This window comes from Polyodon spathula, chromosome 4 (assembly GCF_017654505.1).
Source record: "Polyodon spathula isolate WHYD16114869_AA chromosome 4, ASM1765450v1, whole genome shotgun sequence".
Classification (NCBI taxonomy): domain Eukaryota; kingdom Metazoa; phylum Chordata; class Actinopteri; order Acipenseriformes; family Polyodontidae; genus Polyodon; species Polyodon spathula.
The window spans coordinates 7,006,055-7,150,233 of NC_054537.1; the positions used below are offsets into that span (position 1 = coordinate 7,006,055).

Consider the following 144,179-nt stretch of genomic DNA (forward strand, 5'->3'; position numbering starts at 1 on the left):
TTATATAAGAACAACATAGCAATACTGTATATAATTCATATTAGTACTGTATTTTGTAACAAACTATTGAAAATGTATTTTTTCTTAATTGGTAACATGTACCAGTAAGTATGTTTTCTTAAAAGGAAAAAATAAACTTGGTCAAATCACGTCAAAGTGTGCTCGCTCACCAGCAGTAGGGGTCACAAATTCTAAGTATCTGGCACATGATAAATTATATTTTTCTAATTCCTGTGACTGGAGGTATAAGAAGTGTGCTCTGTGGTTGCAAACACCGCCTGTATAGAGCCTGTGGATCCGAATGATGATGAATGATGACCCCAAAAAATATCAAAAATATAACTGACAGTTAACACAAGGTGTTTGCAAACTGAAGGTTGTATGTTCAAATCCCATGTATACCAGACCTTTTCTATAGAGTATTTTATTTTGCAGGCAAATGTTCAATTTTAAAACAGAAATAAGTCTTTTAATATAAATTATATAGACGTCATAATAAGTGCGTTCCCTAGTATATTTCCATGTTGATAGAACAAGTTTATTGTCATTAAACTCAGATGTTCTCGAATATACATATGGGTGTATAAAATTGCCTGGGGTCAGAACAAGAAAAAGAAGAAGGAGAAGGGCATTTTTACCGTACTTTGGCGACTTATTTCTCTTACTGTATGAAGCATTGACTTTTTTTTTTTTACAAGAGTTTGGGGAACCACATTATAAGTGGAATGGTGGTTTTGGCTGGATATGGGCTAGAAGCATCGTTCTATACTGTAAAGTACAATAGTACAGCTGCAGTGCAAGATGCCAGCTTATGTTGTTGACCCTGAAGGGATATCACTCAGCAGGGGGTCGCGGAAGTCTTTCTGGTTCACCTGGCTTGGCTGCCATCGTGTTTCCTCCAGCAGTTTACAATGCCTGGCTTCAGATCACGTCTGGCAGGTATAAACACCTTAGGCATTCCTTAACTGTGGCAGTGCCATCCTGCATTTAGCCGGAACAGAGAGAATCTCTTTGGGAAGTTTGTACCCCCAACGCAGGGTCGAGTGAGCTGCCTTGTCAGTGGGTATAATGTCACACGGGCGTGTGGAATTAATCGGCTGTACCTGAAATGTCAGCAGGCCCACACCAGAGGCTCAGCAACCCTGCCGCAGGACACTGGCCAAAGCTTTTAACCCCAGGGGAGAAGGAAAATCTACTGAGCACAAAACGTGACAGTAAAAAGAGTGGCAGCACATAGGTGGAGCTGGTGCTGGGAATGTTCAACATGCTGTTTATATATTGCAATGCCTATCTAGGCTTGATTGGGAGAAGACATTGGGAAGCAAGTACTGTATTAAAGGAGTATGGTGACCTTTAGGGTGAGCACAAGTAGTATGTAAGCATGACTACTCTGGAGTATCATGACACATTGATGCTGATTCTCCAGTACATGCTTATAGTGTCTAACATAACAGCATCGTTCTTTTTTTTCATAGCGTGCCCTAAAAATGTATCCCCATTTTCTCCCTAATTTAGAATGTCCAGTTATGTTCCCACATGCTCTTTGCCATGCCATTCAGGGAAAGAACATCATTTCAAGAGGTGTAGCATACTTGCAAAGAGAAGAAAAAAAAAGGTTCCAAATGAATGGTTGTGTCTGCACAGTATAGTTAATTTTTAACAGATAATTAAATATTAATCTGGTGTTTTACCTATTTTACAAACATCACATACATTGTATGATGCTTTGTGTTTAAAGCATATTTCTGAACAGAGCCGCACCTCTACCTCAGTCAGTGACAGTTGCTGAAGTCATTTCAATCTGGACATCCAATATCCCTTAAAAGAAACGGGCTAATGAAAGTACCCCAGGCACTTCATAGGCAGGAAATGAGAGGATTAAACCACCCAGGGGCTGTGCCAGAATTAACAATGAGGAAATCAAGCTGTGGTGCTTTGCACACATTCGATTCTGCTTCTCTAGAAAGCAGGCCCAGGCAGACAGAGGTGATTTCTGTGTTAATAGGCTTTCATTCACTTTACCAGTGGTGGCAGTGTTCTATGCAGGTTCCTATTAGTGTACATGCCCCTCCACCCTACTGCACATGATCCCCTGACAACTCCCTGCTTTCAGTGTGCGAGGTTGTGTGCATATTGATCACTAACGTGTTCTGGAATCGTCAGCATTTGCAGCTGCCATTATTCCTTGCAGTATCTGTCATCAAGTACTTCCAACCACACAGGCTGAGCAGTAGCTGTCCTGTGGGAGGCTTGCCTTGCATGACACATTGGACATTGGGTAACACTTTACATTAGGTGTCTCTTATTACTGTATACTTACACGTAATTACAATGTTATACAACTAATGCAATGTGCTACCCGACTGATTTCCAGGTTGAAGTTATAATTGTAATTACAGATTCTTCAGCTGGTCTCCATATTGTAAAATTATAGTAAGTACACTTTTAATAGAATGTGGGAGCCACTAATAAAAGAGCAAACTGTCCTGGCATTGAAAATGGCCCTGGCCTACAAATCTTACTTGGGGACACGTGTGACGCTTCACCAAACATGCCTCCATGCTGACACACTTTGCTCTACAAACGAGCCTTCAGTTGCACAGCCTGCAAAGGTAACAGTTTTTCATTGCTGGTGCTGAGCCCATTGCAATCATCATTTTGCTTGTACTAGGATGATTTAACTCCACTAAGCTTGGGTGTCTTCATTGCACAGGGAATGGGAAGGAAGGGTGTCAAGGTTTTTTCAGCACATAATCACTTCATAATAAGATATCAGCTTGAGAACAATATTAGACAATGGAGTGACCTGCAGTTGCACTTGTTCTGAAAATCCACTGTGTGAAAATGTAAATCTGTGGACACTTTGCCCGCTGCTCAGCAGTTTTCAGGGACAGCACAGGGCAGGTTTGGATTGTGTTCTTACAGAAAGGAAACATTTACAATGTAATAATGCCCTTCTACAGCCCTGGTTTATATCAGCCAGTATCAGCCACTCCAGTTACAGGCAGGTATGCTCGTCAGCCTCCAAACTGTAATCAGAGTGAAATATAGCTGAAACGATATCTGATCTGGGAATTTACTCTCAGCTTTTCTTTTCATGATGGATTTCATTTCCTGTAATTTGGAGCTGGAAACATTTTTGGAACATCACATGGTTTTGGTTTACACAGCAAATCAACTGCAGTTGAGGGATGGTACTGATTTAACAGAAATAGGTGCTGTAATCATTTTTATGGTTCTTAGGGCTTTATGGGTCTTACTTGTTTTCTAGGCATTGAAGCCAGACATATATTAACTTCCTATCAGGTAGGAGTGGTAATGTTCTCCAAAAACATATTTAAATTAGCTAGTTTATGGAGACATATAGTTATTTAATTGCTTCCCCTTCTAGCAAAATCCTGCATGGATAATTCTGTAAATGCAAACAGACTTATGAGGCAAAATGGATGCAGTGACTGAAATACACAAGAATTTGTACAGTGAAGGCCTTTTCTACACAGCATCAACATTAGAAATGCGTGTAGCAAAGGAGAAGCCATACTAATGGGGGATTTCAACTTCCCCCAAATAAAATGGGAAAACCTGGTGGGTAGCACGAAGGATGAAATAGAAATGGTGGAAATGACAAATGACTGCTTCCTAACACAATTTGTCAAGGCACCGACTAGAGGGGAGGCATGCCTTGATTTAGTCTTGTTCTTCGAAAATGTAGTACTAGAGGCGCAGAACAATTATATCCCTAAAGTAGACAAACCTAAATGTAAAACTAAATTGCCGAAATGGTTTAATAGATCAATTAAAAAAAATATTCAGCGAAAAAAGGCACTTTACAGAGCATTAAAAAAGGACCAAAAAGAAGGTAAGCAGAAAGAGTACACAGAACTGCAAACGCAAGTCAAAAAGGAAGTTAGAAAGGCCAAGAGAGAAATAGAAATGAACATTGCTAAGGGAGCTAAAACCAATTCCAAAATGTTTTTCCAATATTACAACAGCAAGTGAACATTCAAAGAGGAGATTAAATGTTTAAGAGATACAAATGGCAAAATCGTAGATGAAGAAAAAAAAATAGCAAATATATTAAATGATTACTTTTCACAAGTTTTTACAAAGGAAGATACTGACAACATGCCCCACATGTTATCCAGTTCCTATCCAGTTTTAAATAACTTTAGCATAACTGAGGCAGAAGTGTTAAAGGGACTAGGAGCTCTTAAAATAAACAAATCCCCTGGGCCGGATGAGATCCTCCCAGTAGTACTCAAAGAAATGAAAGAAGTAATTTACAAACCACTAACCAAGATCATGCAGCAGTCTCTTGACACAGGGGTGGTACCGACAGACTGGAAAATTGCAAACGTAATACCGATCCACAAAAAGGGAAACAAAACTGAACCAGGTAACTACAGACCAGTAAGCCTGACTTCTATTATATGCAAACTTATGGAAACTATAATAAGATCCAAAATGGAAAATTACCTATATGGTAACAGGGTCCTGGGGGACAGTCAACATGGTTTTAGGAAAGGGAGATCGTGTCTAACTAACTTGCTTGATTTTTTTGAGGATGCAACATCGATAATGAATAATTGCAAAGCATATGACATGGTTTATTTAGATTTCCAGAAAGCTTTTGACAAAGTCCCGCACAAAAGATTAATTCTCAAACTGAACGCAGTTGGGATTCAAGGAAACGCATGTACATGGATTAGGGAGTGGTTAACATGTAGAAAACAGAAAGTACTGATTAGAGGAAAAACCTCAGAATGGAGTGTGGTAACCAGCGGTGTACCACAGGGATCAGTATTAGGTCCTCTGCTATTCCTAATCTACATTAATGATTTAGATTCTGGTATAGTAAGCAAACTTGTTAAATTTGCAGACGACACAAAAGTAGGAGGAGTGGCAAACACTGTTGTAGCAGCAAAGGTCATTCAAAATGATCTAGACAAGATTCAGAACTGGGCAGACACATGGCAAATGACATTTAATAGAGAAAAGTGTAAGGTACTGCACGCAAGAAATAGAAATGTACATTATAAATATCATATGGGAGATACTGAAATTGGAGAAGGAATCTATGAAAAAGACCTAGGAGTTTTTGTTGACTCAGAAATGTCTTCATCTAGACAATGTGGGGAAGCTATAAAAAAGGCTAACAAGATGCTCGGATACATTGTGAAAAGTGTTGAATTTAAATCAAGGGAAGTAATGTTAAAACTGTACAATGCACTAGTAAGACCTCATCTTGAATATTGTGTGCAGTTCTGGTCACCTCGCTATAAAAAAGATATTGCTGCTCTAGAAAGAGTGCAAAGAAGAGCGACCAGAATTATTCCGGGCTTAAAAGGCATGTCATATGCAGACAGGCTAAAATAATTGAATCTGTTCAGTCTTGAACAAAGAAGACTACGTGGAGACCTAATTCAAGCATTCAAAATTCTAAAAGGTATTGACAGTGTCGACCCAAGGGACTTTTTCAGCCTGAAAAAAGAAACAAGGACCAGGGGTCACAAATGGAGTTTAGACAAAGGGGCATTCAGAAGAGAAAATAGGAGGCACTTTTTTACACAGAGAATTGTGAGGGTCTGGAATCAACTCCCCAGTAATGTTGTTGAAGCTGACACCCTGGGATCCTTCAAGAAGCTGCTTAATGAGATTCTAGGATCAATAAGCTACTAACAACCAAACGAGCAAGATGGGCCGAATGGCTTCCTCTCGTTTGTAAACTTTCTTATGTTCTTATGTTCTAACACTGGTCTGAGTTGAATGTGATACTGAAGACCATAGTACTTGCTACATAGACTTACAAGCAGTACTTGGAAATCCTGGCCTGTGATTGCTTAAAGCCTCATTATAGGAGCAAAAATAGATTTAACTATTGCCCTCACATCCTTACACCACCTGGCAATAGTCTCAGTCTGTCATGTGATTGATTCACATCACTGTCAGTCTTGCTCCTTTTCAAAGGAACGCCCTCCACCTCCACTGTGCGGTATGAACATTTTCTGTTATTTATTTATGTTATTTACTTATTTACTTATGCTGTATCAGCTATATTTAAAACAAAATACTGTAAAGCCATAAATATTTGTGACCAAAATATTTCACGACTCCTACCCACCACATCCACTTTGCTGCAGAAATGTTGGCGACCTGTTGCACTGGTAGTAGTGTATTACTTCCTTATATGTACAGCACAAGGGTATTTGTGCCAAACATGTTCACGGTTTTTTTCATGACCGAGAAATGCATAACAAAAGGCTTGCAAATGTTGATGGGTTTACAGTATATAAAGTCATATTTGCTATCCAACCTTGCCTCTCTTATTATTTTGACTGACATATATTAAATATGTACTGCAAACTCAGCTCATAGTAAGGGTGCAATGCCCTCAGCCATTATAGCCCCCTGTCGGTAACAATAGTCTTCTCTTGGGTCAAATACTGTGCGCAATTTCCAACCTGTTGCCACCAACAATCTGATAATCCAATAATTTGCTGACACCAGAAAAGATACTGGTTTGGTTTTTAAAGTGATAAAATACTTAAAGTATGAGTAACATATTTAATATAAAGACACGTTTTACATTTAGCCCAGTTTCTTTTGGGGTATGTGAATACTGCCCATGCAGCAATGCTTGTGCGCTCTGTGTTGGAACAGAAAACGATGTAAAGCGTTGCAGTGGGGAACATTATCTGGATGCTGTATGATGCTTATAAAAGTAATTATCTTTCTACAGATTAAATAAAAGGTGAGAAATGTATTCCCCAAGTGATTTATGACCTGTGATGTATCAATAAAAATATAAAAACAACCAAAATTATGTTTAAAAAAATATTGCTATGATACAGAGTACAGCAGCGGTAAAGTAATGCATTTCGTGTGAACACTGCAGGCTGTTCTTTACAATGAGAGCCTCGAAATAAACATTTTAGTTGTATGCAAATCTTTATTAAAATGTAACATACAGTATAATGTTATGCACTCAGTGGTAAGTAAAGTAGACAACCGTTTCAAGAAAATGTCTTTTTCAATGAAGATATTACATTGCTATCTCATGAGCTATGCACATTTCAGGAATATGTTTTTTTTTAACATAATCTCAGCTGTTTTGATATGCTCAGAGTGCTGGTTAGTAGTTCAGCAACTAGATACATTAACTCATGCTTTGATTATAGACTGTTTTCTTTAAAGGGGAAGTCATATTGGAGCTTTATAGGATTGTTATAGGTATCTGCATGTTCTGACCGCATTGTTGGACAGCTGGACTCTCACGCTGCACGCAACACGAAGGTAAAGTTTGATCAAAACGCTGAAGGCTTTTTGGAAAGTCAGCACTGTGTGGTTTGTGGTTGGCATCCAGGCCTTGCCTTTCCATTCAATTCAATGGGTTGAGATGCCAGTTGATTACACTATGCTTTACCATGCCTTCACTATGGCTTTTTACACTGTGCTGTGGGAACATTTTAAGGGTGACCTCAGTACAGAAATTCCACCCTGCCCTGCTTTCTCAGAGACTGCCCAAGGAGGTTCATTATGTTGCTGATGACACATGAATGAATGACAAAACAATGGTAAAGGGTAATTAAAAGGGTAAAAAAGTATTCCTGTGACCCAAGAGCACTTTCAAAATAATAATAATCATGATATTGCCCTGGTCAAACAGAACTCCCTTCCCAGCCTCTTCTCAGTCTGTCCTGTAATGACATATTCTCATTGTAATAGACAGCACAGACTCAGTATAATGCTATCCCGAGAGATCTGCTCTCCGCTTATTTCTTTTGCAATAGCAATAAGAAGTCATGTCTTGGTTATGAATTCACTTGGGGTGCTACACCTTTAATCAGTTCATAGCAACAGATCTAAAGACAGAAAGACGGCCTGATTTGAAATGTTAAACGCAATTGAGCCGAGTGTCTCTATTCCTTTGGATTATAAAGCAGAGTCGTGTATGCAGAACATGTACAGTATGTCAGCCCACTGTATTACAGTTGCTTTACCACAGCCACATCTGTTCCAATCATCAATACCATTGCAAGGTATGTATATATAATTATCACACAGCTCACTCTTTATTGCCTCTCCATGATTTAAGTGCTCTGGTATAATGAGGTTCCACATAATGTGCTTGCGTATCACTTATAGTTGTTAATGGATGAGCTAATTACCATAGTCAATTTAATTAATTATTTATGCATGTATTTATTAATTGAGATACAACATGTAGTTTCCAGAGAGGTTGTGTATGGTGTGGGGGTTAGAGAATGAAAGCCATTTTAGTTAGGTTAGTCAGAATCAGGTAGTTAAGCAGTTGTAGTTAATGATATACAGGCTAACTTTAACATAACAATCCCCCATGGGACCTGGAGAAACGTTCATTATATCAAGGTGTTCACTATAATAGGGTTTGACATTTTTCTGTATCAGAATAATTACAAAATGGCACATTTGAATTGAATATCAATATTTAGTACTTTTATGAAGATTCTTTCACACTGATCAACATTTAAATGGTATTGTGGCAAGGTGCTCGTGTCACATGTGTGGGTAACCGCATTGCAAGACAGAGAGGCATGGGAGTTGGAGGTGAAATGCCGGCACAGGTGCGCAGGATTTATTAAACACAAAACAGAAAGTAAACAAACTGGTCATGTGACGCTACCAATGACGGTAACACACAGATGACACATAGAGAAGACTGTACAAAAGGCAAAATAAAACTCTGTACAAAAACTACAAATAAAAGGTGCTGCACAGGGCGAGCTCTAGCCTTACTGAACGAGGCGTCCTGTTCAAGAAACCTACTACAATACGTATCCAACAATAAGGTAACATTACTTGGGATCAATATCCCCTAAACTAACGTACTTATGAGCTAGTATTCTTACGACTACTTCTGCTTCTTCATACGGCCTTAGCTGGGCATTGCCTTCACAAGTGCCATGTGGCAGTTTAAGGGATGAGTAGCTGTCGTTCCTGCAGAGCGGGAGCTCTCCTCCTGAGTATACAGCTCCCCTCTGTAGCATCGCATTGCAGTCGCCCAGAACGATCCCCAGCAAATTGTATTTGTCTGATGGACACTCAGTCGAGAACCTCCCACCTGCTGATTGAGGACCGGCACAACCAATCACTTGCTGCCCTTTCTCGCAACCATATCTAGAAGCCAGGATGTCTCAAACGAGCACCCGTCTGTAAACAATCATTAGATCAAACATAACGACTTCAAAAAGCACACAAAACTAACCCGTTTCCACATATAAATTACACCAACACTAATTCCCCCATTGCTGCATTAGGACCTGGACGACTTGCCATCATTGAAGGAACCATGAATTCTGCTCTGTATCAGAGAAATCTACAGGAGAATGTCAGGCCATCTGTCCGTGAGCTGAAGCTGTAGCGCATCTGGGTCATGTAGCAAGACAATGATCCAAAACACACAAGAAAGTCTACATCAGAATGGATGAAGAACAAGAAAATTTAAGTTTTGGAATGGCCTAATCAAAGTCCAGACCTAAAGTCCTCTTCACTAGTTTCTTGTGAATGAGATGTATTCTGTTTGTGGACATAAGGCAATAGTGACTTTGAACACCCCTCCCCCTCTTTTTTAAGTTTTGTACTTGTATTTCTAAACAAACAAATCCATGCAAAAGTTTTAGGCAACCCTTTGAGCTACAATATATTTCAAGTAGCATCAAGTTTAAACCCTTTGTTTTCGAGTTGGAAATGGAAAATTGCAATATCACTTAGTAAATATGTGTGCACTTACACACAATTACAGTGTTATTATGCATAGTTACAATGTACTTAATGTGTTATTACTTTTGCATTGAGTAACTAAGCAGCTAAGGACAGAACCCTCTCAACAGCATGCTCAGTCCTGCTCCTTTTGAGCAGCTCAAAGCAGAACCCTCTCAACAGCATGCTCAGTCCCGCTCCTCCAGAGCAGCTCAGAGCAGAACCCTCTCAACAGCATGCTCAATCCCGCTCCTCCAGTGCAGCTCAGAGCAGAACCCTCTCAAAAGCATGCTCAGTCCTGCTCCTCCAGAGCAGCTCAGAGCAGAACCCTCTCATCAGCAGGGCCCTTGCAGAATATGTTTATTACAATATTGATCTACCAGTAGCCAGGAATTGAAGACTTGTGTTGAACACTGATGAATTGGGGTTTGATTGGCCTCATTCTCAGCATACAAAGGGAAGCATTCAGTAAGAATTAAAAGGAGGTGTTCCAGAACACACAAGAAACCAGGAATAATCCAGAATAATTGCATTCAATATGAAAGAGAATGCAGGTGAATTTCCTGCATGGTGGCCCTTCTCTGGTCACATGGTACAGAGAGAGCAGAAACAGCACAGGAAGGAAAACACGAGGGTGCTAAGCCTGGATCCCATGGTTTCCTTCTTGAAAGGGTCAATCTGGAATCAATCAGTGCTGCTGTGTTTTGCCAGCTGGTTAGGGTTGTCATGTTAAGAGTCTGACACACGCTGAAACAGTTTATTTTTCTCCTTTGGGGGGTTTTCTTACTCAATAGAAAGTTCAAAATTATCCTGGTTTATATATATATATATATATATATATATATATATATATATATATATATATATATATATATATATATTAATTCTATATATTGTCAATTTCCTGTCTTCTGCAATAAAAAAGAAGGTCTTTGAGTTCTTTAGGATCAAAAATTACAACAAGATATTCAAAACAGAATGTGTCAATAGTTTTGTCTAACACAAAACAGGTATCAACCCTGGGAAAACTCAGCCTGAATTGTATGATACTATAATTTTTTGAATATATCATAGAATTATATATATAGATATATATATATATATATATATATATATATATATATAATATATATATATATATATATAGTATAGTAAAAGGTGTGTATTACGAAAAAAAAAAAAGTGTGTTATACACAGGGTGATTTTGATTTCCATTACATGAGAGTAGATGTTGAACTTCATGTTGATTTGAACTCGGCTCTCGCCAAGATAAGCACCAACTAAGATGTAGCTTTGCAGTAAACTAATGTGATCCATCTGCATCTCTATCCATTTGCATTGTTTTCCATCTGTTGATGTAGATATCCTTCTGTCTGGTGTTGATGGCTGAAGTGTAATGCTGGCTCCAAGGATCAGCTCATTTTGCCTCCCCAGCGCATCAGAACACACAACGGCTGCGATGCTGGCTCCGGGGATCAACTAAGTGTGGTCTCCCCAGTGCATCAGCATGACAACCACCTGGATTGAGCTAAGTAGGGTACATCTCTGGGGTCTTCAAGTGGGCATCTTCCATCCTCTGTGTTTCGTTGACTAGCCCACGACACCTCAAGAGGGCTCAACAGTGATTCTGGCATCCCAGCATCACTCCCCTCCATCCCCCACTCAGCTCAGCCCAGCTTACTTACCTGTACATCAGCGTTGCTTTCTTTCTATTGTGCTTGAGATCCCCATCTAGAATCTTTCCGTCTCAACCACAGCCAGTTGCTGCTCCTTTCTGCTGCTTCAGATAAGTTCTTCACTGTGCGATGCAACTCTTGGCCACTGAACCCGACATCTCTGAGAAACCGGGTTGTAGAGTGTGCCACAAATCCTTGACAACCCACCTCCACTGGGTAAACTCGGACTCTCCATCCTCGCTGTTCCGCTTCAGCAGCTAGTTGAGCATATTAGAAGAATTATGGTAGAGCAATTACAGTCAAACCTTAACACTTTTTTTGTTCAACAGGTTCTAAGGGACTGATTTTCATTTCACACGTTTCAAATTAAAATGCCGCTGTATGGTGATTAGAACAATCTCCTTTGCTGAATGTTTCCCTGCAGTATATGTTTCAGTTGCATCTCTTTGTATTCTTTCCTAGTGTGACACTGACATTAAACCCAACTCCAATTTAAATGAGTGCTGTGCCAGGCATGAATACACGTCTACGTTGTCTTCACTTTCCATGACACACCACAATATACTTTTACAAGGTTTGTAATAGACAATATTAAATGAGGCAATGTGTATTTGGAAAGCATGCAGGTGAATAGAAAGGGAACGGTGCACTGAAAACTAATCTCACAGCCAGCACAGTCCAAGCCCCTGTAGCTACATTCCTAGATATCTGATGTGCAGATTTGCCCCCTAGTGACCATTTCAAGTGGTTATTTTTGTCTGTTTGGAAATTGAATACCGCCCAACACCGTGCCAGACGAGCTGACTGTGCAAGGGAACACGTGCCCATTCTTAGTTACACCACCAAGAACATTAAAAGGAATGGCTCGCCAAAATGCTTCTCCATTGGAATAGGAATTAAAAAAAGGTTCACCGGGGAACCTTGCCACCCATATCACAAAGAACTGCTCAAATAAATCCACCTTACAGGCCTTTATTTATAATAAATCAGTGATCAAGTTGCTTTGAAGTGGCTTTCTTAAATTTGAGCAGGAAAAGAAATGTTCCAGGCAACAGTAACTAGAAAACAAAACCTGTCCATTAAAGATTTCGTAATGTGAGAAAGATCAGAACACAAGTGACTCACTGGGGGAAAAAACAATGGCTGTTGTTCAACCACAATGACTACTTCTCGCTTTCTAGAAACTAATATTGGCACTTACCAGAAATAAGTTCTCTGGAATAATGTTGTTTAAGAGGGTAACTATTTCATTTTGCGTTGTTGACAGTGTATTAAATTAACATAATAAACACAAGATTCAGCTGGAAAACAGCTAAGTAAGAACAGATGGTTAAAGGCAATAACAAATTACTTGGCAGCGCTTGTGTTTCCAGGTTTCATTTCCATGTATGTATAGACAGTTGTATGTGTTTGCAGCAGATGGCATGCTCGATATTTCCGAACACAGATTTTAGTTAACCCTAACCTCTTAATCTCCAGAATAACTATCGCTCCGATGTTTTCATGCTTCTACAAAGAGCTAGATTACTCCCCCTGCAAGCAAATCATTCCAGTACAATGGATCAGACCTGTTTATGTGCAGAGCAGTCTTCATGTTTATGTGCAGGAGGGAAACTAACCCCCACCTGATATCCCTTTGTGTTACAGTTTCATTAAGCAGGGTTACCAAATGCTGACACTCACGCAGCAGTGCTGTGCACGGGAAGTGCTTTGACAAATTCACTTATGTGTGATGTTAAGACCTGCAGTACAAGAATACACTCTGACATACATGTGGTCTTAAAATGCCTATATTTAGTTCCCCAGATGCAGATGCAATATAGTTTTAAAGTGCCTTCAGCAACCATGGCGTCCCACACTGTTTTATTAGAAATTAGACATGCTGACCCACGCCGGCAACTTTTGAGGTATATACTCCCCATCTCCTGGCCACACTATGTATTACATTGTATCTTCTAATGTACAGTATAATCACACTGGAGCGCAGATATGAAAAAGTGATAGTGATCCAGGGAACTGTTGGTCTGCATGAAAACATCACCAAATTGCTTCTGTGCTATGTAACATAGAAAGGGTCAGTGATATTCCCATTTGACTAAGTAGTGTATTATTTGCTGAGTTCCTAGTATTTTTTGATTATGTATAACTTTGTGGAAGTCGTGTATTACAGATTTGACTTTCCTATAATCCCATTGTTCACAGTTACTGTCCTATTTCAAGCAACATATCAGAATGGGCCTTTGTTGTATGCCAGCCAGACTCAGGTGACCATGGAAACCAGACAACCAATGATTTTAATCTATGATTCTCAATTTTGTTATTTTTTTTTCTACTCCAAAATCCTTAGCACATTTATTCTGAAAACAACCCCAACAATTATTGTGCAATTCTTCTAACCAACCTAACTTCAGACTGCTCAGAAGCCTTTAAATTAAAAACATGAGTTGAAAAATGAATGCTAATGACACATTGGAGTAAAAGAGCTTTGAGAATCTAGTCTAGTACGTCTTAGACCATACCGAAATTAGGGTTTTCTGGCTGATCTGAAAATACGACCGTATCTTCAATTACAAGCAGTGCGACCATATCTTGAATGCTTAAAAATAGTTTGATATTGTAAAACAATTCAGATACTAATAAAAAACAAGTTTAAAATGCGTTGTGTGTATTTAGAAGGTTTATACTGAAGCAGACTTCGGAAATAACATTTTTCTGCCTTTGTAATATAAGGTTCTGTGTGAAAGGAATTCAAAATGTGAACTTCAAATGCATGAATTGGATTTAACGTACAATTGTGGCAAAATTAATTAAGAAAATGAAACCATGATATGATATGGGCATCTCGATATCTATGTATTAGGGTTACCACAAAACTGCATTTCACTCTTCATGAGATGGAACATGTGAAAACCACAATAATGCTATAGTCAAGTTAGTTTTCATTGTTTTTCTTTGCTATACACTTACACAACTGACTTCCCTGCATCAGTGATCCAGCTGTCTTTTTTTATGTGAAGCCATCAATCTGTTACCATCATTTTGTATATTTGTGAACACCTACACAGTGCTGGTTTTATCCAAATACCCTATATGATAGCCAGCATGCACTGTTATCTTGGCCACATTCATTAAAACACATTTTCCTCACAGTCACAATTTACTTTGCGATAATAATTTAATGGTTGGTAAATCAGCTCCAGGTACAGTATTTTTTAAAGCTGCTCACTCTTCACAAATTGAAAGCTCTAGAATTCATTACACACCACTCTAGTCCATTATCCAAAAAACGAAACGCACACAGCATTCACAAAGCTGCATTAATCCACCATACCCTGCAGTAAATCCCTTGCTTCAAATGTGCTCTACTCCAGCCCTGCAGGCCTGTAAATGCACTCTAATACTGCCTTAGTTTAGAGAATAATGCCAACAGGTTTGTTGGAATGTATCCATGGCCGTAACTAGCTGGGCCACGGATGCATTCCAGGCCATGACCAGACATTCTCCTCTAGAATTCTCTTATACAGAGCAGAATTAGAACATAAGAACATAAGAAAGTTTACAAACGAGAGGAGGCCATTCGGCCCATCTTGCTCGTTTGGTTGTTAGTAGCTTATTGATCCCAAAATCTCATCAAGCAGCTTCTTGAAGGATCCCAGGGTGTCAGCTTCAACAACATTACTGGGGAGTTGATTCCACACCCTCACAATTCTCTGTGTAAAAAAGTGTCTCCTATTTTCTGTTCTGAATGCCCCTTTTTCTAAACTCCATTTGTGACCCCTGGTCCTTGTTTCTTTTTTCAGGCTGAAAAAGTCCCTTGGGTCGACACTGTCAATACCTTTTAGAATTTTGAATGCTTGAATTAGGTCGCCACGTAGTCTTCTTTGTTCAAGACTGAACAGATTCAATTCTTTTAGCCTGTCTGCATATGACATGCCTCTTAAGCCCGGAATAATTCTGGTCGCTCTTCTTTGCACTCTTTCTAGAGCAGCAATATCTTTTTTATAGCGAGGTGACCAGAACTGCACACAATATTCAAGATGAGGTCTTACAAGTGCATTGTACAGTTTTAACATTACTTCCCTTGATTTAAATTCAACACTTTTCACAATGTATCCGAGCATCTTGTTAGCCTTTTTTATAGCTTCCCCACATTGCCTAGATGAAGACATTTCTGAGTCAACAAAAACTCCTAGGTCTTTTTCATAGATTCCTTCTCCAATTTCAATATCTCCCATATGATATTTATAATGTACATTTTTATTTCCTGCGTGCAGTACCTTACACTTTTCTCTATTAAATGTCATTTGCCATGTGTCTGCCCAGTTCTGAATCTTGTCTAGATCATTTTGAATGACCTTTGCTGCTGCAACAGTGTTTGCCACTCCTCCTACTTTTGTGTCGTCTGCAAATTTAACAAGTTTGCTTACTATACCAGAATCTAAATCATTAATGTAGATTAGGAATAGCAGAGGACCTAATATTGATCCCTGTGGTACACCGCTGGTTACCACACTCCATTCTGAGGTTTTTCCTCTAATCAGTACTTTCTGTTTTCTACATGTTAACCACTCCCTAATCCATGTACATGTGTTTCCTTGAATCCCAACTGCGTTCAGTTTGAGAATTAATCTTTTGTGCGGGACTTTGTCAAAAGCTTTCTGGAAATCTAAATAAACCATGTCATATGCTTTGCAATTATCCATTATCGATGTTGCATCCTCAAAAAAATCAAGCAAGTTAGTTAGGCACGATCTCCCTTTCCTAAAACCATGTTGACTGTCTCCCAGTACCCTGTTACCATATAGGTAATTTTCCATTTTGGATCTTATTATAGTTTCCATAAGTTTGCATATAATAGAAGTCAGGCTTACTGGTCTGTAGTTACCTGGTTCAGTTTTGTTTCCCTTTTTGTGGATCGGTATTACGTTTGCAATTTTCCAGTCTGTCGGTACCACCCCTGTGTCAAGAGACTGCTGCATGATCTTGGTTAGCGGTTTGTAAATTACTTCTTTCATTTCTTTGAGTACTACTGGGAGGATCTCATCCGGCCCAGGGGATTTGTTTATTTTAAGAGCTCCTAGTCCCTTTAACACTTCTGCCTCAGTTATGCTAAAGTTATTTAAAACTGGATAGGAACTGGATGACATGTGGGGCATGTTGTCAGTATCTTCCTTTGTAAAAACTTGTGAAAAGTAATCATTTAACATATTTGCTATTTTTTTTTCTTCCTCTACGATTTTGCCATTTGTATCTCTTAAACATTTAATCTCCTCTTTGAATGTTCTCTTGCTGTTGTAATATTGGAAAAACATTTTGGAATTGGTTTTAGCTCCCTTAGCAATGTTCATTTCTATTTCTCTCTTGGCCTTTCTAACTTCCATGGTTCCTTCAATGATGTCAAGTCATCCAGGTCCTGATGCAGCAAAGCATCCACAAATCATCACACTACCATCACCATGCTTGACCATTGGTATGAGGTTCTTACTGTGGAATGCAGTGTTTGGTTATCGCAAGACATAACAGGGCCCATGTTGGCCAAAAAGTTTACTTTTGACTCATCTGTCCATAGAACATTGTTCCAGAACTCTTGAGGATCATCCAGCTGCTTTTTGGCAAACTTGAGACGAGCATTCATGTTCTTCTTAGTGAGCAGTGGTTTCCGCCTTGCTACTCTACCATGAATCCCATTTTTGCCGTGTCTTTCTGATGGTGGAGTCATGAACACTGACCTTAGCTGAGGCGAGAGAGGCCTGCAGATCCCTGGATGTTGTTATAGGGTTCTTTGTGACCTCCTGGACGAATTTACGCCTTGCTCTTGGAAAGATTTTGAGAGGACGGCCACTCCTGGGAAGATTCACTACTGTCCCAAACTTTCTCCATTTGGACAATATGGCTCTGACTGTGGTTTGCTGGAGCCCCAGAGCCTTAGAAATGGCTTTGTAACCCTTTCCAGACTGATAGGCACCTTTTGATAGGCAACAACTTTTTTTCCCCAGAGGTCTTCAGGAATTTCTTTTGATCATGGCATGATGTGCCTCTAGAACCTGTGTGCTAACAACTTCACTCTGATGGTAAGGGCCAAAGTTAGTCAGATTTATATTGGGCTGGATTGGCCCGAATCAGGCCTGATTGTTAACCAAAGTATTCAAACATCCCTTTAATTGGGTTGAGTTAATTAGTGGGCCAGTAACTTTTTCACACCTGAAGATTGCATGTTTGATTATCTTGCATACCAAACTTTTGTGCCATTTTTCTCTCAGACTCCCTCTATATAGTACTACAACCCACAAAAAAGATGTGAAAAATGTGCAAAGATGCAGAAAATCAGACAGGGTGCAAATACTTTTTCACAGCACAGTATATAACTATACTGTTATACTATGAGAAGTACTGCACTATTAATTACAATGCAATACCTCTGTTCTCATTCAGTAATGATGAGAAAACCAATTCTGCTATACCTGAATTCTGCACTAGACACTAGTCTCTTCCCATTACTTCCATACCATTGAAAAGGTTTTGCTGCAGGATTCAGTTCTTATATTGGGTCCTTAGAGCTGGAGGGTAAAAAAAAAAAAAAAAAGTCATGTAGCCGAGATTCTCAGCTTACTAATCTATACTGTGTACCTTGCAGCACCTTGCCCGGGGAGCTTTCAGGAGACTCTTCTAGCATCCATTTAAATCCCAATAATGGAAAGATTTGAAGATTCCATTCTGCTAGATTCTGTGACTGGAGGGACATTCAATTCTCTACTTCAGTTTGTCCCTTTTTATGAAATGCACAATCTGATGTTAGTGTCTGTTTGAGTTTAGTGCTTCATGTAAAAACAACAACAGGGGTATGTTTTATAGTGGTTACCATGGCCGATGTTTAAGCAAGATTTTCCCAGGACACAAATATATGGAAAATTCCAATTCCTTACAAAGGCTTTGGAAGTAGTGTAATCATATCTCGCTTGAGACATAGAACCTAGTGACTTCTTTTAAATCACACTAATAAACACACAGATTGCCTGAATTTACCAGGAACATTAGAGTCTGAACTTTTCATTCAAATGCAACCTGCGTTTGTGCTCCAGCTTTCCAGCATCAGTGAATTGAGCTTTTTGAAATGTTTTCAATAATGGGTTGTGCTTCAGACAAACTTGACCTTTAAAAGGGCATATAAATAAACACACACAAATCTAATGCTTGCACGAGCCACTCTGGTGCAGAGGCCAGAGAACAGAATGGGCATGACAGTGGCAGAAAACCACAATAGTTGCAGGTTTAAAACACTCCTGCTGGGTGGCTGTTGAAAACCAACAGGCTCTAAACCTTCACTGGCAGAATCTCATCTAGCAGTAAGACTTCCTGCACAGCACATCACATGGTATTAGATACCACAGGTTTACAAGAGCCCTGGATGTTGGGTGAAAAAGTCCTACAGCAGTATAGGCCACCAGTCTACCTGCTTTCAAAATGACCTGACTTTTTTTTTTTTGTCAAGTCTCATCCTGGCTTTTAGTAGATGCTTGGCCACATTAAAAAAAAAAAAAAAAAAAAAAAAAAATAAACCAACGTTTGCATTTTTTTTTTTTTTAAGGCAGTGGGTGCAGTATGTGAGATAATGCTAATGCACAACAATGTTTTATTCACAGCAAATAAATACCTGGACTCTGCCTGGAGTCTCCACTACAGAGACTCAGAAGTGATCAGTTCTAGGTGAAGTGAAAACTGGTGTTCTCTCGAAGTCATTCATGAGATCACTGTGATGTCATCTAGAAGGCAGAGCAGAACTATAGGAATCTCAGAGAGTGAATTGCTTAGCAACAACAGAGTTCTGTCTGCTGTGTTTAACGAACTATCATGCTGCTGCGGTCATGTATGATGCTGCCTGGCAGTGAACTTGAAGCCCTCATGGTCAGTCAACAGCCCACAATATCCCAGTCCAAGTCTTAAAATACACCATGTAGTAGTGAAGTAATAACTTCAACTGCAAACAAATCCAACACATTTATTGTGTTAGTCTACAAAAAAACCTTCTCCTCAAATACTGCAATATTATAGTTTAAACCCGGGTTCAGACACCACACTGCTTTTCAATTGTACTCACGCATACAGGAAAATACGCAGGGTCGCGTTCCTCGTAACACAAAGTGGGAAGAGGGAACCCACCAAAGTTAAGGGATCCTACTTTAAAATGGATTTTAATTCTGCAGAACTTACTACAAAAGCCAACTGCATGAATATAGATTTAAAAAAGGTATGAAGTTCATTAAAATAGACTCCATAAGTGTTGTGTATGTGAAGTCTAGAAAACATAACGGCAGCAAAACAATGAAATGTAAATGACAGGTTGAACCTTTGTTACACTTTGAATTCACTTTTTTGTTTTGTTTTGTTTAGAGCATCTTTACAATGCCATTCAACTGCAAGTCTTGTATAAGCTATGGTAATTCTGTCAAGCCAAATGCCTACTTTAACAAAATGACAAAAACAAACACATAATAAACAAACTAAGTAAATCTGCTGAACAGCACGCTTCAGAATATGTTTTTACTAACCTTAAAGTGCCACCTGCTGGAGAACATCTGAATACACAAATGCAAATAGAATTGATCAAATATTGCATGAAAATGATCACAATTTTGACTGATGTGTCTGTAGAATGCGCTACCATATCCCAACAGCAGTCACCATGCATTGGTACTGTACTTTAACTCAAAGGACCCGCACTAAACATGAATGAAGACTGCAATTGTTAGAAGACACTGCATTAGGTATAGTATTGTGCAAGTTTTTAATTAGTAGTAGATAGGCAGCATAGATTCAGAAGAGGGAGCTCCTGCCTAACTGACTTAAGTGATAATGATGGAAAAAGTGGGAAAACATAATTTACCAACATGTATTTATACTGTAAGTCCCACATGAGACTATAGAGAAGAACATGTAACGATACAGAAGTGCTTAGAAAAAGCAGTAATAGATGTAGACTTGTGTAAAATCAGGGAACACGTGCCAGTTCTGACCCTACTACTGCTCATATTGTAGAATTGCTATCTACAAAATAATGGAAAGACATATTAGTTTTAGTGGGTAGGAATTATTCTGTTAGCTCTATATAGTTTAACAGTAGAGAATCTCATCAGGTGAGACCACTAAGACGATCAGAAAGTTAAGTTTCGTAATATAACTAAGGGAGTTATGCCAAGTTATAGTGTTATCCTCAACTTAGACCCCACCTAGAACTTTGTCCCTCTATGGTCAAAGGCCAAAATCTATTGCACTTGATGAAGTAGAGAAGGGCAAACAGGTGAATCCCTGGACATCCTATAATGGCATTTCATTGAAGTTTCTAAAATCTTCCATGGCATAAGCAAAGGAAGCAGATAACTACTCTAGATACATGGGATACTGTACCTCCCCTGGAGAGCTAAGGCAGCAACATCTAAAACACAAGCTTTATTTGCTGCATGAAACTGTTTCCCTTTAGATGGGCTGCCCTCCATATCTCTTTCCCATCTTATGATGTACAGTCTGGGCATTGAAACATGAAAAGACAAAACACAACAGCACTCGAGTTTTTAATTCTGCAAGTTTTATTAAGTTTTATTTTCTAATTTCTTCTATCACAAAGGAACAAGTTTAGTTTTTACAACAAATGTTGTAGTTCAAGATGTCATCATTCTAGCATTGCTTCTAAAATGACCAAAGTACATTTCATCGTTGACATCCTTAAACATCTTCAAAATGCAGACTAATAAGGTTCTGTATATAAACTGTACACAAATACAAGGCACTATACACTGTGAATTCATATAGAAAGAAATACTTTTTTTTTTCCTCCATTAATTCCATGCCTTTAAAAATACAAACATTTTATTTGATCCTAGCATTTGAAATATTACAGAAGGACTGATAATAGAATTTCAGAATGCGGCATTTTATATATATATATATTATATATATATATATCTATATATATATCTTTACATACTATATATACACTGACCTTATAAATAATATATGTATACACACATTTTGTTTCTTCTACATATCAAGATATGACACAAACCCTTTATAGAGAATATATTTTATTTATTTTTCTTCCTAGGTGTTTATATAAATATAAATTCTTTATAATGCACGAACACACACAAAATAACACCTTACAAAGAGAATCTTATCAAAAATTGGTAGGCAGTATGAGGCCGAGTGATATCTTGCAGATGTCTTTGGGACAACTGCTAAATGTAAGTGCGTACAAGGTCTATGAATATAAAAACATTGCTGCTCTGAACCTGAAAATCCACTCCACTGGGAAAAAAAAAATAATAATAATTTGCTCAGGGGTCTCCTAAACATTTACAACAGAAAAAAAAAAATGTGACAAACTAGTACAGGCAGGTACATCTACAATATAATTTCTTTCTTTGATCTTCCTCTCTCCCTCTCAGTCTCTTGAAGATTAGGGGAGACTTCACACCACTGCTGGTTCGAAGATGCTTAAAGTGATCCTAGTGGCAGGTCCAGCACAGTCCTGGTGGGCCAGACCCATCGGGGCTGCAGGCCACTCAAAACAGGCCTTTGGCTTTCTTTACTTTCACTTGTTTCCAGGCAGGAAGCGCCTCATATTCTTCTCTCACCATGTCTAACGCTTTCTGAAAATACGAAGACCGAAACACAATTACTACCTTATTAAATAGGCAGGCAGAATATGATTATTACCCACAAATTACATCACGAAGAACAAAAACCAAAAATGCCAGCCAAGCAAAATCTCTCCTGTTTCAAATCAGAAATATCAAAACACCAGAGTTCCTCATGTGCTACCTTGTCTGTGTTGTGTTACCAGGTTTAACCCATTAAGTACCAAATAAATGTACCTTTGGAAAAAAAAAAAAAAATCAGAACACAAGCTGTGTTTATGTAATTTGACACGTTATATTTAGACTTCATTTTTGCCGGTTAACAAAATTAGAGTAAGTTATCAGAACAATATTGTTAGAGAAAATAACAGGTAGATGCCAGTAAAAAATGCTTCAAATAATTTGAAAGTAGCCTGTCCTTAAATGAGGACAATGGCACTTAATGGGTTAAGAATTTTGTTTTACTTAAATGTTTAATATATTTTTTTAAAGGCACAATGGTACAAATGAAGCTATCCAAACTGGAAATTGGTAAATGAGGAAGGCTGAGGAAGTACTGTAAAACCTTGAAGCAAAAGACATAACTGGTGGTGGAAAATGTCAAAAACTGCCATGCATGTGCTGAGTCAAGGACGAGTGTCTGGAAGTTGTTGTCAGACTCGGCAACAAAACTGAGGGCTTGTACCCACCTAAAAGCAGGAAAACCATATACAGCCAATTTCCAGTCCACCCAAATTAACCAGATATTCGTTCTTTCACCACTTAGCTGTGGTGCAATAAACCTAGCAAGTGATCAAACTGTGCAAGTGGGGCATAATTTCACTTGGTTCCAAGCATTGCAATGGCCAAATGTTGGAACCTTTGGGAGAGAAACAAAGTGCTGTTTAGTTCAGGCAGAAGCTGAAGTTGTAGACAAGCTTGTCGAGTGAGAAGTCGTGATGGAGTTCTGCAAGCCTCCAATGAACAGACTCACTGCACTCACCTTCATAGTTGACTCTATCTCCTGGAATGTGAAGTGAACAGTTAACAGTGGGTTCACTCTGTTACATACAGCACTGGGTTCACTCTGTTACATACACTGCTACAAGACTGCGACATGAATTAAGCTGGAACACCTTTCAGGGACATCTGTACAAATCCACCCCTTAAATGCTTAGACCACATTAAAAACAAATAATTTCTCTCCCCCGTTTTTTTTTTTTTTTTAATAGTCTTGCACAGACATCCATGCAAAAAACAAATAAATAACTGAATCTGCCATGAAAAAAGAGCAGCGTACAGCACAAAGAAAGATCAAGGTGTCTACAAGGCTGATAATTATTGCACACCTCAGGGGATCGCAGATTTGTTTCCAAAGTCCCAGTCAGCATCATTTTAATATTTCAATGAAATGAATTTAATGAATTCTCACTTCATTAAAAAGCAGCTTGGTGTGGGTATGAAATATCACAGTTCGCTGATATATTTTCTTCTTGTTTAGATTCCCTTGCATATCATTTTCTGTGTCCCACAGGAAGATTAAAGTACCACCGTGACCACAAAAGAGAAAATATACAAAGCGTTTGTAATCAAGAATGCTACACTGGCAAACATGACTGAAATGTGTCACACTTGCTGTATAGAGCGAGTTGCTCCCAGGGATGATAAATTAAACAGGCAGATTTGTACTTGATGTTTTATCAGCTGTGGAACTGGACATATTCCTCACCTCAAAGTCGTCATCTGAAAGGTAGAGTTCCAGCTTCAGGGGGTCGACACCCTCTGGGAGGGGCCTGGCCAGCAGCTCATCCAGAGGGTAGACTGTCTTACACAGCCGGGCCAGCACGTCCTCCACCAGGATGATCTGACTGCACAACTCCGCCTCCTGCAGATCAGCGACACCCGCCACCATTAAGAACGAGCACATTGTAAAAAACAAACACTCAGACAGTGCCGAATTAAGAATTACTGAAAGAAACTAAAATTCAATGAGAAACCGTTCCACTGGAAGACACTGAAGAACACTTCTAGTGAAACACTTGTCATTTAATTTTAGTTTACTTTATTATTACTTCAAAATAAAAAAAATATTTAACATGTCCACCAGCTGTACACTGAATGTTGCTGCACAAATAATAGTTATTGTCTTTGTCACTGGGAATTGCACCTTTTACTGTGCTACAAGGTGTTACTGGTATAATATTTGAGATGCTTTAGTATACCAGTATGGAAACTGGTATGTATTCTACAGTAACTGCTAAAGTGACAACAGGACTTGTATATAATAAGAGTATTTCCTCGCATTTAAACTTTACCGATCAAGCACAAACCTATTTCTTCAAGATTCCTTACAATGTGGATTTGAAATGGCTAGTGATAAACATAGTGTACAGTAGATACTAATAACAGTGCACAGGTCTGATGTATTGAAAGAGTTCTAGAACAGCCCTTTGTTTCAGAGACACCGGGTCAGGAAGTGGCTGCTCATTACCCTCTCTGTGATTTCCGCAACATCCTCTCTGTGCTCCCAGCTGGGGAACATGTTGGTAAACGTCAGGGGTTCCAGCCCAGCGTGGATCAGGTAGGACTTGGGAGGTTTCTTGTAGTTCTTTTCTAAAATATAATCAAACAAAAACATTAAATTTAGAAAACCCCTTTAGTGGTTCATTATTAGGAGTAAATTGAAAAATGATACATGCATTTGTGTTGAATTGCATGTCATTCACACAACCTGTGGCTCACTTATCCTGCAAATGGAACCCTACCTCTACAGTACTGCAACACAGTCTCCATGGCACACTTCCTATCTGCATCCCACCTGATTCGAGCAGAGCCCGCAGTCTCGCTGTCTGTGGGCCACCAGCCCTGCCACAGGTAAACCTCGTGGTGATTGTCGACCAGAAAGAGAGCTGTGCAGCGAAAGACAGATTTAAAACGCGGGCTGTTTTTGGGTGGTGGGTTAGGAATGTAAATGCTGTACAAATCGTTGCTTCATTTTTTGTATTAATTCACATACTGAAAAGTTGAACCAGCTGTAAAGATGAACAGCGACTGAGTAGTACAAAGTGGTCAATAAGGCGGGGGCAGTACAGTACTGAAGTGGCTGGTGATTTTAACAATGCATGGCACAGGGAAAGCATTACCTGGCTGTGGGGCGGTGTAAAGGTCTTCTTGTAAGAATGGTAAAGAGTTCACTAGCTCTGCATGCCTCGAGTGATAGAGGTACTCCGTGGCAAGAAACTCCCCAGAAGAACTACTCAGGATAAACAGACGTGGCGTAAAGTTGAATTTACCAGGATCTTGAGAAAGCAAAGAGATATATACAATATATATATTTTTTACAGGTTACTGTAATAAAAGAACTATGTTTCCGATATATTCCAGCTTTAAATGTAATTTTGATGAGCTGCAATCCTACCTTGCAACATACAGTCATAAGCTTTCCGGTCTCTCTTTCCCACAGCTTCCCAGAATCCTACTGGCTCTGCTCCCTCATCACATTCATGTATCGTCACTTTACTGCTGCTGTGAAGTCCCGCTTCCAACGGACACCTGCAATCAAAGTGGCAGAAACAGGCAGTGTTGCATCTCTTGTACTTCCACGTATTCGTTGACATCTTTGAGTGTTACAGAATACACTGTAGCGTTTGCAAGAAACTTGTTACTTCATTTCTGCTCTTTCCCTTGTGTCTGTATCGCACGATACTCTTACATAAAGAATTTGTCATGAGGATCGTAATGTATCCACGTTTTACTCCCTCCTGCAAACTCTGCTTGTAGTTTTCTATTCTTGCAATAGACCAATTTTGTCAATCACACCAACATTGCTGCAGAAGGGAGAATGAATGCGATACAATGCAATGCTCATAATACTACTAATAATAATACGTATTTTTCCTGCCTAACGTGCCTGAGAAAGTTGAGAAATGTATTCCTCTGTTGATCACGCAAGTACAGCTGGGTAAGAAAATTAATTCCAGTACGCAGGTAAGTAAGCTAGAATGCAGAAATCAGGAGATAAGTTTATATGCCAGTCCATCAATACACAATATTGCGAGTCTCATATGTTTGTATGGAAAAATTGCACGCACTGTTCTTTTATCTTGTTGGCTGCAGTCCTTCCCACATCCCTGGTGTGTGGCTGAGCCTTGCAGCCGTGCCACAGATAGATAATAGCTTTGTTGACATTGAGAAGGATCATGGAAGCCCTGGAGCGCAGGCTGCTGCAGTGACAAGCCGTCTCCAGCAAGTTCCCTTCAACCGGGACCTCTCCTCGCACGCAGTACAACCGCCAATCACCTGGGAGGCAAAAGTGGTAGATGCAGTTGATGAACTCCGCTCACACCGCACCTCTCGGCCTCATGCAGTCTCAGGCTTGCATAAATGCATTCTTTTAAAATGTCTTTTACATTGTTCTTTGCTCATACAGAGAGTTGCTATTTCTTCCCTTCTGGCTGCAAATGAAAATGAGAATGTTACCATGATTCTCCTGGATATGTATTGTAATACATTGTATGTGTGATTGCTGCCACCAGCAGGCTACAACTAAACTACTGTAGATCTAAACCCAATGGTTTTCCATGTAAACAAACACATGCAGGGGAAATCCAGTGGAAATCAGAGACTTCCTTGTTGATGTTAGTTATCCAAACCAACACCCTAAACCCATCAGTCAGTGGAGGGATTTCATCCAAATTCCCGTAGCCTGTAACCTGAAGGACAAAGCAGCTGGAATATGAATAATATTTACTTTGTGTATTTTCTTCTTCCTCTTCCCTTTTCCCTGAATGCACAATCATCCCTCCATTGAAACACTGCAGGAAACAGGGGGGCTCCTTTCCTTGTAACACCTGAACCTGTGTGTGTGTGTGTGTTGTGTGTGTGTTGGGGGGGGCACAGAAATAAATAAAAATAAAAAAAAAAGTTATCCATTTGAAACAAACTTTGAAATTCTCGACTTGGGAAGGGAATAAGGTAAAATAGTTTATTAACCCAGTAAATAGTGTAAAGTGTAAATTGCCATTTCCACAGGCTAAAAACTTAGGCCTGCACCCAGTCCTGTGTTTGAGCTTCCCTTGGTTAGGGACACAGTACTTCGTTTCCACTGCAAATCAGAGCCGCGCCGGTCCCGAGCCGGGCTGTCCTGGTACGGTACCAGAAGAACCTGGTCTAGTTTCTACTGCAGGGACATGGCATGGCTGGAGTAGCACTCTTAAACTGCTGCCACACATATTGAGGAAAAGAGCAAACACAATGCACAGGAAAGCCAAGAACTATTTCATATAAATCTGTACTATCCCTACACAAACTTGCTATCTTTTCATTGCATCTTTTTTCTTATGTAAACACATTGTTCAGGTGTCTAAATTAGACTAAGTTCTGGAGGCCAGCACTGAGTGCAGGGTTAGTGTGAGTTTCCAGCCCTGCACTCAGTAACTGAACGCACTTACCTGAGCTCCCCTCTCCTCATCCAGCTCCACTGTCATCAGAGCAGATGTCCCCTTCTCGCTCACCGTCGAGTGCCGCCCCTGCCAGAAGAAATAGGCACATCTCTCCTTCCCAGCGCCAGCACTACGAACTTGCTCCGGCTTCTGCCTTTTCCCAACTGCAAGAGAGATTCAAACAGATCAGCAGAAAGAATTAACAGCAATACTAACATTGTAGACCACCCTGTATGTGTTGGTGGAACAATGAAGAGTGAGCTCTATTCTGTTCAGAAGCTTGTATGCAATCTCAGAGCTACCAAGCAGAATATCGTAACATAAAAGAATATAAGCATTATGCATTTGGATTCACAGGGCTACCTTGCTGGATAAATTTCAGCTAACGAATGATAAATGTTAGATGATGCCGAGTCAAACTGTGGCACTTTAGACTATTTGGGATTGCATTTCAATAACATATTGATTGTTTAAAGAAAGTCAGGTGGCAGTTGTATTTATTTTTAAATGTTCGTAATCAAAAGATGTAGATTTCAAAAAGCTAAAATAACAGCACTCGCACAGAAGCCAATCAGCGGCTCATCTCCACATAGCACACTTGTTAATGGATGAGTATTCACATTGCAAAACCCTCCCATGTGAAGAGGCTGCAAGGTTCTTAAAATGTACTGTAGTGATGGCTTTCTGGATGAGGTATTCATTTTGTTATTAATTGTAAGTTTTACATTATGTGTATGTGTGTCTTTTATATTAAGTTATTTTTAATCATTATGTTTAAATTGTGTGAATGTGTTTTTATAGTCGTTTTAATGTGCTTACTATCAGTTGCTTTAATATGCTTTTAAATTAAGGTTCTATACAGTGTTGTGTAAGTTTTGAGTTCTTTCATTTCCCATTGGCAAAACCAGCTACATGCAGTTTTGCATAGCCTAACACAACTGAAAGTCACAGATGGGTGTCTGAGCTAAACACCACAAGGCAGGAGATTAGCAGAGACAGTGTGAGATGGAGGAGGGGAACTGAAAGACAAGATGGATGCGCCCTGCTAGGTACAACATGGTATGTAGCCCCCCCCTTTTCCCCCGCAGAGGGAATGTGCAATGATAGAGTGGAAACCCCTGTCATTGGACAGAGGTAAAACCCAAAATGGTAAAGTGTTGTCAGTCTTTTCATCTCTTTCGAATTGACTCCATGGATATCTGTGCTTTCTGATACAAACGTATGGACTGAGCTGTACTGAGGTATTGTCCGAAGTCAGATTAAATCTCGTGCTTATTGTATAAAGGTATACCTTTATTGTATATAAAGTGTTTTTGAATCGAAAACCATTTGTCAGCTTAATCTTTTTCACTACAGATTGGTGCCGAAACCCGGGATTCCTGAAAAACAACCCCTGCCGATGTTTCACGGTATGCGGTTTCAGATTTGTCAGCGGTATTATGTCATCCAGTGAGTCCGTTTTTGAATAAATCATACACAGTGAAGGGAAAGAGAAAGGCAAATCAGTGAGTCGAGATACTCAGTAGAATCTCTCAACGGAGAGATCCCATGGTAGAGAGAGTCTAATAGTGATTTTCTAAGTGTAAGGGACTTACAGGAATCCACGGACAAAATAAAAGAATAAGTAAAAAAAGCATAGCAGAAAATTGTAAATCCTGGTGAAGAGCCAGGTGACATCAAAATTTCGACCGTAAGACCAGCTGAGGCAAACTGAGAATGAAAAAACTTGGTGAAGAGACAGAGTAACATTAAAATCTCGAGTAAGACCCGCTGAGGCAGCAGAGTCACGTGAATTAAAATCCTGGGTGAAGAGCCAAGGTAACGTTAAAAATCTCTTATCATAAATCCTGCTGTGGCGAACAAGAGTTACATAAATTTAAAATCTTGGTGTGTGAGACCTACGGGCAGGTAGGCCTTTGCAATCCCCTCCCCAGACTATATTTACCAGATTGATGTATAAGATTCGGTCGCTGAGAGGCCCTATTGTGGCACTTCCAAGTATTATATACAACAAGGAAAATAATCAAATTAAAATGGCTAAGGATATATCGTATGTAGAACAAGCGCTAATCAAAGTTAATCAAACACTAACAAAAAAGATTGTATCCATTCAAGTGAAAAACCGAACAGGAATTAAACATGGTGGAAGTAATCTGGCAGTAAAAAGAATAATGACGAAACATAGAATAGATCAGAGCTATAATAGATACTTTCGAAAGTAGAGTAATGTTAATTAAGAAGTTGTTTATTAATGATTGTTTGGGTTGGACTGGTTTTGCTTAAGCAAGGAGATAAAGCAACATCTTTAAAAAAATGTAAAAAAGAATTTGAGAACTTGTTTATTAATGATTGTTTAGTTCATGCCTGAGCTGAGCAGGGAGAACATTTTCTTTGAATGGAAAACAAATAATAATGAAACCGAGACTCAGTACTACAAAGTACCAAGTTATGTTACCAGCATCGAACTGCCTTTATGTTGAAGTACATTGTTTTCTGTTTTTGTCTTGGTGTGTTTAACTGTGTGTGAATTTTGAGTAGGCCTATGTGTGTGCATGCATGTGTGTGCGGGAATGCATAAACTGTGTTTACGATACGAATTAGCAGAGCGTTTGGCAGCAATTAGACTCTGAGATAGAGACAGAATCTGTTTACAGTTTGAGAATGGAAGCCAGTTTCTGTTTAGGAATAAAAAAAAACATTGAACTGAGCTTGTCAGCCAATTTATTACTGATGCCGCTAAGATGGCACTAAAATATATTGTGGATAAGAGTTACATTTGAGTACTCTCTGGTTTCACAAACGATAATTTAAAAGGCTTTGAAAAACATGTTTAATATGTTATAAGCTATGGCAAATTACGAAGAAAAAAACATCTATTGTCTGTTGTACGTGCGATTCTTAGCTGAATTCTGTTTTACAGACACAGGTGGGTAGAGCCAGCACAGCAGCAAGCGCTGGCTGCATGGAGAAAAAAAAAAAAAGAGTGAGCGCGCGCGGTTTTAAAACTGCTGATGGATAATTTAGAGGGGGAAAACAATTCTTGGAGATTGTTAAATCTGTCAAACTAGGTTACTGGGAGTATTTTTTTTTTTATTAAAAAAATATTCTCTACACGTAGTTGTTAAACTCTACGTACAAGTATTATTGTGTTGTGGCAATATTGTGAACCAGACGTGCTTTAATGTATTGCAAATAACATATATAAGACTTTGCATTTAAGTGTTATTGTGTTTCTATGGTGCAAACCAGGTATGGTTTGGATTATGGCAAGTAACATTAATAAGGCTTTGGAGTACTGTTCATATATTTAATTAAAGCTATTATTTTATGAATTTGTATTTTGATGGTTAAATTCTACCGTGGTTAAAGTAAAATTTAAATTTAAACCCCAAACTAGCTTTCATTTATTTGTATGAAAAAGGTAGTAGTAAAGTTTTAGGAACTTCCTATTTTTCACCAATTAACAAATTAATTTAACTTTTGAAAATGCATGGAGCAGTATTTAAATCATACTAACACGTTTTTTAAAAAAAGGTTTTAGAACTTGATTTAAAAACGGACAACATATTTGCTATAGGTAGATAAACTAACAGAGAGAGAGAGAGAGAGAGAGAGAGAGAGAGAGAGAGAGAAGCTGTGGAATGACATTTTACATCAGGTTCACAATTAAAGGGGAATATACACATCAAATATAAAATGAAATTGATTCAAATGGGCAGTGAAAGGGTAATTACTGTAACAATGAAAAGGTACTTAAAATTAACCACTATCCTGCGAAACAAAGCTAAATTGTGAGTGGTCTGTTTTGCAGACTGCCTCTGGGTTAATGTAGATTAAGTATGCAAGGTTCTTGCCAGTAGGCTCAAGTAAAGTGATAGGTGTGTTGATGATGCTGTTTTTTTTTTATTTTCTGATTTAGAACTGAGCAAGAATATTATGGGGATTGATTTGATACAGGTCGGAGATACCTGTAAATATAGAAATTGATAAAAGGTTGTCGTTTTTATAAGAATATCATCAGAAAATAACGATTGTAAATCCAACATCATTTTCAGAGTTTAGGAGTGACAGAACATGCTGCATTAACTTTTAAGATTGCATTAAAAAGAGGTAGAATGTTTCAAAATGAAGGAAACAATTGGCCTCAAACCATTTCAATAATTTTGGCCAAAATAAGGGCCACACCCTCCAGATCAACACAAATGATGGCAGGGAGAATAATGAGGTTACCAAAAAAATCAATTTGAAAAATTGACACAGGTGCAGAACAGATCAAAACTGAAGCTGGTATTGATGATGCAAGCTGAAAATGACAGTAAATATGCTAATCTGAAATTAATTTAGGAAATAGCACACTGACCAGGGTATTTATACCAGAGATCCCTCACCCCAAAATGACATGGTCCATACACGGTAACTGACAAGGTCAATGTGTATGTGGGAGTCGTTATAAAAATAAATAAATAAAATGGTACCACATTTCACAAGAGAAAGTTATAAAAACTGCATAACAGTATATACTACACTCAATCATTCTCTCGCCACAGAATAACAGAAGCCAGATGGGACCCTCCTGCGACCATGCTGAAGAAGACACAGTGCATTAAACAAGGACAATATGTACAATTGCAGTTCAAACGTGCACTGGGACCACAGGCACGGCCAAAAGGCTTTGAACTTGCATCCTGCAGCTGGAGTCGTGGAGACCCATATGAAAACCTGAGCACATCTTTCAATGGAGAAAAGAAGAACAAGAGCACCTTATACTAAACGAATCAAGCATGAACTTCGATCATAGAGACTGTGCCACCACAATTGTAAACAGTGACACTAAACAGTATACTCAACAATGCTTGGAGTTAGAGATAGGGCTATGGTCCAATAATGACACTCTAAACAGTATGTCCAGAACAGTATGAAGGAACACATGAGGAGGGACAATGCCAGCCACCAAAAGAATGTTTGGATAACATCTATTTCTTAAGGAATAACTATAACATGAGCAGTCAAAATTGTATTTGGAAATCAATTCGAAATATAACACTGACCTCTTGCAAAAATGACCAAGCAAAGGAGTGCCCAACAAAAAAAAAAAAACACCCCCCTACTGGAGGAAGACATCATTATTGGTCCCGAGTGTAAAACTGTTTTGAATAATGCAAATATGGTATTGACACATGTTACATTTAATCTCAGACAGTGGTTACCAAGAAAGGATAGTGATATGGTGCACAAAGCATGCTGTTATAAAACTAGTGCACAAGTGGTACGGCAATGTCCTGCAGTCACCCCAATTAACACAAACAAAACCACTTACCTAGTATGTGAAATGTTTGCAGTTAATTAATAACTGTCGATCATTTGATGGACTTAATCCAATGCCGTAGTGATCAAACAGTGCTGTGGTCACGACATTAAACAGCGTTACTTAAGCTATGATTGGCACAGAAAATAGAAATATTGCACATGATTCTGAAACACCTGTTTCAACAGAATGTAGGTGGAAAGCATCACACCTCAATATGAGGAGGTGGCGGAAGGAAAGCTAAGAACGAGAGATGCAGAGAGGCTCACTGCCAATAAAGGGTTGGCGGAAATTCGGAAATCCGATTGCAAAAAGCATGTAGAGAAGCGCAACCCAATGGAGCAGTAGCCTACTTTCAAGGAAAGGATTAATGGAGCTCACTTGCATAGCAAGTGAGAATCCTGATCCTGATTTTAGGGGTGACCAACTGTGAGAGACTGCAACAGTGGAACAAAATCTTGTAAGCAATATGTTATTAAGAATGCCATAGTGACCTCATTAATTCTTGGATACAAGTGTCTCTGACTCATTACAAAGCATAATTTTGCTCAGTAGCTTTATTAAGCTCAGGAATAACTAATAAGATACATAATAATAATGGTTGTACTTTATTATAGTTGTACAATTGTACAATTCAGTACAAAAAGGGTGGACTATAGTTATGGCTTTCTGGATGAGGTATTAATTTTGTTATTAATTGTAAGTTTAACATTATGTGTATGTGTGTCTTTTATAGTTAAGCTGTTTTTAATCATTATGTTTAAATTGTGTGAATGGGTTTTTACAGTCTTTTTAATGTGCTTACTAATTCAGTTGCTTTAATATGCTTTTATATTAAGGTTCTATACAGTATTGTGTAAGTTTTGAGTTTTTTCATTTCCCATTGGCAAAACCAGCTACGTGCAGTTTTGCATAGCCTAACACAACTGAAAGTCACAGATAGGTGTCTGAGCTAAACGCCAAAAAGCAGGAGATAAGCAGAGACAGTGTGAGATGGGGGAGGGGTATAACATGGTATGCAGCCCCTGCCTTTTCCCCCCCAGAGGGAATGTGCAATGAGAGTGGAAACTCCTATCACTGGACAGAAGTAAAACAAATGGGAGTGGAGTCAACAGTTGTTTACAAAGGTATAGATACCCAAAATAGTAAAGTTTTGTCAGTCTTTTCATCTTTTCCGAATTGACTCCATGGATATCTGTGCTTTCTGATATAAACGTATGCACTGAGCTGTACTGAGGCCTTGTCCAAAGTCAGCTTGAAACTCATGCTGATATGATTGCATTGGAGGTATACCTTTCTTGTATATAAAGTGTTTTTGAATCAAAAACCATTTGTCAGCGTAATCTTTTTCACTACAGTACTTCCAAACAAGTGCTTTTTAAAATCAGTGCCTGCTGCATACAGCAAAACACATGCAAAAAACAGAAGAAAAACAAATACATTAAATTATTTTTTCAGCAAGGCACACAGTTAAATTTTTAACAATGGTCAAGTGATTCCCAAATTCCCAGAAAAAATAAAACTTGCCAAAAACAGCTGATGGTACTGATGATACAAAAGCTCCTGGCATTACTGCCCCTTGCTGTGAGTGATTTATGGGACAATACAAAAAGTTATTCAAAACACATGCAAAATTGGTAAAGGGCTGCTTTCCACTAACCTGCAGCGCTCACCATGTACTTCCACTTTACCACATACGTGTCTCCTTCGTGGAACTGCCCAATACTCTGCTTGGGCAGCCGGCTGTAGTCAAACTCCAGAATGTGCCACACATCTATGCACTGAGTGGTGATCTCAAACAGCCTCCTGTCATCCCCTTCCACAAACCCCGAACCGCGCCCAACATTCATGCCATCCAGCACTGTGCCCACTGGAGTCTTGGGCACTGGCAGCATCAGCTGTGCACTGTACGGCTTAAACTCATGGCCATGCTGCTCGTGCTAAAATTATGGTGGTGGGGAAACAAACAGAACAAAACAAAAAAAAAAAGAGAAAATATTTTATATTACACAGATAAACATACTTTATATATGCGCGCACACACACACACACACAGGTTTGCTTTAAGTAATGTGGTATACACTCAGTACCAAGTTCAAATTTCATAGTTTAAAAAGCATTACTGTCCAAATGGTCATGGAAGTTAGATGGCCCACGGTTCATCTATCAAATAGAACATTCTGGCAATTTGCATTGATCATTGCTTTCAGTAGCATTTTTGCTGGTTGAAAAAGAACGAACTATGGCTCCTATTTATAAGCCTGTTGTTTAAATAAAATTCACACCTTTCAAATTATAAATGATGAGAAGGAAATTATTATTATTATTATTAGGGCATTTGAGTATGGGCCGGTCACCAGTTTGAATGAATAAGAACTACCTTCTGCTCAGTGGACTGTTCATTTCCATTCTTTGGAGGCAGCTTCTTCGATTCTGTCCAGTCCAAGAACTTCTCTTTGAATAAAGTTGTTTCGTTGTGCTCAGTAAGTCTGCCAAAGATAGCCCAGTCAGGACGCCCCTGGCCTTTCCTATAGAAACAAAAACAACAAAACACCCAATGAAAACATGCAACTGATTGGAGGTCTGGAGTCTGCAAATTAGCGCAAGCATTTCAGGTTTCAAAATTAATCAACTTCACAAATATCTTTAGAAGGTCCCTACATCACTTGCTTCAGCAAGATGAGACTATAAAAGGACATTTTGTAACTATTAACTAAAATGTTTACACATATTGAAGTGCTTGGCTCAAAATCTTAACCAGAAAAAATAAAAAAAAAACTGCTTTGCATGGACGGCTTCATGAAAACAAACCAGCATCTGAAAATGAAAACCAGATCCCAGGGGCTCTCTACATTGGTTTAGAAAACCTTCAAAATTGTAAACTCTGCAAGGAGCCTGAAGTCAGACTGTCTGAAAAACCTTTTCAGGCTTAGCTGGTGCATTATATTGTATTTACATCCTGATTGCAAAATGCACATTGTGTTCAAGCAAACTAAACAAGAAAAAGAATGAATAGAAACAGAATGTGCAGACCAGCTAGTGCACAGCATGTTGGTTTCATGTTTGTATTGAAACCATTTTGTTCAGGATCAATGAAGTCCAGGAAAGGGAGGAGAGCCTTTCTGCCCCACTCATTGGATTCAAAAAGCTGACAGCAGCACAACGAGCACACAGTAGATATGAGAGCTCCCTGCCTGGGTATGAGCGCGTTGCACTCCCCCGGGTCCAGAGGATTGATGTCGCAGTTGGTGTAGTCGAAGGTGCCGTTCCACAAGTGCTTTGCCAGCTGGAACGCCACCTTTCTCTGAGCCAAAGTAACCTCTTTCCCATGCCACACGTACACCTCACTCCCAAAATCGAACACAAGCACCTGCAAAAATACAAAACACTAAATTAACTGCTGCCAACAGATGGCCATACCGAGTGTTAAACTTGACCCATTTAGAAACGTTCGGCCCAATTACTTTTCATTAGGATTCTGGACCTCGGTTCTACCCGACTTTCTACCAAGTTCCAGGTTTTTCTGTGATGATTTAAAGAAAATTGACTACATGGACACTCTGTATACCACTATAATAAAAAGCAATAACTTGCCAAAAACACCTGACATGTACAAACAGAAAAAATTAAAAATAGGGTATACACACACACACACCATATAAAAAGTTATGGAACATTATACAGTATATAAAGCCACATTCAAGCTGTGGCAAACTACTACAGTACAGTGAAAACAAAAGATTCAGGCATTCAAATAAAATATTATATATGTTTGGTCCAAAATCAAATTTTAGAAGCGCAATTAGAATGGACAAAAACAATAAAAATGTAGTTTACTTATAAAGTGGCTACATGTAAACCGCACTTTACATCCTATTAAAAGAGTCAACAGCCCCAGAGACAGACTGGCAATGCAGAAAGAGCTGCTGATACACAGAACTGGTCAGCCTGGCTCCTGGGGTGAAATGTAAAGCATGCTGCAGCTGCTCCAGTGTCTGACCTCTTTGGAGTCCAGCAGTGTGCACCGCGGCACTTTACCCCAGAAGTCATCGACGGGGACAAGCTTGTCATCCAGCAGCCTGTAAATGCAGTTAGTTTCTACTATTGCACTTTCATAGAGCTCATCTTCCTCTGGGCTTCCAGCACCTACACAGAAAGAAGACGATACTTTTTCAGCTGTATTAGCACGGTACACGCTTATATGCTACTGCTAAACACAATACTGTGCTCTTTCTTTTAGCTCAATAGTTTAAAATCACAACCAAAAAAAATAAAACAAAAAAATCCACACAGTCTCAAAAGAAGCAAACTGTGTAATGAATTGCAGTACAAAAAACCCTGATTTTTGTGTTTCTCATGCAAAGCAATCATGTATATAGAAAAGATGACAATTCCAGTACCCTGATAGTTGGACTGTCCCCCCAGTAGTTTCCAGAACTCTCTCCCTGCGTGGCTGTGCGTGTTGATTCCTTCCTCTATCGTCTGCACATAGGCAGCTCTGCAGCCCAGGTCTCTCTTTGTTTGGATAAAGCCTGCAAGTTCACTGGCCTAGAGAGGGACAAGATAAAGATATGTGTGCACTGTTGTGGTGGACTCAAGTACTGTACAGCATCAAGTCTTTCATATAACCATGCAGAAACCAATTTCTTTATTTCAAACTACACACTACTCCATTTGAATATCGTATAGATTATATAAAATTCAGAGATATCACTGCAAGATTATTTCTGCTTGAGGAACACCATTTTTAAACAGATTATGTAATAAAAGAAAGCAGGAGACAAAAAACAATATCACAGAATGGACTAAACAGTAGACAGCAAGTGCACATTGGCTGCTCATCAAGCAGCAGAAATCTGTAGGGAAAAGCTTCACAAAGCTGAACCAGACATTTACTTTCATAAGGCCTGGGTCTGTCAAGAACCCTTTCAAACCTTCAAAACAATCGGTTTTCACTAGTTTCAGAGCAGTGAACTTCCTGCAGCTGCATCCTAACTAATCTTAATTTCCTCTGTTTGATCATCACTCCTCTCCTTTGTGTAGAATTCCTTTGTATCTTTACAAAGAAGTGGGAAACCCTGTTAATCTTTTTTTAAGCCAGGGGTAGAAAGAGAACACAAACTACGTTTTGACTTGCCAGCTCGTTTAACATCCACTACTACAACCAACGTCTGTGCAGCATCTTGTATCCCAAAAGCACTGCGCATCAAACAAAATCAAGGAAAGGAGGACACTGCCAAAAACGATCAAAACCAGTGACGTGCGATGTGTACAGCCACTCAATGACTCTCTGCAATGTAGAAGCATGCACCATATCGAGGAGACCGGAGCATCACAGGGGGGGATACTTGCAGATTAGTATTCAAGACGAGAGCCCTCTTGCAACAGTGGTTGGCTGATCTTTAATTGGCATACCTCTTACTTAGAGGAGGAGAGCTTATTCAGATCAGGGCCAAAGTGGCAGCTGCACCACAGTGTGCCCTGCCCTGGAGACCGAGTGGAGCCACAGTGCAGCCTCTCCACTGGCTGTGCCACACTGCAGCCTCTCCACTGGCTGTGCCAGCCTTCCTTTTAGAACCAGCCCTGAAGTTTGGGAATGTCCTCCCTCACTGTCTCTTTGAGATAAGATTAAAGGTTGCAGTTCAACCTGAGCTATCAAAATCAGACTGCACAAAGGTTGCCACCAGAGCACACTTTAAAAGGTACGAGTGCAGTGCATTATATACACATTAACGCTCCTGGACTGTTCCACGTTTACCTTGTTTTAATGGGACTGACAGACGAGGATTGATGCTTATATTCATGGGGTTTTCCCCTTCCATTTGTACTTGCCCTATCAAGACTCTTACAAATAACACAACGTGAGTAACTAAAGCTCAGGAAACACAAAGCCACTTGTTCAGGAACAGTGGCTTGAAACTTCATTCTATGAGACTGGGAGACCTAGCTTGAGGAAACTTTGCTGTAATAAACCCCAAGTCTCCCCATGGTGTGCCATGCAGTGGCCTAAAACTTAGCCTCCTGAAACCAAGCTCCAAGTAACAAAGTGGCTTTGTGTTCCCTCATTTAAGACTATCACATTGAACCCTTTTTAACCTGGATATACCTGTAGGTTTATACTGTGTAGTTGGTGGGTGACAGAACTAATCCCACTTAAAGATCCTTCTATAATAAACAATGTGAACAAGGTTGTGTCTCTGATATATATGACATCCTCACCAACTAAAGATTATAGATGATAGATTACACCGTGTAATAATTTATTTTATTTTTTTTGTTCCTGGGTAGTAAGTGTTATTTCCTAATTGCTTATGCCTCAAAAGTATAGAAAATGGCTATTATTCCCCACAAACTTTGCTTTTGTGACCAGGACAGTGATATTTCAAAATATCACTATTTCCAATGGGAAAATGGGCAAACGTGTGTCTTTTCGTTCACATAAAGTCAGAAAAAAACAATATATGAATCCAAATTAACATGTATTTATACTAAAGTAATACAAAAATGACTACTAAAGATTTAGAAGTGAGTAGTTTTTCGAGATTTACGATTATACTGTAAATACATATAACACATAGTGTTATAGATATAGTAGGGCCCCCTGACCTTGGCTCTCTCGATGACGTTTCCAAACTCCCCTATCCATATGAAGCAGTGGTGAGGTGTAACCAGCAAGAAGCAGTCTCCACTGTTCAGTGATGATGCCCGTGGTTCAACCAGTCTTGTTTGCACATGTCGTCGCCCTGGTCAAGAGAACAAAACCACAAAAAAAAGTGAGTTCCTGTTAAGAGAACAACTAGAAAATAAACAAAATCAGAAGCGTGGGAACTGCCGTCGAGGTCAGAATGACAAATAAGACAATGGCATCAAAGACGTGTACAAAAAATGCGTTTAAAATCAGAATAAAACAGCGGACAATTCAATAATCTAACTATAAATATGTAAATGTGCAGCAAAAAGAGGGTTGAAAAGTGATCTTTAATAGTCAGCCAATAAAAAAACAAACTTGCATACTTCAAAAATACTTTTAAAGTTGGAGGATCCTCTGGGCACAAGACTGCCGCAGGCTTGACCCGGCTGTCCCCAGTGGTGTCTGCTTGTGACAGCTTTCTACCTTTTATATCTCTACATAAATGCAATTGAAGAACAATGGAACCTATTGTAACAAGATTAAGGGCATAGTGATCATCAGATCTAGCCGTCATATTGTATTACTGTGGACATTTTACCTGGTATGAGTTTACATACGATAGAACCAGATCTCCACTAAACTGGGCAATTTCAGTAGCGTTAGGAGCCTACACTAGTCCTGCACCCAGTGATCAGGATGTAGGGGTCTGTACAATCAGACCTCTGTAAAAGAATGTGTTTCTCACCTATAGCTGCATGAAAAGCTCTTAATAGTAAACCTATAAGTTGTGAACCCGGTTATTTCAATAATATACCAGGACTGGGAGCAGGACTACGGACTAGTATATATGTTTCTAACCCTGCAATTACTACATTCCTCTGATGCCAAAACTAAGGAGGGAGGGCTTTTTTTATTTAGACATGTTTAAAATTGCTTACCTTTGACCTGCATCAGCATTAGTTTCTTGTATGGCACAGCACTGTTGTTGGACATCTGCTCAGTTATATTGACGCTCCTGAGACTAACGCTGCTGAAGTTTTCTTTGCTTGCCAGTCCAGCCAGTGCTACCTCTGAGTAACCTGAATTCTTGGTCACTAAAATAATGAACACATATTACTTTCAGCACCAAGTCATTTTGCAAAAAGACAATCCTGCCATTACTTAGATAGATGGATAGATAGATAGATAGATAGATAGATAGATAGATAGATAGATAGATAGATAGATAGATAGATAGATAGATAGATAGATACTTTTTCAAAAGACTTTGACTTTTGGTACAAAACACAATAAGAACAAAAAAAAAATCACATTATTTTTCTTTAAATATTTACAAGACAAAATTTAAAACATTAAGTCATATAAATAAATATTATAAATATATATTAAGGATTTCTCCTTCAGTCTCACTGAGCACACCCCCAATACACCAATTTAACTGGAAAGAGTCTAAGTCGTGTATCACGCAGTGATAGCTGAAATCCAGCTTGATTCTACTAATCACTAGCATTCTGAAAACAGTAAGAGCATCTGTTTCCCCAGCCTGGGCAATTTGAGCTTTTCTAGATTTTAAAACAGAGAGCTTGGCCTGCCACAAAAGAAAGTTAAGTAGCTGGCACAGATGCTTCTTTTCCTTAATATAAGGCACACCAAAAACAAAAACACATTCGGAAAAGACCACATTCAGTTTAACAAACACATTATTGAGTACAGAAAAAAGAGAAAACAATCCTTTACAAAAGATAAAACTATTTTGTAAACAAAATGGACATTTGTCAGACACTATTGGGTCTAGTATGCAAGGGTAGGCAATCATGTGCAAGAGTCTCCACTGTTGATCTCCCAGCCTCTTTGACAGGGGGGGTTTATAGAGGCTTCTCCAAGCCGGCCTGACCTGCTCTTCCACCTCCAACCGCACTCTCCAAGATGTATTTGGAAGACCCTGTAATTGCTTCTCGTGTCTTAGCTTAACACATAATTCATACAGTGTGTCCCCCTTCACACTTGACAGGGGGAGATCTGTCAAGTTCTCGATTTTAAACAACTGCCCTTTGTCTCCCGTGTCTCGGCTGATAGCTGGGGAGATCTGTATGAAGGGGAAAGGGGTTTCACAGGGGGAAGAGATACAGTTAGTAAAGCCCTTTCTTAGAGTCTCATTCGGTGCATTTGATAATGCTGCATGAATCTGGGAAAGTAGCAACCCAGCTACCCTCACAGACCGCAACCCCAAGGTTAAAGACAAACTCTGTGGACTCCTCCAATTAAAACCCTCCAGATCTAAAACATGGCGTCATTTGATGACCCCGGCCTTTATCATTACATTTGTAAAAGCCTGTGATTTTAACATTTCTACTTTAAAAAGAGGATTAAAAACCAGGAGGTCTCTCCAAAAGCCAGTAAAAATCTAAAGCTTCTTCCTCCAGACCCACCCTCAGACTCTGCCATATTTTCAACATACTCTGATAGTAGGCTGGTAGTTTGGAACAAACAAACAGAGTAGTGTCTAAAAAGAAAATATGCTTCCCAAGACCCAGTCCTCCAACTTGACGCAAGAAGAGTAAAGCCATGTCAACCCAGGGAGGCTTCTCGCCGCTATAAAGCATTTTGTGGACAGCCTGCAGTCTAAAAGCAGCAATTCTGCTGGACAGGTCCATCAATCCCTGACCCCCTTCATCCAGAGGTAGGTACAATATGCAGACCATCCCAGAAAAAACTTAAAAATTCACTCTGGATTTTTTTCAAAAATGCCTGGACAGGTTCTACACATATGCATGTGTGCCTGAGCATGGAAGCAGCCAAGTTGTTTATTATTAAAACTCTGCCCCTATACGAGAGCTGTGGCAAAACCCAGAGCCACCTCTGCAAACGCCTCTGGTAATGCCTCCAAAACTCCCGCCCAGTTTCTCTCGGCTGTTCTCGCACCCCCCAAAAAAAATCCCTAGGTGTCTAAACTCTTCCCGGCTCCAGAGCAATCCACCGGGCAACACTGGAGGCCCAGGCTTCGTCCATTTCCCAAGTAAGAAAGCCCCACTCTTCAACCAATTAATTCTAGCAGATGAGACTCTTTCAAAAAGCTGTTGACTATCACAGAGTTTATTAACATCTGCCTGGCTGGTTATAAAAACTGAGATGTCATCTGCATAGGCAGATACTTTTATGGGCTGAGCCAGACTACCTGGGATGGAGAGCCCTGTTAGAAAATGCCTGAGTCTGCAAATAAGGGGTTCGATAGACATGGAATAGAGCATTCCCGAAAGAGGGAAGCCTTGATACCCCTGCGAACTGGGAAAGGTGCACTCAGCTCCCCGTTGATCTTCAGCAGGCTGAAAATGTCACAGTATAGGAACTGTATGTGCGATAAAAAACCCTGGCCAAATCCAAAGGCTTCAAATACCTTCCGTAAGTACTTGTGATCGACTCTGTCAAAGGCTTTCTCCTGATCAAGAGAGATAAGCCCAGCAGGGAAACCAAAGAGCTCAGAGGCAGCCAATGTGTCTCGAATTAAAAAATACTGTCAAAAATGCTTCTACTGGGCACGCAGTAGGTTTGGTCAGGATGAATAATGTTTCCCATTACAAGAAGGCAATAAAACATGAACTGTTAAAAGACTGTGATCAGAAAGACCGGTGGGAGAAATAAAACACTTGGTAAACAGGCTAAAATGTTGCTTAAAAGTATAAAAACGGTCTAATCTCGCTAAAGAGACCGTTTTTTCACACACTATGACCCATGTATACTGTCTATTTGTGCCATTGAATGCTTTCCACATGTCAGACAAGTCATGCTTATTTAAAATCATTAAAAGCTCTTTGGCAGACTGTGGGTGCGGCTCAGGGTGATTTCGACCATCTGAACAAATGTACAGTGCAGTTAAAATCACCGGCTAAAAACAGGACTTCCTCACTTCCACAAACGTTCAGAACTGTATCTAAAATCTGAAAGAAAGCAATCCGTTCTCTGCCCTCATTTGGTGCGTAAATATTAATAAAGAAAAGCGAGATTTCACCGACTTTCGCTTGCACTTTGAGTAACCGCCCTTTCACTACCTCAGTGACATCATAAGAAACTGGTTTAAAGTCTTTTGAAAAAAGGACTGCCACCCCAGCACTCACACTAGATCAGTGACTAAAAAAAGTCTCCCCCTTCCAATCCCTGACCCAGCCTATTTGATTCTTAGAATCAGTGTGTGTCTCTTGCAACAAAATTACTTTCAAATCTTTCTGCTCCAGATACTCAAACAACGCTGCTCTCTTTAAATCATCCCTACACCCGTTTATATTTAGTGACCCAATCTTAAGAGAGCTCATGTTAGGGAGAGATAGAAAAATACAAACAAGAAAGAAAGAAAGAAACCACTTATCCATGAGAGAAAACTGAAACGGTCAACTATTTTAAGCAGTTTTAGACTGCTCATTAACCTTTGCAATTAGGTTCTTTAGACACCAGCGCTCCTGTTCAGAAAGACCAGAGCCTAAAGCTTTCTGTAACAAAAAACGTGCCGACAGTACAAACATTTTAATATTAGGAAAATCGTCTTCAACGATGACCCCCCTCCTACCTTTAGTAAATTCTAAAAACATTTTAATACTACCCACGCTGTAACCAGCCTCAGTGCAAGGGGGCTCTGCCATCAGAGAACAATCAGTCTGACTCCCCTCCTCCTCACTGTCAAACTCTGAGCTCTCCTCGGGATCCTTACAGGCAATACTAACACTCCATGGTGTGCTCTCGCAACTTTTTTCAGGTTGAGAGCTATCGGATATACTTGAACCATAATCCATGTAATTTGCTTTTTTCTTAGTGACGACATCTGCAGTCACTTTTCTCTGCCTCTTTTTTCTCGGGACTTTAAAATGAAACGTCCCGCCACTCGCTTCCTGCTCCTCACTACGCTCCATTCTCAGACTCTTATCATCTCTCTCAGTTTCTGTCAGTTCGTCTTTCTCTACCTGAGTCTCCATTTCTGGCTCAGCAGAGACACCTGCTTTCTCAGTCTGATCGCTCCTTTTCTGTTCCACACTGACACTTGCTGCAGCAGCTGCTGCCAGTGTGGAAGTCTCACCAGTATTAGTGTCAGTAAGCCCACTGCCCGGTTTTTCAATCCCAGCCGACTCACTCATACTCTCCTCTCCTCCTGATTCAGGCTCCCGCTAGCCTGCATTGTGTCCTGCGCCTTACTACAATTTTTAGCCGGGGTTTCAGAAACCACGGAACCGCTCTCAGCTCCACGCGTCTCCGGCTGCCCAGCTGCTTCTCTCTCCCCTTGCTCACCCTCATTCTCCTCGCCCGCATTACCTCCTTTCTCAGGACAGTTCTTAACAATGTGTCCCTCCTTCTTACAGTGAAAACATTGCATTACATCAGTACTGGCAAAAATGACATATTCAACATCATCTGCCGTGAATCAGTAAAAATCATATTGACATGTCTTCGGAACGACACTATATGCTTTAGCTGCAGGGATTTACAGCCAATCGGTATTCTCTTGGGGCTGGATACAATTTTACCATACCGGGAAAGCGCACACTCAATTAAATCATTTTTTAGAAACGGAGGGACATTCGAAAGAATGACTCTTCGGGGCGGTACAGACAGCGGTGTAACCGCAACAAAAGTATCGTTTACAACAATGCCTTTCTCAACAGCCTTTGCAACAAGACTAGTATCACATAAAAAAGCAACAATTGCTCTATTCATTCAAGACGCAGACACGATATGCTCACAGCCAACCACATTACCTAAAGCTAACACACACTGTTCCAAAGAGGTAAACTCCTCCGTCACCATTTTTACCCCATGGCGACGGCCTAGTTTTCAAACACAAAGTTTGGGGGAAATTCCCTCTCCTTTGAATTGGCCATACTGGCCTATTAAGATGACAAAAAGTCAGCTTATTTGTTGACAAATACCCCAGAAAACAAAACCCGATGTAACACCTATAAGAAAAAGTAAATAACCATAAAGTAAAAAGTAGGGGAAAAAACAAACGCTCACCTACTCACTCTACACACCTCTCACTCTCCCGCAGCAGTACACATTCACTCCTCACTCTCCCAGCATGCACCACTAGATAGATAGATAGATAGATAGACAGATAGATAGAGATAGATAGATAGACACACACACACACTGGGCATGCCAAAGAACATGACCACTTAACTGGCCTGTTGTGTTGAGTGGAGTACTATTTCTAGGTTGTCAGAGTTATAAAAAGTTCAAATTGCAACAGTTAGCAGCCATACTAAAGGGCTACCATATTCTGTAACAGAAGCGCTTGTACACCATTGTTGTGGATTGAGACAATAAAAGTGGACCCACAATTCCATCTTACCTGTCAACACTGCAGGCACTCAGTTTATAAAAGGAAATTAGGCTGGACAAAAATAACAACAGTGATGGAAAACAGGGCAAGAGCGGGGTCGGGTGGGACTGCTGATTTGAAAGTATGATAACACTGCAAATGGCTACAGTCAGGGGTTTATTTGTGCCAGGTGCCAGGTCCCAGATCCAGCACTTTGACAGGCAAAAATTCGAGTTTCCTAATGATGCACCGTATGGAAAATAAAGAAATAAATAAACACGCTTTCCTGTTCCATTAATGTGTCCTATACAATTACATATTTTAAGGTGTGATATCCATGAGAAAAGAAATTACTATTTTTTAACAACCCAAAAACTAGCCCTAACAATAACAGCGTTGTCGCTCCACGCCCATTGTGTGTTATTGCTTTGGGTCTATAGAGCAGCCCATATTACACAGGATTCTGGAATCTTAATTGTGAATATTAAGAAAAAGTGAAGCAACTTTCATTACAGGTCACCCCAGTTCTTATCTGATGTAAAATTTGAGTGAATTAGCAGATCAAATAAGGTGCAATTACTTTTTTTTTGTAACAACATGGCTCTTACACCAGCTTGGTCTCTTCACACAGAACAAAACAAAGACCCCACTTCGCTCCCCCCACGCCTGCTTACTCTTCTCCGCTCTCATCCTCTTGGATTCCATGAAGGCAATGTTGAGCCTCTGCTCTGTGTATTCCTGGTAGATGTCGTCTCTCGCAGCAAGCAGTTTTAGAGGGTTTCTGGAGGACTGAACGTTGCGCGTCGGCCTCACAGCTCGCTTGTGTTCTGCCACTGCTGAGGCGAGTCTAGTGCAACAGCACAGAAGACATTTTTAAACAGCTTCACAATACCAATGCTACTCAATTCTATTGTCTGCCCCCCCCCCATCCCCACTTCCCGACCTATTCCAGTCCTGGTCTTTATTCCAAACAGGTTCTAAATTAGTGTATTGCCTCTTAGCAGCTTCAGTTAACTACATTAGAACCTGGAAGTAAAAACCTGGACTGGATCTCAAGGGCCAGAATTGAGTTCCACTGACAATACAGTAATAATCATAGTCATTTATTCACAATTTTGATGATGACGCACAGTATTATCCAGATTATATCACCTGTAGACATAAAAACAATTACATTTTGCTAGGTTTTTATATTCTTTAGGAGCTTTTAAGCTCTTTAAAATCACTGGAAACAGGCTTGGTTTCACATGCTGTCCTCTGTTATAAAAGTTTAATTAGTCAGCGTGTTTTTAATATTTTCGTAGAGTGCTATTTGTTGAAAAGCTTCGTAGGAATTCACTCTGAAATTCAGGCTACTTGGTGTTGTTGCATCTTACAGTAATAAAAGAGTGCTGCCTCGTGGACTGTTTCACCTGCTACTCCCTACAACTGTTACCAGTACGTTCAGTGTGAAGAAGCCATGTCTAAATATGCAGGTATGGTTCCATCCACCTTCTGCATATTACTATTACAACATACAACTTTTCAGGTTGAATACTCTATTACATATACACGCAGTACTCAACTTACTTTGGTGTAAGAGGGTCAAAGATGACATCAAAATCATCTTCAGCAATATCGAAATCACTGGGCAATTGGGAGAAATCTTCTAAAGGTCGGTAGAATTTGGCAAAAATTTCATCATCGTCCAACTTCATCACCTCTTTTACAGACTTTTCTGTCACTGTTAGCATTGTCTCTTGCATTCCACCCACTGTAGACAAACAGAAACAGCATACTGAATGCGTCGGAACAGACAGAGGTGGCCCCAAAACAAAGAAGCCCCAATAGAGGACTAGATCTACAAAGTAAATTGCATCGTGTTAATCATTAGGTATCCCTTTGCAATTTCGCTCAATAAATTTAATATTTGATTTGGCAACATTAATATTAATGTATGTCTACAAGAAGAATACATTCTTGCTTCACAGTGTATTTAATTAAATTAAAAGGGATGAGGAGGAACAGTTTGACAACCCACAAACATGTCAGTTTTCAGGAATACGAAGCCATACCAGTTTTGGTTCTGTCACCTAATGCAGAAGAGGGGGTTTTATTCCAATGTGCGAGGCCAAGATTTCTGAATTTCCTCAATTATGTTGTAATCAGCACTCTTGGCAGGCTAGTGATTTTGTTAATGTTCTACGTGTGTTTTCCTTACACACATGCTTTTATAACCCCTTTGTCACACATTTTTTATATTATGATTATTATTATTTGTTTCTTAGCAGATGCCCATATCCAGGGCAACTTACAGTTATTACAAAGTATCATTACAAAGTATCACATTGCAAAACACCACATTACACATTATCACCTGACAGATAAGGGCAGTTAAATACAGTAAAATCAGTAGAAATAAGATCATACCGTTGGCTTGACCTCTTTCCCCATGAAAAAAATTTAAATACAGGAAACAAACTCCTTCCTGACTTGTAGCTCTCATTGATTTGTTCTGAATACTGTAAACCCACCCCAACTACTGAGTGGCAGCACATTCCTACATTTCTACTGAAGAAGCGTGCAAGATTTAAAATGAGATTACAATTACTGGAGCGGAGGACTGTTCTTTCTCGTGAGAGTTAAAGCTATGTTTCTGTTCCATAGAGTGCATGTACAAGCTCAGAAACCACAGAATGCCCGTGACCATAAGGATTTTGTGGAAGCCAGCAAAGGAGAGAAGGTACACGAAGTGTGCGAGCACTATCCAGTTAATACTATTGGTGACAGAAAAAAAACCCTCAAGAATTTTGGAAAGTAATCGAAATCAATAATAATTTATTTTCTTTTACACCTCTCTCTTGCTTCACTCACCTTACATGGACAGTAGAGAGGTAAACGCTTACTATGCTACTGCATGTATTTATGCCAGGGAACACAACCACACTGCAATACTGCACTGTGAACTAATTGGACATTTGTCATTATTTATGAAGGTGAAAAGGAGAGGCCTGCGTGTACAATTGCAAGTATTTTGCTGAAACCAACAAGGACAAACTAATAAGTATATAAACTAACCTTTGTTGAGTCGGCCCAAGAAAGACTCCAATTTGTCAAGCTTTCTGTCAGACTCCAAATGCATATCAGGCTTGGCTTCAATTTCTTGAAAGAAATAGCAAAAAAGATTATTTCACTGTTAAAATTACTGAAAAATCAGAAAAGCAGATATTAACCTCAGCACTACCAGTTAAACATTTTGACACATTTCACGACACCACTTCACAAAATTCACAAGACATGTACATACAGTAAATAAAGGATTGAAAACTTCATCTCTCCCAGCACCCATCAACCACTTTATACAATCCCCATTTAACCTAGTCGAGCAGCTGCCACTAGTCTGCTAGAATCAGTCATGACACCAAAGCAACAGGGCATTCTGGTACAAATTCATCACAATCTTGGTTACCTTCTTGAGGTTTGGAAATGGCAGGCGCGGTGTTCCTTATTCTGGCTGGTGAGATAACAGGACTTATTACTGAAGGAGATGCCAATCCTGCAAAAGAAAAAAAAAAGAAAAAATACATCTTGCCTTGAAAGAATTTCTGGAATTAGGGTCATGTAGTCACATGGCCCATAAGGAGACAATAGTTTCTTCTAAAAGGTTGCTGGGAGTGGAAATGACCATCTCTTAGCTGCATTTGGAACTCCTTTCCAATCTGTGTCATCTATAATTGATGAGTCACATGATTGTTCAATATGCTCAACATTCTAGAAACCAGGAAATCAAGCAGGCAAAGCATGGGGCAAGCTGAAAGGTTCCTCGCATACAGTAAAGCACAGATCTATCATAACCAAGAATACAAGACAGACTTGTCAACAGCACTGGATTTAAGGGATTTAGTCACTAAAATAAAAAGCATGTGAGTTTAGTCCAGCAGTCACCATTTACTTACAAAAAACCAACAGTGCTGCAGTAGAATGAATATGTGCTGACCTTTCTTGACCATTCGCGCAGCAACAGTAAACTGGGTGGAGTCATTGGCTGCCCCTTTGCCCCTGACCTTCCAGGCTTCTTCCCGGGCAGATATGAGCTGCATCCTCTCTCCAATGGACATCTGGGATTCAACGTCGTCTCCCATTCTCTGGTTAAAAAATGACACTGTTTTTAAAAGACCTTCTGGAAGAGGGTTTTAGTGCAGGCAGAAACAGATTTATTAAAAACAGGCCTCGATATCTGTGGACGCTTCACCTGAGCCTCACCTGGAGCTAACTGAGCAAATAATATTGAAAAAAAAGGTAATTTTAGTACTTACAATTTTTCACCAAGCTCCAAAACGATAAATGAGCCCAGTGCTTGTAATTGCACTATTTGCTTCCTTTTTATATAAATTATAAAAAATACCCCACCCATAAAAGTTTAGAGTGTTACATTTTATTTATCTTAGGCGAGTTATTCCATTTTTTTTATTTCACCTTCCATCTCCATGGATGACGGTCATCAACCATCAGGGGTCTTGACTCCCTAACATTAGGAGGACTGACCTTCAAGGAAAGCAAAGAGGAAACAGAATGGTGAGAGAGGACAGCAAAGACAGTAAGGAAATGGAGCAAAAGAGCAAAGAGTTTTTAAAAAAAACTGCTGCTAAGCCAAAGCCAGCGACATCGTAGTATTTTCATGTCAAGTCATGTTTATCGTGAGCAACCTTGTGTGCACAGGGGATAATGCTGCGGCAAACACAAGCACATCCCCATCAACCAAACTCAGAAGAAATATGAAGCCCCACATGACAAACCAGACAAGACGCTTCTTATCTGCTTTCAGCAGGTCACTATGCCAAAGGATTATTATTGTTCTTTCTTTTTGGCTTTTGAGTGGTTTAACAAAAAAAACCTGATATCAGGCACGACCTCATTTATCCGGAGTCCTAAAAAAAGTGCCGTATTGGTACTGCTCTTTTTTCTGGAGGGGGCATTAGCAAGACTAATTTAAAGATAATGTAAACTCAAAATAATTGTACTGAGGTTGTAGAGATTTGTTTTTACCTCACCTGTTGCAAATTTGGAAATCGATGTCATAAGCTGCAAAGTCATAAGAATCTGAGCACCAATAAAAATACAGTAAACACAGAAAAAAAAAAAATGAGTAAAATCATTTGTCAACTATTATAGTATTTATGCTGAATACATTTCCACATGCTTTCCAGGTTTTAAGTTGGTACCAAATTTCAACACATAAGGAGATTTAAAGTCGTTTTTCTAAATTGTTCTGGCTTCTACTGCGGCTTTAGATGATTCATGAGGTTCACATAGAAAAAGAGCACTGCACTAAAATCAAATCAATTATCTTCAACCACAGTCTAACAATCCCACTGAAAACCCCAGCCTTGCAACATCCAGCACAGGTTCTCCATTCGAAGGAAATACAGCTGCATTGGGACACTTAAAGTTATACAATTCTCTCTACTTATAACCAGCCAATGCTTTATCGAAATTAACTAGAACCACGATCTCCATTGCCAAGTGAGGTACTAAAGTGCTTTAATACTGGGGTATATCCGTTGTAATTTATTTCTGAATAAATAAATTTGATAATTAAAAAAAAAAAATTAAATGCATCGATGTGCGTTTCTTCACACATGCCCTTTGTTTATTTATTTTTTTTATCTCAAATGCATTGAATTTATTCCAAACCACTAATTTTAGACATTCTGCCAGCCCTCCCTTCTCCTAAAGGGTAAGCCAACTGTGGAGAAAAAAAAAACAAATGCCAAGGACAGCTAAGCAAAGCCAGTCGACAAGCATTCAAGTCAAAATCATACCACTTGAAGGCTCATGCAACTCTTTCCTCACCTGGTTAGAAGGTACAATATACTGATATTTTTGGCCACTAGATACAGTAGGAGAATAAGTAGAAGCAAAGACAGGTTCCTATAGACAGAAGCAAAAGCAAAGTAAAACTGAGTGAGTGAGTGAGTGAAAAAGAAAGACAGAAAGAATGAGATTAAAGGATTTACAGGAAAGAAATTGTCCAGGTATTAAAATCAAAAGAGGGGTTTGATTTCTTTTTCTCGCTAAACTTCTTTATAAATATGTCTCCTAATATTCTTTCCAGATCAATATTAGAAAACACACACACTCTCAAACCTGTTGAACAGCAAGGCATGCAGTGAAGTGTCTAGTGCCGAATCATTAAATTATATTGATTTCCATATGCATCTTGCATCACTATCCATTTAAAAAGGTCTCTCTCCCTCTATATGAATGGCACATTCTTCAAAATTCAAAAAGTTAAAACTGATACGATTCCATTTTCTATGTGGGTTAACTAAACAAACATACACACAGCACAGTACTGTAGGTGAACCCAGACTTCTAGTACTGTACTGCAGTTAACTAATGGAAAATAAAATAAAAAAGGGTTTTGCTTGATTGGAAGTTTACACAGAATTCATAAAGGAAACCAGTCACAATCCCCAGTGGCTTTAAGGAAACCAGGCATGTTGCATTTCCTCGCCCCTCTGCATTAAAATGGCCTTAACAATGCTAAGCAGGTTTGTAAACGGAGGTAGAAAGCAGAAGAGAACACTCCTCTAGAACAGCACCCCTAGAAGCTCCTTCTATGAGCACATGGCAAAGCTTACCCAGAGCAGATTAGACACAGAACTGTCATCAATAATCACTCCTTCTTCCTAGAAGGTGAAACAAATGGGAAATGTTGCAAAGTGTATGTGAAGTGTAGCAAGTTTCCTTGAACCCAGCTAACTACCCCTCCATGATATGAATACACCACCCCTGTATCAGCAGCAGCACACCCAGACAGGTGACCACATGCATCTTCACCACATTAAATGATGATCTCACTTTGACACTAATCTTCATAATTTAGAGTTTGCACACGAAACTTGCCAGTCTGTGCCCTTTACATAGGTTAAACCAGATAAAAAAAACTAAACAAAAAAACATACATGTTATTTGTCTACATACCGTGTTAACTATTTTTGAGAAATGATCGCACAGTACGATACACAAAAATAAAATGAGGCCAACATTTCTACTAAAGTATACAAGACAGAAGCAGTGATGGCATGTAAAGCACACAGTGAAAGTATTTTTCTCTTCCAAGAGATGTGTAAATGCAACTATATATGTACCATATATATATGTGGAAATGTAACTATGACGGGTTAGAAACTGCAATTCAAAACTATACATCCAAGTGAAATGCTTCTTTCGATTTAAGCAAAAACCTGGTAGTCTCTGTAGGCTTGTGAAATTAAACATAATGATTGCTCGGTATATACAGATCTTTTCCAACTGTTACATGGGACTTGAGAATAGAAATCTATTGAAATCGCACCAGAACAAAAACACACAATAGACTACCTCAAAACCAGTTCAAATCCCAGCTTGGCCCCAGAGTCACAGGGTAATCTTGAGGGGAATAAAGTCTCTGGACATTCTTCCCATCCCAGCAGTAAACTTGTATAGAAGCAGGACCCAGCTAGAAATGATAGCTGGGGCCCTGCTCACAAAGCTTTGCATTCAGTTATTTAAAGAACAGTCAAAGCAGTTAAGATGTGTTCCATCACAAAAAAAACAAAAAAACAAAAAACAATTGCTGATGTGGAAATGTGTATGTGTGTGTGTGTATGCGTGAGTGGGGTGGGGGTAGAGATTTAGTTTCAAATCTAAGGCGAAAAAAACATAAAAAGAAAAGTTCTATTATAGAATTAGTCTCCAAACACCTATTCTTCTGCTTTAGTTTTTACTGGCACTGGTCTCAGATTCTTGTACTTCATAACCCCACAAACTTAGATCTGAAGATTTAATTTCATCAGCTTTTGGCTGGTGCAGCCTCATAAATAAGTCTAAACTGAGCTTGTCATGTACAGTGACATAATGACCTGTGCTTACATTTCTACCTTGAAGCAGCGGAACCATACAGAATTACAGGTTTCACGTAGATGTTGAAATACCATTTATTAAAAGAAGCAGACAGGCATACAAGAGAGAAGACAGACGGACAAACAGGACACAAAGATAAATACATACAACAGAAGACAAACTTAAAAGCTTCTTAAACCCAGTTCTCACAGGACCAAAACTCACCACTTAACCAACCTCCTCTGTTAAACGTAATAATAAATTCAATTTAAAAAGACAAGCGGTCACCAGTTTGGGGAGCTGAAGCAGCTATGTGCTTCTTGTTGCGGGAAGACAAGCTGCCCAAGTGTGCTGGAGATGTGTGGAGGTAGTTTCACTCCGAGGAAGTGACAGAAAACTTTCTGTGGGAATTCAACAGATAACCCACTGCTTTCGTGACACTCCCAAGGACGTTTTATATGGCATGCTTTAGTCATTTAAGAAGCGGACATTATAAACACAGCAAAACATGCGTGACATAAAGTTAACAACAAATGCATCAAGATTAAACACATATTCAGTCTTTATGAACTAAAGAAAAAAATGAAATTTTTACTTTTATATATATATATATATATATATATATATATATATATTATATATATAATATATATCTATGATATATACGGACACACACACACACACACACACACACACACACACACATACACACACACACACACACTAAAAGCACAACTTTGAACTAGTTCTCATATTTCTCAGTCAATATTTTACTAATACTGTTTAATTGAAACATTGGACCTTATTCACAAAACTTATTTTTTTAAAGCTGTTTTTAAATGAGTTTTTCTGTTGCCTCTACATCCCTTAAACTTTGTGAATAGGACCCATTGTTTCCTTCCAGTCAATCTTCCTGTGAAAGATGCGCATCCATTAAAACATTTGAAATGCTCTAGTCATAGATTATTTATTATTATTTTTTACAATAGTAATATGAAATAAACAAATTCAAATTAATCCCACTAGTGTAAGTATTAATAACTTATAACTTCTTAAAAAAAAAAAAAAAACACAATGTTACTAACTTCAGTAGGCTAAAACACTCTTTTGCTGTACAGGCAAGGTTTGCTTAAGGCTGACGACACTGCTTGTAGCTACTTATCAATAGCACACTGGCTAGGTCTTTGCAGGAACACCCAGCACGCTCTCAATGATAATGAGATTAAATGTGTGCGAGGCATCCTCTCAATCTGGAATCCTACTGCAATCCAACGTTCTAAACCACGCGAGCAAAGCCACAAGTCCAAGATGGATTTACAGTCTTGGTGCATTTTATTTGTTATTACACATTGGTAACACTATTTTTTTTAATTATTACTGAAAGAATAAAAACGTGAATGAAATCAGTTTTTCTCCTCATCAAATCCCCTTCTTCCTCACTGAAATGGAAACTTCGAAGGCTGTTGTAGTTTATTTTGGTGGAATCTTCAACAGTGACACATTTATTTTTAAAAAGCTAATGTCTAAGAATTGATCAATAAAAACAAAATCAAGTAAGACATGGAAGAAATAACATTGATGGTTGTGAGTAAGACAACTAACAGCAAAGGCTGATAAAACTGAAAAAGAAATGGTACAATATAAACAAAAAACACAAACAAAAAAGCCAAATGTACTTCTTGAGTAAGAAGTTTGAAGAAAAAGACGCAGAGCACCACTGCAAGGTCTACATTTGTGTAAAAATCAATGTATTTTGTTGTGCAGAATAGTGTAGCTTACTTGAATGCTTTACTTGTCTGAAACCCTACCCCTAATTCTCTAAAAAGCATACTAATTAAGGATTACTAAGGGGATTCAAACCGGTACATTTTCAGTGGACTTAAATGAAAAGCAAATACAGTAGGTCTGCTACAAAACAGGTTTGTTCTTACAAGTGATCCTCAAAAACATTCCCAAATAAAATGGCCTCATCTTTCCCATAGTTTCCTGGACAGATCCCCAGAAAAGAGAACTTTCTTTGAATATTGCCAGGATTAGAAATTCACACTAGTCCTGCAACCTGTTCGACATCTCACAACTCCCCTTGTTTGGGTATATCTAAGAAATGACACAGTGCCAGAAATGTTAGCAATCACGGCCCTGCTAACATGCTCTGAACTGATCAGACCAATCACAGCAGTCTTCAGGGACTTCTGTTAACAGGGGCCCGATTGTGCATTCTGCTTCAAGATCAATTAAATATACTTCACTGATGGTAGTTCTGAAACCCAACACTGGGTGCACAGCAGGACTAGTGTGAGTTTCTCATGTCATTGTATGGGCACGCTGGGTTAGGATAGGACTAGGAGATCTCTTCAGACAAGCACATTACCTTGTACATACAGTTGTTAGAAAGAAATGTAAAGTAACTGGGGCTTAACTGAGCCAACAAATATAGGATCACTAATAGGATGCATCAAATTTAAATGGAAAGCTGTCCAAATAAGATATCCATAACGACTATCCAAAATAACAAAAATAAAATTGATGCATCACAAAAACGGGTATAAATGCAATTCTAGATTACGCTTTATGTGGGTTTACAATTAGATAAATTCACCAAATATTATTAATATTGTTATTTTTCAACTGTTAAGTATATTTTCTGGGTGATCGTTTTCTTTTTTTTCTGCCCCAGGCCTGGTTACCTTCTTTTTGAAGCTCTGCTTGACTTCCCATAGCTGTGACTGGTGTTCAGAGACTTTGACAGAGTCCTGCTTTTTGTTGATTCTGTTCCTCCAGTCTTCTTCCCCGCTCTTCTTGAGAAGGGCTAGCCTAACAAGGAAGAATATGCAGCCTTAGTTTCATTAAACACCTTCTTGGGATTCCTTCCAAACATAGCTTGACAGCCAGTTTATGTTTGTGCGGTCTATATGCACAAAGAAACAGATGCATGCTGTAAAGCACAAGGGAACACAGTGTTCATAGCCATGCAAACAGAGCAGTAGAATTCTCTAGATTTACTGCAAAATTAAAGTACTGCACCAACAATACAAACAACAACTTTTACAGTTTTAACAAAACGGAGATGGGATGCCATTTCTACATTTGTTACACAAACAGTACATGTACATTTATCTTATGCATGCAAATAAAAACTGGCACATTTTATGCCTGGCTTTAACGATGATGGAAAACAACTAGAAATCAATGCTTCCCAATGATGTGTCACTGCTATACACATATTATACTTCTTATGGCACAACGTATATTTTAATATGTGTGTGTGTGCTTAGGAACCACACTGATGTGTGCTAGTGTGAATCTGCACAAGTAAATGTACCTCCAGTATACAAAAGACTTGGCAACGTATTGCGTTCCAATGCCCATGGCTACTCCACTGAGAGAGAGATGGGAATTGATTTTCTCCAGCACATTGTTCACAACTAACAAAAATCTTGCTGATGCAGCATGTATTTATTGATTTATATATATGTGTGTATTCTGAACAGCTGTAAGTTCATGGAGTGTAAATATGTACAGTATACAAGCTGATTAACCACTGTCAGTCTTAATAAAGCCCTATCCCCCAGAGTATTCTCACAATAAACACATGTGCAATGCTGTATTCACACACAAACGCAGCATTTCTAACTTCGGCCACTTGATGTGTCCAACATGTGTCACAAAAAAAAACATGCTTAACAGTGCATCACAATGCTTTCACTGTGTTGTTATGGTATACTGAGCTCTTAGATTTATTTTATTGTAAACTGGCATTTTACTTTTGGATACTTGTTTCCCTTCTGTTACCAAAGTAGACTGGTGGGGGGTATTTAATACCAATCATCTAAATTCAACTAATTTCAACTTTATAATACAGAATTTATAAAAATAAACCTTTGTTGAGTGTATATATATATATATATATATATATATATATATATATATATATATATATATATATATATATATATATATATATATATATATAAGAACAGAACAAAGTATGGTTTCACTAAAATGTATGCAGATTATTAAAATTACAGTTTGGAATGGAAATGCTTTGCTTTTTAAAATATTTTCTACATGCTGTCCTATGGTTCCCATGATCAGTCTAACTTGTTCCATTTGTTCCCATCGGCTAAACTACTTAACGGATTAGAAAGCTGCAATTACTACTCCTTTTGTTCAGTTCTTTGGGATGCTCGAGCCCCACAAGTACGCTGCAACTGACCCACAGTGGCAGGGCTACTTGTGGACTGTTATCTTGCAACAACAGGGTACAGGATTTGTGTTATAAAATTATGAATTCCACAGTTTTCCTCCAACGTGAAGGACTAACAGTTGCCTTAAAGCACAGTGCAAATGCACTACTAGTGAAAGAGCCATTGTCCACAGAGGAGAACTACAACTTCACATCCAGCAGAAGTTTACATAAAAGCAATCCTCTTGTTATTTGTTTAAGTACATTTATTCCAATGTCCACAAAAGCAGGCCCACTGTGCTTGAGGTACAGCATTATTTCTTGCATTACAGAGATCACCACACCATAAAGTGGGGTCAAACAGTCAGAGCAGACAATGTTGTGCAGCACTTCATACTTTATGTCTACAGCATCCAATGGAATCTAAACAGAGTGTGTGAAGGTTTCTATGCAAGTGGAGGCGAGTTTAAAAAGGTGTTTCAAAACCCCCTGCAGTGTTGACATGAAACGCATGACTTTACCTTTGCTGTCTCCCATATCACCCAAATCCAAATTACAGTGTGTGTTTGTATATTACATTTTGACTTTCAGCCCCTCTTGGACAAAAAAGGCTTAATTTTCCAAGCAATACGATGCTATCCAACAGTAAATATGAGTCAGTCACCTCTGTGCGGGACAGCATGTTCTAGTCCCACAAAAGCAAAATAATGAATGTGTGCAATCAACACTTCCTGTTGCAATTGGCACATGATGGATGGAAGTGTTGGATAGCACTGATACTTCAATTTTACATTAATTGGGTTTACAAGAAATTGATAAAATGTTGATTTTGGAACACTGTGATATAGGAATGGGCATATCCTAAAAAGTGATTTAAATACAATATGAATATACATTGCATTTTTGCTTGGATAAAAACTCTGCCACCTACCTAACCAATAAAAACACAAGCACAGGTAACCTATTTTTCTTCCAACTTTGAAACAGAATGAGGTTACAGCAGCCCTCCTGCTGGCTCCCCTTGAATGCTCAATGATATCTTGCAGGTCTGTTTCCCAAAATAAATTCCCCGAACTCACGTTAAAACCACAGACGCAGCCTACTACAATGAGAGGCAAGGTGAGCATTATTCACCTGCTGGAGGTTATTTGCAAAACCCAGAAAAATATCCAGATTTCTACTTTACCTTACTTGGAAACAAGAAACTGATCTGGTTGAGATCTTTAAAAGGCTTAGCAATGAATGCATGCTACAAGAACCTAAAAAAGGACATACTTTTGTATTTAGAAAAAAAAAAAGCATAAAAAAACACACACAATCCATAAAAGTAAAAAAAAAAAATACTAAAAGGTTTGTCAGAATGATTTACACAAATTCAACATTATTATTTAAAGCTGTGAAATTCCTAATCCAATCCCTGTTCTTAAACTCAACAGATAAAACAAATCTAATAGTTAACAGCTGTGTTATGAAATTGCAAAACAAAAAACCCAAATTGCATATCCCCAAAAGATAAATATACACTATAAGCACAGCACACACATATTTTCATATGCTTTAAAAAAATAAAAGGTTAAGAAAAATCAGAGCCTTTCAAAAGTACCTGTCTTTGATGGACATTTGTTTGGAAGACATGCTGTCAGGTAGTTCTTCGCTGGTTTCAGCCTGGTTTTCCTTGGCAGAGATGAGCTCAGACTGCACACCGTAGCCCCTGTCCTCAGTGAGCTCTGAAGGCTGCAGTATGGAGGGCAGCACATTGGAAGTGTGAGAGGCACTCCTTGCTGTTGCAGACACCTCTCTGAGGGAAGCAGTGGGTTCCAGCAGCTCTGTACACAAACACAACACAGGATGGCGTTGGAACCTTTTTTTTTCTAGTATGAAAAACCGCTCTTAACCTCAAAAAGATTAAAAAAAAAAAACTAATAGTTTATAGAGAGACAGTTTAACAGCTGTGTTATGAAATCCAGTGTGCTACTGCCATTTGCCAGACAAATTATAATTATTTTATTAAAAAAACAGTATGAAGGGCTCTGGCACAACTGTGCAAATAAGTATGAAAGACACTAAAAGGATCATTTAAACAAGAAATGTAGTACTGCTTTACTGGTCTTTAAACTACACTGTGGACTGCTTGTAACAGTTCATGGAAATACTATTGTTTATTTATTTGGTTAATCTAATCTATCGCGTACACATATGTACTTGCTAAGTTAAATACGTTAGCTTCACTGAAAGTCAAATTGACGAGAAACTGTGAATCAAACAGGAAAACCATAGTGTGTCTATAATGACACGTGCGGGAGAACTGATCAACCACAGTCTGCAATCAATCTTCCTGTTTCAAGACAACAGGAAATAGTTTTCTCTTTTTTCTCTTTATATGCTATTTTTATATCGATACAATACGTACGTATGTGTGTGTATCCATAAAGGGTCAATATTTTAATGAATTTATGTGTACAGTTTGAATCATTTAACTAAATCTATACATTAAAAAAAGGGAAGGGACTAACATGAGGAGAATATGCATAAAATCAGTGGCTCACTTTTACATTAGCTGTTTATCTTAAGATACCACAATTTAAATTGTATTAAAAGCACAAAGGTCTGCTCAATAAACACTTACATGCAAATACAACTTGTTTATATAACAAAAAACAAAAACACCACCACCACATGCCATGCTTTTGAGCAAAACCTGCTGTCTACAGACAAAAAACAACAAAGCCTCACCTGATACTACCGTCTTGGATTTTCGAACACTCTCAGACTCAAAAGGGTCCTGCGAGGGTTGCCTTTCTCTAAGAACCCCCCTTGCCTCCTGTCTCTCCAGCACAGCGGCACTTTCTGATCTCAGGAAACCCTGCGGCTCTGCCGGCTGAAAGGCTTCAGAGCTGAGCTCTTCCCTGCTGCTTCTCCTGGCAGCGTCGTGCCTCAGCTCCCTGATCTCTGCATCCCTCTCGCTCCCACTTGGCTGCTGCTGCTGCTGCTTACCGCCCCACTCCGTAGATCTGTGCTTAATCTTGCTGCTGATAATGCTGCTTTCCTGTGCTACAGCTCCTCTCAGTTCTGCAGGTCGCTGTTCAGCAACAGAATAGCTTTGAAACACCCCTGTGACCTCAGGTTCCTGCTGCTTCTCAGTTAAGTGAAAAGGTTTGAGCTCTGGAGCTGCCACACTCTTCACAGAGGGATCGGTGCTGGCTGCAGTGCCGTGGTGCTTGGGGATGGATCTGTTGTACAGCCCCTGGGTGGAGGACAAACTCTCCTCTCTCACTGCTTTGGATCTTCCAAGTTGTAGATCTCCGGCTAAAGCTGTAGACAGCGTGGCAGCCTGAGATGCTGCTGCTACTGATTTCACAATAGATGGTGATAAAGGTCCTATCTTTCCCCTTGCTCCATTTTGCAGCTGTGGAAGGTAAGTTTTCAGCACAGTTGTTAACAGTAACCTACAATATAATTGTCTGCTTCTTAAAAGAAAGACTGGATGGTTATAATGTCAGTTAATCCGCTGAGCAATCAAAGTGAGCATCACAATGACTCATTTCACATCCTGTTGATCAAAGCGGAGTCTTAGTTTAATGACATTTCCCATAAACAGGGCAGGTCATCGTCACAAATCAAAACAATTTACTGTGTGTGTAAGTGCAGGCAAGAGCAGTGTGCTTCATTAGTGGGCTAGCTTTTGTATATCAAATCTGTGGTCTACAATAACAATCAATCAAATGCAGACCCAGTTCAAGAAATTCTTTATAAGTCAACACTCGCAAGCCTACAGTGTAGGGCATCAAGGGCTAGGTTCTGAGAACCTCAAGAGAACAGTGTACTGTATACTAGCACCAAGTTTCATCCAAATTCGGGAAATCATTATCAAGATTTTTTTATTTTTTTTATTTATATCATACACTCACAGTTTACTAAAAACCGTCCATGCACAGTTTCATGAAATTCAGGCAACTGCCTCCTAATATACAGCATTCATTAGACTGGAACATCACAAACCAGCACTCACAGTAGGTCACCATAACTTGAATCAAACTTGAGAACAAAATGTGAAAATGAATGTCCCTACAACGTTGAAGCACAAGCGGATGAAGAATTCTCACATGCAACGCTTATTCATTTGTATATTCATGTACTTCCAAAGCAGATCTAGTCTTGTTTTTAAAAGCACTGATTTCTGTGTGGAATATGCATCAGGTGCGCGTGTAATAGAAGCAGGGCCACCACATGCAGATTGCTCTTACTTGTACAGAGCACATCTCTCTCTGCAGGTATTCTGGAATGCCATAGGCCACGGGGGGCGGGACTTGGGGCTCTATTTCCTGTTCCAGAAATATCATTTGTTATGAACTCAGAAAATATTTCTTTTTTTCCTTGAGAATTTCTAGGCTCTCTCTTTCTGGATGAAAGCAGTACAATGCAGCGCCATTACTCACAACAAGCATTTCATACGCCACTGGATTTTTCTTTCTTTTTTAATGATATGTTAAACATTGTGTGCTTGAAAAAGTAAATAGTCATGCACAGTATTGAATAAAATACATTATGCATTTTTTTATTTTTTTTTTATTTAATACATGTGCGTGCATGAACTCAAATGAGGCCAATTGTTGGGTCGCCTTCATTGCTTTTCCCGAAGCTTTGTCTTTTCTGTTGACAGAAAACTTCAGTGCAGTGAGTCGATAAGCAATAATAAATCATAAAAACAAAACAAAAAAAAAAACACACACACATATATATTTATTTATATATTTTTTTTTTTCTCTACTCAGATACCATTAGATATAACAGTGTTGCCTTTTGCTTCCATCCCACATTAAAGTATATTTTCACATGATATTTAAACAGTTAAGTCACTTGTGTAGCTCTGACGGCATGCCGCTAACGCAACTAAATGAAGCTCAGGGGTTACTAATTGGCAGAGAGGACATCAACCCAGGCAATTGTCTTTGTGCAACACACCACTTGCTGCAGTGCCATAGGAGTGCTCACTGTACAGAGAAGTAGCTCATTCACGCCTTGTTTTACAAGCATGATACAAACAGATGGAGCTCACCATGACCCACACCTGCTGTTTGTAGAAATACCCCACGACTCTTAGAACGTCCTAAAGTGTGTGCCATTCAAAACGCAGAGCCCGAGACAGAGTTATGGCAATTTCAACCGTGAAACGCCCAAGCATTCTTGAAATGAGAAAAGCTACTTTATTTCTGCAACTAGATTCGGTTTCTTGTACAAAACTCTTTTTTCCTTGTTTAGCAACACAATGTACTGCATGTGAATAATTCTGGTTTGTGAGGCTGGATTTAAAAAATAATGTATAGAGGGGTAGTAAGCATCGTATCATGTGTGATAGAAATTGGCATTACAGGGTTAAAATCTAAGCCTGCTAGGCTCTTAGGTTTGTTGTTACCTTACGTTTTAACACCGTTTTATCTATTCAGATTTGCATATTTCTTTGAAAAAGGGAAGTGACATCACAGTGCTGTTATTGCCGGATAATGGTTCGTTTTGGGGTGCAACATATAATAACCTATTATATACCGTTTTAACAAAACTATACAATTCTGGGTGCTCTTCCAGTACAAAATAATGTTCATCTTATAAAAGGTTTCTTTTCTCTCCTCTGAATTCCATTTTACAGGTCTGATGATTACAACCATCCATACACTTTCTTAAAGTAAATGGGTATATGCTAGTTTAACACCTTACCTCCCAACAATCTTTAAAACTGAACCAATTCCGTCTGAATCCCTCATTGAGCTCTTCTGCTAGTTTCGGGATGGCCGAAGTAGCTAGCGTGATTCTCAAAGAATATTGGATTGTTTGATAAATAGGCAGGTGATCTTATTGGGTAAAGACTTGTACAGGACATTAAGTGATAAACACCCCGCACTTGGCTAAAGTTAGTTGTTCTCCTATTTAAGAGAGTCAGTTTTCCTAAACAGGGTGACTTGGACGTAGCAGATCAGGGGGAGGCAACATTGGCCCTGTACGTTCCAACAAATGTTAACCTATAGGTGGGGTTCAAGGGGCGGAGCTAGGCACCAACAACCTATCATCTCTTGTCATCAATTAAATCTACCTTATTTAAACATTAGTCACCTCTACCTAGCTGTCTTGTGTCTTCGTATGTAGGGTAACCTCAGAGACGGTGCTCCTCTTGGTATGTCGGGTCACCTCAAAGACGGTGGCCCCCCTCCTGTTTGTCGGGTCTCCTCAGCGACGGAACCCCCCTACTGTATATGTTGGGTCAGGAAGAGCCAGAACCTCTTGTGTTAACAACACCAATTCATGTTTTTCTTTCCGGTTCGCGAGCCTCTTCGTATGTCGGGTAACCTTAGAGATGGTGCCCCTCTCGTATGTCGGGTTTATAACTCTGTCAATAAACACTATCAGGGGCCATAGCTCAGCCCCGTGAATATCCAAAATAAAAGGTGGTTCAATGTATATAAATTACTGACATATACAGAGGGCTCTTCGTTATAAGGGGGGGGGGGGGGGGGACTTCTGGGGGGGAAACAAGCATCAGTAGTAAACTATAAGTATATCCAACTTTCTGGTGGAAGATCCGAGGTACATAATTGGACTACCACCTGCATGTGGACATTTATGGTTGTAAATAACCGTGAGAATAATCATCCAGGACCAGAGTTGCCTACACCTGCAATACACATTATTGGCTCTGTAAATACCTGCTCGACTTCTCCCAGTGTGATGGGCTGTGTCTGGTAACGCGTGTTCGCCCTCCTCTGCCGGAGATCGGCTCTGCTCCTGGACGCCACTTTGGTGGTTGTTTGTGACAGGCGATTGAACAGGGCCATCTTTTCTGACAGGCTGAGAGTTGAAAGGTCAGGCTCTTCTGGTCCTTGTTCTTCAGTGGTACCTTTGGCTTCCCTGGCCTGCTCTCTTGCTAAAGCACTCTGCTGTGAAGATGCTTGCAAACTAAGAGAAAAAAAAAGAGAGTTTGTGTTCAAGGCCTTCCCTCCACCCCTTCTCTAATTAGTTGTGAGGTGCTAGAGCCCACAGAGTATAGTTTAAAAAAAAAAAAAAAAAAAAAATAGGGGGGGGGGGGGGGGGGGAGTTCAGCAATGTGAATATCATGAGATGAAAGCAAGAAATGTGTGTTGTGTTCTAATATTGGCATAAGATTGCATCAACTGGTCCTGTCCAATCTGCTTCATTTTGCCAAGGATGCTTATAAAGTTGGTTATTTTTAATGAATCCCCATTACTGAACCTTAACATCACAATTGCATTCACGTGCAGTATGTGACCATGTAAACCCCTCCATACTTAAAATAAATACATTAAAAAACACCTAAAACATGCCAGAGATTAATTATGCTTTGAAAGTAAATCAGTAATATTTTAACCATGCATGATCCAATGTGTTAGAAGAGGTGTACTGGAAAGATGATAACCCTCAATTCCATTTTCTTTGGATTTGAATTGCGTTCTACAATATTTCCACCCAAACTTAACTCGAGATTATCCAGAAATGAGTTCCCAATGGCAATAAGCTAAATGAGTTGAATTTGAAAACTGTGGGGTATCAAGTTTTCACAGGACACGGAAAGGTGATTGTCCAGAGAGAACAAACAAAAGCATTGCTCATGGAACAAGGGCTTACTTCTTAAAGACCTGAAGGTGGTGCTGTGTCACCAAGCTAGTCATTTTATCCAACATTAAATGTCTGGCAGAGTACTGAAACGCACACACCGTCACCTTTTAATTCAAGAATGACTAAACAGTTTTGCAAAGAAAATTAACAACTGAATATATAGCAAGAGTTACAATGGCATTGTGATCCTACCCCTACCCCAAAACAAAAGTCATGAACCTTTAGAAGACAGTTGTTTTCAACAACTAGTTAAGATATTTTTGTTCTCAATGAGAAAAAAATGTATATTTTTGCCACATTAACTTGTGCAGTACATACCACACTATTTACTAGTTTCTTACATATTGACATGCAAATTTAGATTATTTTTGTGCATAACTCTTTACAAGAGATTTTAATAGTAGGTACAAGGAGGTACAAGGTCACTGGACTCCAATTCTTTTGTGTCTGCAAGCTGTTGGAAGGGTCTGCTACTGAGGCTGCAGGGCTTAACAGCAGAAATAGAATCCCTAAAAATAAAGCAACTGGGCTGGCAGCTTAACTCTTTCATCCTCCTGACAAGCAAAGCATCAGCCGGACCGACTCTGTCTCACCAGTGGATTCTCTTCAAAGACACAACCATAAGTAGCTGCTTGTTTGGACTTCCGGGGGAGTGATGATGACAGGTACAGTGCAGATGCAGTAATGAAGAAACGCACAGCACTGTCGATTACGATCACAGCTCTTTTGGTCAACATTTCCTTTCTACTTTTGAAAAGAGCTTTGAAACAGATTTTAAAAGAGTAGAAAGTTACACTGGGAAGAAAAATGACAGGTCCATTATTTAAACAGCTGTAGCAGCACGTGTAGAAGTGTAACACCATTTTCTGGAACCCCTCTACTTACTCTTCAAGAACAATGTTATTAGTGTTGACACCAATGGACAGCCTACTGTCTGTTAAAAGGTTTGTGCTTAAAATGTGTGTGTGCACACAAAGAATTGTACACAAGTCTGAAATGTACTTTTGGGAAAAAAAAAAAAGAAAAAGAGAACTCTGCTTTACTATTCTTGTACTGTATGGAGACTCTGGCCTAATCAAAGTTATGAAGAGTGTACAGGGTGTATTATCTTTTTTTAATTTATTTAATGTAGTTAGTTTTAAAAGATGTTTGTTCTCCTGCACCTACACATGCACGGGATCATTTATTTTTGGCAAGGCAGCACTGTCCATTCAGAATGGTTAGTAAAAAGGCTCAATCTGGCATGCGCATGTCATCCAAGTACCTGATCCTTTGCACACTTGTGCTTACTACAGTGGGGCTAGGGTTTCGCGCTACTGTTGTGTGGACAGTCACTGTTTGTGAGGCAGGGGCTGGTACGCTACACACAGGATGGGGAAAAAAAGGTCAAAAGAAAAGCATGGCACTGGAGAAAGAAAACACAGCATTGAAATCAGTGAAGCAGGAGGGGGAAAAAGTTATACTACAATGGCAGGTTTGTGCAGATTAACTACCGTCTGACAAAAGGAAAATATGAAATAAAGACGCTGATGCAACTGGTTCAGGCAGCTGGCAGAGCAATCAGGACGAGATCATACAAAGAGAAATCTAAGCTGATAGAAGGCAGCTAATTGATAGGAGTTCTCATAAGAGCACTTGTAGAAAACCGAGATGCTGATAAACAGACTATGCATAAAAGAACTATGTTGCAAGTGTTGCAATTAAAATTAAAAACCTTGAATGCAACAACTGAACAGTTACCTACTTAAGCAAAAATCACACAACGCAGTGTTTAATGCACATTTAAATGAACCATTTTTCTACTCGTTAGATATTTTTTGTTTCCGGATCAGTATTAAAACTTCACTTTATTAAATTGCTTTATAGTGCATTTATTCTTTAATGAAACAGCAGGCCCCACACAAAGGGTGCACATCATTTTGGTTGTACATATTTACAATAGTTATAGATTTTAAAAAAAAAAAAAATCATTAAGATCACAGAATAAATACTGTATAGAACACTTGAACAGTAAAGTCCTTGTCAGCATGCGTCTTGTCAAAAAAAAAGCTGTTTATCTGCCCATTTGCACTCTTCTCTCTGAGGTGCTATTTTGTTCCCAGGAGCATCTGGATTCTGCTGAAATCCAGGAAAAAAAATGAAAATCCAGCCAGCTAGCATGATCTATTAACTGTGAAAGCCCCTGGACACTTGCTTTTGATGTCACTAGGTGGCAACTTTCACAACCTATACAATCAACCTGCTGGTACCTTTCTCTTTAAATACTGCAGTGTGTCTTGTCATTAACAGCGGTTGGTTTTACTAAGGAAGGAATCGTTGTGTATGTGTGTGTGCGTGCGTAAACTGCAGCACTCTGCTTCCAAGTGCATTTTTACAGACACCTACGTGGCGGCGATGACGACTTCTTCGGTGGTGACGGGCTGCGTGCGCGAGCGATCCTGCGTGCGTCTCAGGCGCCTTTCCACGGCAGCATTGCGAGAACGAGGCTTTGGCACGGGAGCAGAGTCAATGCTCTTTTCCAATTCCTGAAAACAACAAAGTAAAAATAAATTAAATAAATAAATAAATAAATAGAACACATGCAAAATTCAATTCTGCAACATTTTCTGTGATCATCACTACTATCACATAGTGTCCAAGTATGTTAGTTACATTCCCCTGCCATTGCCTGTAAATACAAAATCAGAATTGTCACCAAAAAAGTAATGACTTAAACTCACCACAAATCAAAATATATAAGAGGGACATACTGAAGGACGGACAGACTGAGGGCTGAGAGAGTGGCTGTTGGAAAAGCTTGGAACAGACAAAACCCTACAACAAAATACCGTTTTATTCTTTGGTCAAGGTTATAAGAAGGAAGGCTAGAAGAGGACCTCCAGTTGGATTGGTAGATAATCTTTAGGCGGTGAGGTGGTGCTTGAGGCCACCTCGCAGAGAGCATGCTATCGAGCCGTTTAGTGCAAACTCAGAGGCCGTGGCAGTAACAGACCCTCCGATCAGAAGAAGGAAGAATAATGAACAATTATAAAAGAGAGCCAATATACTTTTTCAAATACCGATCTGTGTTCACTGGGCAGCCTTATAGAGAAGTGGTTATGTATTATTATAAAGAAGTAATACATTTGGTTTAAATCAGGACCAAAAGGAACTATAAGGCTATGTCATACACTTTGGGAAAACAACTCTGGTGGAAAGTGAGTAAGGATCTTGGAATTTCAACACAGGGAGGGGATGAGTGGATGCGCCACAAGTACAGATGTAGTCACAACTCTGTGAGCTGCCGGCAAAGGATGTTACTCTATGCAATGCTCATAGGAGCTGTTGAACCAACAATCTCAATGGAGCACAAAAACAAGCTGATTACCCTGAAAAGTGACCTCTTGGCAGCAACGCTCATCTTGGCTCTCTCATCAAGTTTCTCCTCATCCGCTGCAAGACAGGGAAAGAGCAAAACAATCGGAATGAAAGAATACATTCACACCACTATCAGAACAAGATGTTTGACAATAACAAGGCTGGAAGGCACTGGAGCACAGCTGTATGAAACCCACAGAGAAAAGCACAGCACAATAACAGGAAAGCATATTAAAACATATTGTCGTTTGGCTACATAGTGGATTAACTGGGGGCGAGTGTACTCTACCTTACCCAAATTAATGCCTGGTTTCTGTTTTCAGTTCATAAAATGTTGCATACTCCAATTGGAAATAATTTATAAATCCTACAAATTTCTCAAAACAAAGAATTTTAGGAAAAATCTTCTTGACTGCCAAAGATATTCATAGTGAGTTGGCTGTAAGTGGGCCTGGGGTTTCCATTTCAACCACAGGCAGAGTATTGCATGGTGAAGGTCTCAATGGTAGCAGGCCAAGGAAAAAATCACCCTTAGGAAAATGGTCAAAAAGGACAAATCGCTTAAAGTGTGCAAAAAGGCATTTGAATGGTGGATATGAGTTCTGGTCAAAGGTTTTGTGGAGTGATGAAACAAAAATCAAGCTACTTGGTCATGCTGATAGTCAGTACGCTTGGAGAAAGTCTGGTGAGGCATACAAAGAAAAGAACATCATAGAGACTGTCAAGCATGAAGGTTTAAATATCCTTCTATAGGGCTGGTTTTCTTGTAATGGCACAGGATATTTAGTTCCAATACATGTTAAAATGGATTCCATAGCATACCAAAAACTACTGGACAATCCTCTGAAACCCTCCGCTACAAAACTTGGTTTAAAGCACAAGTGGACCTTCCAAAGCACACATCAAAATCTATTACTTCAGAATGGTTAAAGAATAAAATCAAGTTACTGGAATAGTCAAAGTCACAAGCTATGTCTAATTGAGAATCTTTGATATGAGTTGAAGGTGGCTGTGCACAACAGAAGTCCCCATAATTTGAAGAACTGGAACAATTTGGAGTTGAAGAATGGTCCAAAAAAAAAAATCACCATAGAATCATGCCAAAAGCTAATTGTCAAATATCCCAATTGTTTAAAAGAGGTTGCTAAAGGTGCCTCAACTAGCTATTAATTTAATTTTCCTTGTCAGCGTACGAATACTTTTAAATTAGCAAATTAGCAAAGCTGAAATAAATTAATTGTAGACATCTATTTCTTGTAACTTTGTTTCATCCACAAAAGCAAAACTCCCGCTACAAAAAGACTTTACCTAAAATTCTATGATAAATTTCTAGAAATGATCAAATTTCCATTGGGGTATGTAAACTTTTGACTACAACTATGTATCTTGTGTGCTCTTTCAATATTGATATGAGGTGTGCTGGAGGCGCAGCAAGAAATGAAGTAGGAAAGAAGGTGGTGGTGAGAAAGTGCAAGAGCCCCCTCTATTCCAACAGAAAACAAACAAATAATAACAACCCAACAAAAACCCTCATGACTGCACTGAACAACGACGACGGAAGAACTCTGACAATATGAGCACTAGCGCTTTTCCAGAATAAAAACGACATTATATACTGTAGGTGTGTATAATGTATATACAGAGGCTTGCGAAAGTATTGACCCCCCTTGGCATTTTTCCTATATTGTTGCCTTACAACCTGGAATTAAAATGGATTTTTATTTGGATTTCACGTAATGGACATACACAAAATAGTCCAAATTGGTGAAGTGAAATGAAAAAAATAACTTGTTTCAAAAAATTATAAAAAATAAATAACGGAAGAGTGGTGCGTGCATATGTATTCACCCCCTTTGCTATTAAGCCTCTAAATAAGATCTGGTGCAACCAGTTACCTTCAGAAATCACATAATTAGTTAAATAAAGTCCGCCTGTGTGCAATCTAAGTGTCACATGATCTGTCACATGCTCTCAGTATATATACACATGTTCTGAAAGGCCCCAGAGTCTGCAACACCACTAAGCAAGGGGCACCACCAAGCAAGCAGCACCATGAAGACCAAGGAGCTCTCCAAACAGGTCAAGGACAAAGTTGTGGAGAAGTACAGGTCAGGGTTGGGTTATAAAAAAATATCCGAAACTTTGAACATCCCACGGAGCACCATTAAAGCCATTATTAAAAAATGGAAAGAATATGGCACCACAACAAACCTGGCAAGAGAGGGCAGCCCACCAAAACTCACGGACCAGGCAAGGAGGGCATTAATCAGAGAGGCAACAAAGAGACCAAAGATAACCCTGAAGGAGCTGCAAAGCTCCACAGCGGAGATTGGAGTATCTGTCCATAGGACCACTTTAAGCCGTACACTCCACAGAGCTGGGCTTTACGGAAGAGTGGCCAGAAAAAAGCCATTGCTTAAAGAAAAAAATAAGCAAACACATTTGGTGTTCGCCAAAAGGCATGTGGGAGACTCCCCAAACATATGGAAGAAGGTACTCTGGTCAGATGAGACTAAAATTGAGCTTTTTGGCCATCAAGGAAAACACTATGTCTGGCACAAACCCAACACCTCTCATCACCCCGAGAACACCATCCTCACAGTGAAGCATGGTGGTGGCAGCATCATGCTGTGGGGATGTTTTTCATCAGCAGGGACTGGGAAACAGTCAGAATTGAAGGAATGATGGATGGCGCTAAATACAGGGAAATTCTTGAGGGAAACCTGTTTCAGTCTTCCAGAGATTTGAGACTGGGATGGAGGTTCACCTTCCAGCAGGACAATGACCCTAAGCATACTGCTAAAGCAACACTCGAGTGGTAACATTTAAATGTCTTGGAATGGCCTAGTCAAAGCCCAGACCTCAATCCAATTGAGAATCTGTGGTATGACTTAAAGATTGCTGTACACCAGCGGAACCCATCCAACTTGAAGGAGCTGGAGCAGTGTTGCCTTGAAGAATGGACAAAAATCCCAGTGGCTAGATGTGCCAAGCTTAAAGATACATGCCACAAGAGACTTGCAGCTGTAATTGCTGCAAAAGGTGGCTCTACAAAGTATTGACTTTGGGGGGGGGGGGGTGAATACTTATGCACGCTCAAGTTTTCTGTTTTTTTGTCTTATTTCTTGTTTGTTTCACAATAAAAAATATTTTACATCTTCAAAGTGGTAGGTATGTTGTGTAAATCCAATGATACAAACCCCCAAAAAATCCATTTTAATTACAGGTTGTAAGGCAACAAAATAGGAAAAATGCCAAGGGGGGTCAATACTTTTGCAAGCCACTGTAACACCTAGGGTTGTTAAGCTGTGCAGGGTGAGGTCTGTAAAAGGTTTTACACTATAAGGTTTAAATTTACAAATAAATATTTTAAAAAGAAATGTCCCTGATCTTTACTGTGATGTGTAGTTTGTACTTCCCTCAGTAATGCAAGCGGTTAGCAAGTTGTACTTTCCATCTGTAAAAGTTTATAGAAAAAAACAAAACAAAAAAAAATAACATACCTTCATTATTTTCAGGACTCAGGCGTGACCTGCAAGTTAGAAGAACAACAATTCAGAATCATAGGATTTCAACTTTTTTCTGTTGGAAGAAAAAGGAGCAGTAAATGCGTAACAGGTTATGGTGTTCCCTAAAAGGGAGAATTGTTGTAATTTAGCAGTAGATTCCTCATGAGTGAAAATGTGATGGATGACTAGGGAACGAGTTGGAACCAGCACCCCGAATAATTTGCTAACCTTATTAGAACTAAAACTGCTTCCAAACAGGGGAAGGACGAGCACTTCAAGAGTAAACAATGAGCGATTCAGAAAGTGCTGTCACATGGGTCAGTTATACAGTGAGTTTACAGTCTCTCGTTAGTCCCTCACAACCCCCGGATTTTCTTAAAGGAATTCAAACAATGCTCATACATATATTCATAATACAATTCGAAAAAAAAAAAGTTGGTTATTTTAAAGAAAAAGGATGAAAAAAGTCAAACACAAAATATGGAATAGTATGTAATGTATGAGGCCAAGGATTGTATTAACCTGTTGTGTTTTCATACAGTACAAAGTATGAGTATCTTAGTTTAAATGAGATTTCACTTTTTTCGCATTATCTGTCATCAGCCTACCTATCTGATTCCAGTCGCTCTGATGAAGTGATAGGCTGAGTCCTAAACCTTTCAGAGGTCTTTCTATTTTCCCCAGGAGAAATATAGCGCCTTGGCCTCCGAGCTCCCCTTTCTCGCTCAGTTTTGGAAGCCGAATCAAGACCTGATGCTGCCAGCTCTACCTCAGCTTCCCTTTAAGCGCATGAAAACAAAATGGCATGGAGAAGAGAGACAAGAGATGGGAGAAAAGAGAAAGTGAAAAAGCAAAAACTGCAAGAAGAAGCTTACACCCCTCCACCCGTTTTTTTTGGTTTAGTTTTCTAAATTAGGACAACATGGGTTAAAAACAATAAAATCCACCACAGCCAACACCATGCATGGATGTTTTGCACATTCCAACTACAAGTCACCACTAGAACAGACACAAAGCAAACACGGCAGGATTAGACCCCATATCCACCCCCACCCAGCTCCCAACAACTGCACACAGTGAGCCAAGCTTGAAGGTGTCATATTTTGGTCAAGGCAGCACACCACTCAGATGTTTTGACATGGTTTAATTTGATGAAAGGCTGATTAAGTCCGTGCAAGTAAAATCACAGCGATTTAACAAAAAAAAAAAAAAGAGTGAGCATTCCAATATACCACCTACAGTTCTTGTTTCTTGCTGGAAGCGGCTGTTTCCAGGTAGGAGTGTATGAGCTGGGAGACTGACACCCGTGTGTCTACTGAGCAGAGTTCTCCATTTTGCACGCGACTGGCTTCAGGACTGTGGAACATCCTCTCTCTCTTTGGGGCCAATTCTAGATTTCTGAAGACCGACACCTTCTGCGCCACTCCAAAATCTGACATGGAGCGCATCAGCATTTTGTGTTTCGTCATCGAGGCATCTTGGCTCGGATCCCTTTGCCTTGCCGGAGCCAACGCTGATCCCCTCTGAAAGTACAGGACGGCCTCGTTTCTTTCCATGCTGTCTTTCGTTTGGGTCTGCTTTGAGGTTTCCACCGCTCTGGGAAGCTCTCCCAAGGTCGGGCTTGATCTGCGTCCAACAGGTGAAGCAAAACTGGGCTGCTCCTCTTCCAGGACCCTGCAGGGGTCGTCCTGGTTCTTCTCTCTCTTGTGGATTTCTGAAGGCAGGACTGCTTTCCTGCTCTTGAGGAGGCACTCTGTTCGGACAGGGTGCTTTTCCTCCAGCAAGTTTCCAAAGCTTTCATCTCCCTTGGACCATCTCTCATTCTCATCTTCGCTCAAACCCTGGACTTTTGCTCCAGAGCTGGAGGCAATTGGCATCAGAAGATTGCTTTGAAAGCATCCATCCCCCTTTTCTACCATTGTCACAGACCTGGCACTCTGAACTGGGCCAGCAGGCTGGACAAAGCCATACACGGGTTTGCGCACTGCACCCATGTGGACAGCAGTGACTCTATCAAAGGCAGAAGTTTCCGACTGAAAAGGCATGTCATGAGGTGGCACCCGCGGATGTCTCATGGAAGCTGTAGTTTCTGTGACAAGTTCGGGGCTTCCTCGAACGCCTTCCGCTTTCACCATCCTCTCTCTAACTTTAATTCTTTAGGGGAAGAAAAGGATCAAACTTAATACCAGCTTGATAGATCTATATCATGGGGTAACCATCTTAAAAAAATAAAAATAAAATAAGATTTCAGTTTGAACAAATTCCATTAAATGGATTTTCAAGATTATCCCAATGCATATTTTGTCAAACATTGTGAAGAGTTACACTTCCTAAATTTAAAAGAAAGCATATTATATTACATCTAAATAAATAAAAACAAATAAACAAACAAACAGAAATACCCCAAAACATTACAGCAGATGATCCTTGCAGGACACATGTAAGCTCCAAATGACTAAATAGCAAATATTATAATCTAGATGCCTACTGTATATAGATGACTGCTGATTGATTGTGTGTAGGAATTCTTGAAATCATATTGCTCGACACTGTTAGAATTATTACACAAATGTAAAATTATACTTTACCTAGCAACTAGATTCAATATTAGAAATAAATACATACATACAGTACATGACAAAATTATGAAAACAAATGATTTTACAGAATGACTGGGGTGTGGATTGCTCATTTGTCCTCAACTAGATCATATTTTCCACTATGCAACAAAGTGTAATGAGCAAGACATCTCACAAGTAGAATGGTACTGCAAAATGCTCTGCTTTTTCTAGGAAAGCCGTACAACTGGGGAGTAGTCTGAGTGAGGTTATCCAGCAACAAACTCATCATCCCCAGTTTCACTGCTTTCCTAGAAAAAAAGCAGAACATTTCAGGATACCAGTCTACTTGAGAGGTCTTACTCATTAAAATATTTTGCACACTTTAAAAAAAAGAGGAGACAATTATCTATTCACAGATACCAGGATATTTAGTAAGTGAGGGATCTGAGTGAGGAAAAATGGGCAATAAAACTCACTTGCTGCAAATCATTTGTTGTTTTCGTAGTTTGTCTTGGTACTGTATACACCTGTATAAATACATTCAAAAGTGATTTTTCATGGAACCATGTGAAAGAGTAATAAATCACCTCTAGGTAACCCTACACTACAAAAAGAGAAAGGCAACACTTCATGGTTTTGAAACATGTTGGCAACATCCACATCTTCTTCCTCCAGAACAAGAATCCTACAACTTGAGGCTGTTCAGTAAAAATCAAGAGCAGTGAATATTTAAACAAACAACAACACAAATTGAATGGGAACGGTCTGGAAATCTTACCCATAAACCTGTACTGTACCTTACACCACAAAAAAAAAAACACACACCATAAATGTAATGCAAAAAATCATCCATGACAAGCAGATCCTCTATATAAAAAACAGCCAGGGACTATAGAATAATTGGCTTGCCATAACTGATTACTTTCCAACTGGTCTATAATCCTTGATAATTCCCTCTGCACAAGATTTAATGGATAATTATAATTTGATTGAAATAAGGCAGATTTGTATTGTGTCGTGTCGCAGAGGTTTGTCAGTCTGCCTCTACCTCACACAAACAGATTCAGTTTCAGTAGAAGCACTACAGAAAACAATTCTGCCAACCCCCCTCTTCACCTGTCCATGGTGCTCAATAAACACAGCTAACCTGGCAGCCACATCTTCAATTTGCTTGAATCAAGCTCCTGTGTCAACAACTCTTTCAGTCACTGAGTCTGCAAATATTAGTGTTCACGCTCTGAACTTATTTGTCCTTTAGTGGAAGATACTAAAAAAACAATTTCTGCATCTGACAGTTCACAAGCTGCCCTGCTCAACACTTTCGCCCTTGATTCAGTTTGTCTTTACTATCCACAAGTTCAAGGCAAACTCCTCAACTGAAATCCCAATTGTACAAGCTTCAGATATTAAGACATCAACCCAAGGACAAAGAGAGAGAGAGAGAGAGAGGGAAAGCATTCAGCCTCCTGTCTTATGATCCTAGCACCCTCTTAATAATAAGGCTTTAACATATTATTTTATCCTTCTTTACTGCTCAAGCATCCAGAACAAAAACCTTGAGCCCTTTTTCAGAAAGAAAAAGTATGACAGTCTGTTTGGATATGTATTCGCTCATAAAAACATATCGATCAAAAGTAACTGGTATGTCACAGCTGAGCAAAAGGCAAGCGTCCAATCAGAATTACAGATGGAAAGGCTTCCCTTGTGGGTAGGGAGTGGAGTTGAATTCAAAACAAAAAACATGGAAACTTCTCTAAGACAACTCTTGGAGCACAAATCCATTTGCAGTGAATATTCAATAACTATAAAAGTCTTTCAGATGTGTGACATGGACACTTTCTATACTGTCCCAAGTTAAACAACTCTAAAATGAAGACACAGTGATGAGGTCTAGGTGCAGTGTCAAAGCAATCTCATTAAGACTGTTAGTAAGAGACTGGGTTCAGTGTTTTCAGACCCCAGCACCTTTACAGTACTTACAGCTATGGCCAAGTTTTGGATCACCGATACATTTTAGGATTGAGATCATTCATAAAAAAACCAAACACTATATGAATGTAACTGTAGATCTTTTATTAGATATCATATAATCAAAGAAACTACAAAATTAAATCACAAAAGTCTACCGGAAGCCTCGATAGTAGTACAGTTAGATTTCTAAATGTCACTTTTTTAAATTTGTCAGTTTTGTATATGGAAAACTACAAAGCGGTATGTAATTCAACATGTAAACATTATTTAGCAGGTTTCATTCGACTTTATGAAGCAGAATTAGTTAATTCTATAGGGTGAGGAAAAACTTTTGGCCATAGCTGTATACACTATACGTACAAGACATGTGCATTTACAAATAATTTTACAGACGACTACAGCCAGTGCATAAAATACAGCTTTGCAAAGTGGAACTGAATGGTGTGTACAGTTTGTTAAAATAAACAATGCATACACCAAGACGGCGAGGCTGATTAGCAGACACACACAGCTGCCAGGAGTACCAGCCTGCGCGGTCTTTCAAGTTCATCTACCCAGGACCTCTACAAGGACTTTTACAAGGAATATGTTTGTGGTGGCATCAGTTATAAAAAGACAGGATGCCGACTCATGTTTGACTAATGCGCTCACCCACACCTACAGACAGTTTCCATCTTTACACACAAAATAAATAATGAAAAATTGCAGTTGCACTTTGCTGAATTAAATTCATACAATGATACTTTTAGCAGAATTGCACGGAAAACGGCAAAATGTAAAAGAGAACTAAGAATTGGGGGGGGGGGGGGAGTATTAAAAAAGGCACACCAAGAAATTATGAAAAAAAAAAAAAGGTAAACATTTTTTGAGGGGAAAAGCACAAACATTTTAAATGTGGTCTGGTTTCAAATTAGTATTATTTGCAAAATGTGAAAAAGAGGAAACTTCTTTAAAATTGTGCATGTGTACCATATCCAGGGAGCCAAACAGTGAGCAGCACACAGTCAAACTGAAGAGCACAACCGGGTCTAAATTCAAAACTCAACCAGGGGCAGATAAAGCAGCTTTAACGGCGGAACAAGCAACAGGAATTCTCAAACCTACCCCCCCTTTTTATATATAAAACGAAAACATAAAAAGTGAACATATTTTTGCATTCTGTGCTTTCGCTTTATTTTTTGTGTAAAATACAGAAGTTGTTCAAATTGGAAACAGTTATTTTTTGCATTCAAAGGATTAGTTAGCGCAGGTTGTGCTATGCAGGTTTTCTCTATGTTGTTTCTTGTTTGGTATGACTGGTGGGTTGGGTTGCTATAAGTTGACGATCTTGGGTGTCGCACAATGTGCTCGGACCACTTTTCCTTTTTTTAACTTTTTTTTTTTTTTTTTTTTTTTGCCATTTTTTAAATCTTTTTAAATGTTTGTTCTTTTTATTTATTTTTTTGGTTTTGTGGGTTTCTTTAAATTTGAGATACATGGCTACTGCAGTTATCCAGCAATGGGGTTACTAAATAAAGTACCCTGGGGGTCAAAATTGTGGATCCAAACACAGCCCTCGACCTTCCCCTGGATGAAAGAGGAGGCCACGCAAAGTTTGGTTGCACTGGCTCCTGCGGGGTCCGAATGCATAAAGGAACAGATAGACAGACAGACATTATATTAAGAATGTGTTGAGGTTATTATAAAACTGATGAAATGGAGTTAGAATGAGGCATGTTAGGGATAGTCTAAGAATTGGACAAGTCCACACCCAGCAATACCTGGAGGGCCAGTTGATAAGAGAAGGTGTCTCGCCTTCTGAATCTTTCTGAAGAAACCACTCACTCTTTGGTTTTACCACGAGGCTACACAGAAATGTGGCAAAAGACAGCTTGGGTCAATCTGGTGCCAAAAGTAAAACAGTACACAAACACAGAGACACACACATAGTGTACAGTACATCACCTCCCATGCTTAGTGCAGTATAGCAAACTCCTCAAACTCTGTCCTCAAACTCTTTACTCTGTCTTCTAGAGACCACAATATACTGAATAAAACTGTATATCTCTGGAAGCCTCTTTTATGTCTATCATAATAGAGCATAGAGATTATATTTCTTCAGCACATCCACAGAATAGTCATTTTAATTACTGCTCCTGGGTGCAGTCTTGGATACAGAGGCACCTGCTGACTGAGAACCTTCTATCAGCCTAACAGTTAGATCTGCCATCTGAAACTGACATGGGAGAGGTAGATGCACTATTTATATATGAAAGAACGTCCAGGATGCATTGCAAGTGAAGCACTGATATGAAGGGCTGTCTGCATATCAAATCAACAATTATCAGGACTGTTATACAAGTCAATATATAGATATAAATGATCTATTATGGTCGCCAGAAAAAGAAAATGGTTGCCCACAACTGCACTGATATTTATTAAATATAAATAAAAACTATTGTTCAAAATAATATTAATGTATACACCAACTTAAACAATAATGCACATCTCCAAGTATGTTTTATTTCCAAAGCCTATATGCAATACTTCTGCAGATTTGTTTTTCTGCACGGAAAAAAAGTTATTTAAATAAAAAAAAAAAAATTAAAAAAAGGGCAGTCCAATACAAAGTTTAGAACAGGTAATAGTGAACAGAACTTTTGTTACCATGCTTGCTTACAATAACTGCAGTACACACTGCCCCAGACTCGATAACTAATCCGCTGAACTGCTGCCACCATGATGGCTGAAATCTCACGTGAACTTTTTGTTGAACACGTTCAGAACACGAAGATTTGAACTGTGAACTGTTTGAAAATTTGAACTGTGTTCTTCTGCAATTTCTGACTCGTTTGCTTCATCTGTATTGCTGCTGCTTCGAGATTTTGTTGGAACTTTTTGTCTTTGACATTTTATTAATCTTCTAATAGGTTTGTCTGGACCTCTGGGTAAGCTGGTGCGCATGCACATAGCCTCGGAATTGCTCAAAACAAACAGCTGTCAGACAGGAGTTGTGTGGTTGTGGGATGCCACTAGCACGACTGCGTGAAAGACAAGCGGCTGTCATTTTTTGAATTGGCAAAGCGGCGTTTACTTTAAGCCTTGATAGATGTGAAAAGTGTCTGTCCGTACGTTGGCAGCTGCAAGATGGATCTCAACCATCTCTTCATGGTAAACATAGTTGTAATTACAGTTACAGTAATACTCACAATGAATTACAATTTATACACAGACAAACCCAAAATATAATAAGCACAATGCTGTAACACTAAGTGCGGTGGTGGGTTTTATCAATAAGCAAATACATGAATGTACTCAATTTCTTATTATTAAGAACATAAAGTTTACAAACTGAGGAGAGGCCATTCGGCCTATCGTGCTTGTTTGGTTGTTAGTATTTTATTGATCCCAGAATCTCATCAAGCAGCTTCTTGAAGGATCCCAGGGTGTCGGCTTCAACAACATTACTGGGGAGTTGATTCCAGACCCTCACAATTCTCTGTGTAAAAAAGTGCCTCCTATTTTCTGTTTTGAATGCCCCTTTATCTAATCTCCATTAGTGAACCCTGGTCCTTGTTTCTTTTTTCAGGTCGAAAAAGTCCTTTGGGTCGACACTGTCAATACCTTTTAGAATTTTGAATGCTTGAATCAGTTTGCCGCGTAGTCTTCTACTTGTCTACTTTTGGGATGTAATTGTTTGCGCCTCTAGTACTATATTTTTAAAAAACAGCCATCCTTTTTCTGTGGATGTTTTCTCTATTTTACTCCAATACTTCTGTTAGTCTGTTTCATACCTTCACTATTTGCCTTTCTAAAAGAATAAAAAAAAGGTATGCAAAATCTGCTTTTTTAAAACGTATTTGTATTTTATATATATTTTTATTTTTGCTGTCCTGTAATGCAGGGACAAAAACATGCTGAAAACTAAAAAATAAACTTTTCTGTTTGTACAGTAGTTGTAGGCTGTGAAGCTTACCTATTGACATAATAAAAAATATTTAGAGGCATTTTACTGTTTTGTGTGTGTGTGTGTGTGTGTGTGTGTGTGTGTGTGTGTGTGTGTGTGTGTCGTGATTCCGCATACAGTAACACAACAATCTGTATGGACAGATGCGCCTGTGGTGTACGCACTAAAAAGCAGTATTATTTTTAACAAGGGTCCAAAGGTATTTCAATAACAAAAAAAAAATACAAAAAAAACAGCACAAAGTGGTCGCTTGTAGGTGAGTGAAATAATATTTACAGTGACCAAAAGAAAAAAAATGGTCACCATGGCAACTAAAATTGTCACTACTTTGTGTATATATTTTTTCGAAAGTTCAACCACTCAATTTACATTATGACGCTTTTTATTTAAGAGCCCAGACAAAACTTTACTAGGCTGAGCTGTGCAGTGGATGCTGAAATCTTATTCCAGCCCCAGTGATAACTCACATGATGTGCTGTGAAACACGACCCAGTCTGATGTAAAAATGACAGGGCTGCCAAGTTATGAAATTCTAGAGCAGCAACGAAGGGCAGTGCACCAGGAACCCGAGGTCACGGACCATTCTGATTACACGTGGTTTGCCATAAAAGTTGTATTTAGAACCTCACACCCAAAAAATTCCACATCAACTCCTTTAAGAAGGGCATATAAAACACCATTCAGCTTCCTACAGGAGTGCTCAACAAAATGTCCCACCGCACAGCACAAAATCCTTCTGCGCTGCTCCACCTTTTGGAGTTTTTGTGAAAACATGAAAAACAGTGCAAAACAGCAAGGCTTTTAATATGTACATCATGAGCATTGTCAACTGAAGAACTACAATATGCAACATGACAGTCAGCATTTTAGACCCTCACAATTCTCAGGTAGTATAGTTCTAATTTGTATCAGCCTCACTCATGTAATGCTGTGAATGCCCAAAACATAAATATTTTGAAATTACAGATCATTAGAGACCCCATTTGGAAATCTGAAACAAGAAGTCTTTCCTGGGCCAAGGAGGGTCACAGGCCCTGTATGAGCCGCTTGTTGCTGTAGTGTTGGTTTACAGGAGGACTGCTCAGCAGAAACATATCTGATGCCCTTTGAGTAACCCGATTTCACACCAGAAATCAATTTCCTGACAGTTTAAAGAAGGGCTGGCATGCACATCTGAAACAGAGCTTACACCCATCACCTTGTACCTCTAGTAGTGTAGTGACCGAGTGAAAGCTCAGTTATGGACACAAATTAGAATATAAATATTTTTTCTTTACATAAATCATCCATGACTTGTGAAAGAAATCAGGATGGGACAATTTACTGCACCTTTTCAGTTTTTGGAAATGTAAAGAATCATTTACATAAGCCCCTTGGTTTTAGGTTTTACTTTTTGCACTATATATATATATATATATATATATATATATATATATATGTATTCAATGCAATAAAATTTAGATATTGTTAGGTTTAAAAGAAAGAGAAGTAACTTGCTTCAATTTTATTGTTTTTATTCTGTTGTATGTGTGTGTTAACCCTTTCAGTCCTGCTGGACTTCAAGGTATCTCAGCGCCGCTTAGAGTTCTTAAAGTTAGGGTCAAGTTGCCTGCCATTGGCTAGATGACACCAAGACACATTAGCCCTTATTTTCAAAGTGTTTCACCCATTTTTTTTTTTTTTTTTTTTTTTTACATTCCAAAACGAGATACAAAACACATTGAGAGTGCATAAGAAAACTTAACTTAGTTGTTTGGTTTTAGTTTTGTAAAATGAACACGTGCTTTACCTCTTTCAATAAATGGCTTGAAAGCATGGCCCATTGACTGCTCTAACCCAGGTTACATATATCAATTCCTTTTTAAATCAATTTCCTTGAAGGAATTTTAATTGGTTGCCATGGTAAAGAGCTTTTTTTTTTTTTTTTTTTTTTTACAGAACACTGCCAATTGCAATTTTGATCAATATTGTGTTGGAATTGATTACAAGGGAATGGGAAATTGATTTTATAAAGGAATTTGAATTGAAAAACATGAATTGAGCCCAACCCTGCTCAGAATTACTGCTCTCATCATAAATAAAAGGCAAGCAGTCATTGACACTTTCAAACTATTTACTCTTTAAACACCTGATCTGATGACCAGAAAAACTAAACCACAACAAACACACCATAAAAAGAGAAGAGTCAATACCGTAATGTGGAATATACTACTCCAATAAAGGCTTACCCTTGTCTGCTGAGGATGTTTTGTGCTTGGTGCTCAATGAACAGGTCACCCGGTGACTGCTGTGGAGACTGTGGTGATGACTGGTGGCCATGTCTGGGTGAGCCTGGCACCTCACCAGCCGAGACTGTGGCGGTGTTGGAAACATCCATAAACGACGGTTTCCCATAAACCCCTGTTTGGGCTCCCAGATCCTGTGCCCTCTTGTAGTTCTCCAGATTCATCATCCTCTCCCGGTCGGAAAAGCAGTCCACGCTCTCTCGGAAAGCATTCTCTTTCGACTGCATGATCTTTGGCTCTCTCACAAGTCCGCTCCTGGTGCTGTACAGCGAGCTCAGTTCTCTGTCCTCCTCCTCCTGCTCCTTTCTGTTCTGCGAGGCTTGGGCATGTTGAGCCAGTGCGGGATCTTTTCGCATTCGTGGGTACTTGGGCGAGAAATCCGATTCCAGTTCGTGGTCCAGTGATATGCCGTATCTCTCTGCCAGCTGGCGCCTCCGCTCTGCCTTGTACCTGGCTATCCTCTCTGCCTTTGAATCCGTGCCTGCAGTTTCCATGCTTCCCGTGCTGTAGGTTGAGTCTGTGTGAATAGACTGGGGCTCAGCGCGACACCTAGCTCTGGACTGTCTCTCTGAAGAGGGGTCTTCACTCTCCTGGAGATTAAGTTCTTCTTTACTGAACCTTCTTGCTGTGAAAATCAGGTGGGGGGGGGGGGGGGGAGACAGCCAGTAATTTTCAATTGAATTTTAAAATGACATTTTTCACTACATTGAGGATTTTCACCCGAACGCTGAACAAGTCAATGCCAAGTTTTACAAATATGAATCACGCTTTTGATGAATGAATCCCACCTTACCTGCACATGGACTGCAAGGGTCGTTGGCCCGAGTATATCTAGGAGTGTCTTCTTCCAGCAGGCGATGTGAAACTAAACCAGCACAGCTTTGCAACTGGGTGTCACTTTCAATGGCTTCTAAACGCCTGGCAATCCTCTCTTTCCTGCAGAAAATCGAGTTCAGAGATGGTATCAGAACATTCAAGGTGCATATATGAATGTTGTAGTAGTACTACTATGACTGCTACTACTACTACTACCACTACTACTACTACTACTACTACTAATAATAATAATAATAATAATAAAATATGAACCAATACAAATAAAATATGAATAAAAAAAATAGTGTCCACCACCACATCAGTTCTGCAGAAAGATCAAGCCCAGATTCCATCACCTCACCCATAGTGACATTAAGGGCTTTGGTTACTTACAGGTCAAAGGATAACCAAGTTCTTTATACTGTATTCCTCTTGTCTGATAAAATGTCGACTACTCCATTCACATTTCATTCATATCTAAGCTTCATAGGAAGTGATGTCATTGTACCTGTTCATTTCCAAAGCAGTATGGCTGTCAGGTTCAAAACGCTTTCTTAATTCTGAAACTGAAAGAAAAGAAAAAAAAAAGTAAAAAAGGTTTTATAAAATGCACAGAATTCAAAATTGTTTAAGAACTTTGACCCTGACACCTACAATATCTATATATCCATCTATCTATCAATGAAATTCACCACATAAATCAGATATTTTTTTAAAAATTCCATGGTTTGTTTTAGTTTCCCAAATTCTACCTCCATTATTACAGATCTAAAGAGTGCTGGGACCTCAACAGTAAATCATATGACAACTCTGTAGCAGTTCTCTGAGCCTGGGTGGGGGGGGGGGGGGGGGATACAAAAATAGGCGCTGCAGTCTTTTCAGATCCAGACTCTTAACTCAAACATTACATGTCACTTCTAACACACAGTCGTTTAGTATGTATAGTTTTAGATATATATATATAATTTTGTATTACATTGGCATATACATTGGCGTATTACATTTTATTACATGGCTTGTAATAAATGAGAACCAATATGGTGAGTTTTTTCTCCTTCTCTTTACAATGCCATTTCAACGTTTGTTTTATTTGAAGTATTTCAAGTTAAATTTCAGGTTTTCGTTTGCTTGTTCAGCTACAAAAAAGCACAAGTAAACCTCATGTTATTACTTTATGAAAAACGTGTCGATGGCAAGTAATAAAAAAAGTGACAAAAAACTTTATGTACTGTTACTTCGGGAATAAACAAAACAACGTTAAACTTGAACTGCTATTTGGCAGCCTTTGTTTTGTAGTTCATGCACTGGGGTAAAGTAAGGCCTACACAGCGTATTCTTTACTCCTGGGATATCTTTCTATTTTAATGTGCTTCATAGTGTAAGGTCTTGGTATAAAATAAAGGCACACACACAGGGGCCACACCCCCCTGCTGCCATGCTGAGAAATACAATGGCTTGTATTAATTTAAATATCTGTTTGTTTTTCAAAAAGTGAGTGAATATCCGAACATGAAAATCCTGTGTTCGCCCCAGCACCTGGCTGGGAACCCGGGTATTTTTCGGGTAATGACTTACCTGAAATTTATATATATATATATTAGTCCCTTCAGATCTGTAGACTTGTGTACCCTTTTTCAATACTAGAAACATCAACATTAATACTACTACTACTACTAATAATAATAATAATAATAAAACAAACCTTCGGCTATAACTAACCACCTCCGCATTGAAGTCAACTCTTTTGTCTTAATAAAAATGTGTGCTATGTAACTAAGCTTTCGAAATGAAAATCATTTTATGTTACAACAAAGCTGGAAACTATATTGTTTGTAAAAAGGAGTTATGCAGTCATAACTCTGTCGTGAATACAGATTGTCAAAAAGCACTGTTTAAAAATAAAAAACACAAAAAAAAAAAAAAAAAAACTTGAGGAACACATGAACTTTTCTCATCAGGTTGATTTGGGATTCTTGCATGCTGGACTAAGATTCGGTGCACTTTGAAATGATTCTTGTCAGATTGACTTTGAATAGAAGCTTCATTTTAGATTTTTGTTTTTTGTATTGTGTTTTAATTATTTAATAAATAGGATAAAGCAAAGGCAGAATACAGCATTGTGACGGAAAGATGAGTTCTGGTGATGAATCTTCCTCCCGACCTGCGAGGGCGCTAAAGAACGAGAGGAGAAGTATCTGGAAGGGCTGGCCTGACGGTTCGTTTCCGGGTCAGGGAAGTGGGTCAGCCTGGAAAGAAGCGCGACTCTGTTGTAAGACCGTATTGATTTGAAAGGTAAACGAGAAGCAGCTGCAAGTAATAAGGCAGCTGCAACCGTTTACCTCGATATCATGCAGGATTACACATAGGGGCCAGGGTAACGCTGATCTTTTCCTTCGTTTGGGTTAAACGAGTGGAGAGAGAGAAGGACTGAGAGAGGAGCTCTCAGAGTGGATTGTGTTCGTGTTTTGTACTGTTGTGTCTGTCCGTGTAACTGTGTGTTTTTGTATTCAGCACTAGACAGTTAAGCACACCTCCGGAGCTGTCGCCAGGGTCAGCACGATCCGGAGCACCACTACACACCACACAAGCTGTGTCTGCACCGAGCACCTGCACATCTTCACGCACCCAGGACTGGTGACCGCGTCTTGTGTTTTGGTTCGGGACTGTGCCCTATTTTTGTTATCCCCGCGCTTTACACATTGTTGTGTATAGACGGGGATTTATTATTTTACGGTCACCAGACCTGGATTATAATTAAAGCACCTTTTTTTTCACTGAAATACCGTTGTCTGCCTGTCACTCCTGCATCGCATCACCGCTACACTTGTTCCCCTTACCAGCCACTTTGCCACAAGCATACATGAGACAAACAGGTACATGTAATTCTACTTTTCTTCACAATCTCTTCTCATTAACTTACTCCAACAGTTTATCATTCATTTTGATTGTCTTTTCGCTATAACAAACCCCTCTATATAACGAACAAAAGGCTTGGAACCTAACAGGTTCATTATAGCGTTTTGTTTTATATATATAAAAGCTCAAAAAGCCAGCTGCCCAACGATTTTCCAAGGGAACAAGTGTTTGAATCAAAACATTGGAAGAATTTATAGGTTTTTCATGGCACTACTTATATGCAGTGCCGTGAAAAAGTATTCCCCCCAGTCTGAGTTTCTGCATTTTTGCATATTTCTGACACTGAATGTTATCAGATCAACCAAAATTTAATATTAGATAAAAGGGACCCTGAGTGAACAAATAACACAAAATGTTGATATGTATTTCATGTATTTATTAAAGAAAGTTACGCAACACCCAATGCCCCCGTGTGAAAAAGTAATCGCCCCCTTAGACTCAATAACTGATTACGCCACCTTTAGCACCAATAACTGCAACCAAACGCTTCCGCTAGTTATTGATCAGTCTCTCACAGCGCCAAGGAGGAATTTTGGCCCAATCCTTCATGCAGAACTGCTTCAACTCAGTGACATGTGTGGGTTTGACAGCATAAACTTTGACTAGGCCATTCCAAAACTTAAAATTTCTTGTTCTTCATCCATTCTGATGTAGACTTGCTTCTGTGTTTTGGATCATTGTCTTGTTGCATGACCCAGCTGCGCTTCAGCTTCAGCTCACGGACAGATGGCCTGACATTCTCCTGTAGAATTCTCCGATACAGAGCAGAATTCATGGTTCCGTCAATGATGGCAAGTCATCCAGACTTCAGACGAGCATTCATGTTCTTCTTAGTGAGCAGTGATTTCTGTCTTGCTACTCTGCCATGAATCCCATTTTTGCCCAGTGTCTTTCTGATGGTGGAGTCATGAACACTGACATTAGCAGAGTCGAAAAAGGACTGCAGATCCCTGGAAGTTGTTCTAGGGTTCTTTGTGACTTCCTGGATGATTATACGCCTTGCTCTTGGAGAGATTTTGGCAGGACGGCCACTACTGGGAAGAGTCACAACTGTCACAAACTTTTTCCATTTGGACAATATTGCCCTGACTGTGGTTTGGTGCAGCCCCATAGCCTTAGAAATGGCTTTGTAACCCTTTCCAGACTGATGGGCATCAACAACTTTTTTCCAGAGGTCTTCAGGAATTTATTTTAATCGTAGCATGATGTGCCTCTAGAACCTATGTGCTGATAACTTTACTCTGATGGTAAGGGCCAAAGTTAGTCAGATTTACAGAACCAGTCAAAGGTTTGAGTACACTTGCTGGAAACTACTTTTTTTCCATAATTGACAATGTTTTACATTGTATACATTTCTGTAAATACTTGAAAATGAAAACACATGTTACAAAATACAAAACATAAGTAATATCAAAGCAAAGTTGCAGAAAATTGTCTAGAAATCTTGGATTCCTCGAAATAGCCACCCTTTGCCTTAATAACAGCCTCACAAACACGAGGCATTCGGTTAACAAGTTTCAGCAGGAAATCACCCGTCATGTCTTCCCAGCTCTTCTGCAGCAATTCCCAGAGATGTAGGGCACTTGTGGGTAGCTTTGCTTTGACTCTTCTGTCCAGTTTGTCCCATACAAGTTCTATGGGATTGAGGTCTGGAGACTGGGCAGGTGAGGTTATTATATTGAGTTGTCCTTCACTTTCTGGTCATTATCTTAAGAACATAAGAACATAAAAAAGTTTACAAAAGAGAGGAAGCCATTTGGCCCATCTTGCTCATTTGGTTGTTAGTAGCTTATTGATCCCAGAATCTCATCAAGCAACTTCTTGAAGGATCTCAGGGTGTCAGCATCAACAACATTACTGAGGAGTCGATTCCAGACCCTCACAATTCTCTGTGTAAAAAAGTGATTTTCTGTTCTGAATGCCCCTTTGTCTAATCTCCATTTGTGACCCCTGGTCCTTGTTTCTTTTTTCAAGTCAAAAAAGTCCCTTGGGTTGACATTGTCAATACCTTTTAGAATTCTGAATGCTTGAATTAGGTCGCCGCGTAGTCTTCTTTGTTCAAGACTGAACAGATTCAATTTTTTTAGCCTGTCTGCATATGACATGCTTTTTAAGCCTGGAATAATTCTGGTCGCTCTTCTTTGCACTCTTTCTAGAGCAGCAATATCTTTTTTATAGCCAGGTGACCAGAACTGCACACAATATTCAAGATGAGGTCTTACTAGTGCATTGTACAGTTTTAACATTACTTCCCTTGATTTAAATTCAACACTTTTCACAATGCATCCGAGCATCTTGTTAGCCTTTTTTATAGCTTCCCCACATTGCCTAGATGAAGACATTTCTGAGTCAACAAAAACTCCTAGGTCTTTTTCATAGATTCCTTCTCCAATTTCAGTATCTCCCATATGATATTTATAATGTACATTTTTATTTCCTGCGTGCAGTACCTTACACTTTTCTCTATTAAATGTCATTTGCCATGTGTCTGCCCAGTTCTGAATCTTGTCTAGATCATTTTGAATGACCTTTGCTGCTGCAACAGTGTTTGCCGCTCCTCCTATTTTTGTGTCATCTGCAAATTTAACAAGTTTGCTTACTATATCAGAATCTAAATCATTAATGTAGATTAGGAATAGCAGAGGACCTAATACTGATCCCCATGGTACACCACTGGTTACCACACTCCATTCTGAGGTTTTTCCTCTAATCAGTACTTTCTGTTTTCTACATGTTAACCACTCCCTAATCCATGTACATGTGTTTCCTTGAATCCCAACTGCGTTCAGTTTGAGAATTAATCTTTTGTGCGGGACTTTGTCAAAAGCTTTCTGGAAATATAAATAAACCATGTCATATGCTCTGCAATTATCCATTATCAATGTTGCACCCTCAAAAAAATCAAGCAAGTTAGTTAGACACGATCTCCCTTTCCTAAAACCATGTTGACTGTCTCCCAGGACCCTGTTACCATATAGGTAATTTTCCATTTTGGATCTTATTATAGTTTCCATAAGTTTGCATATAATAGAAGTCAGGCTTACTGGTCTGTAGTTACCTGGTTCAGTTTTGTTTCCCTTTTTGTGGATCGGTATTACGTTTGCAATTTTCCAGTCTGTCGGTACCACCCCTGTGTCAAGAGACTGCTGCATGATCTTGGTTAGCGGTTTGTAAATTACTTCTTTCATTTCTTTGAGTACTACTGGGAGAATCTCATCCGGCCCAGGGGATTTGTTTATTAAGAGCTCCTAGTCCCTTTAACACTTCTGCCTCGGTTATGCTAAAGTTATTAAAAACTGAATAGGAACTGGAAGACATGTGGGGCATGTTGTCCGTATCTTCCTTTGTAAAAAGTAATCATTTAATATATTTGCTTTTTTTTTTTCTTCATCTACGTTTTGCCATTTGTATCTCTTAAACATTTAACCTCCTCTTTGAATGTTCTCTTGCTGTTGTGATATTGGAAAAACATTTTGTAATTGGTTTTAGCCCCCTTAGCAATGTCCATTTCTATTTCTCTCTTGGCCTTTCTAACTTCCTTTTTGATTTGTGTTTGCAGTTCCGTGTACTCTTTCTGTGTACTTTCTTTTTGGTCCTTTTTTTGGTCCATCTTGCTGTGCTGAAGGACTGCCCAACTAGCCGTAATCCTGATGGAATGGCATGCCTCTGAAGTATGCTATGATAGCCATGCTGGTCGAGCTTGCCATAGACTTGGTAAAGATCACCAACTCTGTCACCAGCAAAGCAACCCCTGACCATGACACTGCCTCCTCCATGCTTGACATTGGGAACCATACAAGCAGAACTCATGAGCTCACATTACAAATTCTCGGCGGTTGGATCCAGATAGTTCACATTTTGACCTTGTTCAGTCCTCATGAGTGCCAGTTTCTTCAAATTGTTTGATGGTCTTGGCCACAGCAGTTACAGACACTTGCAAAGTTCTTGCAATTTGTCTTAAAGATTGACCTTCATTACTTAAAGGAATTACAGACTGTCTTTTTCTTTGTTTAACTGAGCATATTTTGCCATTTTCTGCTCCCTTACATTCAGGAATGACAATTGTGCCTATGCTACCTATATTTACAGTAATCATGGACCCTCACCTGTTAACAATAATTGCTGACAAAAGGTTAATTAGGTAACATACTAGTTAACTCAGAGAACATCTAACAAATACACTTTTATACATAGGCCAGTGTTCTAACACCGTGTTGTACACATTACAGACCTTTAACTGACTTGGGCTTCAGACTGAAATCCCCTTGCTTTGGGTGACCATTTCACTGAAATTGACAAGATTTACATTTACATTTAAAAATTAATCATAAGTGAATTGCATTCAAAAATTTATCAGCTTACACAAGTACACGTATCATATAATGAAATAAAGTGTTTATAGACACGTTTATAAGTTAAAAGCATAGTTGATCATAAAAACCTGGTTTCAAGCAGGTGTACTCAAACTTTTGACTGGTATTGTATATTGGGCAGGTCTGGCCCAAATCAGGCCTGATTGTTAACCAAAGTATTCAAACAGCTGACCCTAATTATCCCTTTAATTGGGTTGAGTTAACTAGGGGCAATAACTTTTTCACACCTGATGATTGCATGTTTGATTACCTTGTACACCAAACAAATGAAAGAAGCACCAAACTTTGGTGTCGTTTTTTCTCTCAGACTCCTTCAATATACTACTACAACCCACAAAATGATCTGACCAAATTCAAGGTGAAAAATGCGCAAAAATGCAGAAAATCAGAGGAAGCGAATACTTTATCATGGCACTGTAATTTTATATTATATCACGTACAATTTATGTTTTACATGTACTGTAGTGCAACCTGATCCTTTAAAAAAAAACAAAAAAAAAAACTTAAAGATATTGGTTAAACTGTAGGCTTACTGAGATATGGGTTGGGGGATGAGAAGGGCAACATATTCTTAGCAGGGTTTAGGTTGGATGCTCCCACAAGACTCGTTTTAGAATCACTAAGGCTGTATGTGTGCTGGCAGGAGGACCATCCAGGTACATGACCAGGGTACAGTATTCATAGCAGGTATGAATTACATCAGTACCTCTCATTAGCTAACCTCTCCCCCAAGGAACTGAAAGATTGATGTGCTATTCTTATCCAGTTTGATGACTTTGATTCTAATATGTCATTATGACATCATGCCTAAAGGCAGCGATTCTATAGAATGAATCACATTCCATTCCCATCCCCACCATATTCCAAGTGAACAGCTGGTGGCCTCCAGTGGGATCCTTTGCTTGGTTTCGAATCACATGCTGATGTGAAATGAGCTCAGAGGCAGATCAAATGGCACCATAACAAATTCACAACAGCACTGAGAACACAACTACAAAAGACAAAAGAAAGACGCTTCAGGATTTAGAACATTCTCTTTCAAAAGGCGAGGTCAAGATTAACAGACACTTACTCTGCAAGTCACTGTTTGAACTAAAACAGTTACCCCCGAAAGTTGTTTTTTGGCCTACACCATACGGACAGCTTGTTAAATTAGCATCCCAACAAGACTTATCATACTAGTCAGTAAAATATAATACATATCGTCCACCAAGGTTATTAAGCAGAACCAGGAGACTGACATCATCCACATTTGATATCTGATATCATCATCATCTCAGAGCTTCCTAAGGTACATCATTCAGGTGCCAATACAATGGAGAAGTAGATCACTGTGGTGAACTGTACTACAACACAATAAGTTAATGGCATGCATACTTTTAATATAAGAAGTCATTTCACAGAGTAGGTAGAACCCAAACTGCTTGAGATGGCTTCACTTATACAGTAGGAAACACCCAGTGGCAAGGCAGAACTCATGCATGAGCAACTCGCCAATGCACTGGGGATACCCTCAAGGATGCCCATACCAAGCTTCTTAAACTGAAAGAAACGCTCTGAAAATACAATTCAAAATTCAAGTGTGACCGACAGCCCATCTATACTGATGACCCCCATATACCCATTGGCTAGGGGGCATGTATCCCCTAGTAGATACAAATCAATAACCTACTGTAGGTTTGTTGAAATGCTAAAGTAACGTTTCACTGAAACCAAGGATCTGTGTTCCCTGTGCAGCAACCGAACACACTGATCTAAGAAACACTGCCTGCCAAGGTGAGAACTTACTCACACAGAGTGCCAATGGACAGTCACCAGGTGACAGACGACTGCATTGACAATAACAGTTTAAATCAAAGGCATACCGCTAACCTTTCTTTAAAACCATTTATTTTTGGCATAGTAAGACTCACATATAAAAATACAACTTGAAAAATAACTTCTTGATATCTAAAAGCCACCTTACATGGTTTCCAAAAACACTATAAAAAGAAAGTTAACAGGCTGTACACCGTACCATCGTACATGAAAAGCATGAGGTTTCAATTTACAAACATGGAAATTTTGCTTTTACTCAGTTGTTTAAAAACGTTGTACCTGCTAATTAACATGTTTAATCAAATTGTAATTCTTGCATTACATTTCTTTATATCCAAACACAAAACAAACGTAAAAAACACAAACATATCTAGCACTTCATAACTAACATATTCAAAGCATGCCGCAAAAAGAAGAAAAAGATTCACAGACCTTTTGGAAGCACTGCCAAAATATTAGCTTCAATGTCCTCTGTGCTCTTATACAATTGTTCTTTGTCTTCGAAGAACAATTCTTTCTGGAAGCTGTGAAGAAAACACAGATGAGCCAACAAACTTAAAACAGTCAGTTTATGATAATAACAAAACCGAAGTTGGTATGCAATGTTTCAGGTTACCTCTAGTTGACATGGGCCATTCATTTCACAATATTTATGTTTTTATATATATATATATATATATATATATATCTCGAAAAAATTAAGAGACCACTGCAAATTTTTCTTAAATCAGCATCTCTACATGTATGGCAGCCATTCCATTCCAGTGTCTGTTGAATTCCAACACAGGCACACCTCATTCTGCTGAATGAGGTACTGATTAGGGGATCACCTGAACCAAATCTTATTTAACGAGGAAAAGTATAAAAACCACTTCTGTGGTCATCACTATCCTCTTGCAATAGGACCAGCTGGATGGCAAAACAGTGCTAGTAGTACCTCAAAAGTAATTGGAATAAAAAAATAACTATTGACCATGCCCAAAAGAGTTGAAAAGGAAAGTTTTGAGTGAGGAAAAGGGTTCAATTCTGGCTTTACTGGCAGAAGGATACAGTGAGCGTCGGGTTGCTTCCATCCTTCAAATATCAAAGACGGCGGTTCATAAGAACAAGGTCAAGCAGCACACACTGGGGACAACAAAGCTACAGACCGGCAGAGGGACGAAAACGACTCTCCACTGACCAGGATGACCGCCAACTCATTCGAATGTCACTCAGCAACCATAGGATGACATCAAGTGACCTACAAAAAGAATGGCAAACGGCAGCTGGGGTGAAGTGCACGGCGAGGATGGTTCGAAACAGGCTCCTAGGGGCAGGGCTGAAGTCGTGCAAAGCTAGAAAAAAGCCCTTCATCAATGAGAAGCAAAGAAGAGCCAGGCTGAGGTTTGCAAAAGACCATAAGGATTGCACCATAGAGGACTGGAGTAAGGTCATCTTCTCTGATGAGTCCAATTTTCAGCTTTGCCCAACACCTGGTCGTCTAATGGTTAGACGGAGACCTGGAGAGGCCTACAAGCCACAGTGTCTCGCACCCACTGTGAAATGTGGTGGAGGATTGGTGATGATCTGGGGGTGCTTCAGCAAGGCTGGAATCGGGTAGATTTGTCTTTGTGAAGGACGCATGAATCAAGCCAAGTACAAGGTTGTCCTGGAAGAAAACTTGTTTCCTTCTGCTCTGACAATGTTCCCCAACTCTGAGGATTGGTTTTTCCAGCAGGACAATGCTCCATGCCACACAGCCAGGTCAATCAAGGTGTGGATGGAGGACCACCAGATCAAGACCCTGTCATGGCCAGCCCAATCTCCAGACCTGAACCCCATTGAAAACCTCTGGAATGTGATCAAGAGGAAGATGGATGGTCACAATCCATCAAACAAAGCCGAGCTGCTTGAATTTTTGCGCCAGGAGTGGCATAAAGTCACCCAACATCAATGTGAAAGACTGGTGGAGAGCATGCCAAGACGCATGAAAGTTGTGATTGAAAATCAGGGTTATTCCACCAAATATTGATTTCTGAACTCTTCCTAAGTTAAAACATTAGTATTGTGTTGTTTAAAAATGAATATGAACTTATTTTCTTTGCATTATTCGAGGTCTGACAGCACTGCATCTTTTTTGTTATTTTGACCAGTTGTCATTTTCTGCAAATAAATGCTCTAAATGACAATATTTTTATTTGGAATTTGGGAGAAATGTTGTCAGTAGTTTATAGAATAAAACAAAAATGTTCATTTTACCCAAACACATACCTATAAATAATAAAATCAGAGAAACTTATAATTTTGCAGTGGTCTCAATTTTTTTCCAGAGCTGTGTGTGTGTGTGTGTGTGTGTGTGTGTGTGTGTGTGTGTGTGTGTGTGTGTGTGTGTGTGTGTGTATATATATATATATATATATATATATATATATATATATATATATATATATATATATATATATATATATATATAATGTACACACACACACACACACACACACACACATATATACACACATACATACACACATATACATCCCTCACAGGAATGAACATTAAGCAAATCAAAGTTCCTTTAAAGACTTGTAGTTGCCCCTAGCATAGTATTGACAAACATGAGCTAATGCTAATGTTGAGCTAATGTTCGTAATGTTGTTGAAGCTGACACCCTGGGATCCTTCAAGATGCTTCTTGATGAGATTCTGGGATCAATAGGCTACTAACAACCAAATGAGCAAGATGGGCCGAATGGGCTCCTCTCGTTTAAACTTTCTTATGTTCTTACAAGCTGGTAACACGAAGGGAGAGCTGGAGAACATGGTCATATATTGCTCTATTATACAGTAAGTGGAGGGGATGGACGGACTACTCACACACCAATGTGTCACATGTGCCCTGTACATATGGTGACATTTACATGGAACAGATTCAATTCTTTGTACCTTAGTGCTCTCCTTTGCAATAGTCTTGAATTTCCAAATCTGATGGAACCCTCACTTTCAAATCCTACAAGAAACAAAAAAGGCAAAGTAACAGGTTAACCTTTTACCATTTCAAACATTAATATCAAAATCAAACATTTAAAAAGGATCGGTCAGATGGAAGAGTCTCGGGTCACTTATTTTAATGAAGATACATATTGTTTATTGAAATATCTAATGCAACAACAAACAAACTCAAATCAAAAGGTTGAATCTTTTGGTCCCTAAATAACCTTGGTAGGCTCTTTAAAATCTCCCTTTTGCCTCATTTGACTATTTATAAAAAAGGGTTATTTGGGATTCCCCCAGTTATACACATGAGGCAGGTACCATTGCATTCCCGTCCCCTGAAGAGGTAACCCCTGGACAGGTGTGATTCACTTCGGGAGAAACTTGGTGCATAAATGCTTAGATTCACTTCTACACCATTTTCTGTTTGTCACAACACCATGTTGACTTTTTAAACTCAGATTTAAAAGCATCCTCAAGGCCTTGCTACAGCTCCCAAATCTGTCATATAACCAAGTACAGTTGGTACACCAGCGTGTAACCAATAACCGGTCCCCCTGCAAAAATGCTCATAGAACTACTGCGGTTCTTGCATCTACAGGGAGAAAATATTATAAGTATGATCAGCAAGGAAGGTGAATATTATGCACGCACCTCAGTTCAGCTGAATAGCTCAGCCAATGAAGATTCACTGACCTTGGCCTACATTCAGATTGGTGGAAAAGCTTGGTTTTTTAATGTGCAAGCTAAATTTCCATCACAGGACCCAGTTTAATATAAGCCATATTTAGCCCCACCCCAAACAGCACTAATGATCTACTAGTTTTGGACAAAAGATAATAGACCAAGAGATACTTCAAGGCATGCTGGAAGTCAAGGGCATCAGCACACCGCAACACAGGGGTTATACAGTACAAGCCTTAACTCAACAGGGTTCATTATGTAGTAAAGATTAGATAACGAATCTTAAGATGCAACAAAGCGAATTTGAATTTTGCAAAACAAGTTACAGTTCAATCACCAGTAGCTAAGGTAAAGGACATTGAAGTTCCTTTGTGCTGTAAAAGGAAAAACCTGCAGTTTATATCTCGAGGATAACCTATGCCTGCATCAGCTTCTATAAACACAGTAGCTTCTCATCATGTGTTCTGTCATAATGAGGAACGATCCCTGGTTACATTCTTTTAGAATTATGTTTTGCTACTTTAATAACTTTCTTACAACTGCACAAGGTGCTTAATTAGGACTCAGTAATAACTATGTCAGTCATGGCAAGAAAATATAGGCCAGGCATATTGCCTTGGGTCATGGATTCCATGCAAACCCATTCTGATTGGGCACAGTTTTAATTCACTTCATGGCAAGGCAAATATATCCTTTATGTGTTCAAATGTATAATTCTTGGTGGTTTGCTGCCAATCTTTAGCAACAAAAGATGGCAATTGTGCCTTTTGTGAATTTTGTGCTCTTTTTTTTTTTTAATAAAATCAAGACAAAACAATGAGACACATGCTTGTAAAACTGCAGATTTATGTAAAGGTAGAGTTTATTGGCTGTAGGCCTGTGCTGTTAAAATGGGACAGTATGAGCTAACCAGAAACAGCCCTGTGTAAAAATGACTGCAAAGCAATTGGCATGCAAGAAATCTCAGAGGCCATGTGCACTCAAACTTCATACACTAAAAATTCTGCCATAGATAAATACACTGCACAATATATCTTGACAATCTCAGCTCTACCTGGAAGGCAAAGGAAATTCTCATTTGAAATGGTGTATAAAGTATTAACAGTTTTTTTTGTTTGTTTTGTTTTTTAATTATTTGTTTATGGCCCCAGCCCAATATCAATATCAGCCAAACAAAGCTCATTACTACTCTAATTAATCACCACGTCTTTAAATACATTTGACATTAAAACTTGAGAATGGCAAAACATTTATTGCATAATTTCCCCAATTTCATGCATTTTGCTTTAGTAGAAAATGTTGTATTTAAATGCTTCAGTTGACACCAGTAAAATACATGGCCATAGTTTTATGGTGAAAAAAAAAAAAAAACACCACACACACAACTGCAAAAATCTCCCCAGCAGGTTGAAAATCGCCTGCAAGTCCCTTTAAGTTTTTCTGCATATCAGTGTGCTAGTCACCAAGCCAGGCGATTGTATAATCAGCTTCCCTCTGCACATCCTCAGTCCAATCACCTAAAAAGAAGCAGCGCATAATGGACCGGTCTAAAAATATCCACCTGCTAAAATCACATACTGTACAGGATAATCTTTTGTATTTCATTACAGTACTACAGTTATCCAGCCCACACCCTAAGTCAACAGTAATCTAAATGATCTCTATGTCAATGTTTCTAGAAGAACATTTTCTAACCCTTTGCACTAAATTCAAAAATAATAAATAAAAATGTAATATGTATAATTACACACATAATGTACCGTAAAAACCGGTGTATAGGTGCCCCCCCGCCCCCCTTTTTTGGAGACAACAATTTCAGGAAAAAGCCTATAGGTCACACCGGTGTATAAATCGCTCCCCCTTTTAAGGACCCCCTAAAATACTTAGAAAATAGACCTATACAAAGGTTATTACAGTATATAAATGCACATGAATGCCTTTGACACCTGTTGTGAATATCAAACACACTTATCAAATCACAACACCTATCAAACTCAATTCTTGATGCCATCCACAAAGATCAAAAAGCTCACTTAAACTTTAAGCTCATGCTTGGATACAAAATACTCAAAACTTTACACCTCTACAGTAAATTGACCGTGTACAATTACTGTCTTTGGATCCTCAGACTGCGCAGCACAAGGACACATGACAAACATGCTGTCCAGCAGCACACACTTCGGCACTTACCTTCCCCACAGTACTTTATGGCTCCCACATAGTTGGAAATCCAGCGGTTCCTGAACATAATTGCAGGAGAAGATGAGGTTTCAGCAACAGTACCGGTAGCAGCTAATTTTAAACCAAGACACAGCACTAGCAGGCCTGTCTGTGCTGCAGAGCAAGGAGATTCCTACCAGCAGCTCTGAACAGACTGGAGCTGTCAGGCTATCACTGGGCTCAGGGAATACAGCAAATGCATCGCAAAACACTGCAGGGGCAAAAGCAGCCCAGGCTGGTAATCAGATTACAGGCAACAATTAGGCACAAAAAATGCTAAAACAGATTGGATCAGTGTGCTCAGGAGACTGAACCACGAAAGATCTGCAAATCTGTGGCCAGACGGTGGTCCCAACATAGATTTCCTAGGAAAAGATACAGCACGACAGCTACACAAGTGAGGCTCCTTAAGCAAAGAAGAGAAACAGTCTTCTCTTATGGATAAGAAATTCCACTGATCCCTATGTAATCAGAAAAGTGCAAGGAGTGCTCAGAGAGAGAACGCAAAATCAGCTCCCGGGCTGACAGGGGGATTGGCTCCGACTAATCACATCATTATGTTAAATACTACTTCTATCTAAAGTCAAGCCAAAAAAAAATTATGTTTTCACAGCTGTGATTTATAGACAACATATGAGCTTTAAAACTGTAAAAAGGCAATTATGCATGAACACTACAACAACTCCAGTACCTGTTTCTTATATAAAAATCTCATTTTTTTTATTAGACACTGATTTATTAGCTGGACAGGGACCAGCAACTGGACCTTTAAATTGAGCATAAAACCAGAAAAAGGGAGGTGGGGGGGAGGCGTATTAGGAATTTTAAGTTATGGTTTTGGGAATTTCCATCAGGATGTACCAATGTCTGTTACAAATAGAAATAGCCATAAGCTTTAAATGGGAAGCACCATATTAAGTAAGAAAAGTTGTGAAAAGACTTCTATTGGAAACCATTTTAGAATATATTTTAGCATTGCTGCATCATATTCTACAACTGAGTGTGTTATACAGTAGATCCTTTACAAGCTGATTAGACAAAGTTTTCCATAAGCTACAGAACTAAGAAACAGACAATTACCGATTATGTGAATGGGGATTGTATCACACTTCATATTGTAACGACCTCAAGAGAGCTGGGGTCCCCCTTTAAGATCCTTGAAGGACCTGTGGAATGGACAGGTGACGGGAGCGCCGATTGGACGGGAGGCTGAGGCTAACGGGAGGTTTCCTCCAAACAGATTCTCAGGAGCGCAAGGGGGTGGGGCAGTATAAAAGGTTTGCAGGCTTGATATAATGGGAGAGAAGGAGATGACAAGCGAACTGACTTTTAAGAATAGAGAGAAAAAGAGAGAGAACCACCACAATCCACCATTAATACGGCCAGCCGCGAGACGGGCCCCGACCACCGTTGTGCCATTACTCCCCTGGGAACCTTGGTGAAGGAAGAAAGAGGGCGAGAGGTAGAGGACAGACAACCAGTTGAGCCAAAGGACTGACTGTGAGAATTAGAAGGGAAGCCAGACAGGAGTCCGAGCGACGAGCCAGAGGAGCTGCATCAGGAAAGCAGTGTGTGTGTGTTCAACCCTTCCCCCATTCTTCTGCCTACCCTGTGCTCTTCCACCCCTATATCACTATTCTAAATAAACACAGGCTGTTACCTCCGTTTGCTACAATTACTGTATTTGTCCGATTCTAGAAGGGAGTTACCCAAAAACGCTACAATGTCTATTTTTACAAAAAAAAAAAAAAAAAAAGTTTCCAAAAGAGATTCTATATACCCCCCCTCCCTCACCAGTAAGTTCTTCACAAATGCTCCTCATTACCAAAATCCATAAATATTCTACTTCTTTTAATCTTGGGACAAAATGGCCACGAACAATAAATTGGATAACAGGACTATTTTTCATGCATTATTTATTTTCCAAGCTGAAAGCAATTTGTTCAAACATGCCAAATTCCCTGAAACCTTGCCGATGTCAGTGGGTAACGATAAACATTACAGCAACATTACATCAATTCTCACACTGCCTCCAAGCATGTCATGTAATCCATCAATCCAATTATCATCAATTATCAATACTGCAATCCTTTTAAAATACTGAATGTTACTGGAATGATTGGCTTCATACTTCAGCCATTTTAGATTTCTGCCAAGTACTGTTTCCATAAATAAAAATAAAATTAGATAAAAACTGTACAGTACATTTTAATATTTTTTCAAGTCATCTAAAACGCTTCTTACAGAAACAACCAGCTGTACATTGGTTTTAAGGAACGCTGAGAAAAAGAGTTTGTAAAGGACTTGCTTGCTTGACAATCCATATTAAATGTACACCGATATATACTTCTCTGCCAGTATGTTGAAAGCGAATTCATTGTACAGCTTGAATTTTAGGCAATACAGTTACATTGTATACAGGGTTGGAGTCAAGTCCAAGTCCAAGTGTTCCAAATTGTTTCCTGAAGGACTTGGAATTTGCATTGATTACAACGTAATGGGAATTGGGAATTCATTTTAAAAAAGAAATTGCCCCAACCCTGATAGTGTTTGTTCCTGACCCAAGATCATTCTGCTCCAGTCTATTCCAACAACAATCCTCTTTAACATCCCCTGTATCTCCTGTAGGGGAGGACGTTCAATTTTAAGTGGTACCTTTATTGTTGCATGAAAACCTTCACACAACATCCAAAACCCTACTGGGACTTTAGCTTGTCTTGAGTCTTTCCCTTCAGGCACAATGTTCATTGTGAGAATGGGCTCTCATGATACAAGCCCCTTCCAACAAGGGCTGAGACACATTTGCAGCAAACCGGGGGCCAGAGTGGGGCATCTATTGCTCATCTTACCCCAGAAGCTTTGAAAATATATTGGTATGCCAGAGATAGATAATCTCCCCCTCTCCAGCTCTTTTAAAATGTTTTAATGAGCACTACCTCCTGTGGTATCTAAAAAACACATCTACATGCAGAATGACTGGACAGGGTGTTTGTTTTCCTCAGAATCGCAGAGGATAACCCTCTGTGGCCGACTCACTGTATGCGAAATTAACTTTTTTGTTTGATTTTTCATCAAAGCTTGGTATAGCATTGAAAGTCATACAAAACCAAGAGCAACAACAATGCAACCTGTTATGCAGGTGCCTTTCACACCCAGTCATTTTTTGGTTAACAAGATGAAATGGCAAAAACTGAAAAGCTTCCTTGAATGCAATTAAAATTAATTTATAAAAATCTACCTTCAGTCCTGATCTTCCCCATTTGGTCTAAACAGTGGTCATCCAATGGTGGTTGTATGTGGGTGCCCAAGCATTGTGGCTGTTGTAAGTACCACACAATGCCGCTAGGAGGGCAGTCCTCTAGCCGATTCGCTGGCACACATGCACCGGCAAATCATTGCTCAGAAGACACTACTAAAATGCACTCCCTGGGTTACCGTCAATGTGACCAAGCTGTTAGAAGGTAAGGTACAGATAGTTATGTCTGTTTAGTTGTGTTAATACAAGTGAAAGCAGCAGGCAGGAAGAGTATTTGAGAGATGGGTCTGAGGCAGGTAGGCAGCATACATGTTTCAGTAATGGCAGAGTAAAGAGAGACACTGCCACAGCCCCAGCATCTGCTCTCTCACAGCGAGGGAGTTCTTTCCATTTACAGTGGCTTGCGAAAGTATTGACCCCCCTTGGCATTTTTCCTATTTTGTTGCCTTACAACATGGAATTAAAATTGATTTTTTGGGGGTTTGTATCATTTGATTTACACAACATGCCTACCACTTTGAAGATGCAAAATATTTTTTATTGTGAAACAAACAAGAAATAAGACAAAAAAACAGAAAACTTGAGCATGCATAAGTATTCACCCCCCCAAAGTCAATACTTTGTAGAACCACCTTTTGCAGCAATTACAGCTGCAAGTCGCTTGGGGTATGTATCTTTAAGCTTGGCACATCTAGCCACTGGGATTTTTGCCTATTCTTCAAGGCAAAACTGCTCCAGCTCCTTCAAGTTGGATGGGTTCCGCTGGTGTACAGCAATCTTTAAGTCATACCACAGATTACCAATTGGATTGAGGTCTGGGCTTTGACTAGGCCATTCCAAGACATTTAAATGTTTCCCCTTAAACCACTCGAGTGTTGCTTTAGCAGTATGCTTAGGGTAATTGTCCTGCTGGAAGATGAACCTCCATCCCAGTCTCAAATCTCTGGAAGACTGAAACAGGTTTCCCCCTCAAGAATTTCCCTGTATTTAGCGCCATCCATCATTCCTTCAATTCTGACCAGTTTCCCAGTCCCTGCCGATGAAAAACATCCCCACAGCATGATGCTGCCACCACCATGCTTCACTGTGGGGATGGTGTTCTCAGGGTGATGAGAGGTGTTGGGTTTGTGCCAGACATAGTTCCTTGATGGCCAAAAAGCTCAATTTTAGTCTCATCTGACCAGAGTACCTTCTTCCATATGTTTGGGGAGTCTCCCACATGCCTTTTGACAAACACCAAACGTGTTTGCTTATTTTTTTCTTTAAGCAATTGCTTTTTTCTGGCCACTCTTCCGTAAAGCCCAGCTTTGTGGAGTGTATGGCTTAAAGCGGTCCTATGGACTGATACTCCAATCTCCGCTGTGGAGCTTTGCAGCTCCTTCAGGGTTATCTTTGGTCTCTTTTGCCTCTCTGATTAATGCCCTCCTTGCCTGGTCCGTGAGTTTTGGTGGGCTGCCCTCTCTTGCCAGGTTTGTTGTGGTGCCATATTCTTTCCATTTTTTAATAATGGCTTTAATGGTGCTCCGTGGGATGTTCAAAGTTTCGGATATTTTTTTATAACCCAACCCTGACCTGTACTTCTCCACAACTTTGTCCCTGACCTGTTTGGAGAGCTCCTTGGTCTTCATGGTGCTGCTTGCTTGGTGGTGCCCCTTGCTTAGTGGTGTTGCAGACTCTGAGGCCTTTCAGAACAGGTGTATATATACTGAGATCATGTGACAGATCATGTGACACTTAGATTGCACACAGATGGACTTTATTTAACTAATTATGTGACTTCTGAAGGTAATTGGTTGCACCAGATCTTATTTAGAGGCTTAATAGCAAAGGGGGTGAATACATATGCACGCACCACTCTTCCGTTATTTATTTTTTATAATTTTTTTAAACAAGTTATTTTTTTCATTTCACTTCACCAATTTGGACTATTTTGTGTATGTCCATTACATGAAATCCAAATAAAAATCAATTTTAATTCCATGTTGTCAGGCAATAAAATTGCAAAAATGCCAAGGGGGGGTCAATACTTTCGCAAACCACTGTACAGTTGGTGTGTTCTGCTGACCAGTCGGCAGGCCTGGTTGATAACGGTATATTCTCCTATCCTGTACTTTTCCTATGCTCATTAGAGGTCAAAGAACAGGCCATTTGTTGACAACAAGACCTTGCACATTAAGAATTAACAGGGATTAAGATTTGTTTTAGTACTTCAGGTCACTGGCTTTACCACATTAACTAATTCCCTGATAAATGTTGCTGCTTAGTAACAAATGTGTCCAACTGTTACCGGTCTAGGTTTTTATTTATTTATTTAAAACACAGTTGGTTGACACATTTACAAATAGAGGGACATCCCAATCACAAGTAAGCACATCATTTTCAAACAATCTCACTTATTTTTTTGGCTTCCATGGTCTTCAGCTGCTGATCCAGTTATCCAATTACTGCCAACCTTGGCAGGAGTTTCTCTTCTTGTACCTCTGGGGTTTATGAACTTAACGGAACACCAGAAACTGAGACCTCACCGAGCTGGATTCACTATGCATTTACTCCACAGGCGTGCTGCACCATTTCTTGCAAATGTAAAGAAACACATTCTGTTGCAGGGTGTTAATTCAAGGAAGCCTATGAATAGCTTCACTATTGTGCCTGCTTAAAATCTGTAACATTACCATATATAACCCGTTTTAAAAAAAAAAAAAAAAAAGGAAGGATTAGCAGAGTATGATGCACGAACCTCCATTACGAATTACCTACTTTTTCATGGTCATTTTCAGCTGCTCATGCCAGGACTGGTTTCTCCAAGGGAGAACTGTGTGTTTACAGAACAGCCAACCACAAGGTAGCAATCCTTCTGGCAGTTTAATGATGTTGAACTAGTGCACCCCATGTGCCACTCAACAAACACTGCTGTTCTTTGCTCAGATGGATTCATTAAATCAGAGATGGCTGAGGACTCATAGCGATTCTCACACTTTTTCAAATTGGGACACCCTTTCAAATATGTGTTGCTTCACATTGCAAATATACAGAGAACTTTGCCTGCATCTGCCACAGAAAGGGTTTATTCTACTTAGCAACTTGCGTCGCACCAGAAGGACTGCAGCACTGTATTGTGACTAAGCCATAAGCAGTTGAAAAAAACCCCACACAGCACCATCACCACCACCACCATCTCAGAAAACAAAACCTCAACCAATATGGCTGGAGGGTGGTTTCCTCACACTGCTCTTCTGTTTGATGCAGAATAGCCTTTTATAACAAAGTCAGGGAGCTCCAAAAGCCGGAACACAAGTGGGGCAGATTCAAATGACAAAAAAAGGTGGAACTAACACAAATTCAAACAAAATTCAGCACACAGGTTTGCCAAATCATGCTGTTCTCCAATACCAATGAAGAATTGAACAAAAGAAAAAAAATTAAGTGGTAATACAATTAATAAAATATAAAAAAAAAAAATCAACAAATTAACCAAGCAAACAAAACCAGCAATTTCTACGTGACAGTTGTTAAAGAGTCACTCATGGCAGTGTCATGCGAACAGTCCAAAAAAAAAGAAATTCTTGGCTGCACAATTCTGTGAAAATGCCTAGAAGATACCACTCAAAAAATAAAGACACACTGTATGAAAGACCTTGAGGCTTGAGCAGCAGGGACAGATCAAGGTCAGCTAATCTTCAGACACTAGTTAGCATGAGAAGGAGTTTTCATCACAGACAGCAGAAGCTCTCATTCACACTGGAGTTCTGGGACACTTCTCAGGGGTGATCTAGAGGCAGTTGTTTAAACAGCTATGAGCCGGCATGGTCTGTCCCCAAGCACCTTCTCTCAGCTGCCTACCCTAATAAGGCAATGTGCGATCTGACTGGCTGGGAGATCCTGCAGGGTTTACCTCTGCCAGTAAACGGCAGCTTGCTAGCTACAAAACCCACCTTTTGGCAAGCAGGGGGTACATAAATAATCCTGCTCAGGAGATATGAAAGCACTGATGTCAGTATGTGTTCATGTGATGGGAGATTTACAGTTTGGGGGGGGGCGGGGGGACCTGAAACAATCAAGTATGTGAACTGTTTTAACCCATAGCCAAACATATACTTGACAAATGCCTCACCAGGGATCACTCATACTGGAAAGCACTTTGAAATGTATATATCGTATGGGGAAACTATTTTATCAGCCTTCTTCATTGCAAGTGTTGACGCATTTTAAAAGGCTAGTCAACAACAAAATAAAAGACAGTAATAAGTCCCTCTGTTGGAGATCTGTTGGTTATTTGTTGGTATGATCTACTTCATTATGGCAGATCTGGATGTTTCAAACACCAGTCTAGATGAAAAGCAACTGCTACACCCCGATACCTAATCACTTGATGCATTTTAGTTCAAACTCAGTCGAAGCTCAAGAACCAAAAGAAAAGGGGGAGCAGTAATAGTTATATCACATATTCCAAGAAGTAAGACATTGATTTTAAAGCAGTAGTTCGGAATTTAGAACATGTGTTAAGCACAAATTAAATTAAACAAATATACATAGTTCAATTCTGGAGATAAAAGATCAGAAATCCTGGGCCTACGTGTACCTGATCTGCTTTCTGACTTCTATTTTATATATTAAAAAAAAAAAAAAAAAAAAAAAAAAAAAGTCATGTCTCATATTGCTTTTTGGAATTTTACTTAAACTTGTGTTTGGTATCTTTTTTTTTTTTAAATGTTTATTATTTTCTGTTCTGACATTTTGCATCTGGCTATTTTGTATGTTATTTGTGACTTCAGCTTTTATATTAAAAGATCTGCGTAAAATAGTTAGCAACACGTAATCCCTAGAAGGGACTTTCCTTGTTTTTGTCTGTCTGTGTGTGTGTGGGAGGGAGGGAGCGAGCTTGCCTTTCATGTTGCATGACTGATTTTAAGGAGCTCTGATACAATGAAAATGTGCCACAGCTCTTGGTGCACTATAAATAGTTCTGTTTCCAAACTATGTTACCATGCACTGTAGACCAATTTAGGTTTAGCATGAAAGGAATACATTACTGACAGGTTAATTGCATTACCAGTTGTGTTTTTTAAGGCTAGAAATCCATTGTATGAGCCAAAAGCATCAATTGTGATGCACCCTTTGCCAAGGGAACCGAATGGTGTCTGGCCCAGTTTTGCTTCTGAAAAACTTTTTTTTTTTTTGAGAAATAACCACATGAAATATTTTTGCTGGCTGTTTTTATAACAGTGAGGAACGCTTGCTTAACAGATTCTTATGGAGGCTACTTTGAGCTTTATTTGTTACGTATAATGAAATTATTTTCTCCAGACGGGATGTAGGTGACCTACATTTGTTTGTTATTGTTACACCTGTATTGTAGCGGTTTTATTCTTGGCAGGGAAATGCATTTTTACTGACCTACCCTGTGTGTACTGTTCCTACAATGTTCTGTTTATAATGGGGGGGGGGGGGTGTCTTTGTCTCTTGAGGTTATGCAGCAAGTTGTGAATGTTCTGTTACTTTGTAACGCTTTGCAAGATTGGCTATCCTCCTAGCTTAATAAAAAAAAAAAAAGCTGTCTAGTACAGCAGAAGAAAATGGCCAAGAATGTCACACAAGTGTGAAAAAAACCTTGCAATAGCAAGCTACAATATACAGAAGACACTGCAGAGATGTTATTAGTAAAGAATCTCGGTGTTCTGTGCCTATTACAGAAGGCAGATCGGATTACTGTATGGTTCATTTATTATAGTACATTACATATTTAAGTTTATTTGCATGCACGTCATGCTTTTTAATTTCTTCAAACAGGACCACTGGAGCCCAGTGATTACAGCAATTGCAGTTTTGAGATCTGAGTTTTAACTTGGCACACAGCTGACAAGGCGGGTAACTACATCTAGTGGAGCCCGGGTATTAAATGTAAACAGCAGGGGAGTACTAAAGTATTTTCAATACTTAAACTGGCAGTACCATGAGACCAACATTCCATTTCCACTGCCTGGCACTCCTGGCTATGATGGCTCAAGGCAACAAAACAGGGTGTTACACTGCGTGCCCAGGTGGCCGAGCGTAGCGATCTGGTCAGGGTTTGCATCTCATACTCGATGTAGCCAAACTGGTAACAATAGAAGTGTGTCATCACATAGCCAGGAGTGGTTTAAGCTCTTTGTTTACGGCCATGATGAAACATGTGGAACTTGATATATAAAAAAAAACAAAGCAATGATAGCTGCCCTATTAAGGCATTTCTTCAATATGTGTTACTGTTTCATGCTTCACTTTCCATCAGTCTTCATTGAGAGGATTCATTCAGTTGGGTCTTGAGAAGGCCGTCTAAAAATCATATGTCATGCCATAATGAAGACAGCAATGAACGTTCCTTCAGGTTCAGCTTCCATTGCCCGGACTGCTTTGTTCTAAAGGCAGTGTTACCGCCAGTTTCTTTAAAACAAAAACAATGCCATCCCACAATCCCCCAGTGACCTTTGACACACATTTCCGAGGTTGGTCAGGTTTGTAAAAAAGCACCGAAACGCTCTCTTGATTTTGGCAGCTAGCCAAGGGCAGCCGAAGCTTGTAGCGCCAGACAGTGGAAATGAGGCATAAGTGCCACAGCAGACAAATATCTAAAGTAAGGACAACCGCAGTGAAAGATGTTTTTTGTTGAGCACAAGTATGCCAATATTAGATATAGCAGGATATTCTAAAAAGATACAGGAAGTCATATTTTGTTGAGCAAAGTGAAATTAACAATTCACAAGCCATTCTTTTCTTAGCTTTTATACCACATGTTACAACCAAACAAAAAACTCTGTTCACAATACAACATCATGGTAAAATCATAAAACCAGTAACATTACACTTCAACATCTCCTTGGGACTTTTATTAGAAGTACGATCTGGGAAAAGGAGATCCCAACTGTATGGGTGCCAGCACAGTATTTCAGGACTGTGCTATTGTTGATATACAGACCGATTTGTAAAGTCAATATAGCATCTACTGCCAAGGTCACACAGACGTTCCTATAACTGACAAATACAGATCGCCAGAAAAGCTTGTTACAGCCAACTAACCTTCAATCCAGCATGCAGAGCAGACCTCTGCCTCGAAGTCTCACAGAGGCTTAACACAGTCACAGGCGTGCCTTTATTTGGAGACACTGTGAAGGGCAGGGCTGCTTTGTAAATGGAATTCAGGAGGCAGCATACTTACGACAACTTTATCCTCTCTGGCAGTCGAAAAGCTCAGTGCAATGAAAGAATATGGTATTTGCTTTTCTTGAGAATAATTTTTTTTTTTTTTTTTTTACATTGTTGTGCAGAACAGATCATTGTGCACACAATGCCATCAAGTTGTGACTAGACCACTGTGATGAATGGTTTACTTGACATGAATACACAGTATTTACTTGGTGCTACCTCGGGAATTTTATGTATAAAATGGATAAATCTGTTCTGCGGACATTTATGTCCACAAAAAGTTTAATAAAACTTCAGTAAGTGGTTCACAAATAACTCTGTGTACAAACAGCTGCTGGCATAGGTGTATAAAGATGGGCCAGGCTTTTCGGCAACGAGCCAGCTGAGAGAATTCAAAACACAGCTTAACATTTGAAAATGAGCCTAACCCTAAATCGAACGCAGTAGTTTTACACTGACCCGTCTCTCTGCATCAGGTGAAGAGTGTGACACTTCTCTCTGCACCTATACCAAGCTGCTTCTGGGGGTTTACAAGATCTCAAACTTCCCTGATGCCTTAAGCTTTGACTCTCCTTCCCGGTTATCAAATCACTGCTTAACAGAATGCAGAGACGCAGTAGAAGTGCCAAATCCGGAAACTGTTCTAGTAGCTTCAAAAAAAATACCAATAAACAAAATCAAGCATGTTTAACATCGTGTATTTTATCTTTTGCATAGGAAAATACAAGAAAAAAAAAATCACTAGCCTCGATAAAAACAAAATGGGTCTCGCATACGTATTCTAAATTCAATATTTTTTATTTTTAGCAAGAGAAAGTCATCCAATAACTTGCAGCTCTACATTCACATACAACTGAGAACATTACACCATTCTAAACCTCCTCACGTTGTTGATCTCACAGCCCAGCAGTGAACCACTGTAGCTTTACTTAAGCAAAAAGCAGCATAAGCTGTGCACCAATAACTGTGGGGGAAAAAAAGCTCAAAAACGTATTAAATGTTGTTAGGGGTTAATGGATAGACGCAGTATTGTACAAAGTCTCAGAAACAAACAGAAACTGTACCATATGGTATCAGACTTCAGAAACTTTTTTGCCACATGACAAAGGGGGGGGGGGGGGGGGGTGTCACTGTAGCCTAAATGAGCTACAAGACATTCCTCGTCCAGATGCCCCTCTCAAACCTTTGTTGTACACGGGGTGCGAAACATTCCAGACCACTTTCCTATACTATAAAAGGCACGCCGTGGCTGGGTCTTGATTTCATTTTAAAGGATTATATTTTAAAATTGCAGGTCTTTGCTAATGATGCATGTAAATAGAGTAAGAAAAATACACATAACATGGGAGTACATGTATATTTAGTTAGTTAATGGTTTCATTTCAAAATCCAGTGACAAACTCACAAATGTGCAAATCCCTGATCAAGTCTTCATTTTTCACAGAATGTAAAGCATGATTTGCCAAGTTACTTATAAAAAGAAAAAGGTCAGACTTGATAAAGTGAGCGATCGCAAAACATGCTGGTTTAGAAACAAACACCCCAAATACCTCAAATATGAGTATAATGAATTGTGCTTGAAAAACTGCACGTTAAAAATGATTTCACAAATTCAGTGTTAAATACAGCCCTGCCAATCTCCCACCCCACAAATAACATACTATATTAAATATGTTAAAAAGACACTTCAAAATCTAACACGGCCAATCACACCAGCGTGCATTAGCAAACTATTATTCTCATATTGTTGATGTATTCAGAGTCTGCTTTCTTTCATCCGTTTGATACAAAATCATTTTGATTGCAGTTTTCACACAACACATCTCCAAGAATACAACACCGGTAGATCATTCAGCTCAGAGTAATTAGCTCTTAAGGTAGGGCTAAGAGAAGGTCGCGTGTATGTGACAAAAATCAGAGACAAGTTTTCTGTCATCTGCACCACAGCAGTAAAACTAACAGTGCCCCAAGGGAAAGAGAAATGTGCTTAAATTGTCTTTAAACTTACTTTATACTGGCTTTTACATCACTCAATGAGGATTTGCACTGTGTTGACTGGCACTCAATTGGACAGGACGATGAAAAATGAGGGGGTTTCTTTGTTGTGAAATGAAAACATTTAATACCCCTCAACATACACAGTAAAAGTAAAATGAATGAAAAATCTGTACAGAAGAAAACAAAGAAATGACTGTGCGCTATGCATGTGCTAGTGCACTTAATAATTCTCCCCATTGCATAGCAGGAGAAATCATACCAACACTGAATGTGGGCTTAAACCCCCTTTTGCTTGTTTTTAATCTTTGATGTTTGAATAATTAAGCTCAGCGGGGCCCATTTACAGCGAGTCAATAGTAAAGCCTGGAACGGACCAACTGCAAAGCAATATGGAGGGCAACTGAGCTTGTGTTTTTACTGCCCCAGATCAATTTAATCTGGCCCAATAATTATTTATATATTTTCTGTCATGACGGCTTTTATTTTCACTGTTTCTAACTGTATAGGGTAACCAAAGATAGCCCATGTCTCTCAGAAGAAAAAGAAAGTGGCTAAGCGAAGCCTTTCAATACATGTTACTTAAGTTATTTAACATGCACACAGGAAATGAAAACGCTGTTAAGATTTAAAATAGTACATGTACAAATGATATTCATTCACCATATGGTCACAGCAACGCTAAAACTGAGTTATAATAATCCTAATTCGGGATGGGTCAGTGTAGTCAAATACACAATTACATGAAAATAAAAAAAATCGAAAGGTAATTTAACATTATGATTAATATAAAAGACATACCAAATGTTAAGCAGAACAATGCAGTGACTAATAAGAAAAAGCAAGATACTTGGGAGTTGGTTATTTTTTTTATTTATTTTTTTATTTTTTTAACTCTGGACTGCAGTTCTCAATGTAAAACCCATATACTGTTGACATTTTGTGAATGGATAGCAACGTCAACATTTGCACTGACCAATAAAAAGTACAATCAGGAATGTTCCTTGTTTTGAATTACTTACAGGTTAGTGAATAAACAATGTAGCTTGACCTAGATTCATCTGAGGTCAGTAATTGATGGCTAGTTGTAATTGGTAGAAATGTTATGCTATTATGTTGGCCAGGTTACAATATTTGCACTATTCAGATAATTTTATAAATGTTATTTGTTAGAATTAAACCGATATAGAATATTTAGGTTGTTATACGACAGGTGTTATTTTATTCTGAATACAGCAAAAAAAAGTTATTTGTGCAATGTTATGCTACTGTTGCTATATTTGGAAGAGCTACGCGCTGTGACGTTGCTGCTCATGGTGATCTGAATTTTAATTCAGTAAACAGAAGAAAAAACCTGTGCCGAAGGAAACAGAGTATTGAGCAAAGAAATATCGTCTCAGACACTGTTTGTACACTGTGAACCCAGCTAAACTTTACCGGCTTACCCTGTTATGCTGTCTGCTTGTAGTACACAATCACATTTGGCTTTTATTCTTGGAAGCGCAAAAGCAAGGACTACAGTTCGGGCAATCGAATAAGTGAAAATGTTGCACCCTGTGCATTCTAATAGGACGCTGTTTGAAATTTCCATTCCTAATAATAATAAACACTATTAAAGAATATTCATAATAGAAAATAATAACTGTCCTCAGAGCGTTGTCGCTTGTGTAGACTCTCCCAAGTCTGCACTAATCTTGCTGAGTGATGCCAACAAGTCCTGGAAAGACTGAAGTCACAGCAGACAGACACCTGCTATCCTGCGAACTATTACTGTGAGACAGGATATGATGTAAACGAAATGTTGAACTTAACAAATACATCTGCTGTTTTATCTGGAAGACTGGGAAACAAGGCAGAACATTACTTTTTTTTTTTACTGTCATAAAGGTCATATGAAGCCTCTAAATGTTAGTCTTCATTTTTATTTATAATTACTTTATGATTTACTGCTTTCAGCGCTTTCCTTTTGGCTTATTGGTTGTTTCGTTGTAGAAAACTCGATTTGTAAAGGATTGTCCATGTAGCAGGAGCAATTCTTACCAACACAGCACTTTGGTAATATGACGTGCAGCGGGAAAATTTGGATTAGTTCAATTACTTCAATTAGGGGATGGAGGATTGGTTTGTAAATGAGTTTTTGCAGCTTTTTGGCACACATATTAGTTAAAAAATGTAACCAGCCCAGTCGGGCCTGTGGTGCTTCATAACTACAGGCCAAACGCAATCTCTACCAGCCCCGGGCTGCCGGGCCACGGTTAATGTCGAACCCTGAATATGAGACTTATTTACATTCCTGCTCTTGTTTGAGGCAGTAAGTACAGTCCAATGAATACCATTTTGCAAGCAGCTACTGTATGCAGGGCAAAACTGAAAACTTTCTGGAGCCTCAGATTCTAACAACTTTTGTGGGATCGCAGGCAGCTGGCTCCCTGGACCTATTGCAGCATGGCAATAGGCCGAAGATACACAAGATCATTGTCAGTCGTAGGTCAACGACAAAAAATGAACAACTTAATTGTGGTTTCTAAATGTGCCACACACAAACTGGAAAATTGGCAATTATTATAAGCAATTTTAAGAAGGTTTCAGCAGCTGCTATAACTGAAATCATCTTGAAAAGACGTCGACGTAAAGAACCTCCAAACTCAGTATTCTGCTAAGAGAAGGAAAACATCTTCAGGTTTGTCTTTTACCTTTGCTGGGGATTTTCCGACAAAAAAAAAAATATATATCTATATAATTATTTTATTAATTTATTTATTTTTTTTAGTCTTATATTCCACACATCCAACATCCCGTAAACATTTTCCATCAAGAAAAACAAGATCGATCAATCCCAAAGTCTCCTCATGGATCCACTTGTCTGTAGCCATACTTCATATTTAGCAAAGTGGGGGATTAGAAAATGCAATATCATTGGTTGAACACAACAATCAGAAAAATTGTCAAATAAACTGCTGAAAACAGAGCAGTTGTCTAAAACAGAGCAACTCTATTGCTTGTGTATCTGATGCAGGTTCTGACACTTAAATAGCATGGGGGGGGCAGGGAGACACTCCAGCAACCAGCCCTTGGGGACCAACCTATATTTGATTATTCGTGTCACTGTATTTCCTGTCTGTTCACAACAAGCAAGTATTCAGTGCTCTCAGTTGGTAAAGATCTCAGACAGAGGGTGGAAATTAGCCATTGGTACAGAGTAGATTTGTAACATTAGAAGGACACAATATCCACCACACACCATCTGCAGCAAGACTTAACCGTTTAACTGCCAAGGACCAAAGCAGCACTGCTCCACAAACCAACAGCCGACCGTGTGGTAGTTTACACTTCATATGATATTTCATGTGTTGCTGAGAGTTTACAACTACTTATACATATATATTGGTATATAAAAACACACTTAACACTTCAGCTAACTTATTGGGCCAGTTTAATTCAGTGAGCTTCACGGCTAGCAATCCACTACTACTTTCAGACTAAAAATACATTTCAAATCCTTCTGGATAATTGCCACTCGCAGTGGTAAAAGCTCATTCTCCAATGAGCAGTGATAAACCCTCCAGCAACATGTGTGTGTCAGAGACAATTACTCACTGAACACAACACATCCGAACACTTAATCCAGGACAGCAATGTCATGCTAAAGGATTCGCCGATTACGCTTTCCTTTCAGATGGAAGTCACCTTATTTTACCACCATCAGCAACATACTATACATACAGATGAATACCGGGGAATTTCTACAGTGTGTGGTACAAAATTATCGAATGGCAACTTTAAAATAGTAACAAGTGCACAAGAACAATTGTGAGACGTTCTGAAAATCAAGGGAAGATGTGCAGTAACCAGACCTTTCTGAACGAAAACAAAAGCCCCTAGCATTGTACTCAATGAATACAACTTCAAAATATACCAATGGTTTGGTCACAAGAGAATTTTGCAGTTACAGTGTAAATGCCCATACAAAGTTTAATAAAATCTGCAATGTTAACTATGATCCAGAAGTCAATAAGGATATCATAGCTGTGTAAACGTGAAATCAATATTCTTTCTTGCAACCATTTGGTCCAACCAATTTGCTGGCTACATATCATTTTCATTTGGGTACCCATTGAAATCCCTTCTGTTTGGCTTGCTTGATATCATATGGTCCCTGTGCCTCCTGTCTACCATCTGTCTGTCCCATTGCTCCCCAACACAAGGACCCTGCCCACCAGGAACAAGTGGAACACGTCCGAGTCGGTTTGGCTCACAAAACACGTTCATTTATTTTTATGGTTACATTCAAAACCAAAACCAAGCAGCCAGTGTTATTCAGAAGTAGCTACACATATACACCAATACTTTCTGTATTTCACGTAATAAACTGTAATGTTATAGATCAAACAGAAACACTTGTGTTATAGTACAGACCATCATAATTCAAGGCTGTATTTACTGTATCTTGTAAGTCGAGCAGACCACACTATTCGACCGAACAAGCAGAACATGTTCCAGGGCAGACGGGTGGAAAAGTTTCACAGAATCACGCTGTGCAGGTCTGTTGGGTCTCATGAACATTCTGCATCAAGTAACTTAAAATTAACATTGTTTTGACTACCCTCTTACCTTTTTCTGTTTTTGGCAATCATTCCAAGTAGGCCAGAGTCTCAAATTGTGATTTTTATGAACATTTTCATACATCCAGGAGTATGAAATTGCCAGCTCTGACCCAAGTTGCAGACTTCCCTATCGCAGTAAGCAGTGTGCAAGACCTTCTCCATGGTTACCACTGGAGGCCCTGTGTTTATTATCATATAACAGCACAAACAGAGATACAGCTCTAATATGTCCTTCTGTCCAGACAAGGGCATGTGCTTGTAGAAGAAAAAGCAAGAACAGAGTCAAGAGATTAGAAATCTACTTACAGAGCTTTAACATGGTCTTCTCAAGGTCACTATTGCAAATAACTATGATGTCATACAGTACAAATTTATAAACATCTTAGCCCCAACGTGTTGCATGTACACGTAACTTATACTTGGTCACAAGCCAAGTGAGCAACTGCATGTGTGTCAAAGCATAAACCCAAATATAAGCAAGTGCACCTGATTTCATGATTATATGGCAATACCTTAGCGCCTTTACTGGAGGCATGGCAACAGTGTTATACACCATTTAGCAGAATAGGCAAGTGCAAACAGACGTGAACTTTCAGCAAACTGGGAGTCGAAGCTGGCAATTTCAAAACAGCTAGAAATCACCTTACTCAGGCTGTAGGAAAACCTACTCTGAGTAATCAGAGCTACTTGCTCTAACTCTGGTACATATGCACATGCAAAAAGACACAAATATAGAAATCAAAATTACCAGTAGACTATTATACAGGTTTTTGCACAAGACTGCAAATAAATGCCTTTGTACACACATCAATGCCTATGCGGAACTGTATGTCAAACTTTAAAGTAATTATATAAAAAATACAGCATCAGGTTACCCAGCATTCAGTGTACAATTAATTAGAACAGTTTGTCTTAAATTCACAAGGATTCCATTCGGACAAAGCTACAGTACTTACAACTCTACAAAGCTGCTGCTTAGACAAAGCCTCCTCGTATTCAGTCAGGCTTCTTTCTAGTAGGCAGTCTCATTTCATAAGCTTACTAGCATAGCAATCTGACTCTACCCAGATACATTGTCCAGTGAAGTAATGTGTTTTGCTGCCAATGGTTTTATTCTCCTAATAAGTATAAAATATGTTGTATGCTCAAGTTCCTTCACATAGGCAGTGTGTCAGAGTAACAGGTCAGAGACCAAGAAAGACTGGCATACTCATTGAGATTTCAAAAACACCACTTGACAAACAGAAACACTAGAAAAAAAAAAAACAGGTACACATCAAGAGCAAAACAGGGTACTTTTCTTTCCAGAAGCATCACAAAAAAAAAAACAAAAAAAAAGACTGGAACATTTCCATGTTTGGGCTACTTCAAATCAAAGTTATTCCATAAAGTAAAACAGTTATTCACGTGGATATAATTTTTTTTTAAAAAAGATGGTAATTAGCAGAGGCTTGTAGGGACTTAGAGATTTTCTACCGAATGACTTGATTATGTAACAAAGTAAAAAATAATTCCAAGTGTGAGAGAAGAATGCAAATTTAGGATCCGGTTGCCCAAAGCAGATTTGACAAAAGGCTTAGAAAACCCTTACTGCCACTGGCACCCCAATGGGAAAAAGCACAATCCCCTCTCACCACGCTCCCTATTTTTAAAAACTGGAATTACGCCCTGCATAAGCCGAGGGAGGGGGAGGAGCTTAGGTCGGCCAGGGTGTCCTCGGCTCACTGCGCACCAGCGACCCCTGTAGTCTGGCCAGGCTCCTGTGGGCTTGCCTGCAAGCTGCGTTGTCCTCCGACACTGTAGCTCTCAGGTGGCTGCATGGTGGGTCTGCAGTGTGAAAAGATGCGGTCGGCTGACTGCACACGCTTCAGAGGACAGCATGTGTTCGTCTTCCCAACTCCCGAGTCAGTGCGGGCGTGGTAGCAGTGAGCCGAGCCTATAAATAATTGGCTATTCTAAATTAGGAGAAAATTACAAAAAACTGTTGGCGACTACTAAATTTAAAAAAACAAAACAAAAAAAAAAAAGTGCTTTGCAGTTCAATAAGTCACGGTTTGAGTTTCTGTTCTTTGTTTACTCTTGCAAAGAATCAAAAAACATAATTTCAAGACATCAGTTGCTGGACATTTTGCTAATTTATAAATATATTACACACACATAATGTATATATATATATATATATATAAATATATAGTATATATATATATATATATATATATATATATATATATATATATATATATATATATATATATATATAGACACGCACACAAATATATAAAAAATCAGTCCTTAGAAATTCCGTCATGTGATTGGTTAAAAAGTCATCACTTGACCAAAAACCTGAGACTGGCAGACAAACTCGACTCAACCTCCTGGGCAGCGATTTTGTGACTTAACAGAAAACTAATTACAAAACATACTACAGAACAGACACTGCGAACACTCAAATCATCATAAAAAAAGTTTTCAGCATTTTTTGACTTCCTTAAACTCAAACAAATCCAAAGAGACGATGTAAATACGACATTCACAAGCTCAACTGACTCCTCCGAGAACTTTATGCCGCAGTGAGAAAGACGGACAGTTCTATGTTCTATAAACATGTTTAAATGTACTATTTAAAACTAAAGCTTTATTACTTACTGTAATTTACAATGTAATTCAGTTGCTTGCAGCCTTTTAGGAAACAAATTCAGTACAATATGTGCCAACAGTATTTGCTCTTAGGCAAATGCTTTCCATACTCATTTGTGGGGGCTCAGTGCCTTCAAATAAATTGTACTGCGATTAGTAATCCTTTCGAGTATACTTAAACATGGAGATACAAAAAAGGATATACTCCAGTAGATATTTATAATTAAAAATTTGTCTGTACTATCGGGTTACCTCTACACAGCTGTGTTGATCTTGGGTGAATATCATAAGCACCCTATCCACTACAGAATATCTTGTGGGGAAAAAATACTGAAAGTTAATTCACATAAAGATTTGTGCCTCATAAACAGCAAGGCGTTCAACACGCAGGCAGACTGAAACTATCCATTAAAAAAAAAAATATATATATAATAATAATAATAATAATAATAATAATAATAATAATAATAATAATAACTTGTACTTACTTTGAGTTTGTTTCCAATCCTGACACTTCAAAAGTCATGATCATCTGACACTGGCAATAGAATAGCCTTGCTTTCCTTTTGTCTTTAAAGTTCTTTTTGGTTTTTTTTATGGCAAAAGAGTTGAGTTTTTTAAACCTAATGGCCGTCTCCTCTCACACTTGGGCCTTTTCAGAGAAGGTCACTCTTCAGGAGGCTAAAAGGACGCTAGTGACACATCACACAGAATGCCAACACCACAGCATGCAATCCCTGAAGCAATGCAGGGTAGCTACATCTGCAATCAAGAGTATTCAGGAGCGTTCAAATTTAGAATGGTGCTTTCCAACCACACTGCTGGGCAAAATAAACGAGAGAGAGAGAGAGAGAGAGAGAGAGAGAGAGAGAGAGAGAGAGAGAGAGAGCGCAAAGGGGGGGGGGGGGGGAGGAGAAAGAGTTATATTCCAGGTATTCCTAAAGCAACTCCAAGAAAAGAAAGTTTGTTTTCCAAACTCTTCCTTGGAAAGCCCTGTGCACTGGAGAAAGCTCCAGTTTGGTTGTCCCTGCTCCAACTTTGCCCTAGTCAGAACAAACTAAAGGCTCTATTCAACCTCTGATGACTCCAGGCCAAATGCAGTGTGGCAACCTCACACAAGACCAACCATTTATGGCCTGAAAAGTAGAGCTTTGATACAAGCTAATCTGCCAAAAATAGCTTTTGAAACTCAGGAGGATCAAAGCAGCTGTTATAACAACAAATCTCAGAGTGCAGTTGTCTTCAGCTAGTTAGTCCTCAACACAGAGGTGTGTTGCAGGTTAGACATTTTTCAATTCATTTAATAAAATTACGATTGAAAAAAAAAAGAAAAAAGAAATAATTAAAAAATAAATAATATGAACCTACATTCCCACACAATAAAGTATTTAAAAAAAGCTAAACTGAATGCAAACTAGCCAGCCTAATTTTGTTTTACGGTACTGCATTTCTGTTTTTCTTGTTTTGTAAAAGTTATTTGGACTGAGCAATTCAATGGCTCTTAGTTCTAGGAGTACACTAATCTACATAGGCTGATCTAGCCTAGGTTACTACAGCAGAACTGAAGAGCATCTCCTGAACCAGGATGCAATCACCTCGCAGACTTGCCTCTCGTTAGTCACTTTGCTCAGTTATCACCCTCTATTATCAGAAGTCAGAAGAGAGGTTTTCTGGTAGACAGAGACTGACCTTTTTAGACTAGTGTGACAGAGACCGAATGACTCTTGGTGTTAGAGCTCCCTCCTGACCTGTGAGGGCGCTGTGTAGACAGAGTACCCTTAACTAAATGATATGACAATTTATTCCTTAGGGTAGGTGGAAGTCGGTCATTTAGGAAGGGGGCTGAGCTACGGCACCGAAGTTCAATGACTCGGACGAGAGACAACGTGGCTTCCGAGGACTGGAGGAGCAGATGGGCTCTTTAACCTAGGGGTCATGAGTAAGGGTATAATAGGGGACGCAATGTAACAGATCTGTTCCTTTAGTAAATGGCTAGTGTTTTAAGCTGCGAGGAGTCTGTGTTGCCATATTGTGAACCGCAAGTTTTGTCTTGTGTGTGTGTTGGTGTTTTGTTTGTTGAATAGACTGCCAGTAGCACAATCCGGAGCTGGAGCAAAAGCAAGCATCAATCTGGACATCACTTTCTCCCCTGCATTTCATGGAAAACTGTAATACATCACTAGCACTTACTCACTGTCACTAGGAACTGTGATTGTGTTTAGTGTTGGTGTGTTAAACTGCTTGTGGGTCAAACCCGTGGGATTTACAAATACCGAGTGATACACGCCGCTGTATCACTTCATTATTATTTACAGGTGTTCGCCATAAGGCTCTGGACATTGCTAATTCCATCAATAAACACCCTTGCACCTGGAAATCGTTGTCAGTCTGTTTTTTGTATCCGCTCTACACTGCATGCATCTGTAAGCACTCACCACTTTGCCACACTAGGGTTATTGTTTATTTGCAAATGCAAACAAGATATAAAGATATAAAAGGATCATTAGAAAGGAAAACATGTAAATCCAACATATACAGTGCCTATAGAAAGTTACACCCCCTTGAACTTTTTTCACATTTTGTTGTGTCAGTGCCTCAGAGTTTCATGCATTTAAATCAGGATTCCCCCCCCTTTTTATTGAGAAAAAAAATTATATATTATAACCATACAAAACTGAAAGATCATAATTGGATACGTCTCCTCCCTCCTGAGTTAATACTTGGTGGAAGCACCTTTGGCAGCAATTACAGCTGTGAGTCTGTTGGGATAGGTCTCTACCAACTTTGCACACCTAGATTTGGAAATAGTTGACCATTCTTCTTTACAAAATTGTTCAAGCTCTGTCAAGTTACTTGGGGAGCGTTGATGGACAGCAATCTTCAAGTCATGCCACAAAGTTGATTGGATTCAGGTCGGGACTCTGACTGCCACTCAAGGACATTTACCTTTTTGTTCCTTAGCCACTCCAGTGTAGCTTTGGCTGCGTGCTTTGGGTTGTTGTCATGCTGAAAGGTGACCTTCTGAACCAGTTTCAGCTTTCTTGCAGAGGGCAGCAGGTTTTCCTCAAGGACTTCTCTGTACTTTGCTCCATTCATTTTCCCTTGTATTCTGACAAGTGCCCTGGTTCCTGCCGATGAGAAACATCTGCATAACATGATGCTGCCACCACCATGCTTCACAGTAGGGATGGTGTTCTTTGGGTGATGCACTGTGTTGGGTTTGGGCCAAACATAACGCTTTGCATTTAAGCCAAAAAGTTCTATTTTAGTTTCGACAAACTACAAAACTTTTTACCAAATGGCTACTGAATCTCCCGAGTGTTTTTTGGCATACTTTAAACGGGACTCAAAGTGGGCTTTCCTGAGTACTGGCATCCTTCTTGCCACCATACCATACAGGCCAGATTTGTGGAGTGCTTGGGATATTGTTGTCACATGCACACTTTGACCAGTCTTGGCCATAAAAGCCTGTAGCTCTTGCAAAGTTGCCATTGGCCTGTTGGTAGCCTTTCTGATCAATCTCCTTCTTGCTCGGTCATCCAGTTTGGAGGGACGGTCTGATCTAGGCAGGGTCTTGGTGGCACCATACACCTTCCACTTCTTAATAATAGTCTTGACCATGCTCCAAGGGATATTCAAGGCCTTTTATATTTTTTTTTAATACCCATACCCTGATCTGTGCCTTTCAACAACTTTGTCCCAGAGTTCTTTTGAAAGCGCCTTGGTGCTCATTGTTGAGTCTTTGCTCTGGACACTTATCCAACCAAGCTGTTTGAGTTTTTATTTTTAATTAAATTTTCTACAATATTTTTTTCACTTTGAAGTTGTGGGGTAGGATGTGTAGATATCATGAAAAAAAAATATATATATATATATATATATATATATAATATTATATATATATATATATATATATATATATATTTATAATTCCAAGTTATAAGGCAACAAAAGGTGAACATTTTGAAAGGGGGTGTAGACTTTCTATAGGTACTGTATTCAGAAACAAAGACATTTTAAAGAGAAATACAAAGCTATGAATCCAGTACCATGCTGATGTAAAGATGGGGAAAAGAAGCACCCCACAATAAATATATATCTCAGAACACCACCATTAAACAAAAAAAACAAAACAAAAACACACGACGACACAGGAAAGTAAAAAGGGATCAGGCCAAAAGATGAAGCTTGAACCACAGAATGACAAATTAAGAAGATGGACCAGGAAACAGAGGGAGGCTGAAAACAGGATGCAGACATCCAGAAATACAATGGACAGGATAGCTAGACTTGGCAGGAAGCTGTGGATGGATGCTTTCATCCTGCTGTGGGCTCTTAACAGCAGAAAATAGCATAGAAGACTGTGCTAATTTCACTGTGCTTTGACATTATATGAATCAATGACCAGTGCTTAAGAATATGTATTGTGAGAATGTATTGTATTTCATGTCAATAATTCATTGTACTTTATTAGTCCGCAAGCCAGGAGGTTGCAATAGTTCATTCCAGGGAAGTATTCAGTCAAATATTTCAGCATAACCCAACACTTTTTTGCAGAGCGAGTGATGATCTATCCTGATCCCTGCACTAGGATTCAACTTACTGGAACTTATAATGCGCAGCTTAATCCAACCCAGAGATCCTTACTTACTTAGAATTACCACAAATCATGAATTACTCTGTGAATACCAGCAGTGATGCCACTGCACACACACAATTAGTGGTTCCTGAACAAACTCTAGGAACAGGAGCGCTTTGTAAATCAATTAGTTTTTCAAAATGACCCCAGTTGATGGTTTCTAATTATTGTATTTTCAATGTAAACGCTCTGAAACTCAACATAGTTACTGCCTACTGTAGCTAACAACCTCAAAACTTCTATGAGCCCCCCTTATTACTTGGTTGGTCCCTCATGTCTAACAAACCTCTGCAGCAACACAGACACAAGGTTCCTGTAGGCATCCCCATTGCAGTTACAGACATAGGTGGACCAATCATCATTCATTCCTTATAAGCCTCACTTGAAGTCTTTACCTATGTTGTAAGTAAAACCATTACCTGTCAGCTCAGAGGGTCCATTTACCCTCCACATGATGCAACAAAGCTGCCTTGCACTAATCCATGCATTTTTTTTTTTGCAATGTTTAGGTTACATAGTCCATTACAATCCAATAGAACTTTCACTAATGCAATAAATAATGGGAGATGTCAGAATATGACAGCTGTAATTATAAAAATTGGAGGTGTGGAGAAAGCATTACTTTGCAGACAGCCCAAGATGACAGCACGCAGCTATTTTCTTACAGGGAACCACACATTGGTTTGCCAAACCACAACCTGACTTATTATTCTGTTAAAAACATATTCAGTCATGTTATTATAGACCTAGCAAATGCATTACATAGCACTGTAAAAAGCCTTATTACAGTGGGAAGAAGCTTTATTTGGCTAGCCAGTCAATTACTTTGTACTGTATTATGCATCTAATCCCCAGTACTAACACCACTAATTTTAGCCCATGCCCCCAACATTGGGAAACGGTTTTGCATTCTTTTTCTAATCTTCCGATAGCCGTTTCACTGCTGCGGTTCGTTCTGTTTTCGCAGTATACTGTACTTTACATAGAGTACGCTCTGGGGATTTTGATAGAGTAGTACACAATGTGTGTGTGTGTTACACGCGAGACGCAACCCACAGTTTCGCAGTCATGCATGCTGCATATAAGGTGTGCATTACACAACGGCTACTACAGTGCTCTTGTAGCACATTTTGTATGCGTTTAAAATCACTTCCTGGATCAATGCCAGTGTTTCACTCACCCTTCTGGATTAAGAATGACAGTGTAACATTTCTATTTGTAATTAAGACATCTTGTGTTGGAGCAGGTTTTAAACAAAGATTACTTCATATTTGCCTACGGTGCTATTCATTACAGAGCACTTTTAATGGGCCGTCAAAACTTCAGCTAAACCCATTTTCCTTTGGTTTATTCTTATTATTCTTGGCACCTGTTCCACTGTGAGGCTTGAGCAGCAACACATCTACCAAAAACAGATCAATCCAAAAAGAAAACAATGGAAGCAGAGACAAAAGACAAGAAAGAATTGTTTTAACAATATTAATGGTGGATTGGCCCAAGCAAAACATTGGTGCAGTTAGAGGTCAGCTGATGGACATGGTGTAATCTGAAAGAAAGCAGACTACCCTTTTTGCATTTAGTAAAATGTAATTCCTGATGAGACTCCCCTATCCTCAAAACATACAGAAGTGGACTGCTTGCGTGCTCTTAAAACACAAGGGAAAGCACCCAGCAAACTGAAGAGTACCAAGTCCAACAGCAAAGCCTTTCCCACCTTAAGACAGCTGTTTAGCAATACAATCCTAAACAAAGTCAAAATATAAATGGAAATAATAAGCCAAGGTTCAGTGAATTCAGAGTTGTCCAACCCCTGTTTCCAACTGATGCTCCAGTGGTGTGCCAAACTGCATTGAAATTAAGTGTGCATTTTAGTATCCGCACTTATTCCGAAGCAATCTCCCATAATGCAGCGTAGTAAGCAACGACAAAACCAGGAAGTGAGCGACTGTGAATGTATGTGTTTGTTTACGTTTGTTATTGATATTGTGCAATTGTATCAATGAAAACATTTAACCCAGACTATCACACTGCATTCCGTGTGTGTGTGTGTATATATATATATATATATATATATATATATATATATATATATATATATATATATAAATTTCACACTTTGGAAATTGTGGCAATAGTAATAAAGGAATTCACAGAATTACAGATTTTCAATGTGTATCAGTTTGTGACATTAGAGATTTCAGTATATTAGCCATGGGAGATGCATCATTTAAAAGTTGGCATAAATAAGTCAAGCAATGAACTGAAAATGAACAAAAAAAAAAGTTATTAAAATAAGTGTCATAAAAAGGTTGGAAAACACAACTGCAAGAAACCATCAATAAAGCAATGTACATGGCGTGCTGCTAAAAGACCGCTTTCATCATCCATTCAGATCCAAGAACATCAACACCGCACTTCTTTTGGTTCAAATCTGTGTCAGCTTCAATAGCCCCTAAGGCACTTTGGAAACCGAGTGTCTAATATAGCGAGGCAGTTTCTCAGTGTATACTGACCCCTAGTGTGCCATTAGGAACAGTTATTAAAACCATTCTGTTTTTAACTACAGAAAAGCACCCGATGCGGCACTACCGAGTGATTTGCACAGATTGAGAACGACTGTGCAGAGTCAAATAAAATCAACACAGCTGTTAATGCATTATAGCACTCATATCTTATTTCTTTTGTCTTCTGGTGTGCATTTACACTGCCTCGCCATAAAACACCTGTACTAGCAGTGGTGTTCTCAAATATCGGGTCCACTTTAAAGCTAGTTCAGGGATTTAAATTACGAGGCAGGTGGTTTAACTACAAAAGCCAAAAATGTTATAAAAGAAAACAATGTGCATTGAATGCCTCATGCTATTAAAACACGATTTAACACATATTTACATGCTTGTTTAATGCTAGAGTGTGAGGTCTGTGCTGCTTCCGATGAGTCACCCTGCAGCCTTTTGTGATGCTTTGTTGATCGGAGCTCATATAAAAACTTGGGAAAAGCCGATTTATAGGAAAATAAATAAAATACTGTGCCTAATATTTGGTAATCTTTATTCCACATGTCACAAATTACTGCCTGTCTCCAAAACATGCAGGGTCTGCTGGCAAATATTGTAAATAAACGCTCAAAATATTACATCGCTACAGGAGTTTCCTTTAAATGTACAAAAGTACACCAGATGCGTGTGAGTCATTCTTCATTAGCTTTAGAAGAGCTTGCATATTTACTTTATAACGGCCTACTGCTGTAAGAGCACCCAGGCGTAATCGAATCACTGCTGGAAATTTCTTTGTCGTTATTTTCCAACTTATTTCAGATTCAGAATGTAACGTACTGGAAGTAGAAGATGAACTTGTAAGACGGCTGTACAAAATACCAAGTCTGTACGAAAAGGGTTTTGTTTGCCAATTACCCGGATTAGCAGAGCACAGTGTAGTTCAGTTTTCCAAACCACTATATTACAGATTATCAACTGCTAATCACATAAGAAGCCACAACACAGTTATCTGTAGACCCACAGGCATGAACAGTATGTAGAATGAAGAATAAACCAACCATGGGGAAACTCCTAAGTATTGCTTTTACTAAACTACAATAATCTGAAGTGGCACGGCAACAGAGGTTCTCTGTACACAAAATAGAGACACTGTAGAAGAAGCAGAAGCGGACTGCAGAAGGAAGTAGTTCATTGGTTTTTCTGAATGGGAAATGTATTTATTTGTCACTTTCTGGAGAATGCAGGGGCTGCTATTTTCACATGCCACCTAAGACTGCCATTTGTTCCTTTATCATATTTACTGGGTTCCAACACATTCTCCTTTAAATACTTTACATAATACTGTATTTCAACTCAGTACACTAAATTACCATTTATGAATTAAAGTAATCATAACATCCCATATGGGCGAGGCCAAGAAAGCCACCAGCGGATTCAGAATATTGTTGGATGTCAGTTATTCCAGACAACACCACCACTGACTCTCCGAGGCCTTCGTTTGTAGCGACCCGTGGCATGAAGGGAAACCTGAAACCACCGGCTTGGCAGGTGCAGCTCTATGGGAACAGGAATGCCTGCAGATCAACCCAACTAAAGATATCCTTTCGTAGCATAAAGAAAATAAATCCTTCAATGCTTAACACTCACAGGGATTAAGTAAAGGTTCATGATTCAGTCTGAAGTTTCCTTCATAATGACAACCTCCAAAACTCTCCCTTCTAACCAAAACCACCACCAACTTCATACTAAATTACTGTAACTGAAGTATAAAATGTATTAGGTGAGGCCATCTGAGAAATTAACTTTTACCACTATCTGCTGTGTATTTCTCATTTAGATTCACTCTGTATATTATTTTCTGTTTCACTCATTACACTAAGCACCCCTGTGGCCTCTCAATGGCTCTCAACCCTGTCTTATTCTTAATTACACCAGAGTAATACTACATGAATTCTGGATAGAGCAGGTATCCAGAATTAAAGGCAATCAAGCTCAAGCAGTGAACGTTTGATTAGGACAACGGCTGTATTAATGTTTTGCTCATTTAAAAAACTCATGGGCTTAAAAAAAAAAAAATAATAATAATAATAATAAAAACACAGTCACTCAAAGTGTTAAACAGAAAGGGAATGGAGGATAGCCGTCACATAGCAACATTGTTACATTTACCATCATAATCCATAAGGGTTCGGATCAGTATTGCCAAGATGTGAAGCATTGGATTGCCTTGCAAGAGTGAGCAAGATAATCTGTTCTGTGTGTATATTAACCACAGAGTCAATAAATGCATACAAAAATGCAATTTTGAAGTGGTTACCAAAAACTTTATTATTAACAGCTAAACACAGTGAGAGTTCAACTGAGCAGCAGTTCTGTGGTAGATCTTCAGTATGAAGATTCATGTACTTTCACATTTCACAGCGTACTCTAAACATGTAGATGTCAACTTGTTTTTTTTAAATAAAACAATGTCTGGCAAGCAAAGTCATCTACATTATCAAGCCAAAGTGGACCCCTCCTCTAAACTGACCAGAACACAAGGGGTAGTGTTGTTGTTAATGGCATGAGAGATTGCACAAGCTGCTCCTTGGAGTTCCCTCCTCATGCAGTTCTCTCACGGCTGCTGGTAGTGCTTTATCTCTGGAATAGGAAAACAAAAAATATCCACAAAGTTTGGCTTCTGCCTTCTTCAGGTCTCAGAGTTTTCTTGCTTTCCTGGCTTGGAGATATTTAAAAGTGAAGTCCTTTCCAATAACTCAGCATTGATTGAATATATAGTTCAGTTTCCAGAAAGAAAATATTTTCCCTGTAAAGTTTGGGGATGCCTCTTTTTTTTTTTTTTTATAAAAAGGTATTGCAAGCATATTTGTAGACAGAAACACATTTTTAAAACAACCTGTTTTTAGCAGAATGTGTTTATTATATTGTGCTGCTTCCAAACTTAAGCTGCACTTTCTCAAAATGAGCACACTTTAATTCTTCATCTGCAGAGGTATTTAACCATGGGGACATCCACTAAGTGAAAGCACATATAAAGCTGGACTCAGTTCTGCTGCATCACTCACTTGGCCTGATAAGAGGCCTTTTATTTGTCTTGGCTCCCAAGTCTTTCAAACCCAATTAAAATCAACTTTACAATAATATTCACCTTACTCTATATGCAAACAGTTGATGGGAGTCAGTTCTGCAATGGAAACAGTGACTTTCGAATGAGAATAACAAAAAATGGAAAGCCGAATTGCACAAGAAGAATGCATGCGGTTTCCTGTAAAAGCAAAATCTCCATCCTCCACTGCAAGGATGGAACCAATTTGCACAGCTGAGGGAAAAGGGGATTTCACAAACTCCCATAATATTCTCAAAAGTACACAACACATGCTTAGGCCTTTCCATTGCATAGATAACACACTCATTTAGTGAAATCTAACACATTACCAGCCCACTTATAAAAGCAGAAGATACTGTGCATGCTTTGGGTTTGCCTTTTCTTGTACTGCTGGATACTTTCCCACAGTTCTTTGTCTGAGAAATAGTAACCTCTGTGTAAAATCCTATGGAAATACAAAGTATCCCGGCCAACCCAAAATCCCACGAACATACTCATTGGAAAAAGCACGCGGGAGATCAGAACCTAAACATACAACTGTACAAATAGGACCCGAGACACCACTTTTGGTTTTTATGGCGCAAGAGAAAAGTTACGTGACGTCCTTGGGGAAAGGATCTATAATAAAGATGCAAAAAGACCAGCCCTAGCTTTATTTATTTATTTATTTTTAAAAGAGGCTTATGAGAGTTTCATTCTTAATTAAAATCAATACTCTCTATATTTTGTAAAGGTATAGCCACATCACACATCTTGCGCACAAAATCATAAAAAAAGACTTCGGACTTGAACCTCTCCCTAAAACCCAGTTTGACGAGTTTCCTGCACTATGACTGACCTCCATAAATACATTCAGCAGCATGTAAAACACAGGCTGTCAGACCTCCGATTCCACCCCTGCTCCTTATAAATCCAGATTAAAGGACTACTGTAATGCCATTAGCATGTCTTTTTTCAAACCCTTGAAGTCTAAGACCAAATAAAATTTAATTTCACTTCAAAACAGAGAATTAAATCAATAAATTCCTGCAACAGATGGCAATTGGTCAAACATCCCCAGGAGATTTCTTTTTTCTTTTTCACATTAAATCTGCACATCTTAAATAGCTGCAGTACTTAGATCTGCCACTGTTTTCATTATTAAGATACCGTCCCACCCCCCTCCACCTAGAATGTCTTGCTTATTCAAGTAACATGAACAGAAAACAAGATTCATATTAGACGCAGTCCGTTTAAAAAGGCTCTTAAAAAAACATTTATATTTTTTACTTAAGCACTTATGCACTTGCACTTAGAACAAAAACAAAAGATCCGATTACCTTGTAGGGTAGCGTGGATCTGTGGAGATGAAACGCCTTAACGGAAGTGCTATCGTCACCTATTGTGCAAATAAAGTGAAGACGCTCCAAGCGGTTTCTTGAAGACAACAGTCTCTGTGCAGATCAAGCATTAAACATGCTACTGTTTCCCACCAGCTCCTTAGTGAGAAAGAACCAACAAAGCAGTTACAAAAGACCTCACTATTTCTTTTCATAACCCAGTTCTCCAATTCTGCAGTTTCCTGCTTCATTCAATCTACAGGCTTCAAGGCAGATGGCAAAGAGCCAACATCATCTTAAACTACATCTGTTATCCTGCTGTCTCCGGACGGCTAGATCTCAGATTCCTTGACTTTGGAGTCAACTCATATTTGTTCAATATGTTATAGAAGGACATCAATTGCCCTTATATCTAAAAAGACAGTGAAATACAGTAAAACAGATACATTTTAGAAAGCTTATTGATTTAGTTACCCGGTGTACCAACGTTTAACTTTGAAGTGGTAGCTCTACACAGTGCCTCCAAGCTCACTTCACACAGTCAAACACAGTATGCCAAACTAGAACATAAACATGCAGCCTTCAATTCTCTCCTTCCTGCAATAACCTCTAGGAAGACTGCAGTAATAACTTTGGAGTATTCTATCAATGAGGGCCTTGCTGAAGCTTTTATCTCCTTGCACGTTTACCTTAACTTCTTCCAAATCTACAGAATGCATTCTTGGCTCTTGGCTGACAGCCTGACAGCTGGGTAGCGCAGAGCAGTTTATCATTTTCCAAAAGTGCCACATGTTTATACACAGCACAATGACAGCAAGTGTCAGATGTAGCTTTACTACATACACCACAGCTGCATACTATTAAAGACATCTCACATTAATTAATAAGCAGTTCACAAGTGATGTAGATACTATAAAAAGATTATGGTAGCACAGCACAACACCTGAAACTTCCCAGCAAGGTGTGCGAGCACATCATAATGCATCGCTCTAGCACAACATCTGTCCTGTTAAAACAAATCCTCACTACCACTCTTCTGCTGCCATCTTCAGCAACTTCCAGTCCCTTATTTAACGACGCAGAACGAGCATTACAAACACTATAAAATAATAAAAATGGTCCTCACTCAATAACGCTAGAATTGCTTCAAGATGGACTTGAAGAATCTACATGAATGGTTTTCCCCATTGTTGCAAGGTAATGTTTACACAAAAAGAGCCAGCAATTGCACAATGCAGTGTATGATTCAGCTGCATTAATTGAATCCATCAGTCCAGTACTTTCTGCTCAGTAACATTTATGTTGTAAAGCAAGCAGTCTTGCTATAAGAGATATTTTTTGCAGTTAGCCTTGTGTGCAGCACTTCACTTTAGCAATAACAAAAAGGACCTTGGTCCAGGGACTTTCCAGGAAAGTGCGATTGGAGCCACATACCTTCAACTCTCAGCCAGTAAATAGATGCCCTGGACCTCGATCACTACTGCTTATATAGTAGACCACAACTGTATTCTTGCAATCGATAAAACTGACCTTTCATGTTCGGATCACAATATACTTTGTTATCAACTTTGATATACTACTCTCTGAGCAACACTTATTATTAACAGATGGCAATTGGTTAACACTGTGACCAGTATTAATGTCAATTACGCTTACTGTTGTAAACAGTCCTTTATAAACAGTAGTGCAGTCAAAGCTCACATATCCGAGCCTATACAATTTTAACTTCAGTGAAGGTTAAGAGTGCGACACATATCTGACTATTTAATTCTGACCCGTTCCAACCCTTGTCTGTTTTTCAGGGAACACAAAAAAGTTACAATGTCATAAATACACAGCTGAAAAGATAAGTGGGCTTCCATTTAGATGTACTGTGGTTGGTTGTTGGTACAGTACTATAATACTCGCCAAAAGAGATGACAGACGGATTGCAATATAGTACATACTTAATAAATCCAGTACATATTGTAGCAGTATGTAAAGTTCCCCATTCACAACACAACAACAAAATTATATTAAAATGTTACCCATGCACAGAACTGTGTAATTTAGCAAAAGGTTTAAAAAAAAAAAAAAAAAAAAAAGTAAAAAAAAGCTTCCAGAATTAACAGTATCCAAACTCAGTCTTCAAAACTGCAGAATTTATTTATTTCTTAATACAAGGATGGTAAAACATGACTAACGTGTGTCGTATATCCAAGTGCTGACTTTACCCGTGTTATTTTTCATATCCAAGAACATTGTGCTTAAACAAGCTTTTGTTGAGCATTAACACGTTAAAATAAACTGAAATACCATTTTTTATTTCTTCAGTCTCTCGTCTAGAGGGTAGTGCAAAAAGTCAGGCAACAAATCAGGGAATCTCTACGAACCAAAAACAAACACGTTCCTGATGATTTTAATCCAAAATGCCCATTGCTTATCAGCTTCAAAAGGATTTGAAATTACTTAAGCATTTTGAAGCTAGATTGAATGTCCTATGAACCTTTGTTTTTTAAATCTGTATATGGTAAAGGATTCCTGAATTGATGCTATGCCAGGACAGCAGTTTCAGAACAGAAAAACACTAAAAGTAGTTCACATGATTTCAGATTAAATACACCTATCTCTGTAAGGTCCCACAGTTGGGTAGTGCATTCAAAGCAAAGATACTACCATGAAGACCAAGGAGCTTTCAAAACATCTCTGGGATAAAAGTTGTGGAAAAGTACATATCAGGGGAGGAGTATAAAAAGATTTCAAAAGGCATTGAATATCCCTTGGAGCACAGTCAAGTCGATCATTAAGAAGTGGAAGGTATACGGCACCACCCAGAATCTGCTTAGAGCAGGCCATCCTCCTAAACTGAGCAGCCGGGTAAGAAGGGCATTTGTCAGAGAAGCCACCAAGAGGCCAATGACAACTCTGAAAGACCTACAACGTTTCACGGCTGAGATGAGAGAAACTGTCCATGTGTCAACAGTGGCTGAGGTACTCCACAAATCTGGCATGTATGGAAGAGTGACAAGCAGGAAGCCATTTCTGAAAAAAAAAGCCCATGTAAAATCCTGCATGGAATTTGCAAAAAAGGCACGTGGGAGACTCTGAAAACATGTGGCAAAAGATGCTGTGGTCCGATGAATGTAAAATTGAACTATTTGGCCTAAATGCAAAGCGTTATGTCCAACACAGCACATCACCCAGGTAACACCATCCCTACTGTGAAGTATGGTGGTGGCAGCATCATGCTATGGGGATGCTTTTCATTGGCAGGAGCTGGGAAGCTTGTCAAGGTAGAGGGCAAAATGGATGGAGCTAAATACAGGCAAATCCTTGAAAACCCTGCATTGCACAGCAACTATGAATTTAATTAGTTACATCTGAACTTAATTAGATGTTTTTTCAAGGCCACAGCTAGGTGTGATTAATAAAGCCTGAATTAGAGTGAATACTTTTTTGTTTTTTTGATTTGTTTTATCATTTTCAATTAACACCTGGTTTAACAGCTGTGTTCCAAACAATGGGTGGTCAAATAAAATAAGAGTACCGATCTCTTGATCAAGGACCATCCTTGTTCATCCTATTGGCAAGGACTGTAAAGTATTGTGCACATGAAGTAGAATGAAATGTAATCAGCTCAAAACATTTATAAATGAACAGGTCAACTAAACTAACAAGAAGATGGCATATTACAGTTTTAGGACTATAAACCTAAAGTACAGGAGCCTAAACTTCCACTTTGTATTCTGTGCATGCAGCAAGCCATTTGCCATTTTAGAATGTCAAACTGTCAGATGTATTTTTTCTCCATACTTCATTCAATGTATGGTTTATGCAATCTGGTTATTGTAATTACAAGCGATAGATAACTCAAATACAGATTGAATGTGTTGCATTGTTGTCTCATGCGTGCCACGAAGCAGTGTGACAAAGTGCCCGCCCCTGTGTATATTATCTGTTATATGTTGCATGTGGTGTGTTAAATGTTGGTGTATAGTCATTACTACACGGGATATAAACGGGTCTGTGTAACACGAGTGTTTAAAATGTATATTTGTATTTAGGCACGAGGATTGCACAGCACTTCACGTGCAAGTAAAAAGTAATAATATGTGAGCACAGGGAATTGCACTTTATTAATTCACGTGCAGTTGTACCGAGACTTCAATTGAATGATTGATTAGCAATCGAGTCTTGGTATAGCTGCATAAAAGCAGCATGGTTTCACCGGGGTTGGGTGTTTGGTGAGTGGAGAATGGGAGAGAGAGGAGGAGAATTAGAATTAAATATCAATTGCTATTGCGTGCTGGTGGGACCAGCACGATACTTGTTTATTTATCTGCTCAGCGTGTTTGTTAGTGTGTCTGTCCATGCACCATGTTTGTCTGTATAGTCCATTTTGTGTATATTTATTTTGGCGTAGAATGCCTTGTCCTGTTTCTGTTTGTTTACCTGTTTTATTTTTCAATAAACCAGTGCCAGCAGGCATCATCATCAATTCACCTCATCTGTCCTGTCTGTGTATTTCATTCCTTCCTGGTTCTGAAGTCACCCACTTGGCCGTCTTTGTGACAAGCAGACAGGCCTTCTAAACACATCCTCTAATAAGGCCATTTACACTATGAAGCCCTCGGTTCACATGACACCAGTAGCTGCTCAAGCAGGCGCATCAAAAGCAAATATTATTTCTGCACTTGCCTTCTTTGTTTCCCATCCACAAGTTGTGATCTGCAGTGTTTCCTTCATCTGCTAAAAGACGTCACTTGAGATATCCCCTGGTGTCCATTAAAGCATTCAGCACCACAAAACGCAGACTGACACGGGCACAGTCAAAATAAGGCTGATTTTATGCAACCCCCCACCCCACCCCACCCCCCCAAAAAAAACCACAACAAAACTATTAAGCTGAGGTAAGGCAAAGCCCCTTTTTTCACAAACATTTGCTTGAAACCTGGTTCCAGGAGAGCTAGTTTGAGGCAACTTTGCTGTAGCTGAAACCCAGTCTCCTGAAACCAAGTTCTAACCAACAAAGTGGCTTTGTGTTACCACACCTTGCTGGTGTTACTTTACTTAATACTCTGCTACTGTGCAGCTCCCTTTATATGAACAAAATATTAAGTGAAATCGCTTGCTTTTTAAAAATCATTCTTTTTTACAGCAGAAGCAATTACAAAAAGAGCATAAAAATACAAAACTGTCATTTCACCTGAAATTTGAGCTACCCCCCTCACAACCACCACCACCCTTCCGCTGATACTAAATAAAATTAAACAAAAGTTTACATATGAAAGCCCAAGCACTCACAGAAACACAATCTGTAGAGTGCCATGTAGGATCATAATATATGCGAGTACAGCTCTTTAAGAGAAATCATGTTGCAATGCAGGAGGCTCTTCATTCTTTATAAAACATAAATCATAGCGAGCAGAATGTAGGCAATGAAAAATAAAAGGGAGTAAAGCATTCATGTGCAGTGTAACAGTGCTTTCGTTCTTCTGCTCCGGTCTTATTTGTGCATATAATGATTACTATATGGTGGAGGCAGTGATTCACGAGGGATTCCCTACATTCTTTCCCTGGCCGCAGCACAGCTGCACTGCACTGAGGAGCAGCAAGAGAGCAAAGACGTGTGTCTGGGGTGTGTGCGGCTGTCCTGGAAATACAGGACGCGCTCCAGTGCTTCCCAGATTGCACAATTACACTTATAATGCTATTAAAAATATATATGTATATATGACACATTAATAAAATTAATACAAATCTGTACTGCTATGTTAGACTTACTGGTTTTCCCTTTTACAGACTAAATGTACAGCTCACATCCTACAGCTACGGCCAAAAGTTTTGCATCACCCTATAGAATGAACACATTTTACTTCATAAAGTCGAATGAAACCTGCTGAATAATGTTACATTAACATATTGAATTGCACATCGCTTTTTAGTTTTCCATATACTTGATGAAAAGCCGGCAAATTGAAAGCATGTGACATTTCTAAATCTAACATGAAATACTGTACTGCTATTATGGCTTCCGGTAGACTTTTGCAATATCCTTTTGTAGTTTTGTTAAATAAAAGTATCTAAATAATGTTCATGCTTTTATTTTTTTTTTATTATGTTTATTTTATCATGTCCCAATGCTAAAATTCTAGGTGATGCAAAACTTTTGGGCACAGCTCTAGGGATAGGGAGTGTGGATTTTTTTGTAGTGAAATATAAGTTGACAGGTGGAGGCTCAAAACATGCGTCAAAGCACTATGTACACAACACAGCTATAATGTGCACTGCATCAACTGCTGCACATGGGCGTCATTGTCACCAGAGCATTAAAAACAGCAGTGTCACCCAGACACACTACACCTCTTGACAGATGGTGGTTCACACCAGATAGGCACTTCTGTTGTTGTTTTTATCTCCCCATAGCAACACTGCTAAAGGCCATTCTGACATGCTATCTTTGTTCATGCACCCCCAATTATTAGATGCTAAGCACACAGTTACTACTTGCTGCTATTCAAAGAAGCCTCATCCAATGTCAAAATACAGTAAGTCGCTGTAGAGATGGCTGGCAGCACGTGAACGATGCATAACCTATTCCTACTGCCTTGTGGTGGCTGCTGATGGATTAATTTACAATTAAATTGAGTAACTTTATAGCCAAACGCAGTCTACGCCATTCTTACGTGTAGTTCTCACATATTTCACAAAATACAATGCATATTCGGAAACGGTGTTCACCGTAGCGGTGGTGATGTACAGATGGTGAGCCGGGAATATATTCTCCATTACCTTCATACGTGGGCGGGGCCGATGCCTGACACACCCTCTGAATTGTAAAGGTTTCAGCATGGAGCAGGCAATAGAAGCACATTGATACGGCGCACCTGATACCCTGGCTGCCTTAATGAAACACCTTTCACACAGCCACATTTGGTTAGTTAAATACACAGTAATTTCCACTCTAAGATTTACAGCTGAGCTACGCATACGAACATTTTCAAAATACAACATAATTACACACTAACCTTAATGGCCAAATGGAACCACCCGGCGCCAAGTCTTCAATGACAGCTGGATTAATTAAGAGATATCATAGTGGTTAAAACTTGTTCAAGATCACTTTTCAGTGGCAGAAACTATCTAAGTAACAAATGACAAACATGCACTTATACTTTGCAGCAACTTTTAGAATTACAATGGAAGAAGCTAAAAGAAAAAAAAAAACGTATTATTATAAATATTATTATAAAAAATAGCGTGCAAAATAACTTACCTTTAGCATAAAGTGCCTACTTCAGAAAATAGCAGACAAAAAGACATCTGAAAAATACAAAAAAAAAATCTGGACACTGGCATATACTCATGCAAAGCCGCGATGTGTCGCTTCAAAAATATAATGCAGCCTGCGAGGGCTTAAAATGTAACAATTAAGACGCTAAACTGCCGCCCAGTCAGAAGACCCAATTCTCTCTGAACAAAGACATTTGTATGTATGTGCAATGTGCCTTTTCAGACTCCTTTGACACTGCGTTTGGTCGGTTTCCTGCAGTCCCGCTAACAAGAAGCATGCATTCGGTCTGGCCAAACTAGGGACTGACGTGTAAAAACAGCAGAACCTACAGTTAATTTATTTAAAGTGAAAGCCGCCCGTTTCTTTGACTGCAAGAGCGCCTGTCACTCACGCCTGCCTCTCAAACTTCTCTGCTGTCCTCCCCCCTCCCACAGAGATCTCGCTTCCGGACTACATGAGCTAACTCTTAAAGGGGCAGTTTTGCTGGGCTGGATGAGGGGCGCTGGCGCCATCACAAGGCACTGCAGTTCAGTTGAGTTTAAAAAGCATTAATAATTTACACAAAAAGTGACAATATTATTATTATTATTATTATTATTATTATTATTATTATTATTATTATTATTATTATTATTATTATTTTTTATTACTAGACTCTAAAAAGACTAAATCTGTTAGCTGTTCTTATGGCAACCCAGTTGCAAATATCAACATTGCCTGTTTAGTGCAGTGTCTTGTGCACCTGCACTCATATGGTATTTAAAATCCAAGCATCCAACAGGTTCAATGCAATGAGCTTAGATTTATAGTGACTTTACAGTAGGCTAAAGAGAGCTGCTTTTTCTTTTTTTTTTTTTTAGAACCAGCATAAGCATCTGTTAAACCAGCAGTACAGATGTAACAGGATGGAGGCTGGGCATGAACTGACGACATTCACACCTCAATGAGCACCTTAACCACAATGCAGGGGAGCCGGGCTCATCTGCATCTTGGGTTTTAGAACCTATAACCTCATCTCACCCACAGGGGAAACAATGTGGAACGACAGTGCATCACACAACACTGCCTGTTACACACAGCATGGCACTGTCATCTTTGCTAGACATTGCAAAAAACAGCAGGCTTTAGTGTGCTTTAGCATATCTATTAGTTTTTGTTTTAGTTTTTCTAGTTTTTGAACCATAATTTGCCACACATATGTTAATTTACCACGTCTGACTGTGCAAAACACCATGATACTCCAATCAAGCAGTGAATAATGATCTTAAAACACCATGATACTCCAGTCAAGCAGTGAATAATGATCTTAAAACACCGTGATACTCCAGTCAAGCAGTGAATAATGATCTTAAAATACCATGTTACTCCAATCAAGCAGTGAATAATGATCTTAAAACACCATGATACTCCAATCAAGCAGTGACTGTTGATCTCAAAATACTATGATACTCCAATTGAGCAGTGAATAATGACCTTAAAATATAATTTTGTACTGAAATTTGTACCTGAAATGGTTAACATTCATGATCTAAATATAAATGTATATCCTATGTGTACTGCTTAGTTCCAAATATAACCAACATTTTCCTTGGAAATTGTGGAACCAAGAAGCCAGTAAAACCGTGTATCTCAATGTTTAAGAGTTGAAAAACATGCACAAGAAACCAACACTATCAAAAAACAAATATGGAAAATAATTACAGCAAAAATATTGTGCATTTACAAAAATTATCAGCAAAAAAACAAGGTTGCACTCCTGCATTTTCCTTAATTTTTTTAACAGTGTGTGTTTCCAATTAAAATATTTGAGATAACGCTCAATTCATCCGCAGAAATGGTATGGACTGGGTAGCCAGAGCTTGAGTTTGTAACTTTATATCCTGCAGTGATGTGGCAAAATAACTGATTAAAAGTGAAAATAAAGTGTGGAAAACTAAACAACCTGAGGAGTGATTTTTTAAAACCCTTAGTGAACTACTTGAATACCCTATCCTTTCTACAAACCCTATCCTTTCTACAAACCCTATCCTTTCTACACACCCTATCCTTTCCACACAGCCTGTCCTTTCCACACACCCTGTCCTTTCAACACACCCTGTCCTTTCAACACACCCTGTCCTTTCAACACACCCTGTCCTTTCTACACACCTTATCCTTTCCACACACCAACCTTATCACATTTGCTACCGATCGACTTCAATGTAGAGCTGAGCAGCCTTAAAATACAAGACATGTCAAGCAATACAAACATAATCCTTAGGCTCTAGAGTGGAGATGGTGATTAAAGTTGCTGTTTAAAGATATTGGTGGCTTTATGACATAATCTAACATGACTTTCACCAGAAAGTTAAGTGAGACCACTTCTTTGTTTAGAGCAGACCACAAAAAATGCTGAACTCTTATAAAGCCCTCAGGAAGGCAATGCTGCTGACCTCAGTGTAACCCAAAGCTCCCAGTGTGCCACAAGTGTAACAGGGTGGAGGTTGGGTGCCCCCTAAGAAGTGTCTTCAGCACTATGCAAATGCGCTTCGTGGTTTCAAAGCTTTTAGCCCCATGTTCTCATCTCACAGACAGGGCATAATCCGTAGCGGCTATGCATCACACAGCACTGCCTGTTACACAAGCATGGCTTTCTTTTTCTGTCTCAGACTCAGTCAAGCCTAAAGGCAGATGACGAGTGACAGAGCTGTATAGATGCATATTGATTCACAATCCACAGAGTCCATGGAGGTGAACTTATATTGTTTTATTGCACAACAGGAGGGCTCAGCTGGTAGAAAATATCAAGTGAGGTATGTCCTATTGGCATCCAAAACAGACATGGGATTTTCAAACAGCGCTAGTAAATTATTGGACAAAATTAGGACATACCTTACAAAATAACATTCTCTTCTCCAAAATTAACACAATCCCATACTATGATGAAGAAGTTAAAAGTAAGTATAGTACAGCTATAAAGAGCTTATTGAATCAACTACCTTTTAACAAAGATACAGTTAATGATATAATGCAGATCATGTTGTATGCTAGCAGCACCCCCCCACCACCAGCACGTTCCACTATTTTGGTAAAAAAAAAAAATGACGCCATGCAGGCTGTTATCAGTGGCCAGAAAGTTAACATATGTAATGAAAGGAAGTTGCCAAAAAAAACTGTAATCTCTTCCTTTTCATAAGAATTAAAGATTCTCACAGACTAAAAGAGGCCATCTTTGCAACAGACTGGGTTTGATTGCAACACATTCGCAGTATAATATTCATCTTCTGAAACATAACTTTTTATTGTCTGTAAAAAAACAGCATGTTTTTATTTTTTTATTTAATTTGAATTAAGCTAATTTTTGGAATGGGATAATTCATTTGTTTTATTTAAAGTTTAACTCAATTAATTACTTGAAAACATGAATACCTTTTTACACTGATTACATTTGGTTTGCTTTTTTTAAAACAAACAAACAAACAAACAAGCAAACAGTTTAGTTTTTTTTTTAATTTCCAACTTTATTTATTTAATCAAAACAGACTTTAATGAATTTGTTAAACCCATGTGAATAGGGAGGTTAGTGTCTTCAATTCAAGTTGTAGAATAATTATAATTAGCAAGGGGGTTACAGTATTTCAAAAGTAATTTTAATCATAAGAACCTAAGAACATAAGAAAGTTTACAAACGAGAGGAGGTCATTCGGCCCATCTTGCTCGTTTGGTTGTTAGTAGCTTATTGATCCCAGAATCTCATCAAGCAGCTTCTTGAAGGATCCCAGGGTGTCATCTTTAACAACATTACTGGGGAGTTGGTTCTAGACCCTTATGATTCTCTGTGTAAAAAAGTGCCTCCTATTTTCTGTTCTGAATGCCTCCATTTGTGACCCCTGGTTCTTGTTTCTTTTTTCAAGTCAAAAAAGTCCCTTGGGTCGACATTGTCAATACCTTTTAGAATTTTGAATGCTTGAGTTAGGTCACCGCATAGTCTCCTTTGTTCAAGACTGATTAGATTCAATTCTTTTAGCCTGTCTGCATATGACATGCCTTTTAAACCGGGAATAATTCTGGTCGCTCCTCTGCACTCTTTCTAGGCAGCAATATCCTTTTTATAGTGAGGTGACCAGAACTGAAAAAAATATTCAAGATGAGGTCTTACTAATGCATTCTACAGTTTTAACATTACTTCCCTTGATTTAAATTCAGCACTTTTCATAATATATCTGAGCATCTTGTTGGTCTTGTTTATAGCTTCCCCACAGTGTCTAGATGAAGACATTTTTGAGTCAACAAAAACATAGATCCCTTCTTCAATTTCAGTATCTCCCATATGATATTTACAATGCACATTTTTATTTCCTGCGTTCCTCCAGAATATTGTATTGCAGACTCATCATGTCAAATCAAAAACATCAATCTGTTCAAAACGAGGGACAAGACATTATTTTATTGCTGTCAACGGGGTACAGCAATTTTTTTTTTTTTGATAACCGTTTTGAGCCTCAGCAACTAGAAACTCATTTCAAGGTTGTTAGTCAACTTAGAAAGGGTACCCATTACCTTCCACTATTTGAACTTCCTCCTGTATAGTACATGAATCTGCTTTTCTTTATTTTTAAATAGTGATTGAATTATGGCTGGCCTGTGCAAGCACTTTACAGTAAATTATTGTTACAATTATGAGAATTGAAGTATGTTTTTATTGAGTTGGGTTGGCCTTATGGTTTGTATTGTTTCTGCAGATGCTTAATTCGTTGTGAAGAGTTCTTGGCATAACAAGTGACATGTTCAATAAAGATGTTATTTAAAAGAATGTAGTTGATCTTGGCATAACTGTATACCTGAATCCACTTTGCTGTTTAGTTTTAGAATATCAGTTGTTTGGTGTAAAGACTGCTTGTCAAGGGTTTTTTTTTTTTTTATCCTTATTGTATTTTATTAAAAATACCCACATTTAAAAACTAAATACATCTATAATCTTACATCTTTTTCCTAAAATTCACTATTGAACTTCAACTGTTAAAATGTTAGTTTATTAAGTAAATGCATGATAGCCCTAATCTTTCTGCTGCTATACTATCTAATGTTTTGTTTACAGCGGAAACCGCAGGCATTTTAGTGCTGGGTTCTGTGGACCAAACACCATACAAAATGTTTTTGTACCTGTGGCAGTGTGCCCTGCCCATGTGTGGATTTTGTGTTATGTGTTGTGTGTGGTGTTTTAATGTTGATGTATTGGTGTACAGGATATAAATCGGTCTGTGTACCACAAGTGATGTAAAATATATAGTTGTATTTAGACACGGGGTTTTCACTTCACGTGCATTTAAAGTATTTAATAATATGTGAGCACTTGGTTGAACAAATTAGTTCACGTGCTGGAATTCAAGTACAACAGTATATATAGATGCACGTTTCACTTAGCTGTGTGTTCAGGGTGAAGGAACGGGAGAGAGTGAGGAGAGCTTCCCCAGTACTGCCTGTCTTTGTGTACTTCTTTCTGGCCTGATGTCACCCTACAGCCAGCCTGTTCACAGTACAATGATATTAGACATATTTTATTCATAAAACACAAACATTGTGTGGATGTGTGTGTGTGCGTGTGTGTGTGTGTGTGTGTGTGTGTGTGTGTGTGTGTGTGTGTGTGTGTGTGTGTGTGTGTATATATATATATATATATACAGTGCCTTCCAAAAATATACAGACCCCTGACCAATTCTCTCATATTACCGAATTACAAATGGTACATTGAAATTTCGTTCTGTTTGATATTTTATTTTTAAAAACTGAAACTCAGAATCAATTATTGTAAGGTGACATTGGTTTTATGTTGGGAACTATTTTTAGGAAAAATAAAAAACTGAAATATCTTGCTTGCATAAGTATCAACCCCTGTGCTGTGGAAGCTCCCAGTTTGCACCGATGAAAGAAATTGCCCTAACAAGGACACAATTACCTTACAATTGGCCTTCATCTGTGAACCATTAAAGTTGCTGTCACATTTTTCTGGATAAAAACACCACTGTTGAAGGATCATTGGTAAGACTGTGAATCTGAAGGAAAATGAAGACTGAGCATTCTACAGAAGTTAGAGATAAAGTAATACAAATGCATAGATTAGGGAAAGGTACAAAATAATATCCAAGTGTTTGGATATCCCAGTGAGCACAGTTGGTTCAATAATCAGGAAGTGGAAGCTGCATCACACCACCCAGGCACTGCCGAGAAAAGGCCATCCCTCAAAACTCAACGCTCAAACAAGAAGGAGACTTGTGAGAGAAGCCACAGAGAGGCCAACAATCACTTTGAAGGAGCTACAGAGTTCAGTCGCTGAGAGTGGAGTAATGGTGCACCAGTCAACCATATCAAGAGCTCTGCATAACACTGGCCTGTATGGGAGGGTGGCAAGAAAGAAGCCGTTACTCAAAAACTACCACCTGAAAGCACGTCTGGAGTTTACCAGAAAGCATGAGTGTGACCCAGCTGCAATGTGGGAAAAGGTTTTATGGTTAGATGAGACCAAGATAGAGCTTTTTGGCCAAAACTCACCGCTATGTATGTTGCAAACCTAACACTGCCCATGCCTCAAGACACACCATCTCTACAGTGAAGTATGGTGGTGGCAGCATCATGCTGTGGGGATGCTTCTCATCAGCAGGTACTGGGCATCTTGTTACAATTGAAGGAAGAATGGATGGAGCAAAATACAGGAAAATATTGCAAGAGAATCTGCTTCAGTCCGTTAAAAAACTGAAGCTTGGGAGGAAATTCACCTTTCAGCAGTTCAATGATCCTAAGCACAAGGTCAGAGCAACATTGGAGTGGCTCAAGAACAAAAAGGTAAATGTCCTACAGTGGCCCAGTCAAAGTCATGGTCTCAATCCCATTGAGAATC

The 144,179-nt window shown here is 39.1% G+C and overlaps 1 protein-coding gene across 11 annotated transcripts; it reads right to left on the reverse strand.

Moving 5' to 3' along the window:
• Positions 1-21,431: 21,431 nt before the first annotated feature.
• On the reverse strand, positions 21,432-119,294 carry LOC121314100 (supervillin-like). 11 transcript variants are annotated; one of them, XM_041246993.1, is made up of 43 exons: positions 118,962-119,294; positions 98,773-98,822; positions 95,851-95,914; positions 93,362-93,453; positions 84,331-84,388; positions 83,800-83,942; positions 82,950-83,631; positions 73,483-74,397; positions 72,852-73,022; positions 72,238-72,266; positions 68,745-68,809; positions 67,763-67,902; positions 66,642-66,737; positions 64,450-64,699; positions 61,999-62,076; positions 60,488-61,160; positions 59,358-59,580; positions 56,256-56,382; positions 52,326-52,373; positions 51,535-51,612; positions 50,158-50,226; positions 49,679-49,826; positions 49,151-49,237; positions 48,760-48,843; positions 47,272-47,455; positions 46,377-46,549; positions 40,340-40,495; positions 39,377-39,513; positions 37,171-37,318; positions 36,771-36,916; positions 35,965-36,140; positions 35,151-35,298; positions 34,431-34,710; positions 27,475-27,629; positions 26,775-26,880; positions 26,116-26,323; positions 25,443-25,576; positions 25,168-25,323; positions 24,790-24,933; positions 24,516-24,637; positions 23,754-23,909; positions 23,028-23,048; positions 21,432-22,057 (listed from the first exon to the last, which is right to left on the reverse strand). In XM_041246993.1, exons 1-43 carry the CDS (start codon positions 119,003-119,005, stop codon positions 21,971-21,973), a joined length of 7,251 nt encoding a protein of 2,416 aa, XP_041102927.1. In that variant the 5' UTR covers positions 119,006-119,294; the 3' UTR covers positions 21,432-21,970. The 11 variants fall into 11 exon arrangements, with proteins under 11 accessions (XP_041102927.1, XP_041102931.1, XP_041102929.1 ...); XM_041246997.1 differs by lacking the exon at positions 66,642-66,737; XM_041246995.1 differs by lacking the exon at positions 61,999-62,076.
• Positions 119,295-144,179: the final 24,885 nt, after the last annotated feature.

Bases quoted from the DNA above. Each gene is read 5' to 3' on its own strand.
- LOC121314100 (XM_041246993.1), bottom strand. From the start codon at position 119,005: ATGATCATGACTTTTGAAGTGTCAGGATTGGAAACAAACTCAAA. The intron at 51,613-52,325 runs GTAAGCTTTGCC...TTCTGTCTATAG, and splicing joins CTGTGTCTAATCTGCTCTGG to GAACCTGTCTTTGCTTCTAC. The intron at 24,638-24,789 runs GTAGGGTTCCAT...ATTATATTTTAG, and splicing joins TGTGTTGCAGTACTGTAGAG to AAAAGAACTACAAGAAACCT.